Here is a 123,535-nt window from a genome sequence, read left to right as displayed (position 1 = left end):
AACAACCAGACACATCCAGTCAAAGAAAAGACAAATACAAGAGAGCATTCCAGGCACCGCTGACATCACTGATCCATTAGTACGGGTGCGTTTTGGTGAACTGTGAATATTCATGATGCTGATCTATTGGGTTGCCATAGGAGCGAGAACTGCAAATAAGCTCAGCCCACCTTGTTTAAAGGGGAATGCTCTCCCTCCCATTCTTAAAACGCTCTCCTCTTTCTCTCAAGTTAAGACTACAGGTAGACGACGCCAACCCGTTGTTCAGCTAAGGCTCAAGGCTTTACATGGAAAAACAGATCCGCTGCGTAATCTGCATCCACAAATGCAGTTAAGGATTGAGCAGGATCGTTTTACCAAAATGTGCGAGAAAAAAGCAGACACTCACGACCTCTAATTGAATGACTCAAGTGTGAATAAATTCATACTTGTCCTTTGATACGTTTACATTAAATAAATTACTATTGTGTCATTCAATATGTTAACCTTATACTGAAAGTAAGTACAAACTCCACCATGATCTTCCCCAAAAACATTTAAGACAGTGAAGAAGGGAGCACATTTATAGTCAGTGACATGGAGCCTGAATTCGGAGAAACCCAAAGTACAGACACCGCAGTTTCACTATACAAAAATCATTTTCCTCCTTAAATAAATCTCAATATAGTCATGATAAAAATTCATCGGACTATTTCTAACATTATAGCCTATTAAAGCTCCAGGACAGATCGGAAATATTTATTTACATGATAATTGGTCAAAGCTCATCGTGCCTTAATATTTAATGTTCATAATTTTTATGTTTAATAATGTCAACGATAAATACTACCTGAATATTCCGGGGGGGATCCCAGGATTTGTAAACAAATAAAACATTTATATTGCTTCTTGCTGTTTTTCATTATGTTTAATTAAAGGATAAATGTGACTATTTATACAAGTGTTTTTCAGTTTGGTGTAGAGACATTTGTTACTGGATTTGATGCTTTACTAAAACATTTGTTAAAACGTTTAGTTTCGTCAAATACTTAATTATACATTTTGAAACAAAATACAATTATTACACGTCAATATTGGTCCTTGGGTCTTGACATGTGGCACACACTCATTTAAAGGGATCGTTCACCCAAAAATTAATAGGCAAATAACTCTATGTTAATGACGCTATTTCGAGTTAGAATATCGGGGTTTACAGACAATTGGATGAGCAGTATGGAGGCATGTTAAATCAATTTTCTGCCATATTTTTCTGTTTGAAGAAGTAGTCCCCAGTTACTTCAATTGTATTGCATTTGGCTGCAACGCTGTTTAACACTGAAACTCCTAAAGTGTTTTATGGACTCAAACAATTCACCCACCCCTTCATCAGCAAAGTGGTGAGGAGATTTTTTAGTGAACTGTCCCTTTAAGGGTTTTTAATTAAAAATAGAAAGATAGTGGAGGGCTGTGTTCAGTACCATACTAAAATGATTTCACAGAAATTAAGGGGGGTCCAAAAAGTTACTTGTCACTTTTGGACCCCAATGTATGTGAATGACCATGTATATAATCTGCTATATTATTCCATACTGAAAACACCTCATTTAACGGTGTTGTCATAGAATTTAGCTGTCTTACATGTCAGAAAAACTTAAATATAAGTCAAGATTGCACAATTCAGCACATCCTCCCTGATTTGTAACAACTCCCTGACGTACAGAAGTACATCATTCTGTACTATCCATCAAGATTACTTTTTAACTCATTAGATATAATTATGTCACAACTATTCAGCGACACACTGATGTGGGTGATCACAAATAAAATGGTTTTCATTTAGTTGAATCCATGTTTTCCCATATTCTTGCTTACGTCCTTCCTAGCACTGGTGCTGTTCCTCTCTTGTTAGGCAAGTCGACAGGCTGGGTGTGGGAAGAAAGAAAAACACATTAATGAAAGATCATTCAATATAACCAAATCACTTTTTGAAGACACTCAAAGTCTCCTCCACCCAGCTGCAAGAAAACATATCCAGTTGATTTTCAAATTGTTAAAGTAAAACAAAAATGGCAGCTGGTTTGTTTTTTAATCAAGAAGTAAAAAAAAGTCTTTAGTCAAGATGATTCAGCTCTTAAACTATTTTAGATGATTTGGTGGTGCACCCAACAGAGAGGAAATCTCACCAGGTCAAAACAAGTCACAGCCTCAACTGGGAAACGGGTGAAATCATCAACCAGCTGTCAGGGTCGGATGGAGAAGGAGGGACATCTCAGATCCATCCATGACCATCTGCCAATATGTTCTCCACACGCAGGTCACTTGTTGAGACATAAGCCAGCTCTAATCGATGGAGAAGACCATGCGATGCTGCTGAAAGCTCCAACAAGTCCACCTTTCATTTACATCCAGAGCTATGTGACATTTCAAAACTGACTCCTGAATGTCATAAACTGTTAGCTATTACACTGTATAAACTAGGGCAATAAAACAATAACACCACTATATCATTTTTATCAATAACATTATAACAAAAGTTCAATATTGATACCAGAACGGCATTCAGAGTCCAACAGTCTCCTTTTGAGACCATATTTAAATTCACTACGTTTGTAGTTTCTTGGCAGAGGTACTAGAACTACTTAATTGTGCAAGTACAGTGAGGAGATATAACACATAATATGGTTTTACTGTTAACGTTGTTTACCGAACGTTTGTCCTTCTCTGCCTATTGAGCAGGTTAACACAACCTTCACTCAGAAATAAGCCTGTACAATGAAAGACTAATAATTCGATATTTATCCTGATAAATATTGATATAGAGTTATATGATTTTTATTATTTTGATAACATTTTGCAACATATGGCCCAACATTGGTTTATACTCATAAAACACAGACATTATCCAAGAGAATGTACATATGTTTTAACTTTTACATGCATTAACTTTATGGTTGCGTATGTATTGGCACACAACTCACAGTACGAGGAACAGGGGGGAATGTTCAACCGTTTATAGTGTTTATGCTTTCCACACTTATCTTTTCATACATGTACACCTATCTATTCACACACTTACACTTATGTATTTATACACTTACACTTATCTTTATACACTTATCTATTTATAAACTCACTCTATACACTTACACTTATATATATTCATACACTTACTTATCTATTTATACACTTACACTTGTCTCTTTATTACATCTCATAGGTGAGGAAGGTGTGGTCACATGTTTGTCGGACAGACAACATCAAACTCCCCTAACCTTCTCACCTCGTCAGTAGCAGCAGCTCTTGGGTTTCCACAGAAACTTCAAAATGGCCCCCGGTCAGGCTCCGGCCAGCAGCCAGGTGTGGAGGCTGAAGCGTTATGGACGTTTAGTTCCGGGCTCCAAAGACACTGGGACAAAGCCCTGGAAGGTACCGGGGGTTAACTGCACAGTTACTGGACGGGGTTTATGCTAACTAGCCTGCTAACATTAGCTGTCCCCTATCAAGCTAAAATCGGTTAGCTTAGCTTTGCATAGCCTTTAGCTTTAGCTCTCCAACTCAGCTGCTACTGCAGGTGAAATGGCTCAATGTGTGGGAGCACATATATGAATTCAAATCAAAGTCATTTATTCTGAGTGGAGTTTGACCTGGAGCTCATGAGCTAGCTGAGCCTCCTGAGGCGATGGCCTTGTTTTAAACACCCTGAAGACTTCATAATGATTATCTTCTTCTCTCCTGAAGTCAAAATACAATCATAAACATTCTGTACATTGCAGAGTCAAAATAATTCAGCTCCCTCCCTGATTTTCCAAATAATTTTTCAAAATAAATCTTAATGTCGCATGAATTCTATATTTTCTTGTAACATTATTTATTATTCTATCCATTTACAACTAGTAATTTGACGGTTCATTGTTGTATTCTTGGCTTGTATTGTTGACTTTAAACTGGCCAAGCAGTGGCAATTAAAACAGGATGAATATTTTTCATATCAGTCAATACACATAATTATTAGGATAAATACAAAAGATACCTTTTTTGATTTGGCCACTTTCAATTATGGTTCTAAATCAGATTTTTTGAAAAGCGACCTCTGAACAACCACGTGACCCGTATTGGAATTCAATGCGACTTTTATGTCACTCTACATCAACATTCATAATCTTGTGCAGGCGGGAGTTGTCCCGAGAAAACAAACATGGAAGTCAGCTGCGACGGAGGTAGTCCGTCGAGGGACAGTGAGGTTTAAGACATCTTGAGGTCTTTTAGACTTAAGGGGTTTTATTTTAACTGGATTGAGTTTGAAATCTGAGCACGGCTTGCTGCATGTGAGGTCTTGTTGTTCTGCTGCGCATGGGAGTCACAGCAGGGCCATGGCCAGTTCCCATTGAAATCTGATCGGGCCACATTTTAAAAGATAATGTTAACAGCTACACAACAAAATCCTATCATGCAACTCAAATTGTATAACTTGGAAATGCTTTCTTTGTCTGTCTAAACCATGGAGTGAAAATTAGGAAATTAGCTTTAATTTACACAGCCTTTATTTAGGAATCTTTAAAGAAGACCTCAGAGCACAACTTCATGTTGTAGAGAACTCATGTTGACTGATAAGACCTTTGTTTGAAGTTTTGCTCTCAAGTATAACAGTTCTGCAGTGATTCCCAGGCCTGTTTTAAATTCAGATTTGATACTCCCATGCCCTTGTAGACACAACAACAGATCTCCAAAAATAGATTGTAAATTTGACAGTAACTAAGTCAGACTTATGAAAGGGAAAAACATCCATTAATGTAGGGTTACAGCTAAAACTGGATGCTGCAGCACAACGATGTAGGTCCTATAAGAGATGCCTGTAAGAAATGAAATGAATGAACCTTTAAATCGATCTGCGAGTGCCTTAGGAATCTTTGGCCACTCTTCATGAAGGTGAGGGACCTGACATCTTAAGGGAGTTTGAGGAGGAAAATATTCAGATGCAACATGTTTTTCTAAAGAAGACAATAAAGTTCTTCAAATTGTAACAGATATCCACATAGTCAAGGAAAAATTATAACCTTAAAACAAATATATTATTGAATATAGAATATACAGACTGAGGAGGCTGAATTATGTATCATAGACGAAACAACTATTGTTCAATGTGATTGTGTGGATGTCTTTTGCCTGCTAATATCACAGATAATTAATCATACATTTTCTGTCAGTGTTCAGTTCGGAAGAAAGTGTAGCTTAAAGAAATGTGTTGTTGTCTTTCATTAACTGTATCAAACTCTAGATGGCAAGCTGGAGCTGCATGTTACTAGTAATGATAGGGACCTATGGCTGGGAAACTGAAATCGACCTACAATACCTGGAACGATCCATGTCAAAATAGAACTCCAATAACAGGCATGAATCCCAAAATACTCATTCAAATGAAGTTATGGTACATTTACACTCGACCCAATAGACTGTACCACATTGCAGGGTGTAACACACAGTTACATATAATATGAAAGCAAATTGAGCAAATGTTTGAGTCGGATAATGTAGTTCTAATGAACTGCCTCATTTCTCTTTATTTGAAAAGCTCATCCACATCTTCAAGTAACCAAACACACTCCATGGTGTATGTGTAGAGCAGTCATGTGGTTATCAGGGAAACAAATCACTTGCTAATGCAATAACTCTGTTTAACATTTTCTTCTATTCACCAGGTATTTGAAGCAATTGGCAGTAAACCTGGACTTGCCCTCACTATTGTGGAACCTGGATACTTGCTGGTATTGCAAGGACAGGAATGCCTGGTAGGAAGACTTTCTTTTTTTGTTGCTTCCCTTACAAAAAAGGGCAAAAAATCAAACTAGGTGTAGATAAGGAGTTTCCATATGGTATGTACCCTGAAAGATTAGTAATTGTAGATTAAAATATGTTAAGCTTGTAGTACAAAATAGCATGTACCGAGATTATTCAAATGATGGCAAACATTTAAATATAGTTTACTTCAATCAAATACACAGAAATCATTGTTTTAAATTTGGTGTTCTGCAGTTCTGTTCTGCAGGGAACAACAACTATTATGATATTCACACACAAACCTTCAGTTCACAAGATATTATTTTTCTCTGGACTCTGGACTGTATCATATGTCAGTGCATGTAGCACGGTTTGCAGAATACCTCAACTTGAAGCAGTGTAATTCAAAAAATTAATTGTGGCTATAGGGGAATAGCTTGAAATCATTTCAGGCTGCAGCTGGGAATGTCATGCTCTGACACTGGCAATTTGTAATACGTCACAGTTGTTATTATTGGTTGTCCTCCCCCATATGGAGGGGACATTGAATATGAATTCGATTAATTATTAATAATGTTGGTCCGAAATGGCTATTCTGGAGACATGACTGCTCGGCCTCTCTCTTCAAGGACTGTACATGTATCTTGTTCCAGTACATTTATTCTAGCCTTTAGGCTTTATATTTAACTTTGATAGGGATGCTCAGTTTATCTAAAGAAATTACCTATAGCCTAAGTTTATTAAAGGACAGACAGTATGACTGGTATACATGAGCATGTTCAATAACACCCTTGAGAAAATGGCAAAAGAGCCGACTGAGCACCATTGTCTCTGCAGATTTTTGGAGAAATATGCTTCACCGATAAAAGCCATCGAGGATGGCCATATAAGATATTCTGCTGAAGAGGTTGACATTTCAGCGGAAATCTTAGGGGACTCAGCTGGACGGTTTCAGTCAGGCCGTATGATTTGGATCCGCATACACAATAATTCAAACAATTTAATATTGGAGGGGGTTGTGAAAAACTATAAACTACTTTAGCCTTGTTTCAAAACATTAACTGGACGTCTGATTGGATATACATTTTCATGCCATGATTCAAATTTAGTTATGTCTCATATAAAATGGATTTGACTGCTCTACTATTCATGCACTGGTTTTGTAGCCAACCTGGAACAGCACAAAGATATCATCTCAACTCATCGTGTAGGCCAATACCAGGTGTGGACTTTAAGAAAACTCTGGAGTCACCACAAACAAACATGCAGTGGTAACTCAACTTTTACTACAGGGAACCATTATCTACATTGTAGTTGTGTTACACTACTGTATAAGTCTGGTTAAGCTTGTAAGATCAGAATATGAATTGGGTGTGCTCCTGCCCTGCAGATAACAGAAATTTGAGGGACTACTCTGTGTCTCATTAATAGTGTTCTGGCAGGGGACCCAGCTATCTTGCTGTGCCAGGGTGTCGATCCAGACAGGTATTCAGGTCAGACTGCAGAGAGCTTTCACTGAGGGTGATAGACTGGTCTATTATAGCTTGGTGCAGTGAATGCACTGGAACTTTCAGTACAGAGAGCTCAGGCCCATAAGCTACACGATAAGGACGGAAAGAAACTTTTTGGGAACTTTTGTCTGAACACAGATGAAATGTGCTGTATTAGAGAAAGTCAGGGGTAACAAAGGAGCTTTACTATGCTCCTTAGAATGTGGATACTCCTGAATTCAACAAGTATCACCTGGCAAAGAGAAGTCTTTAATGTTTAATGCTGGAAATCTGGAAGTCTTGCATTCGTTCTTGCTGCATGTAGGTGTAAAATTAATGGAAAACCTCACCACGATATGAGTCTAGAACTGAACCTTTACAAATATCTTTGGAAATATTACCTCACTCTGTGCTTTAAAGATGCTGCTGAGCCCCAAAAATGCTCAGTTGGGCTGAGGCGGGTCAGAGCATTTTACATCCATAGCTCACTAAACCATGTAGATAGTGAGCCCTATGTAGAAGTATTTTTGAATACATTATATTCTACTGTCAGTTATTCAGGCTTTTCTTTAATTTGTCCAATGTTCTGTATTCTATCAAACAATACATGTGGCCACACTTTTAACACAAATCCACACCAAAGAACATTTTAACCTAATAAAGCATTTGAACTTCCTATCCACAAATGTTACAAGTCTGTCTTTTTTCCACAATTAAATATTTCTCCCAGCAGTACTCCTTTTGTACTGCAACTCGGGATGCTTGAAGGAGATGAGTCCCCCTTTAATTACTCACCATAATAGTGTTATCTGTTTCATATGGTGGTATGCCTAGACATCCTTGTTGATATAGCCAGTTAAAAGGTTAAAAATAAAAATAAAAGTATATATCTATAAAGTCAATGTAACAAAATAGGTCACAATATTAGGCTGCTGTTTTAAACATCTGCTTGTATAATTCTGCACGAGAAAGAGCTTTAACACTCAAATTTATGGTTCAGCTGTTACTGAGTAAATAGAGACCCCTGCAGGCAGATTCAGGGAACAATTTTTTTTTCCTGTTACCTTTCTTGTATCACCTTCTTTTGTCCTTTAATTCCATCTAGTCGATTTTTTGAGTGACTAAGTGTAAATCAGAGAGGATGTTTTTACATTAATTTTGCCTTGATGTTATTCGTCAGCCATCGTAGCCTGTGGATAAAACTGTTTTGTGTCCTTGCTGCTAAAGCTGTTTATTTCTTGTCTTTTCTCAGGACACAATCCCATTGATCTGTGGCTCAGACTCTATCAAAATAAAGCAGAAATCTGATAACCTGATGCTTCGAGTTACTATGCAGGTGAGTCATGAGATGCATTTCCCCAGCAGGCAGTAGTTTTTCAGGGTCTGTCCTCAAACCTTAATTCCCTTGTAAGACGAGGATCCTTATATTTATTATTCTATACCAAATTAAAGTGGAAAACTAATGATAATTGATGTTTGGATTATTAGATTTGTATATAGTTTATTCATATTCTTTACTGCTACTACAGCCTCCCCATAGTGAAATTATCACTTATCAATTTGCTGTTGAATTAAATTATCTAACATGAATTATCTCCTTTACACCAATTTTTTTTTAAATCTTAACAGGATGCCGAATTCACAAAAGCAACATAAAGACCAAAGAGTATATTTTCATTAGAATATGAGACACAGTTTGAATGAATTCGTTAAATTTCTGTAGGGAGAGGGCCGCATGATGAGGATGCAGTTTGAGGGAAGTAGCAGGGAGGAGGCTGTAAAGGAGTGTTCAAGTGCTGTGGAGAAAGTGAAGGAGCACATGCCTGTCATCACTCAGGACGACGCCCCACCACCCCGCAATCAACCCCCTGCTGAGTTGTCCGCAACAGTGATTCAGGTTGCCTACTTTACATTCCTGAAATAAAATGTCTGTATGTATAACCAGCATTGACACAAACATATCAGATGTTTGGTAAAATGTGTTGCCTCTAGAAATCCCACAATACTTGACTATGACATTAGTGGTAAGTTGAAGCTGAGGGTCGGTGCTTTTTTCTCCTATGATGAGAGTGGGACATTGATCTCCATGTCACCATGTCTTTAATATTTTTTTGTAAATGTTTATTGTTAACAGTTAGTTATTTCTCTGTACTCAATCAACACTATGCTTTAGTCAGCTTCATCAACAGAGGCCAAATCATCATCATCACTAGATGGCGCTATTTGCAGTACCGTCCTAGTCTTAGAGGTGATTCTAATCTACAGTAGGTGTAGTGAGCTGGGCTTTATACTTGCATGATCCAGTAGTTTATCACAGTGCAATAGGCTCTATGGTGTGCAATACAGTATACGCTCCCCCAAAACTCACACACATGCAAACAGACCGAAATTTAGAAAAATACTAAAACTTAAATACAAATTAAATACAACGACCAAAGTGGCATTGCCATTATGCCAAATATGAAATACATCTGAATATTGCTTTAACAATAAACACATTTTAAATATATATGTATATCTATTTTTTAAGTTAAATGAAACATTTTACTCTAACATCTTCAAGCCAACAAGAAAAATACATGACAACAAAGCATTTAAACAGCTGAAATATACCCTCTACATATGTCATTACATTTTTGTTTACCTTTAAACTTAAAACACTCAATAGCAAATGGTTAATTTTGGAATTAGATTCTTAGTAAAACGTTAGATCAAGCTTTTTAGGCTTCACAGCATTTAACACGAAGGACTGAGAAAGGAATGGACTCTGCTGTGAGCTTGAATTTGACCTTTAGCAAACAGACCAACTGAAGGAGTTCACAGTGAAGATGAAAGGCCTTTGAGGGATAGACATCTTTCAATTAGTAATGAAGCCATTGATTGGCCTCTCAACCCTGTGGTGTTCTCAACCATGTTCTTCATATCTTTTTTTCTTCCTTCGTGTGTGTCAACCGATGTCGGCAAACTTGGCAGGAAAAGACTGTGAGAGTTGAGCCTGAGGTTGTTCAAGGATCGGTGTCCATCAAGCGTCTGACAGAGGTATTGATTGTTAAAAGACAGAGGAAGTTAACAGAAGGTTATAGAGAGCTAACAACTACTAACATTAAACATCCAAAGTCTAACATATTAATTGTAGATAATGAGCTAAATGTTTTTATTTAGTCCCTCTGAGTTTTATGCTAATTTCTATTAAGTTACATTCATTTTCTTCATTTCTTCAAATGATGAATTTGAACTAAGGCTACTTGATAACCTGTTTCTTCTTTTCTGACTCACTTAAATATTTTATTGACCTCCCACAGCACTTCCTGGGAGAGGCTGCGGTGACTCTGCCACAAGTGTATCGAAACTGTCCTTTGGCAGAAGGTGACTTAGAGCCAATCCTTCATGTTTGTTTGCTGGATCCCAGTTTTCCTGGATTCGTTGAGAGAGTGGAGGAGGAGCTAAAGAAATTGCTTCAAGAGTGAATCATTTCCACAACAGCTGAAGGCAAAAAGTTAGTGCAATGTTTTTTTTTACAGTTTGTGTGGGCCGCACCTGGTGGTGGAGTGTTTTTATCTGCCATTGTTGTTACATATTAGTATAATGGCTCAAAGAGAAGAAATTTGTTAGTTAGTTAGTTAGTTAGTTAGTTAGTTAGATATTTAGAAAAATTTGCAAAGCCAAAAAACATCTGGATTCATTTTTTTAACTTTTTATTCAGAAAAGAAAATATTGGTCTCACTCATGTTTGATTGTGGCTATATACTCTGGTCCCTCTGACGCCACCCTAACGCCGGTCCATTCCCACCGCCACACACATGGATACATTGTATTGAAACAGGAGTCATGCAGCTACAGCAGTGAATTTTGCTATGCCAGCTTCCAAGTGATCCCACAATATTAAAGCTTCACTGAGTAAAACAAACCGCCCTCCTTATATCTATTTAAGAATACATATTGCATAGGATTATAGCCATGCTATACAGTTAAAGAGAAAACATAGAAAATAAAAATCAATTCATGAATTTGGGGAATATCAAAAAAGATATTATTTTACATATTTCCTATTATTTGAACACTCATACATCAACATATACAAGACACCTAAGTTACTTTGGAAAGAAAATAAAAGTAATACATGTTTTATTTTAGATATTTAAACACACAGTAGTCATCTTCTGTAATCACTCTCAATTGAATAAATAAATTTAAATACTGCCAGTCAATGAAGCCCTTGCTTCACAATAAAAGTTCGGTTAAAAGTGGACTTATTGTCACAAAATCAAACATAGTTAACTGACCATGATATGCTGTACAAATCTTTAAGAATAACTCTCCATATATATATGTATATATATATATATATATATCTCCACACACACACATATATATAGATATATTTATATCTATATATATATATATATATTGACTTCATAAAAAACATAGGTCATTTTGGATGCAAAAAAAGCCACACGAGGGGGATAACAACAGAAAATGTCTATTCTGAGTATCCTATTGCGTAATAATCTTGCATGCATTGTACATGATATGTAATACAAAAGGATTACCTCAATCGAGGACATGATGAAATCAATAAAGGAGACATCAACAGCACATTAAAAATGTGTACACCTTTGAGGTGGTTTTAGTCATTATTCGTCAGACCTGAAATCTCCACGTCAGACTGAATAAGGCATGCTTAAGACAGCCGTTATGTTCTTTTTGTTGCCAGTGTTATGCTGATATTGTTTCTCATAAAAAGAGACAAGATATGCTTATATTCAAAACTGCCTGGAGATCTTTCCACCGCTGACACCTTCATCTTGTCACAATAACACAGTTTTTAGCCATCTCACCTGTGAAGAGAAAATCAAGAGAAAGTTTTACCTCCAACAAATTCTCACAGCGGGTTCCATATTTAGCATCAACCCTCAACAACAGTGTCTTACTTGAGTAAATTGCTTATTTTGTATTCCGCTGGCGAATATTTTTGTCCTTGTGGTTGTTTGTTGAATTTGTTTTCCTAGGGCAGAAGCAGTTATGATTTAGTGACCTAAGAGTAATAGCAATTCACATTACAGTGGCTACAGAGTATGAATTGTAAGTACAGGTGTAAAAATATGTATTTACTTACATTGGTGCTACTGGTTCATCGTCTATGTCATGAGGGTAGAATTGGGACAAAAACAACACGAGTCAAATATGACATGTAGAGAAAAATACTTGTACTTCATATTTCAATGCATTTTACTGTTAATAAAATTAACTTTGCAATGCAGACAGTTTTCCCTTTTTCCCAGGCAGATTTTAGTTTACTGTAATTTCACTAATGATCAGAAAACTGAAATTTGTCAGAGAGAGGTTCCCAAATCCTTCAAACAAGTGAAAACTAATTATGAGTGATAATGCAGCTGAAAGCACAGAAATAATAGAAAACTGCTGTGGCGGAGTTGTGCGGTGGCATCAGAGACACAGGAGTCAGCTGCTGAACATCTTTTGTATGCACAAGCTGTGTGTCTGACAAACAGACTCAGAAGAGAAACAAGGAAGCAAACACATGAGTCAGAATTTAAAGCTTCTTGTATTAGACAAGGTTTTTGAAAACTGCGGTGTGCATCAATATTAAAATACATGCTTGGGAAAAAGGTCAGCAGTGACATATTTGTAGTAGACAGGCTTTAATGAAAGAAACAATTGTGTTGTGACCTCATAAACAGCCACAGCTATATTGCCAAGCCTTGTTAAGTTAACCTCACATGCCATCTGATCTAATGGGTTTTCAGATCATATCAGACAAAGGACCCACTATATAGCATCTCAGCATCTAGAGGCTGTATAAATTAAAAGTACAGTGATTGATGTTTTTATTCAATGCCAAATGTCTTTCAAATTAGTGAAAAATTAATGAGAATCCCCATTTTTCGTAGTGAGACAATTGTAAAAGTGTCTTTCTTGCCATAAAACAGTGCATTACATAATGTACAGTATGCTGCCACAATAAGAGGAGAGACTGCAGGGAGGAGAAATTATGTATAATAGTGAGTGGTTGCACTGAGTGACAAGTTAGTTCGAAGATTGGAAGCCTTGGGGGTTGACAAGGTGGTTGGTGTTTGGCATCAGATGGAAATGTGTCAGCAGGAAAGTAACCAGTCACATAGATATTTTCCATGCAGTCAAACGTCTGAGATAAGCAGCATGGGCAGCATTCCATGGCGTTAATATGGAGCAGATTATTGCAATTATATTGTTAGACAAAAACATGAGGCTGTGATCATTTGGAGGAGGAACATCTGTTGGCATATCCCACCATTTTCACAACTCATATATAAAACCAGAAAGCTTTCTTTACTGTAAAAGGCTTTGCAAGCAGTGATTAAATAACAGAGTTTTGTTTTACTGTGTAAGATTGAAAGCTGATTAAAAATAATCACTGTCGTTTTTGATGTAACTTTAAATACAGTGTGTGGGTGGACATGTTTTGCCTACATTTTGTCTTCTAATACAGAGTGAGCTGTTATTCAGCAAAATCATCACGTGGTGAAATCTGTAATTTTAGCATGCGGTTTTGAAACACAGGATAGAAATGTCAGCCTCTGCCTCAGAGCCCTTTGGCTGCAGAGTATAAAAGTGTTCAAACTTAGCTAAGCAATCAAGAGACCACAATTCATGATGCATGCAGACGGGCCAAAACCTCCGGGAATATGGGATGCTAAAAGGAGATTTTCGAGAAGCAGTGCCTCGTGAGCAAGGAGTCCTCGTTCCTGATTTGAATGGCATAAACATGGCGAATATAATCCACCTTAATCGCTTCATTTTTCCGGTAGATGAAACCAAACGACTGGCCATGCAAAGAGCTTACTCAAGCAGCGTGGCTTGAGTTTGTGTGTCTCTGTGTGTGTGTGTGTGTGTGTGTGTGTGTGTGTGTGTGTGTGTGTGTGTGTGTGTGTGTGTGTGTGTGTGTGTGTGTGTGTGTGTGTGTGTGTGTGTGTGTGTGTGTGTGTGTGTGTGTGTGTGTGTGTGTGTGTGTGTGTGTGTGTGTGTGCGCGCATTTAATTCCATTAAGCATGATAGTAAAGCTTTTGTTTTTTTCTAATTATCACTACTGGGTCATAAAAAATAATGCAACATATGCAGGGCATGTAATACATTTTAACCAACATTTAGGAGTTACACATTATATATGCCATTAAATATAATAGATAAACATAAATGATAAAGACTATATTGTGAATGTGATTAACCACCAGTGTCTTTGTTAGGTAAAGAAATAAATCTGACATTAATTAGTGGTTAGTAATTAATAACTTAAAGAAATGTTTTCAGGTTTCTACTGTTTATTAAAAATAAAATTGAAAAATGTGTAAATATATTGATACTGTTAAGTGGCAACTTTATACTCATTATATGGTTATTATGTGGTCTGTGAAGTGCCAGTAAACACTCTTTTGGACCATGTTAAATTATTAATACATGTTTAGCCAGCGATCCTAACCATTTCTGATTGAATGAAGTTCAACTGAAGTATGTGCAGAGTAAAGAGGAGGGATATGAGAAAAAGAGGAAAGAAAGAGCTGGTTGTTGCCTCCAGCTCTATTTGTTTACTCTGTACTAAAAAATATTTTTGTAACTGTTAGCTGGAGAGATTCATATTAATGGGGGGACTGTTGTGGTTTTGCATTTTGTCTCGTGTTCATGTTTCATTCCAAAATTAAGTAAAAAGCAAAGACCCAGTGGTAGAGGTCAGACTGAACCTTGGGTGACTGGAGATGCCTTTGGGCGTTCAGGACATTTTCATCTCGTCACAGTCTTCTCTTCCCCTGAAGCACAGCCCACTTTGTTTGTGAGACAGAAAAACTGAGCAGATATATAGTGAGCTAGATTTGACTAAACTAAATTGATTTTAACTAAATGTTCAAATTGCTGAATGCTTAACAAAATCAACAAAGTATTGAATATCTATCATATGTCTTTTTCCTTCCTGTGTTTACTTTGTATTTCTTTATCCACGTTAGCTGTGGTTTTTATATCGAATGCTTAATGTTTAGTCCGAAGTAGCAGATGCTTAGGTGTGACATCAATTGACCACAAGAGTAGGAGCCTTTGAAGGTTCTAGTTGCTCTGTGATACCACAACTCTACTGGCCTGAATAGAGTGCAATGTTATTCTGTGCATTACAATTAAAAACTGAGGGTCATCCTAAGTTGCGGCCATGTTAAAGTGATCATGAAAAGAACATAGTACTATTATTGTTTGAGCAAAGTAGTAAGTAAGTGCCAGTGACCACGTCTATGCACAAATATCAATCTCTATTCCTGTCATCTACTTGTTTTACTAGGTACATCTAGGATTTTAATCTCATATCATTTGAGAGTTCTAACATTTTGTTTTAAAAACTATATCAATAAACTACTAGTAGTTGCCTAGATAGTTGTGAAACTGAATCAAATCATGTTGGTTGATTTGGATTTTAATATATGTAACTGAATATTAGCTTTATAAAGTTCGTCAGTTGTATATTTGCTGTCATTTTGGGTAACCATAAAGTAGATGACCTACTGTACCTACTGCGCCCATAAGCATGGTTTGGACCTGGTTTGACCTTTCCCTCTCTTTCTTTCACAACATTAACTATGCCTATCATGTTACCTTTGCTAAAATAATTATATATTTGATGTTATGTTCAAATTCCAATTGAGCTTTTACTATCACAAGATGTTATGACTCTTCAGTAAAGGCTAAGATTGTAATGTCTCTGGATGTAGTGTAGGGTCATACAAGCAGATATTGCCTGAAAGAACAATCTCTGAAACCATGCAGGATCTCTCACTTACCACCCATTTAGATTATGTTGCCATTAGGAAAGAAGGGGGGAGGGGAAAAGAATAGTGACCAATTAAGTAGTAAACTGGGTGTGATATCTTTTGTAGCTTCATCAGACTGATCCCCACAGTTATTCGCCCATCAACATGGAACACAGATGTGTGGTTAACATTGCCCTTAGTACAGCACAGAAACACACACTAACAGCCAACTCTTGGAGAAGAGTCCTTTTGATCGTTACTACATATCTCCTCAGAGAGCTGATGCAACCTGATAGTTGAAGAGTTTACTTGCATCTGTAAACAAGCCTGTAGATGTCAGATCTGATACTTGCAACTGGACTCTTGAAAAGGGAGTTGAAATTGTAACTGTAATCACTGTATTTCTTATTTGATATTTCTTATCTAATGGATTTATCACCATTAAAACCAAGTGTCAGAGTCATATTTACAGGACAAATCAAATTGCTGTTTTGTAATATGAACATGAATAATTTGATATCAACCTTCATAGTAACAGGGAAGATTTCTTACCCTCAATGATGATGTCGTCTGGCCTTTTGCGTTTCTCGTACACAACAATGATGACAACTAGAATTATAATCTCTGCTAGCACTCCCAGGAAAGGCCAAAGCGGTGCAAGATGGCTGCGCACGCGCAGAATAGTGGTCTCAGCTGTGTTTCCTATCACATTGGTGGCATTGCATTCATATATTCCAGGATCTGTTTCTATGTCCAGATTTAGTATGTAGAGCTCTGTGTAGTTGTCTCTGTTGTAGATGAAGAAGCGTCCAGTAGAGTTGTCAATTTCCTACAAAACAATGAGCATTCCTCCAAGTTAATAATCTCTCCATATATTAAATAGACATAAAGTGTGTGTGTATCTATACATATACCATGTAGGATGTTCCGTCCACTTTACGCCATGTCCAGGTGGGATGTGGGTAACCAACAGACTTACAGTACATTGTTGCATTTTCCCCCTCGTTTTTATTTTCACTCCTCTTGTGGCCGGTGATATCAGGTTTCGCTGTAGAGGTTAAATAAATAAATAAAATTGATAATTAGCTGTGTTGGCAGAGGTAAGCCATTCAAAGGAAAGATTAAACTCTTACCAGATGGCATGAATAAGGGTAGCATGATTGGCTGTTCTGGCTATGGTAATAACTGGTGTTATTCAAGTGTCTTTGCAAGGGAGAGGAGGGTAATTAAGAGTCTCTACAGTTGGGCAGATTCACTGAAGCAGCTCAGTGTCATAACTTCAGGCTGTTGCAGAAAAGAAAAAGCTTAGCAGGCCTTTTTCGGATAATTGTATTATCATGTACAAAGCATTTAATCGTTTACTTTTAAGTCATGTCATTGCATCATTGGCTGACTGACACAGCTTTACTGAATTTGTGTTTTTACACATTTCCTACATTTCCTATCCTCATTTCCACTTGACTCTACAACGTTCTTCTGCTTGGGACAGATACAATATTCTTTCACAAGGGGCCAAAACACTAAGATAGAGGTATTTTATCTCATATACTGAGGTACATGTGTGTCTATTACTGCACTTGCATTTGTAGTTAATTTATTAAAAAACGTTGGACAAATTACTTTGTCAGTAACTAAAGCTCTGATTAGTCTATTGACAAAGGCTTGCTGTCGAATCCGTATGGGATGTTGTGTAACGCTTGCAAAATGACATTTGATAAAAAAAATATGTTTTCTGTGTTTAGTATTAGATTTGAGCATTTCTATTAAATCCAGCCTTTGCAAACGGGAAAAAAAACTCTGGAATGGGTTGGAGCATTTCACTACAATGCATAATGAGGTCATGGAAGAGGGGGATCAGTATGATAAAAGAGCCTCCAGATGTTCCCATTCAAATTAATTCCACAGTGAATTAAACAAAAGGGGGTTTCAGCCAAAGAAAATTGCTGTAAACTGCCTCTTATTAATGAATGAACCAATGATATAAAAAAGCAACACAAAGGTTAGGGAATTAAATTAATTCAAACAAATGTCATAAAGAACTGCAACAGATGCCAAGTCAAATTGAGTCTTCTCAACAAAGAGACTCCATTTAATGACACGCAGCATCAGGAAGATAACTGTTCCTGCTTTTCTAATAATCCTCAAAATGACAATAATTCCTTCCATGCAATTAAGGAGGATAAGGGAGAAGCCTGGAATGAGCATTTTTCAGTTTTGCTTGGATAATACAGCAGGAGGGGTCTGAGCTCTTTGGTGACATTACACCACTCTAATTATGGTGCACACATGCTCCCTGAGCAGGGGAGTGGCCAAGCTCATTTGTGCCTTATCTTAACTGTATTGTGTCAGTGAGTGACAGCACAGAGACAGCCCTCGGAGTGGCTCTGACACAGGCAGGATCCTTTATTTCACTCTCATGACTGATTATTGTCATTATTAAATCTGTGCGCTAGACAGTGGTAAAGTGAAATATGAATGTGAGAGGGACGTTTGAGGATACACAAGGTCAAGTCCGTCACAAAGAATAGAAAATTAGTAGAGTAAGATGACATTGGATTTCAAAGAGCCATTAAATCAAATCCTTAGTCATTATCCTTAATTAGATGCTTCCACATTTTATGCTGAAGTGCCTTTGAGAATTTGTGTAAAAATCTTTCTCATCGTACTTTGAGAGTCTTCAACCAATGTGCTAAACATTTAGACAAATATCAGGTACCAAATATGTATCTGTGGGAAGCTTAGTATCACAGACAATAAACTCCTCTCCCGCCATCGAGATGGCTGGGACAGGATTCAGCGCCTTAATCCTACAACATCACAGAGCCCTCCATCTGTTGCCTCTGAGCTGAGTCCTGCAAGGATGAGTGTGCCAAGGACACTGTAGGCGAGGGATCTCAGTGAACTGCTGCCAGAAGCGCAGTGCAAAACTGGCTAGCATAACAGTAGTCTTGCTACCTGGGTCACAAAAGATCCCGCACACCTCTAGAAAATCACAGGAGCATTTAGCATGAAGAAAATGCTTTGTTTAGATCCTTCTATGCTCTAACTTTCAAACATTCCTGTAAAAGTGTTTTGACGTAGAATGCGCAGCTATTTTAAGGGCAGAGTCGTGCATCAGTTTAGTTAAAACACTGACTTTTTCTCCAGGGGACAGATGGCAAGCCTCAACAATCACTGGCCTGCAGTCCAGTGATGGTTAGGACACTTCAGTTTGAATGGTGATGAGGACCGTCATCCCACGGTTCCGTAAAAGCAGAACACACACGGTCTTCACCCATGTTACGCAATCAGGCAGCGCTATAAGACAGCCGCAGAATAAGAGGCAGGACATGCTCAGTATGCACCATAGCCATGCCACAGCAAATTGGCTTAAGCGCTACACACAGCCAAGCTTCTCTTGAACAGGCATTCACTTGCCCTTTCTCAGAGAAGATTCCTTACTCAAGTTGATGGCTTTGCTGTCAGCTTGAATGAAACCAACACAGTAGTTCTTTTATTAGCTTTTCTAGCTACAGCAAGAACTGTACTTAACTATTTCTAGTTTCACCATTATAAGCTCCTATAAATAAAAAAGAAACGTACAGACTTTTAACCATTATATTAATTTGTTAAAGTGTTTAACTGCTTAGAAGAATGCCTCCTATTGAACCGAGTGTTTGCATTTTTTGATTAGCATGAGCAGTGCCTGTCCATTTGCTACGATGTCCTCTCAGTGAAAGCTCAGCGTGACAACAGCCTCAGGATTGCTCCCTGTCATCGCCACTGTGCTGGACGGATGCAAACGTCTTTGTCAACGACATCTCCCTCCGCACAGCTTGAGAGGTGGGTAACCTTTCTAGGACACCTTTATTTGGCATTCTCTCAGCAGAAAACCACGGACAACATTCTCATGTCATCATGTGTTGAGCTAAAATTGTGTCATTTGTATCATAAAGGTTCAGCTGTTAGAGGATTCTTACCTTTTACTTCGATTGTTGCATTTGCATTAGGTGCCATGTCAAATGTGAACACACACATGTATTCCCCGGAAACGTCCGCCCGTGGTTTAATGATTCTGCAACAAAACACAGCACACCAACTTTTATTCCATTATTTCCATTTACCAGTCACTCACATTGCAAGTAGTCAAGTAAATAAAGTCAACTGATTTCAGTTTGACTCTAGTAATTACTTGCCACTACATCAGTGAACGCTTAAGGGACCAACAAGTCTATGGAAGACAAAATGTTGCCATTACGTTGTTATATTACGAAACAGCAGCTCTTGAGTTTTGCAGGGAAGGCACCACAGGCATTTTAGCTGTAATCTCCAGAGTATCACTGATGTAATGTGACAAGGAAGTGACCAATTGGTCTTATCTTGTGGTCGGGAGAGTCTGTGGTGAGTCTACAGAGGCGACAGTAGCTTTGTGCTCCAGTGGTTATACTGTGTGACAGTGGGAAATAACAACTACTTGAGCTGTTCTACTTAGATGCAAAGGTAAAGCTCATCATTGGGTTTAAGACAGTGAGTGGTTTAAAAACCACATACTCAGGATTAATCAAAACAGTGGCAGTGTAGGGATGTTTAAAACCTATATGTTACCAGTAATGTTTTTTAGTAATTAAGACAAAAACAGCTATGAGACATAAACTTCACTGTCAGCATAAGAGCGTAGCTCAGGCTGCATATTTCTGTCCGAACCTGTATGAGCCCGACCCAATACCAAGAGCCATTCTGTTTTTTTGTATCCGAACCCGACCCAAGCATGATGCATTTAATGTAAGATGCACTAAGCTACTGCGTCCCTAGTGGTTAATGGCATGTTTTGTGCAAATACAGACATTTGCAGTGTAAAACATCAACCCAGCCAACACGACAGACCAGACCCAAACCTGAATATCATTAAAAAAAAAAATTGTGTGGTGCCAACAAGTCACGATTGGTTCAGGTTGGGTATCTACTCTCTAGTCTAAATTTCGATGTCCTAATATTTTGTAGTTGCTTGTTAAAAACCTAGCAACCTAATGTAATTAAAGTTACTTTTAACCTTAAGTTGTCTAATTTCCCACTTTGACATTTGTACAGCCATCAATAGCAAACTATTAGCCACAAGATTCAGGTGCTATAATAATTCTCAAGTCAATGTGTTTTCTTGATGAAAAGACAACTCCAGCGAAAGATTTTCCTTTAAAAATGTATTAAAATGTGTTAATGAACTGCCTTAGTAATGGCTTGAAGCTAGTTGTACAAACAATCTAGCTTTTAATGAGTTGTTGTATCTTCGATGTCTGGAAAATGAACAAAACACACACACTACTTATTATACAGCAGAGAATGTCTGCAGTCCTGTAGTTTGACCCATTTACAAGCAACTACCAGAGGTTGGTTAGCCGAGCAGAAAAATAAACCTGGGTTATTCTTTTCTGTGGATCTAAACAACACTCCCATTTCAAACTTGATGCCAATCAGTTAACTGTCACAGCAAGTCTAGTTCTTAACACTAGAACAGAGAAATGTTTCTCTGGTCCATTGCTGAGAGCAATCCACATTGACTTCTCCCAAGATATGTCACCTGTGCGATGTGTTCATTTCATCTGTCCGTGTATTGGTGATCTCCCGTCCATTCTTCATCCAGAAGCTTTCCTTGTGAGGGGTATGGGCAGTGGTGAGGTTACACTGCAGGGTAACGGGTTTGCCTGAGGTGTCCGCTGACAGGATGATCTGATCAGAGGCATCGATCTTTGGTTCTGGAAGACAGACACAGTCAAAAGCCTTATCACAGAATTGGGGCTCAACGCTGTTTTAACTCTTCCTCCCGTACTGTGGTAGCTTTAGGCTGAGTGCTTTTTTTATACAATCTGTGTAGGAGGGTATCTATGAGGTGAAGACAGAAGTGCACCGACCAAATAAACAAAAGCATAATAAGTAAATTAAATGGCTGGAAATGCCTTGTCAAGCTTTTATCTTGAGTGTGTCGAATGACCTCCAGTAATTTCAATACAATTTAATTGATTAGACCTTTCTTACACTTTTATTTCCGAGGACTAGAGGTGTAATTTTTTTTCTGATTTAAAAATACTTACAATACAGTCACGCAGATGCTATGACGATATCTGATAACTGCAGTAATTTTATGTATTATTGTAATAGAGCCTTTTCTGAGCCTGCAAATCAATGTCATCACTGAACAGTCCTCTGACATTTTACATTGGTGCTGTACGCCTGCTTGGAGTACTCCAGCCTCTAAAATACTAAGCACACTGGTGACTAAACAATACCAGGGTCCATCTTTCAAGGGCATTCAGGGAAACAGGAGGTGTCATCTGAGAGCGAGGCGCCCTTTGCTCTGCCTTCAGTAGTGAGCAGAAAGCCCCCTCTGCCCTGCCCCTCCTCCTCTTCCAGGGCAGGCCAACCATGGCAACGACGGAGCCCTCGAGGGGAGGAGCAGAGGAGAGAGGCATCATAATCCTACTACTGGCTGCTGCTGCAAGGCCACTAGCAAGAGAAAAAAGTAGGAGAGGGGAAAGAAGGGCTGCTGAGACTGGCATGTGACGTCTATTAGCATTCATGCCACCCTCATCTTGCTATGCTGTAGACTCTATAGCTGAAGGGAAATCTCTCCCTCCCCCTTTACATCGGTCCCACTAAGCAGTACCACATGTACTATTAATAGTATCTTTGAGACATGCGTGCACACACAACATGAGGTACATAAATTAACATTTATCAAACACGGCACAGTGGTCTACAGGCAATTTAACCTGAAGGTTGTTTGTAGGACACAGTGTGACATCTTAAAATGTGGTAGCTGCTGGATAATACAACACCATATCAGAATGTAACTAAATATTAAATACTGCTCTAAATCAGTCAAGATGTAGAGAACCTTGATTTCCTCTTTCTGCTTGATTATTGTATCCAATTGATTGATATTTATTACATAATGATACTCTTTAAAATTATTGCGTTATCATTACAAATATATTTTCTTCTCTACGTCATCTGGTAGTTTATTAAAGTACAACAATTTTATTAAACTTTATATTTTATGTTTTTCAAATTTAATTAAACAAAGTAGCTGAGACATCGTGACCAACCTGGCAAGATCTATATTTATGAGGCATTATGTCATCGTAAGACGCAAGGCAGGCCTCAAATTGTGAATTTGTTGGTCATTACATTACAAGAGGTGCACTCCAGTGAGAGGGGCCAGTAACTCAGCTGGCACAGAGAAAACAGTTTCCCGAACATCTAAATGGTTTTACCATCCATTCTTAATAAGGATATGCAATTTTCAATGAATTTGTACCTGATCTGATTTGTCCCACACATTTGTATTTTCCAGTACAAATATGAGAACACTTGACATACCAATACGATTGTTGAAAGAGCAGTCAATTTAAAACAGATTAGCTCTTTGGTTTATGAGTGTATAGTATATCTGTACTCAAAATCCACTGAGATCCATGCAATTAGTAGAAGTGATACTAAATGAAAAATCTGTATTCGAGTTTGAAACACGCTGAAGACTTTATGCACATATTTTCCACAAAAAAAACAGCTGTGCATGAATTATGTGGCGTGATAAATGCCAATGGTAAAGATTTTTTTTTCTTTAATGGAGAAAACCTCAGCACAGGCTTAAAACCTTTTCACAGCTGCAACTTCTTCATCCTCTCATGTTGGACTGAGGGCAAACTGGTGGGAGGACACAACAGTGACTCACTACTGCCTCTTGAGGTACAATGTGATATTGAGAGACGGGACAGGCTCGGGCTTGGTGGTTAGGATGCTATCTTCAGTTGTCTGACATCAAAACTAATTTCTGTTGTTAATCTTATAACATTTTTGAATGTGTTGAACAAAAATACTAACCTGTTTACCACATTTTTGTTTAGAAATTGACAATGATGGAGACGTTGATAGACTTTGATACTGGAATAAAAAGAAATGATTTGGCACATAACCCCCTATAAAATCAAAAGTTGTCTTTTTTAAAGATTGTTTTTTGTATAAATTTCACATGTCAATTCAATCTAAAAATATGGTGTTCTAATTTTTTCCTTTGTACAAGCTAGGAAGTTCACAAATGTATGATAAGCTAAGCTAACCTGCTGCTGGCTGTAGCTTTAAACATGAGGGGTATTATTTCTGAAAATATTTCTTGAAGAATGTCTATTTTCATTCTCAAAAGATTTTGGGTACAGTATAATTTTAAGTACATGTTGCACATGTTTGAAAGATGTTCCTCAGAACATGTTGTCCATGCATGCATGCTTTTTATTCATTCATTTTAGAAAATTCAAGATTTATTGAATTTGCTCAAATGCCAAATACAATATGCAGCATCTGAAAGCTATGCAGCTTCAGATGCTGCATATATATTTACTGATTGGGAGTACATTACCCTGGAATTATTCAAATTCACAACATAAATTTTCCATAACTAGAAGCCCAAAACAAGACAATCAGACTTTGGCATGTTTCCCCGGCTACAAACTATACATTCATTTCAAGTGGGGTTTATGTATAGCCTGTTATATACATGTAACAGTATGGATTTTACATGTATACGCAAAGAACATTTACTCCTCAGTAATGACAGAATATATGTAGTGAATAGCTACTGTCCATTGCACTTCTTATAGAAGTAGAAATTGCCACACCCATCAAAATAGTGCCCAGCAGAGGTAAAGAGTTTTGTCAGAGCCAGCCATGATCAGACTCCTCTAAGCTTCTCAGAGAGCTTTACTATGACTAACAACATTCCACATCTCCCTGTGCTCCAGTGGGCCGAGCACTGAAGCATGCACAGATTAGAAGAGTCCAGTTGAAATTCAGTTTGTTTGAATGTTTCTCTTCATAGAGCAGAGAGTAAAAGGATATAATGTCATTACTGATTCATAGTCACACTCTTAATGGCTGAGAAGGCACAAGGTTACACATAGCACAGGCAAGTCCACAAATAACTATTTTACCAGACACAAATTTGCAAACAGAAAATGTCTGCTTTTATCAGGAAAGAATTGACAGCAGGAATCACTCTTTTACACCTAAACTAATCCCTCCTTGTGTCTTCTTACAGGCCCATTTACACTGTGCCCAGAGTAAGAAAGCCAAATCAAAAGCACCATTACTTCAAAGCACCACTAGGTTTCCGCTGCATTTATCAGGCAGCGCTTTGAAGTAAATAAAACAATCCCCACAACGTAAAAGACACAACATTATGTTTAGGGATAGGTATCAGAATCAAATCCATAGATAGGAAATGGGTGAAATTAGGATACAGAGAAATGGATAATGATCTGAATATTGTAAAAAGACACAGACAGTTGAGAAAAAGGTTTTGTGTGGGAGGAAAGAGAAAAATGTAGATAGAGGCCAAGTAAAGCTCCTGGGTTTGTGGTCATTTACAACAAGATGCTTAAGGGATTTGGGGAGAGATGGGGAGTTCACAGAGTTCATTAGGGAACATAACTTTTTTCCAAACTTAATTAAGAAACACATTTCAATATTTATAAAAAAACAACATAAAATGCAACCACTGGCATAGGGATTTTCTCCCTTCTATTTTTACTACAATAAAAACCAAATAAAAAATGCTTATGGATAAATATGTGGTTGTTTATTTTATATGTATCTGGCCAATGACTGCTGTAGAGAGGGTAGGCTCTTGACAGGTTTTTACGGGTTGGAGTGGTTGGGACACGGGATCGATAGTTTGTTTACCACCCTAGGTACTACGGGACATAGACCACTCACTCTGTAGCACTGAAATGGTTGCCTGGGCGCGGATCCAGGTGGTGGCAGGGTTTTGTCGGCGGTCATTGCGCCTGGGGTCGTTGCTGGCCCGGCACTCATAGGTCCCAGAGTCCTCCAGTGTGAGGCGCGTGATGCCGAGCACACTGACGCCATTGGTGCCGTAAGCCGTGTTGATAGATACCCGACGTTTGCGGGCTCCGTCCCACAGTTGCTTGAAGGAGTCGGCTCGGTTGATCTCAGCATACCACCACTGGATCTCTGGAGTGGGGTTGCCGACCACGTCGCAGTACAGCTCAAAGGTGTCCCCGGTAAGCTTAGTCTCAGACATGGGCGACTTCACAAACCCAGCTGGAGAGGAAAAGTGTATCAGGACGGCAGGGAAAGAAAGGGTAAAAGAGGGTTAGAACCGTAAGAAGATGTAGAAAGTTTAAGGGATGGATTATGATTAGAACATACAAACAAAAGAGAGGATGATTAAAGGCAAATAAAAAAGCCCCTCAAATCATTGATAGGTGGAAAAATAAAGGAAAGGGATTTCTTAAATCCAGTCCTGTCAACATCAGGCCTCCCAGGCCCACTAAGGCTATAAAACTATCAGATAAAGTCCTTGTCACCCAGTCCCAAGTCGTTACCAATAAATCTTGCTTTTATACTTAAAAAAAATAGATTTTGAAGTGTAGCTTTCAGTTGCTAGTTAGAGCACTTTGATGAAAACACTTTGATCACGATTGATGGTGTAGTGGAACCCTATATGAACATTCTCAACATTTTTAATCTGTGTCAAACATTAAAGTATTTTGTTTTCAGGGTGCCTTGTCAAGTAGAGCAATCCCTCCACCCTTCCACACGTAGTTTGCCACACATTTGTCAGATCTGAAAAATATCACTGCAAATAAAACCATGAACTTCATCAAAACCAGTTGCGTCAAGCTTTTTTCCTTCAGTTTTGTCAGAGGAATGAATCCTGGGTAAAGTGAGCAACATCAGTCAACCAGCATCGTATTACATCCACCAGAGTTGTTAATATCTAGCATCAGACTAAAATATATTTTGACCTCATCCAAGGAACCTATTTTTATTGTGTTTTATGTTCGACTGCCTGTAAGCAGGATTACTACTTACTGACCCAAATTCACATTTTGAGGAAGGTCAGGGCATGACTCAAATGAGAACCTGGTGCAGATCCAGATAAATGAGTAGATCCAGGATTTTTTTTTCACTTTCTTAAACATGGCAAGATGGGGTGCTACCCTTGGCAGAGGTATGCGCTTGTCATTGTCCTTTAAGATGGTCACTCTGTCATGTGTGTGAAGCGATCATGGAATCATAAATCCAGTCTGTGTTGTGCCAGGACAGACTGTTCCCCAACCAATCACTTTTTGTAATCTTTAATGACGTGTGTCATAGGCCTTGTGCTTGGAAAAACCTTTCCTCTGTTTCACACACATCACTCACATCACATCATTCCATTACATTTGTGCGTGGCTTGATCTCTTCATCAAACATGCTCCTCTCTATGATAATACATTGTGAGACAACATGCAACTGCCATTTTTGTCAATTATGACACACAGCACCAGATTTTTGCACCTAATGCCCATTGATTGTTTCCGGATTGTTTCCGAATCTAGAAACTTGAGGCAAAGAAAATGTCTCCATTACAGAAGCAACAAAATTATATTTACCAATAAATTATATGTCACCACCCATAGAAATTTGAGTCTGAATTCATCAAATTTGCTAAATGGAATACTCTGTTTAATTTCCCCTTTTCTTTTTTCTTTTTTATTTTACACCCGGTTATCCTCTTTAGGATCCCGTGGTGCTGCAGTGTCTCCTAGCACGAGTTGGGTAAGAAGTAGGGTTCACCCAGGACCTGCTTCCAGACTGTCACAGGGCTGACAAACACAAACTATGGCCAACATAGTTTCACCAACTGACAAACAGCACTCTGCTCAAACACAAGCCTCTGAATATAGAGTGTAACTTTCTGTGTGTGCATATGTGTGCATAAAACCTCATCTCATTTCCTCCATATCAGCTCTTGCTGTTAACACCAGAAATTGGGTCAACCAGCTTTAACTTTGGATAAGCTGGTCTTTAACAGCAGGTTTTAAAAATTTGCATGTAAAGGAAAGTTCAACCACCTTCTCCATCAATACTGAATGAACTGACATTTTCGCGCCACTCAATCTTAAGAAGTCAGAGAAACGGCCTTGATTTTTCTAACACTAGTGGATTACCCTGCAGCAGCGTGAAGCAGGAAATATATTTAAACTCTTAAATATAGTCAAATTCAGAATGAAATAGGACCCATAAGAATTATCACCACAACTGTGCGTGTACCATGCTATGTCTGTGCCTGATACATGACCTTGTTCCACATCAGCACTTACCCTAACAACACACTGCAAGCCTTAATGAACCTTATCTAATGACAAATCACCTGGATCACACAGAGCATTCTCTGCCGCCCCTGCAGCCTGTCAGCTGTATACCACATGTGCTTAGATGAATCAGAAAAAAACCTTGCCTTAACTTTGCCCTGAATTCGTTTGAAATTTCATTGACAGGTCAATATAAATACTATTCACTACATTTACATGGTTTCTTCAGTAATTTTCCTTAATACTATAATCCACAATGTTTGCAATGCTTTAGAACACTATTCTCTCTACACTGCTCTCAAACAGGCTGTCAAAGTACAGCCAAAATATTTCACATACTTAACAATACATGGATTCCAAGCAGTGCCATGGTAACACGTCTGTTGCCCAACACCAGTTCGTGACTCTCAGTCATATGAAAATAAATTAGATGCTAGGGATGAGCGATTATGACGAGAATTTCTACTGTTTGGAGATGTGTCGGCGGATATGGGGTGCTTACAACTTGTGTTTCCCTGTACGATGCCTAGAGATATGCAGAGTAATTAGCATTTGTTTCTTTTCTCTTGAAACATCTGGGCCCATCAAGCTCACCACATAATCCCAGAGGGTGAATCCAAGCCTTTCCGCCCACACTTTTAAAGCAGTATTTTCAGTTTGACAATTTCATATGGGATTCTCTACTATTATTATGGGTATGACAGTAGGCTCAGCTCATGGCACAGATAAGCATTGTCTCCCATGCGTTATAGAACTCTTAATCACCGTATCAGCTCAAAAAAGAAAGTGCTGAATGTCCTCCAAGGTGATGACAAATTTAATCAGGAAAAGAAACCGATTACTTAATTCAAAATTAGCCCAAGGAGGCTCTGAGGAAAAATAAGCAGAGAACAAATTAAAGACAACACTCGGCAATGAACAGACCCAATCTCTGTGTCTTTTTAAACAAGGAGTCTTGACTGGGAGTGAAAACAAAGCACTAAACAGCCAGCCGGTGCTCATTCATTTCAAATGCTTACTGGGAGATGAGAAGTGACAAAGAATGGGACTGTGGATGGTGGACAGATCTCAGCCTCTTGGTGAGAAAGTACAGTAGAATAAATATGAGCAGACATCCTTGTGCAAATGAGCAGGGGGTTGAATAATTCTAATCATTGTGTTCATGAAAAATGCAACAAAAAAAAGAGCTGATACAATTATCACTTTATTTTGTGTGTATATTAACATTTTTCTGATGTCCATGTACAATAAATGAAAGCAAAATCAAACAATACGGCAGTCTGATCAATTTACTGCTGTTATCACAACTTCATCTTGTGTATATATTGTATATAAGTCGAAAAGCAATTTATGTTACTATGAGGTTTGAGCATTCCTCTACATGTTAACAGTATGAACGGCAGTGGTCACAAGTAGGGTTTGAACTTGAATCATCTATCACTTTAAAGCTGTGTAGAGCTTGCTGAAATGTAGATGTGGCTTCAGTCCCGTTTTCCCCCTAAAATCTATTATTTAGGATCAAATTCACCCTCCCATTGGCTTTAAATGTGGATCTGGATCATGAGTTGCTTGCTCTTTTGTGGTTATACAACATTTTACAGCCAATATGTATTGTAGCTGCTTAGCTGTATAGGTGTATAATTGTTAATGCTTGCAGAGCTAACATGGGAATGTTCTGTTTAAACAAACCCTTCCCAGTGGCCGCTGGGTGTTGGTGGATTGTTATGATCCAAGAATTATTTGTAAGACCAATGAAATGCTTGTAGAGACAAAAATGAACAGAAACTAAAATATTACCTCAGCAGATATTTCTGTGGTGGGGTTCCTTACTGAATATAGCCTTTCTTAAAATGATATTATATGATAGTTGGAACCAATAAGCGCTTCACTGCAATAAGGGTTATGGCTTTTCTCTCTTAGCGTTGCTCAAAACATGAGTTTCAAATGTTTTTATAAGTGGATGGTTTAAGAGAAATGATTCAACACAAAATTAATAAGTCCTTCAAAGTGCTATGTCTGACTTGGCTCACTTGGCTCACTTTACTCCTGTATGGCGTGCATAATAGTATCACACAATGACCTGAAGTTTTCTGTGACAAGCCGTACTGTGTCAGGCTGTATAGAAGTCACAGTCATTACAGCCTACAAACTCCACTGATGTAGGAACAGAAACGAGATCCCCTGAGGACTGACAGCTCGCCACACACACCACCACCACCATGCAGCCTGAGTGTGACTCAGTTTTTTGCCTACAACCTGGATTCCTGTCAACAGTCGCACAATACCGACAGAGAAAGCAGCAAGAAAGAAACACCCTAGGGCCAATTGGTTATGTGCTGTTTGAGGTTGTGGGTGTCTTAGATTTATCTGCATGGTACCATGATAGATATCTATGCCTTTGCAGGTCATTTGTATGACGCACACATAACAGCTGCATCTATTATTTAGACTCTATCTTTCACTCATATGGCCTATAAGTTGCTATACTGCCTTTAGTATTGTAATCTACTTTGAAATATTTAATTCTGAGTAAAGCTTTGTTGATTACTCAAATGAAATCAATATACTACTAGGCTATGTAACTATGTGAATGATTGAGGGAAATTTTAAAGCCCAATATTTCCACATGGGTGTTTTGTGGTTGTTTTCGCTGATTCACTCTTCATTTTGTGTTGTAGTCGGGTAAAACTATACTATATACTACACTCAACAAATACCTGGTACGAGTCATAAGGGCCTAACCTGCCGTGCACTAACAGGGGCCACAAAATGATATAAAAAGGTGAATCAGTAAGTTGTCAGTATATAAAAAGTCTTTGCAAACTTCTTAAGAAAACCCTTCATTAGGAATAATTTCTAACACCAGTTAGAGTGTGCTATTTGCATCTCAATTAGCCATAATATTTTTGGGAATTTTTCACCATGCATGTACATAAGACATGTTTTTGTTCCTCTTATTTCGCTACCTTTTAAAGTACCATTGGGCAGATAACACTGGCTAAATACTTTAAATTAAACTAAATGTGACCATATTCAAGGTTTACTTAAGTTTTCTGTTTTATTACTTATCTACCAAACATCCAGTGGTTTCTATTTTACACTGTCAATGTGCTTCACAATGGATATAACCGAAACTGTACTGGTTAATCAGTGCAGTTTACATTGTTTCTTGCTGATACAAAAGAGGATGGCTGTTTAAAAACATGGCGCTGTCAAGCTTTGTTGTTGTAAAATCAAACCCAGAGGCTAAATGATGCAGTCGGATTAAACATTTCAGTGATACCAAATATAAAATGGTTTCTGTTTGGCAGCCAAAACATACTCTGCTCGCCACTGAATAACCAAAACAACTTCCACACAATTGAAGTCAATAATAACTCAATTTTATATTAATAAATGAAAACCAGAAGGTCATTTTCTGCTCATAGAAGCTAATGTAGTGATTTAAGAATGTTCATATTATAAAATATTATTCAAATAAATATTATTCAAATAACTATGAAATACAATGGCTAAAACTCCTTTTTTCTAAGTTGATCTTCCCTGTGAAAAAAAACAGATTTTTGTCCAAAAAAAAAGAATACTTATCAAATCAGAAATTGAACTACACATAAAAGATACTGAGGGTGTGATTTGCAGCTGCAATTGTGTCAGAGTGGCTAACTCACTTCATCACACCACTGATTAGTTTGATGTCACTGTGGTGGCACAATGTGACAAAATATTGCAGTTATTTGCAAATCTCAATCTCCAGAAAAAAGGTGACATTAGGGCCAACCATTTTCTTTTTACTGGTCTGTCATTCCGATCATAGAGGAGAGGCAACAGTTTAATGAGATTTAAATCCCAATAACCCCTGTGCTGGGTAGAAATGCTCTAATCCCATCCCCTAATCACAACCAGAGAACACTTCCCAGTTCTCTTTCAGAGGTCAAAACAGAGGAATTAAAATGATTTCATGTAGAACCAGAGATTCACGTAGATAAAACACATCACAGCACACTGATTTTCATCAATGAAATACTGTACCAAGATAATTCTAAAATTAGAAAAAACTACACCTCCAGGGTAATGACTTCCACCATTAATATATATATTTTTTTTATGGGTGACAAATGCTATTCCTCCATCTCCTACATACTTTCAAAAATTACCATTTGTCAGTTTAAATGCTGAATATCAGCTAGCATGAGTCTGTAGAGGAAAAAGCAACCTTGTGTCTGCTACATCCGTAGGTTTAGATAAAGAACCCTCTTTAACTATTCTTTCTCCGAGCTGCTCTTGTGCAGAACACCTAACCTGTGTTTCTCAAACAACAGAGCCAGTACTTAAGGGCTGTGGCTAGACTCCCAGCTATAAACTGTGTAATTGCATGAATACAGGTGCTGTTGAAATTAAAAAGGTAATAATGAGCTCACATGTTCAGCAGCCACTATCACTTGACAAACCGCTCCCTTATAGCAGTGCATCGGTATGTACCTGCGGTGGGTTTTATGGCCTACTAGAGTGATGCTGCTTCTAATCAGTGCAGTCCACACACATATCAGTTCACAGTGGGCAAGCATGACTCAGGGTAAGAGCTGGCCTGTGTCCTCCAACATATTTTTTCCAGGCTCACGAATGTAACTTTGTCCACAGCCTGGACAGTAACATGATAATGGACAAGCTGCTGCATCATGTGGGCCTATTGATTGAAATGAAGCGTGGGCCTGCAGTACATATTGCAATACACGTGGGCATAGCTTTCTCCACATCATGAATCTAATCTTTCCTGTTTAATGTGCACAGTCCTGTAATTGCTGACTTGCATGCTGTAATCAGAAAACAAACACGAAACACGTAATAATATCAGTTCTTGACTCGAGTTTATCTCGTCTTCATCTGCATGTCCTGACACACAGGCTTCCACCTTCTCAACATCCTGTATTTACTTTGCATAAAGATCACATCATCCCTCTGCCTCAAGAGTTCACAGTCTTTAGAAGGCTGTGCAGCTGTGCACAAGGAGGCTGTCCATTAAGAGTTAATGGATTCACTTTCACAAAAGGACCTTAAAGCCACAGTTCTCTGTGCTGTGTCTCGGTGGTAAAAATAGAAACAGGGCAGAATGGATGGATGCTATTTACAGTCCTCCAAATATCTGTCTCAAAGACCTATAGTTTATAACACTACATTTCTCTAAATATGAAAATTCCATGAATTTCCCTTTCTTCCCAGGTATGGTGATTACATCTCGAGCACTTATAATTATTATTCTCCTGCCATCACTCCCTGAACTCTGTATTATCCCAGGAAAATCTAGGGTAAGACGGCATGCACCGATTACCCTTAATCTGAACTGTGAGAGAGAGAAGCAAAATGGCTTTTGGGTCTACGGGATGTGAAACAGTAACAGCAGCTTATTACAGCTGTGGTCAAATCTGTATTAAATGCCAGGTCTGTTTACTAGAAAAATAAATTAATCTGTATGTATGCTATGGATTTTGAATCTCTACATAAAGCCCTTTCAGATTTACTGACCAGTCTTTCTCCCACTGAACACTGGTGGTATACATGGGCCTGTGTTTGCTTGTGTGTTTCTGTGGTGTGATCTGGGCCTCAGTGAACAGGCACTAATGCTGAGCAAAGACCACAGGAAGTGCTTGGAATGCCTTTGCTTAGATGTAATCAAACAATAGAGGGCTTATTGGGTATTTGATTTTCCAGATAACAAGATCACAGAATGCCTGACAGTGCACGCACACACACTTTAAGCACCTCAGAGAAATTAATAAAGAAGACAGAGGAATTCAAGGAATAATACTTTGTTATATAACTGCTGTAGTATTTCAGATTCCGTAGACTCCTCACAAGCTGAAGTCGTAGGCTACATCTGTGATTTCTTGTTAAATTAGGTTCCTTTCCTTTCTGCATATTCTGTGTAACGTGCTGCCTATTACAAAAATAGTGTAGTTATTATTTACATTTAATTGTTTAGATTCAAAAATCCTTGCACATGTTAAATCCTAAGAGGGTTTGACAGTGGTGGACATAGGTTTTTCACAAATTGTCATTCTGCCATCAAAATATCCTTGCATAGTGGGTTTCCAATTATCCCTAGCAAAGAAGAGGTGGACATTAAGCTTTAAAATTGCGAGCAAGGCAGGCTAATTCTCGGCTTTATTTTACTCTGAAGGGGGATTAGATCCTGTCAGTGACATTGATATGTCAACATGAGGCATTGACATGTGGGTGCAGCAGCTTCTTAAGGGAACACAAACTGAAATATATTGTTTAATTTACATACTTAACACATGGCTGCTTGAGGAACCCATTGATGTTGATCATTTAGAATATGAAAAATTATAAAAAGAATATAGATTGGAAATATCTGCTTTCATGTCATGAATATATGCTGATTTGTGTGAGCCTCTGGGTGGAACGTGATGCAACAGAATTGGAAAAAAGCACATGCTGTATCAGAGGACAGCCGGGCACACCCAACAGCATTTTGCTGATGTTTATTTAAACCAAATTATATTATTATCACTGATTACTTTAAAAGTCAGCTTTTGAAATTGATAATGAATGTCAACAAAAGAATAAACATCTGGTGCTCAACAACACTAAATGATGATTCCACTAAGAAAATGAGAATTAATTTTTTGTGTGCAGTTTTGCTCTAACAGAACACTGAACCAGTTGGGCAAGAGAAAAGGTCATTACAGGAAATGCGGCTGTAGTAAATGTAGTAGCTCGACCAACACTGGTGACACAAGCACTTGGTAATAGCAGCATTTATATCCTGTGTGTGGTGTTCACTAAACACTTGATCTGCATCCAGAGCAGGTTAGTCTTGCCTGGCACATTCTGCTACCCAACCCCCCCTCCACTAACAAACTGCACACCGACAGCCTCAGGCGACCCGAAGGCTTCTACTGTATGTAGTTTACATATTCAGATCTAATCCCAGGAAGGTTCATACCTCAGACACAGAGCAACAACGCTAAGTGTCGATTTAAGATTAAACCTGGCCACATATCTGACTTGTCCCGAAAGTGACATCTGGTCCTGCTACGTCTACGAGTAGGTTGTGGCTACTCTTGTGCTCGCAATAGATCAGACACACGTCAGATTTCTCTGCGGAGTGTAGAGATCCGTAAAGGCTGCACGGTGTGGTCACTGCTTGAATCTGACTCCGGCCTTGTTGTCGAGTTGTGTGTGAAACTACAATATTCAGCAGAGGCTTCAGCGCAGTCCTTCTCACAACCCTCTCTGGGAACATTTCGCTCGGCGGTCCTCGCACAAGTCAAGTCACTTCCCCCCCTCCCGTCAACGCGGTGTTTACAATCATGTCACATCTGCTGTCAGTCTCTTACCGTTTTGAGCCGAGGCGAAAGGCACCGCCAAGTTCCCCAGAAGGACCATCGCCAGCATCGCTGCGTTAGGATGCATCGTCGGGGCTCGATGAGAGTAACAGGGTCTCGGTCGGACGGATGTGGGATGAGAGCTCGTGTGTATTGATCAAAAGATCTAGAGAGATGGGCCCAGCATAGCAGCGGGTTCTTTAAGGATGATGATGTAGAAAAGAAAAGAAAAAATAATGATGATCGTAGAGACGTCTCCCTGATTCAAAGACCTTCAGATGACAGCTGCAGGTGAATGGTCCGGGGACGAGGCCAGCGGCTCAGGGATGCCGACGATGAGCAGCCATAGGCGGCAGAGAAGCCCTCGTCGGATTTGCGGAGGAGAGGTCTCTGGATGTCAGGGAGGTTGTCCACACCGTAGTGAAGATTCCAGAGATGCGCAGACCGATGCGCGTTTCCGCTGTCACGGTCACGGTTTGGTGATTAAAATGAAAGTGGCGCACAAATGATCCCCGACGGGAAGTGATGTAGCCGCAACACGAGTCTGTTATCAGCACCGGTCTATTTTTAATACCACGAAAAAAAGAGAGGACCAGATGCGGGTGGGACACCAACGACAACCTGCGCGTGCCCTATGCGCTCATGACCGTGGATAAACACACGCACACTGACAGACAGACATGCACACACATATACCACCTATATATGTGATAAATGTTGTTTGTGCGGTTGTTTTGTGGCTCTCCCAGCCTTCATTTCCCTGACATCAGATAAGCTTCCATTTGATGAGGACAGGTGCATATCTTCTTCTGCCATTTGCAATAAGGTGTTCCTCCAACTGATAACGTATGGGGTGTCCTTACTCTTGCAACATTTATGTAATACATTTTCTGCGGTTTCATGACCAGCGGTCAAGTCAAACTATATGCAGAGTAACTGGTAAATATTTTAGGGGCTGAATTAAAAAAATTCAACAACAAACAAACTTGCAAGCGGTTGTGTAGATGAAGTGAAATCACTGCAGTAGTTTCCACCACTCACATCCTGTACCTCCCCCTCCCCACCAAGCTTGTTTCACAGCCCCTAAATAATCGCTCTTGTCAGATTTTAATGTGAGGAGATTATGGTGATGCTCTTGAGCTCACTGAGGTCATTTATAAATTATGTCATCACATCAGTGGCCTGGGTGTGCTCAGGCTGTATGTACCACATCCCCTTGGAAGACCAACATGGCCTCCTGTAATCCGCTGTGTGCTTAATCTGTGCTGCTGCACGGGCGACCTCATGTGGCCAGTTGAGGTAAACTGAAAAAGAGTCGCCATGCTTTCCACATTCTTAAACTGCAGATAAATGGAAAATCAGGGGGAGAAGCGCAAGAGCTCAAAATATGTTAATGTTATAACCAGGCGTGTGGGAGTAAGTTTTAATTTCAGACCTTTCTATCATTTATTATATTTTCAATTGTAACAAATACCACAGCTGTTTCGTTGTATAGTTATTTTGTGCCCATAATACTATTTAACACTGTGATGTGAAAGCTCACCCTTTGTTACATGCCCACACCTACTTGCATGTGTTTTCTGCTAGACTGTTGCAGTTTGTGCTCAACTGCTTGACAAACTTCCCTCCACTTTACAGCCCTCCCTCCAGTTTGTCCATGGGAGAACACATTTCAAATGTGACCCCACCTGAAACCTTGTACAGACCAATCAGCTTGAGAAATGTCAGAGCAGACAGCACACCCTCATTTGTTCCAAACCAATCAGAGTGGACGTGTGGCGTTTTGCCCGAGGGTAAAACTTACCCCTGGATGCATTAATTACGCATCACTTAGCTGTTGCCAATGTGTTCACAACGGTGGACCCTCTTTTGGGCTTTTTACAACGATTGCTTTCATTTTTCGGTCAATCTAGTATGGAAAGTAGACAACAATGGCTTACCAGGCTGAAAAATGAACTTAGCAACAGTCCTCTGGTATCAAATGTGGCTTTTGGCTTCATCCTCATGGGACTAGAGAAACTGGTGGAGCTGGAGTTTGAGTGTCCTTGCAATCCTACATGGAACGGAGTGTTTTCATCAGCATTCTTCATCATTCCTGCCGTCATGGCATTCACTTTGATGCTAATCATTCAAGGAGGCAGATGTGAAACGCGGTGCTGTAGAACTTTTCCCTTCTCCAGTTTTGTTCCTGCTATCGTGTGGCTGATTTTGTTGTTCCTCGATGGACAATACTTTGCTTGTGCTATGACAAACTGGGAGGGTAGATTTGTACTAGTTGACAAGGCAGCTCCGCAGAAGTGGTGTGAGCCAACAAGTGAGGGAGATGTCACCCTACAAGAACTAATGCTCCGCTCGCAGCAGCTGTTTGTGTTTTCTCAGGTGAGTGGAATGTTTTCTACTTTAAAGAATATTATGTGAAGTAAGTGGAGTAAAAACATACTCCTCTCTCAGAGTAGGAACTTTAGATCATATTTGCATTATATCAAGCTATTACCTTTGGTAAAATATTTATTCAATTCATTGTGTTAGCAAGAATTACACCTTATCTCATGATAACTACTAAACAAAGTGTTGCTTCACTCTTTTATACCCCAGGTTATAGGCATAATCCTCCTCATTTTCATCTGTGTGGGTCTCATAGTGTATGTAATCAGAGAAAGCTGCCAACGAGAGGTGGAAATGCAGGATTCAGATGTAGCTGAGCTCACTGTGCTCAGGATGAGCACTCTACGGACCAGGACATCATGAGAGGACTTACACTGCCCACCTCACCTGCCCTGCTGGCATGGACACTTTGTAAATACCCTAAACAGGCTTTACAATGACTTCTCATAATTATTGTCGATACGTGCAGTATTTTTTCCCTTATCAATGCTGCTGTATGAGGCCATACAATTATGGATATTACTTTTTTGTTTGTATTATCAGCTGATATGTACCCGGAGCTGTGCTTGTGGTCATCTAATGAGTTACAAGGTATTGGTTGTACCTGTCTGTACAGTAATATTGGCACCTTTCTTTTCTGAGAACTAGATCAAAGGATTAATTCCACTTTCATGTCCCAGTCTTAGAAAGCGACAAAGCCAGTGTTTGTAAGGTTAGCTTAGCTTAGCATAAAGACTGGAAATGTAAGGAAGGCTTTGATTCATGTTTAAAAAACCAGAGTGTAACTGTGATATGTTTTGCCAGTGGTCAATGATAGGAAACCCACTGCAAACCAGAGAGTTTGAACCGCTATATAAAGGTGTGGCCATTAAAGACTGTGAAGGGAAAAGGATGCAAGCTCTGAATTGGAACATCTGTTGTCCAGCATATAGCCACCTACAGACAGCTCTTTACACACCGTTATGTTAACCTAAGCTTAATGGCTGCTGATTCCAGCTTCATTCATTTAATTCATGACAAGAAAGAGAATAAGTACATGACATGAAATATGTAACTTTCCCTTTAAAGTTAAATTGTCAGTAGTTCTGTCTTACTTTCAAGTTTTCAAGCTTGAAAATTGTTTTTTTTTTTTTTTATTTCTGAGCCTGGAAGTTGTTTGTGCCTTTTGTAATAGCTATTTTGAGTCAAGTGGAATCCAACAGGCAGCTAATATATCTATCTGACTACTGTTAGTTGATTCTTGTGAAAATGAAAATGTTACAACAAAGTGAAATCTCACTTTAAATATTTCAGTTCATTACAACACTTATGATTCAATCTTATATTGCTTATGATTTACCTGTATACAGAAGAGATGTAAAATCATCTGTATGATGTTTTCTGTCATGGCTACAACCAGCCAAAAGTAGGAAGTAGACACAAAATCTAAAACAATGTATTTTTATTGTTTTGTAATAAAATTATTTATTTATTTAAGTAAAACCCTCAGGGATTTTGTACAGTCATATCATGATAGCATAATCTTAACAAACCTGCAATCTTGGTATTTGAGTTAGTTGAGTATTAAAGTGAGATGTTTATTGTAAAATCTCTACAAATACCTTTAACATTAGACAAAATATAAATATTTGAATTTTTCTGGTTTGACATTCACAGATAACCTTTAATGGGAATGTAGTAAATGCTACAAATTCAATACCTTAATGCAGCTAAAAAAAGTGCCCTTTGTTAAAAAGACTGTGTAGATTCGCAAGTAAATTCGCCCTTTGTTTCTGAGGACTTCCTCAGTCAACACGAGATTGGTTGAATGGATTTTTGCCTAATTCTCTACAGCGCTCTCACAGTCTCCACTTGCAACAGTAGTTTATTTCTTATTATTAACAACATTGCCAAAGCCTCAGTTAAACCCTTTAAGTGTAAACATTGGTACAGACCCTGTAGGTTCATCCTGTGGAAGGGCTTATTCAAGACTTCTTGTAAGACCCTGAGGAGGTTGTTGTCTTAATCCTCTTCACTCCCCACACTTTGGGAATAGGGCGTTGTATTCATATGCAAACAAATGTGCACACGCAACTGGAAATCATCCAACTCTAAGGCGAAATTATTTTCCTTTCATGAGAAATTAACTTTTGTATATCCTCGACAGTATTTTTGGCCGATTTTGTAATCATTTTGCAAAAGGTCTCCAGAGACATATCCACATCCAAGTATTATGAACGGCTTTAGGGGACGTGTCACGAGGCACACTGGAAGCTCACTAAAGACAAAGATACTGTTCCAGGCTTCATGTCCAAAATGACACAAGTGACAAAGAATGGACCCTAAGTTTTCAACTCTAGTACAAAGTTTATTCTGACATTTGTACTTCTTCCTTCAATATGCAAATCTAGACAGTACTGCATTTTTTTTATCTATATGAAATTGATATACCAACAACCTTGTTTTGATCACTTCCCATTCTGTGTTTTAGGCTTGGAAATCAAGATCATTCTTGTAAAAATGGCAATATTAGTTAGTGCACAGTCTGAGAATCAACAGAAATAATTAAATGAGTAAAGTTATTATATTCTTTAAATAGTGCATATCCAAAGGCAGTTTAACCACAAGATCAATTTCTGCAAATATGTACAAACAATGGTTGCACATGCTAGATACATAAAGTTCATGTCGGGCTGTACCTTAGATGGAAATATCTGCTGTAAGCACAAACTGAGTTATTATTGAGTACATTTTCATTACACTATTTAAAAATGTCAAATCTAGCAAAACTGTGCCACAGCAAGAGTGAATTTGTTAAAAGGGTTTACACATGCAGAGTTAGATTCCTTGATTCCGCTTAAAGAGGACATGCAGTTTAAAGAGGTACAAAGCAGATGAGTAAGCAGTTTGAAATTTAAACAGGGTCTATTTGCTTCTGGCTAAAGCAGCAATGCCGCTGTATAGAATGTTCCTCCCTCTAACAAAGGTAAAAGTTCTCTTTGTGTGAAACTGAGGTTACAGATATCAAGGGCTTTCATATTCAAATTAAATCATGTGAAACCATGAATAATTTGTTTTAAATAATGCACTTGCTAGTCTTTAAAAAACCACACACATCAAGCATATGAAATGTTTTTATACACAGAGTACTAAGTACATGAAATAACATTATTGTAAGAATATAGTGAGATGACTTCATTCATCCTTCAACAAACAGGATGTTTCCTCTTGTGATTATAATTATCAAGCACGGAATTATCTAGATTTGTTGTTCAACAGGAATCAAACCAACGCAATGATTCTTTTCAAATTGCCTTTACCTTCCATTCTCAGACAGCATTTAAAGCTTGAACACCTTATTAAGGCCACAAAAGTGCATCATCAGCACAAGTTCAAGTGACAGTAGCATCACATCTACAGTGTGGTAGGAAAACCACTGTAGTCTGAAAGGCATAAACTGCTAAGTGGTAATATGCTCTCTTTAGATTACAGGCAAGAACAAATGTTGACGTTATGACATACCATTTTAATCAAACAGATTTCACTTAACAAGTTGATTTTGATTGTTCTTTTTTTTTCAAAGACTATGATTAATGTGATGTAATGTACAGTCAGGTCAAAGGACAGTCCAAGACGAAAAACCTGCTCTTTCAGTGTTCAACTGATCATTCAAACTAACTGTAACATCTGATAAATCCTTCCTTGTTAGTCAGATTTGAGTTTTCTTTTGATACACAATCTGAAGCATGACCATAACAACACAGCAAATAATAACAAAATAACTAGTGCAACTGTTGTCAAGAACAATATGACATCTACAGAGTGGTAGGAGTACCAGGGCAGTCTGTAGGACTCCGTTCTCAGGTGAGCTGCACCTTTGTGTCTCATGACAAACTCTATCCAGAAGAGGGCAGTGTCCAGTGGTTTCATTGGCTGATCTCTGTGCAGCCTGGAGAGTCTCTGCATGTTCAGCCTGTAGGAGGGCTCAGTCAAGACTTCCTGAATACCCTGAAATAAGATGTCTTCATTCATAGTAAAAAAATCGATTATCTTTCCTGCTCCTCTGACTTCAATTCTGAATAGATTATCATGTTGGTCAAAAATCAATGGAAGTCCCAGTATAGGAACTCCATGGTAAATTGCCTCTTGAACTCCGTTGGTTCCCCCGTGGGCCACAAATAGTTTAATCTTTGGATGTCCCAGGAGGTCATTCTGTGGCATCCAGTCAACGAGTAAAGTGTTGTTGCCCAGAGTAGCCGGTCTGTCCCCTTTGTACCTCCAGATGACTTTCTGAGGTAATTTAGCAAAAGCTGTAGCGATCTCATCAGCTAAGTCCTGCGGAAGTGTGCTAATAAAAGTCCCCAGAGACATGATGATCACTCCATGTTCTCCAGAGCTCTGGACAAAATCCTCTAGGTGTTGAGGCAAAGGTTTTGCAGGTTTACACTGGAAGCCTCCCATGTAGACAACATTAGGCATGGTGGGTCGAGGGAACTCGAACACAAAATCCACTCTCATCAGCCACAGGTCGGCTGCTTGAAACAGTGAAAGGAAATCTGCATCCGGACCTAAATATTTTTTTATAATAGGATCATAAATTGGTGAAACAAAATGTGCTATTTGAAATTCTGTGAATCCAAAAATCATGACGTTAAGAACTCTCTCAGGAAAGCTCATTTTATCTGATAGCTCAGACCCTGGCATTGGAATATAAGACAGAGGAGAAGGTGCAATTGAAAAATGGCCTTCACCTTGACCGGTCCATCTGACATTAAAAACAATTGGCAACCTCAGGTAGTGAGCAAGTATAACACCCAATGGGCTAAACGGGTCTGCCAGGACAAGGTCATATTTAGCATCCTGCAGTGACTGTATTAGATCTTTGTTTTCGAAAAGCAGCTCAAGCATTTTGCCCATTTTCTGGTTCATCTCAGAACCCTTTTGTATTAGTTCCATTTCCAGTTTAAAACGTGTCCAAGCAGACTTCCCTTCCCTCTGGATATTCAGGAGTTGGGCCACAAACTTAGTTAAAAAATCTTCATCAAATCCAGACTCAGCATCAAGTGTGACTGAAGTATAGAATTGGGATGTTTCCTTGATATACCAGCTGTCGAATGATCGCAGAACAGAAACCTGGTGCCCCCTTGAGTATAGTTCCTTTACAATGACATTCATGTTCACCCAGTGGCTCCCGTCCACTGGAACAACAAGCACTTTGCTACCATAAACCAAAGGTGCATAGATCAACCAGAGTGTGGTCACAACCCAGGGACAATCCATCTTTATTCTGAATCGGGGGGGAAAAGCAAACGGTGACTTAAATTATATCTTTTAAACACATACTTTTCAATACATGTAATGTTTTCATCAAATGGATAGTTGGTGTCACTAATTCTTCAATAGAAACTGCATTTTACCCACATTAAGTCTATTTAGTACTTTTGTTTTTAATCATTTTCAAAACTAAATGCAGCATGGTATATATTGTAACTTAATCTTTTCAGTATTCAAGCAATTGCAACTTTACCAGAGAGAATCAAAACCGTTTGTTCTTGTTGACACTATATAATGCCAGTCAAAAATGTACTTCTGTGAATACACACTTTTTTATTGCAAAACAGCTACAACGCAGCTATTTCTATTAGCTAAAGATTTAAACATGTTGATCCTACCTTATTAGCAACTGGTGTAAAGATGTTTCAGTCTTTCTCCTTTGGCAGAGAGCAGATAATGTGTTCCAGCCCACCTGGACGGACTTTACTACTGCAATGTTATGATCTGGCACGCCCAGGTAATACAATACAATATGGAGTAAAGGTTGTTCGTGGTGATTAGCTGTTAAGCAAATATCTGTACAAAAACAAATTACTGTTGAACAAGAACTTTAAAAATGGTAGGGTTAATTTCATATCTCAAACATGACCCGACAGTGTGTTGTGGTCTATAATGTTTCTGTGTGTTTGTTGTGGAGTCTTCTAAAAAGTGACACTTTTTTTATATCTGATATTTTACTCACTGTAAATGACTGAAAAGAATAAACTGGTTTATTTTGTTTACAGTCAAAGGTACATTTTAAAATGACACTGCATAAAATGATATGACTCTTCCTAGTACAAAGTAATTAGACTTCACTCAGCAAGTTGGTTGTCAAAACTGGTAGGTACTTTTATTTTGTAGCTGTCGATAAGAAGTACATTCACAGTCAAGCCAAAGGACAGTCCCAAGCTAATACAAGTTCTCCTTCAGCAATTAGCTGATCATCTAAACATCTTAACCAGTTTGAAAATATATCCTTCCTTGTTAGTCAGATTTTAGTTTTCTTTTGATACACAATCTGAAGCATGACCATAACAACCCAGCAAATAATAACAAAATAACTAGTGTAACTGTTATCAAGAACAATATGACATCTACAGAGTGGTAGGAGTACCAGGGCAGTCTGTAGGACTCCGTTCTCAGGTGAGCTGCACCTTTGTGTCTCATGACAAACTCTATCCAGAAGAGGGCAGTGTCCAGTGGTTTCATTGGCTGATCTCTGTACAGCCTGGAGAGTCTCTGCATGTTCAGTCTGTAGGAGGGCTCAGTCAAGACTTCCTGTATTGCTTCTCGGAAGTTGTCGTCTTTGTCCACTTTGGCTAATGTAAGAATCATAGCTCCTCCTCTCTCTTTCAGACGGACCAGGTTGTCTTTCTGGTCAAAGAACACAGGTACACCCACAACTGGGACTCCATGATAGATAGCCTCTTGAACACCGTTGGTTCCCCCGTGGGCAACAAATAGTTTAATCTTTGGATGTCCCAGGAGGTCATTCTGTGGCATCCAGTCGACGAGTAAAGTGTTGTTACCCAGAGTGGCCGGTCTGTCACCTTTATGCCTCCAGATGACTTTCTGAGGTAATTTAGCAAAAGCTGCAGACATCTTGTTGGTCATGTCAGCAGGAAGTTCACTCAAAAACGTCCCCAGAGACATGATGATGACTCCATGTTCTCCAGAGCTCTGTACAAAATCCTCTAGGTGTCGAGGCAAAGGTTTTGCTGGTCTACAGTGAAACCCTCCAATGTAGACAACATTAGGCATAGTTGGACGTGGAAAATCAAACACAAAGTCAGTTCTCATCAACCAAATATCTGCATTAAGCACCAACTGTTTGAATTCATTTTCAGGCACAAGATATTTGTCACATATCTTCTGGTATACCTTAACTAAAAAGTGGTATTGTGTTTGATTGATAAGATATGATATCATATTGTTAACTCTCTGAAAAAAGGTCATTTTATCAATATTGCCAGATCCTATAATAGGAACATAGGATACGGGTGATGGAGCAAGAGCAAGATGACCCTCTAGAGTTAGCAGCCAGCGAACATTAAAAACCAGTGGAAGGTTCAGATATTTGGCCAAAATGACCCCAGCTCCCCAAGCAGGGTCAGTGAGTAGCAGGTCAAACTTGCTGCCCTCAATGTTTCTCATCAACTCTCGGTCATCTAGCAGTGTTGATACAAATTCAATCACAACTTTGTGAATTTCAAATACGCTGCCTACCATTTCTACAAAAATACAGAGAAGCTTTATCAAGGGATATGCATCCTGCTCAAATTGTACTGCCTTGGATAAGAAATTTGTGAAGAGCTCCTGATCCACGCCCCTCTCCACTTGGACTGTGACAGTGTTGTAATAGGAGGAGTTGTTTGGGATGTACCAGCTTTTGCTTGAATGCACAACAGTGATATTATGTCCTCTTGAGTGCAGAGCTTGAAGTAGAATATTCATGTTTAACCAATGGCTGCCTTCAGCAGAAAACACCAAGATGTTTCCAGCTTGACAGACTCCGGGACTCAGGATGAGCAAGAGCAAAGGACTGCAGCAAGCGATCATCGTCATCTAAAATAAAAACAATGTTAAGTTAGTTAACCAAGGTTAAAAAGATATCACTGCAATAGAAATAAAGTCTGATCATTTCAAAGTTTGTTAACACAAATACTTGTAATAGAGTTACAAGCCATCCACCATTATTGTTATTTCTTCCATCTATCCCATCCATTATCTATTCTGTTTTTATCCTTTAGGGGCAAAGATGGGTGCCTGAGCCAATCCCGGCTGATATAGGGTAGGAGGTGGTAATCGCCCTGGACAGGTCTCCAGCGTATCAAAGGGCCAACATACGGAGACAAACAACGATTATCCCTGTGGTCAAATGATAGTCACTGATCAACCTATCACCAATGTGCTTGGACTGTGGGATGAAGCCGGAGCATCTGGAGAAAGCCCACACATGCAAACTCCTCAGAGAAAAAATCCTGTCTACCTGGAATTCTAACTAGGGACCTGCGTGCTGTGAGACAACAGTGCTAACCACTGGACCCCTGTGCCGCGCTGTTATTTCTCACTTTTGTTATTTCTTTTCCAATCAAATCAACTTTATTATGAAGCACATTTAAAAAAAAAATCCGGGGTTGACCAAAGCTCTGTACAACAGTTAGAGCCATTAAAATAACAATAGAATGAAAGAAGATACAAATAAAGCCATAGAATAGTAAAAGCCACCAGATGAGCTTGAGTCATCAATTCAAACCCTTTATACAAATAGACCATTTACAAATAGACTAAACGGGCTGAAAACAAGTAAGTATGTAAATAAGTAAATAAGACTTAGTCAAGGGCAGTTATAAGCCCTGGGCAGCTACTGGTAACCAGTGAAGGGAGCGGAGGAGCTGTGTATTGTGAGTGAATTGAGGTCCTGTAGGTTAAAGACCAGTCGAGCTGCTGCATTCTGGATGAGCTGCAGAGGTCGGATGGCACTAGCAGGCAGACCTGCCAGGCAGGAGTTGAAATAGTCTCGTCCAAATCCAGAGGAGATCAGTGCAGTAGTGACAACCTTTAAATCCTTTAAGGAAAGTGGTCTGGGGGAGTATGTCTCTGCCTGTCTCTCTCTCTATCTCCGTCTCTGTCTGTCTCTCTGTCTGTCTCTCTCTCTCACACACACACACACACACACATACACATACACAGAGGCGCCTGCTGAGCAAAAACCACAGGACAATGTGCAACAGGTAAAGAAAACCTTCCCATGTCGGACCACTCGTCAATGATAAAAACGAAATGTTGATGTATAGTGACATCATAGTAAATATTCTATTTATGTCCATTTTCAAGGCAAACCCTATGTCAACACATTTCGGAGCAGGAGCTGACAGTAGACACTTCATCAGTCCTACTGTCATCAATTGGATATTGGTTATTTATCATCCGGTATTTCACCTCTTGGAGCGAATCAAGAAGAGACCTAACAGAGACCTCACCCTTTTTTCTATCATCGCAACCATTTACTTTTTCAATCATTTTTTCACAAAAATCACTCTTGCAATTACTCACAACATCTGAGAGCACTTTAAAACCAATCAAATCTTTATTCAAGAGAACTCTTAAAACACTAGACAAAAAACCTATATACTACCATTATTGTAAAATTACAAATAAACACAAAATCATGGACTTCGATAGTTTTCAGCTGTTTTTGGATGTCTGTCTAATCTTTAAGGTTCTGAACGGTCTAGCCCCTCCACCATTACAGAATTTTATAAAGAAGAAATCCCCTACAATAAATACACGAGCACTAACTAGAGGTGACTGCGAAATACAACGCCGCAAGACCAAATTTGGTCAAATGGTGGTGTCCATCAGAGGAACACAGTCCTGGAATATATTACCAACACATGTTAGAGACGGTGCCACTTACACCACCTTTAGAAAAAACCTTAAACAGTGGTTAGTAGCAAGCCAGACCTGCTCTCATATGTAACCTTTGGTCATTCTAATTTTTTAACATGGACTCTTGATATGGGGACTTATTTTGTATGTAAAAGTGTTTTTTTAATCTATTTTGTATACTGGTATGTTGTTTTTATGTTCTTGACTTGCCTTAGGACAACGGATGAAAATTAGCAATTAAGCTAACTCCGGCATATTTATATTGATGCTCTGGCTGACATATTGATTAATGTGCACTGTCCTAATCAAATAAATAAAAAATAAAATAAATAAACTCTCAATTATTTTTGAGCTAGACAAACTGTTGACATGTTGAATTGATGTCTAGTCTTGGTGTATACACAGAACTTTGCACAAATACTTTTTTTTGTAAGATTTTGTGTTAATTAAAACACTTGGTCAAATTGTCATTTTAGCTGCTTCCACCCCAGCACATAGCATTCTAGCAACATATACACATACTACATATAACCTTCTTAAGGGTACTTACTGTAGTTGTCTGTATGTTGCTGCTGAATGTCCCACCTGAAGAATGACTGTTTGTGTGTCTTGGACAGGATAAATAAGTCTGTATCCACCCACAAATAGGGGAAGAGCTCAACAACATCTTAGCCTGCACCCTAACCAAGAGTGATAATAATAATCATGATAAGGAAATCTCCAACATCTCCACATCGAAATTAATGTAATTTTATGTGTTGTATTATGAAAACATTTGGCTATCAAAATACAGTTCATGAAAAAATCCTACAGAGACACATATTGAGGCCTACATAATATTATGCTCATATAAGGGCCCATTATAACCCTGGCATGCCACTTTAATATTTTTATATGAAGTTGGATGTTTAAATCCATTCAAGCCTATGGCTTAAATAATGTTACTTAAGTCCTCGATATGTTGCAACACCTTGGAAATAATTCATCCATTGTGGTGGAAATTGGTCAATAAACGTGGTTCTGAGACAAGTTGTCCTTATAAGTTTAATTGCAAAGCTTTCTGCAGAGAACATGCCTTGATTCCACTTAAAGAGGACACAGAGTTTAAAGAGGTACAAAGCAGATGAGTAAGCAGTTTGAAATTTAAACAGGGTTTTATTTACTTCCAGCAAAAGCAGCAATGCTACTGTATAGTATATTTCTCCCTCTAACAAAGGTTAATGTTCTCTTTGTGTGGAACTGAGGTTACAGATATCAAGGGCTTTCATATTCAAATTAAATCAACATGTGAATCCATGACTCCTTTTTTTTTTTAAATGCACTTGCTAGTCTACAAAATGTTTTTATACACAGATTACCATGAACGTGAAATAACAATATTGTAAAAACGTATTGAGATGACTTTATTCATCATTCAACATACAGGATGTGTTTCCTCTTGTGAATATAATAATTATCAAGCACTGATTTATTTAGATTTGATGTTCAACTAGAATCAAACCAACCCAATGATTTTTTTCAAATTGCCTTTACCTTCCATTCTCAGACAGCAGTTAAAGCTTGAACACCTCATTAAGGCCACAAAAGTGCATCATCAGCACAAGTTCAAGTGACAGTAGCATCACATCTACAGTGTGGTAGGAAAAACACTGCGGACTGAAAGACATAAACTGCTTAGTACTAAAATGCTGTCTTTTTTTGTTTACAGTCAAAAATAAATGTTGACGTTATGACATACCATTTTAATCAAACAGATTTCACTTGGCAAGTTGATTTTGATTGTTCTTTTTTTTCAAAGACTATGATTAATGTGATGAACTGTACAGTCAGGTCAAAGGACAGTCCAAGACGAAACACCTGCTCTTTCAGTGTTCAACTGATCATTCAAACTAACTGTAACATCTGATAAATCCTTCCTTGTTAATCAGATTTGAGTTTTCTTTTGATACACAATCTTAAGCATGACCATAACAACCAAGCAAATAATAACAAAATAACTAGTGCAACTGTTGTCAAGAACAATATGACATCTAAAGAGTGGTAGGAGTACCAAGGCAGTCTGTAGGACTCCGTTCTCAGGTGAGCTGCACCTTTGTGTCTCATGACAAACTCTATCCAGAAGAGGGCAGTGTCCAGTGGTTTCATTGGCTGATCTCTGTGCAGCCTGGAGAGTCTCTGCATGTTCAGCCTGTAGGAGGGCTCAGTCAATACTTCCTGAATACCCTGAAAGAAGATGTCTTCATTCATAGTAAAAAAATCTATTATCTTTCCTGCTCCTCTGACTTCAATTCTGAATAGATTATCATGTTGGTCAAAAATCAATGGAAGTCCCAGTATAGGAACTCCATGGTAAATTGCCTCTTGAACTCCGTTGGTTCCCCCGTGAGCCACAAATAGTTTAATCTTTGGATGTCCCAGGAGGTCATTCTGTGGCATCCAGTCGACGAGTAAAGTGTTGTTGCCCAGAGTGGCCGGTCTGTCCCCTTTGTACCTCCAGATGACTTTCTGAGGTAATTTAGCAAAAGCTGTAGCGATCTCATCAGCTAAGTCCTGCGGAAGTGTGCTAATAAAAGTCCCCAGAGACATGATGATGACTCCATGTTCTCCAGAGCTCTGGACAAAATCCTCTAGGTGTTGAGGCAAAGCTTTTGAAGATTTACACTGGAAGCCTCCCATGTAGACAACATTAGGCATGGTGGGTCGAGGGAACTCAAACACAAAGTCCACTCTCATCAGCCACAGGTCGGCTGCTTGAAACAGTGAAAGAAAATCTGAATCCGGACCTAAATATTTTTTTATAAAAGAATCATAAATTGGTGACACAAAATGTGCAATTTGGAATTGTGTGAATCCAAAAATCATGACGTTAAGAACTCTCTCAGGGAAGCTCATTTTATCTGATAGCTCGGACCCTAGCATTGGAACATAAGACAGAGGCGAAGGTGCAATTGAAAAATGGCCTTCACCTTGACCGGTCCATCTGACATTAAAAACAATTGGCAACCTGAGGTAGTGAGCAAGTATAACACCCAATGGGCTAACAGGGTCTCCGAGGACAAGGTCATATTTAGCATCCTGCAGTGACTGTATTAGATCTTTGTTTCCAAACAGCAGCTCAAGCATTTCGCACATTTTCTGGTTCATCTCAGAACCCTTTTGTATTAGTTCCATTTCCAGTTTAAAACGTGTCCAAGCAGACTTCCCTTCCCTCTGGATATTCAGGAGTTGGGCCACAAACGTAGTTATAAAATCTTCTTTAAATCCAGAGTCAGCATCAATAGTGACTGAAGTATAGAATTGGGATGTTTCCTTGATATACCAGCTGTCGAATGATCGCAGAACAGAAACCTGGTGCCCCCTTGAGTATAGTTCCTCTACAATGACATTCATGTTCACCCAGTGGCTCCCGTCCACAGGAACAACAAGCACTTTGCCACCATAAACCAAAGGTGCATAGATCAACCAGAGTGTGGTCACAACCCAGGGACAATCCATCTTTATTCTGAATCGGGGGGAAAAGCAAACGGTGACTTAAATTATATCTTTTAAACACATACTTTTCAATACATGTAATGTTTTCATCAAATGAATAGTTGGTATCACTAATTCTTCAATAGAAACTGCATTTTACCCACATTAAGTCTATTTAGTACTTTTGTTTTTAATCATTTTCAAAACTAAATGCAGCATGGTATATATTGTAACTTAATCTTTTCAGTATTCAAGCAATTGCAACTTTACCAGAGAGAATCAAAACCGTTTGTTCTTGTTGACACTATATAATGCCAGTTAAAAATGTACTTCTGTGAATACACACTTTTTGATTGCAAAACAGCTACAACGCAGCTATTTATATTAGCTAAAGATTTAAACATGTTGATCCTACCTTATTAGCAACCGGTGTAAAGATGTTTCAGTCTTTCTCCTTTGGCAGAGAGCAGATAATGTGTTCCAGCCCACCTGGACGGACTTTACTACTGCAATGTTATGATCTGGCACGCCCAGGTAATACAATACAATATGGAGTAAAGGTTGTTCGTGGTGATTAGCTGTTAAGCAAATATCTGTACAAAAACAAATTACTGTTGAACAAGAACTTTAAAAATGGTAGGATTAATGTCATATCTCAAACATGACCCGACAGTGCGTTGTGGTCTATAATGTTTCTGTGTGTTTGTTGTGGAGTCTTCTAAAAAGTAACACTTTTTTTATATCTGATATTTTACTCACTGTAAATGACTGAAAAGAATAAACTGGTTTATTTTGTTTACAGTCAAAGGTACATTTTAAAATGACACTGCATAAAATGATATGACTCTTCCTAGTACAAAGTAATTAGACTTCACTCAGCAAGTTGGTTGTCAAAACTGGTAGGTACTTTTATTTTGTAGCTGTCGATAAGAAGTACATTCACAGTCAAGCCAAAGGACAGTCCCAAGCTAATACAAGTTCTCCTTCAGCAATTAGCTGATCATCTAAACATCTTAACCAGTTTGAAAATATATCCTTCCTTGTTAGTCAGATTTTAGTTTTCTTTTGATACACAATCTGAAGCATGACCATAACAACCCAGCAAATAATAACAAAATAACTAGTGTAACTGTTATCAAGAACAATATGACATCTACAGAGTGGTAGGAGTACCAGGGCAGTCTGTAGGACTCCGTTCTCAGGTGAGCTGCACCTTTGTGTCTCATGACAAACTCTATCCAGAAGAGGGCAGTGTCCAGTGGTTTCATTGGCTGATCTCTGTACAGCCTGGAGAGTCTCTGCATGTTCAGTCTGTAGGAGGGCTCAGTCAAGACTTCCTGTATTGCTTCTCGGAAGTTGTCGTCTTTGTCCACTTTGGCTAATGTAAGAATCATAGCTCCTCCTCTCTCTTTCAGACGGACCAGGTTGTCTTTCTGGTCAAAGAACACAGGTACACCCACAACTGGGACTCCATGATAGATAGCCTCTTGAACACCGTTGGTTCCCCCGTGGGCAACAAATAGTTTAATCTTTGGATGTCCCAGGAGGTCATTCTGTGGCATCCAGTCGACGATAAAGTGTTGTTACCCAGAGTGGCCGGTCTGTCACCTTTATGCCTCCAGATGACTTTCTGAGGTAATTTAGCAAAAGCTGCAGACATCTTGTTGGTCATGTCAGCAGGAAGTTCACTCAAAAACGTCCCCAGAGACATGATGATGACTCCATGTTCTCCAGAGCTCTGTACAAAATCCTCTAGGTGTCGAGGCAAAGGTTTTGCTGGTCTACAGTGAAACCCTCCAATGTAGACAACATTAGGCATAGTTGGACGTGGAAAATCAAACACAAAGTCAGTTCTCATCAACCAAATATCTGCATTAAGCACCAACTGTTTGAATTCATTTTCAGGCACAAGATATTTGTCACATATCTTCTGGTATACCTTAACTAAAAAGTGGTATTGTGTTTGATTGATAAGATATGATATCATATTGTTAACTCTCTGAAAAAAGGTCATTTTATCAATATTGCCAGATCCTATAATAGGAACATAGGATACGGGTGATGGAGCAAGAGCAAGATGACCCTCTAGAGTTAGCAGCCAGCGAACATTAAAAACCAGTGGAAGGTTCAGATATTTGGCCAAAATGACCCCAGCTCCCCAAGCAGGGTCAGTGAGTAGCAGGTCAAACTTGCTGCCCTCAATGTTTCTCATCAACTCTCAGTCATCTAGCAGTGTTGATACAAATTCACTCACAACTTTGTGAATTTCAAATACGCTGCCTACCATTTCTACAAAAATACAGAGAAGCTTTATCAAGGGATATGCATCCTGCTCAAATTGTACTGCCTTGGATAAGAAATTTGTGAAGAGCTCCTGATCCACGCCCCTCTCCACTTGGACTGTGACAGTGTTGTAATAGGAGGAGTTGTTTGGGATGTACCAGCTTTTGCTTGAATGCACAACAGTGATATTGTGTCCTCTTGAGTGCAGAGCTTGAAGTAAAATATTCATGTTTAACCAATGGCTGCCTTCAGCAGAAAACACCAAGATGTTTCCAGCTTGACAGACTCCGGGACTCAGGATGAGCAAGAGCAAAGGACTGCAGCAAGCGATCATCCTCATCTAAAATAAAAACAACGTTAAGTTAGTTAAACAAGGTTAAAAAGATATCACTGCAATAGAAATAAAGTCTGATCATTTCAAAGTTTGTTAACACAAATACTTGTAATAGAGTTACAAGCCATCCACCATTATTGTTATTTCTTCCATCTATCTCATCCATTATCTATTCTGTTTTTATCCTTTAGGGGCAAAGACGGGTGCCTGAGCCAATCCCAGCTGATATAGGGTAGGAGGTGATAATCGCCCTGGACAGGTCTCCAGCGTATCAAAGGGCCAAGATACGGAGACAAACAACGATTATCCCTGTGGTCAAATGATAGTCACTGATCAACCTATCACCAATGTGCTTGGACTGTGGGATGAAGCCGGAGCATCTGGAGAAAGCCCACACATGCAAACTCCTCAGAGAAAGTTCCTGTCTACCTGGAATTCTAACTAGGGACCTGCGTGCTGTGAGGCAACAGTGCTAACCACTGGACCCCTGTGCCGAGCTGTTTCTCACTTTTGTTATTTCTTTTCCGATCAAATCAACTTTATTATGAAGCACATTTTTAAAAAAAGTCTGGGGTTGACCAAAGCTCTGTACAACATTTATAGCCATTAAAATAACAATAGAATGAAAGAAGATACAAATAAAGCCATAGAATGGTAAAAGCCACCAGGTGAGCTTGAGTCATCAATTCAAACCCTTTATACAAATAGACCATTTACAAATAGACTAAACGGGCTAAAAACAAGTAAGTATGTAAATAAGACTTAGTCAAGGGCAGTTATAAGCCCCGGGCAGCCACTGGTAACCAGTGAAGGGAGCGGAGGAGCTGTGTATTGTGAGTGAATTGAGGTACTGTAGGTTAAAGACCAGTCGAGCTGCTGCATTCTGGATGAGCTGCAGAGGTCGGATGGCACTAGCAGGCAGACCTGCCAGGCAGGAGTTGAAATAGTCTCGTCCAAATCCAGAGGAGATCAGTGCAGTAGTGACAACCTTTAAATCATTTAAGGAAAGTGGTCTGGGGGAGTATGTCTCTGCCTGTCTCTCTCTCTATCTCCGTCTCTGTCTGTCTCTCTCACACACACACACACACACACACACACACACACACACACACACACACACACACACACACACACACACACACACACACAGGCGCCTGCTGAGAAAAAACCACAGGACAATGTGCAACAGGTAAAGAAAACCTTCCCATGTCGGACCACTCGTCAATGATAAAAACGAAATGTTGATGTATAGTGACATCATAGTAAATATTCTATTTATTTCCATTTTCAAGGCAAACCCTATGTCAACACATTTCGGAGTAGGAGCTGACAGTAGACACTCCATCAGTCCTACTGTCATTAATTGGATATTGGTTATTTATCATCCGGTATTTCACCTCTTGGAGCGAATCAAGAAGAGACCTAACAGAGACCTCACCCTTTTTTCTATCATTGCAACCATTTACTTTTTCAATCATTTTTTCACAAAAATCACTCTTGCAATTACTCAACTCTCAATTATTTTTGAGCTAGACAAACTGTTGACATGTTGAATTGATGTCTAGTCTTGGTGTATACACAGAACTTTGCACAAATACTTTTTTTTGTAAGATTTTGTGTTAATTAAAACACTTGGTCAAATTGTCATTTTAGCTGCTTCCACCCCAGCACATAGCATTCTAGCAACATATACATATACTACATATAACCTTCTTAAGGGTACTTACTGTAGTTGGCTGTACGTTGCTGCTGAATGTCCCACCTGAAGAATAACTGTTTGTGTGTCTTGGATAGGAGAAATAATTCTGTATCCACCCACAAATAGGGGAAGAGCTCAACAACATCTTACCCTGCACCCTAACCAAGAGTGATAATAATAATCATGATAAGGAAATACAAGGCCTACATAGAAAGACTGTCTCAATTTGAGAAAGAGAGAGAGGGAGAGAGAAAGAGAGAGAGAGAGAGAGAGACTGGCTGCTTTAAGAGAGCTATAGACAGACCCAGAGAAGGAGAGACCCAGAGAAGCAGATGGCTAGTATAAAAAAAAGAGAGAGAGAGAGAATGACTGGCTGCTTTAAGAGACAGATAGGAAGACCCAGAGAGAGACAGAGAGAGAGGGAGACTGGTTTAAGAGAGAGAGAGAGAGACTTGATCAGTAGGTGGCACCATCGCTAACACTGCATACACACTCATTGACCTCTCCAGGACAGGGCTCTGATCATGTGACGGGATTTTGGGGGCGATTGCTAAAACTTAATTTTCACACCAACCACTAGGTGGCGCTATCACTATCTCTGCATACGCACTTATATATCTGTTCAGGTCTGGAATCTAATGAAGTGTGTCCAATTTGGGGCAGATTGCTCAAACTTCATTTTCAGACGGACCACTAGGTGGCGCTATCACTAATAATGTGTATGCAATAGTAATAGTAATAGTCCTGACATGATCAGGTCAGGGCTCTGATCATGTGACAGGATTTTGGGGATGATTGCTTATCACTGTCACGTCATACACACTAATACAGGAATCTGATGTAGAGCCAATCACATTGCAGTAAAACAGTTCCCCCCTGAAAGACTGGGACTTGAACTGGCCACCTCTGGGTCACTGTCCCTCTGCTCTACTGACTGCAGCACCTACAGTGCTGATCAACACCCGGGAAGTATTCTATAAATAGACATGACTGTCCCCCCTCCCTCTGCGTGTGTGAGTCCCTGATTACGCCAGGTGTGCGGGAATGAGAGGGAGACATCAGACCTCAGGAGAACGTCCCGAACAAAATGCTCTAATACAAAATCTATAACTCCTACCCGTGAAATGAAAACACCGTAACAATTACAAGGCTTGGACGAACAAGTACATATCTATATTATTGTTTAGAGCCAAAAAATGAGGCCGTAAGAGCAGTTTAGAAACGTACTTCTCATTTCATAATTCTCCTCCAAACAAAACCTTGTTACTCAAAAACTATAAGTCCTATCTGGAAAATGAAGACATTGACTTAAGACATCATTGACAGTTGATTATTTAAAGAATTAAACAGTTCCCCCCTGAAAGACAAAGAAAAAACACTCAATGTTTGTGTCTTACCCCACTGGGACAGGAACACGCCATGTTGAGTTACTGTCCCTCTGCTCCTCTGAATGCACTACCTGCTGTGTTGATTAACACCTGTGAAGTCTAAAAATAGATCTGACTGTCCCCTGTTCCCCCTTTGCCCCCCCTCCCTCTGCGTGTGTGGCTCTGATTACGCCAGGTGCGATAGACAGAGAGGGAGACAGCAGCCCTCTGGAGAACCTCCCGAACTGCTGTACGTGAAATGAAAACACCGTAAGAATCAGAAGGTTTAGCCGAACAAGTATATCAATATTATTGTTAAGAGACAAAAAATGAGGCTGTACGAGCAGTTTAGAAACGTACTTCTCATTTCATAAATCTTCTCCGAGAACAATCATTGTTTTCTATTGAGCAGATATATTTCCACACTCTAGCTCTTTGCTCAAACAAATACTTGTTACTCAAAAACTATAAGTCCTATTTTTTATTTGTGAGAGCTGAGTAATGGAGCCGTGGGAGCGATTTACGTTTTATTTTTCAGTTTTAATCTTTTCAGAAAAATCTTCAGAATTAACATGGGGCTCCAATGGGAGAAGGATCCGGAAATAATTCCTAAATTTTTTGATGCGTATATAAGCAGAGGTCCGAGAGATTTGAGAGTGACATGTCTGCGAAGGAAACAATCTCACCACCTCAAATATCTAAAAATCATGTCTGAGGACCTCCGTTTGGGGATTTGAGAGCAGTTTTAGTGCACCCGGGGCACCTGAAAATGCCTCTTTTTCACACTGTCGCTCTTTTGGTAGAGCGAGCTTGAGTCCCATTGTACGTTTTCGGCCAAGTTATCGCGATTTTTGAGCGAACCGGGGGACGAATCAAAAATCTGAATAATAGCACACCTTTCGACGTAATTCCGCATGTTTATTTCTGGGTCTCGTGAATGTGCGACAAAATTTGTGGGAGGAGAAGCAAACTTTTGGGAAGAATGTATAAGAATAAGAATAAGTATACAGCAGAGGTGTTGACTCGAGTCACATGACTTGGACTCGAGTCAGACTCGAGTCATGAATTTGATGACTTTAGACTCGACTTGACAAAATGCAAAAAGAGACTTGCAACTCGACTTGGACTTCAAAATCAATGACTCGTGACTTCACTTGGACTTGAGCCGTTTGACTTGATAAGACTTGCTCCTTTCCCCAAAACACAAAGGTTAAAAAGTATGTTATTAAGGAGCGCTCTGTATCTTTCATCGTGTTTGTGTGCGTCTGTGTGTGCAGCTCCCAAAACGCGCACTACGCGCTGTGCGTCGGGCACCAAGTCCTGAGGGGGCACCAAAAAAAAGCAACTGAAAAATTATCATAGTTATTATAATTATGTAGCCGAGCGTTTGGTTGTATCATAAGTCCGGCTTCAGCCGACAAAGGACACGAGAGCAGGTCATGCGCTCGGGACAGCACACCCGTTTATTCTCCGTTCATTTTACAACTTCACTCATCACAGCACCCACTTCCTTTAAAACCCCCTTTCAAAATAAGAGTCACTACCAACAACCCACTTAAAACCGGAAATACAAATCAACCCTCAACAATAACGTCATTAAATAAATTAGCTTACAATTATAATGCCGATATTATTTCAGTATAGAAATATTAGGTACCTTTTAGCCATGTATATCACAAAAAAAGGCAGAACAAGAGATATATTAAATTGCTCAAAAAAAGTTAAAGAAGATTGACTATTCTTGTTTGTACTTATTGATGATTATTTAATGTAATCATAGAGGAGTTATGCTTAGGGCACCAAAATGGCTCGCAGCGGCTTTGGGTGGAATCATACTACGTCCACATCGTGCACAAATGACTGACCAAACGGTGACTCAAATTATATCTTTTAAACACATACTTTTCAATACATGTAATGTTTTCATCAAATGGATAGTTGGTATCACTAATTCTTCAAAAAAAAAATGCATTTTACCCACATTAAGTCTATTTAGTACTTTTGTTTTTAATCATTTTCAAAACTAAATGCAGCATGGTATATATTGTAACTTAATCTTTTCAGTATTCAAGCAATTGCAACTTTACCAGAGAGAATCAAAACTGTTTGTTCTTGTTGACACTATATAATGCCAGTTAAAAATGTACTTCTTTGAATACACAATTTTTGATTGCAAAACAGCTACAACGCAGCTATTTCTATTAGCTAAAGATTTAAACATGTTGATCCTACCTTATTAGCAACCGGTGTAAAGATGTTTCAGTCTTTCTCCTTTGGCAGAGAGCAGATAATGTGCTCCAGCCCACCTGGACGGACTTTACAACTGCAATGTTATGATCTGGCACGCCCAGGAAATACAATACAATATGGAGTAAAGGTTGTTCATGGTGATTTGCATATTGGCCTTATAGTGAGTTTTCCACTCACTATAAGGCCAATATCATTTTTGCAAAGATATTATATATTTATATATTGCTAATTCCAATCCTTGATCGCCTTTTGTGCTGACTCAACACAACTTAGAAGCTGTTGAGTGTTTATATATGTATTGTATAAACTGGCTAATGTGTACAACTTGAAGCAGGGTTGTGTCTTCAATTTACCGTCCCTACAGGCAAGATACACTACAGGTGTATTGTCACCCTGCTGGAAACAAATGCAAACAAAAACGCAGGCCAATTCAGTGAAGATAGTCTAATGATAAATAAACAGGCTTACATGTAGATAAGTGGACAAGCTGGTGGGCTGGTAAACAGGCAGGTAAACATACAGGCAGTTACAAAATACAGCTAATATACACAAAAGGTTCATAAACCGACGAGGAGCTGCTGACAAAGGCAGTCGTAAATACTGGTTTGGGTGATGAGTGAGGTGGGATCAGGTGCCTGAGGGAGGGTGGAAGCTGCGCAACAAGTGGAATTTTGGAAAGAAAAATGACAAATTAAAGAAAAAGAGCGTGGACATCAGGTGGAGACATGGAGAAGGGCAGGTCTGGTCTGACAGAGAACACATGGCCAGGGAGAAGTGGGGCTGGTTATTATTTCTTTTTTTTCCGGCAAAAGGCAAAAGGCAATATGCATACAGTGCTTCAAAATGCATATGCTCAGGCCCGTTCAGTGCTGCTTTGCAGTCCTAGAACTTTTAGAAATTGTATTTCATCGTTGTTACTTTCCAGGGTTGAGCAATCTTGGTTTTAGTATATATTTGATTTCATATAGGTAATATCTAAGAGCTACAACAGAAGTCAATAATTTGGTTGACAGAACATTTCTGATTGAACAACTGATCGATCAACTCTGGTTGTAAATTATTGTTTCAATTGGGTTCCAGAAAAAAAACTCAAGTTTTATGAGGTTGTCGCTTATTTGATATTCATATTTTTTATATTAATATTCTGAAAGAAATTCGATAACCAAATTTATTGAATGCCGAAAGACACACCATTTAATGGTGTCATGTTTAATATATCAATTGCACAACATCTATATTCATTTAATTCTTCTAATGCTTTCAACATGGAGGAGGAAGAGGGCTAGGAACATAACAATTTAAATATAAGTTATGCTTTAGTGTTTCTTTTATGTACAGGTCTAGTTTGTTACATCATAAAAATTTAATATTTGATAATAAAAAATGTAATCAGATTTTTTATTAGTCAACATCTGTTATGAAGATGAGATGAAATTACTAAACTTGTAAAGTTTTCCATGTCAGGGATCAGGCCAGTGGGGCTGCTGACCACATGTCTTCCTCTGACGAATGGGAGGAAGATGAAGAGAGAGTGTACGATACTCTGGGTCAGTATGTTAACGTTGCACAGTTGTTGGTAAAAGGTCAGATAGACACGCAGATGAGAGAGATGGTGAGCAGTTATCACACAAAGCAATGTGATTGAAGAGCTGGAAACATGAGAGGTAGAGTCACTGTTCTTGTTGTTAAGTTAGCTGTTTGTATGTTCATTCTTTACTGGCACTGCTCAGTGACAGGGACACACACACAGGGGACAATAACTCCCCAACAGTATGTTGTCCTCATTAAGTATCTGTTAGTCAGCTCAGTGCGTCTCACAGGAAAGCCACATCTCCATTATTAGCACCAGTGCGTATGGTGCTTACAGCCTTTTGTCTAATTCTGTCATGCAACATATACAACTATTGCAAACTCTGCTTAGACGTGAACCTTTCCACCACAGGTACACCACCAGTCAACCCAACAACTTTGTATACATTTGTAGAGTAAGCAAACATGATCATCAGCTGGTTGTACAGCCAGTTAATGGCATAACTGGAACCTGCCTGTGTTACAGCTGTGCATCATCAGAGTAAAGCAACGTCACGGTTCAGAGTGAATAAAGGATGATGAGGTGTAAAGATCTCAACACTTTCACAAGTATACGTTTAAGTAAAAAATGTACTTGTCCCTTTATTCAAGTCATTCGAAAAGTATAGATGTGCATAGTCTTTTGTATTATCATCAACTTATAAAGTTTCAATTTGTTTGTTTGTATCCATGAACAATGAAAGTGTTGATGCCACAATTCTGTTGATCCATCTATTGGGGAATCAAATCAAATCTGCCACAAACATTAACCAGCCCTTTTTATGCATCTCACATGTACAGTTTATGCTTCTGTTATTTATGTAAAGCACATTGAGTTTAATGACCTCTGTGTATCATCATGAAATAAATTAGCTTTGCCTCATATAGTGTTAAAATATTACCTCTCCCTGCATTTCATCAAACTTGCAGAATGTATTCTCCATTGAATCCAAGCTGTTGCTAATGCTATCTCAACATTCCTGATAATGTTGTTACTTCATGTTAACAGCTAAAATATAGGTAGGCTAGCAAAACGAGATGTTGTGTCAAATCACATTTTATATTTTACGCAGCACTGTCTTTCTTAGGAAAATATATATATAATGAATATTAAATATATGAATATTAAATCCATTTGATTTAATGCGAATCAATTGTCTGAACGTTTCAACCTGATGTAGTTTATTTAGAATATGTGATATAATTTGTGACTATAAATAATCAATCAGTCCTCTTTTTATTCACAAAGTAACCTACCTGCATTTATTATAAACCTGGTGTTCCCTCATGAAAGTTCAACGCTAGAGTTGAGTGAGCTTCTTCAGGGTCAGGAAAGTTGCTCTGTCAGCGGCTCTGACTGTGACGACTCTTTCTGACAGATCGAGAGGAGCAGCCAACAAATAAGTCAGAGCTGCTTTACCTCCCCGCTCTCATTACTGCTGCTCTCCTGTGGAAAATACAACACCATCTTCTACTCTGCCACCAATAACGAGAAGCAGCCATGAACAAGGCCGTCTACTACTTTGTTTTTACTGATACTACCACTAGGAGGAGCCAAAGCTCGAAATATAACATTCAACCTGAGCACGTAGTAGATTTAATGCTCATGTTAACTTGGTATTTATATCTGCCTTGTATGTTCCCTCTCTAACATAACATTCAGCGGCTTGAGACCATCGTGCTCTTCAAGGTTCAAACCACTTGGGAAAACCGTGATAGTGGCCATCAGGAAACTTCATACTTCACACCACATTTCTTTCGCAAAAGTGTGTTTGCTGCTACTGTAGCCCTAGCATTTTGCTAGAAAACGTAGATAACTTGGCTTTAGCAGTGAGACGAGAGGCACTCAACCGATATCTTAGGGTTGAAGTAACACCTTAAAGAATTTATTTTTGTTTGCAGACAATTCAATGAATCAACAATTTTGCAATTCAATTGTGACATGCAATGACCATACACTTTCAGATGATGTCTTGTTAGGAGAAAGAACAGACAGAAGACAGCCTATGAAAATTTTTCATTGCTTTTTCTTCTTTTTGCTTTTCTCAAGTCGTACATATCCGAGGAATACAAGAGGAAGAAGAGTAATCACTGCAACAGCAGCCAGGAAAGACAGAACTACATCTACAGAGTAGTAGGAGTACCAGGGCAGTCTGTAGGACTCCGTTCTCAGGTGAGCTGCACCTTTGTGTCTCATGACAAACTCTATCCAGAAGAGGGCAGTGTCCAGTGGTTTCATTGGCTGATCTCTGTGCAGCCTGGAGAGTCTCTGCATGTTCAGCCTGTAGGAGGGCTCACTCAAGACTTCCTGTATTGATTCTAGGAAGTTGTTGTCTTTGTCAACTGTGGCTAATGTAAGAATCTTAGCTCCTCCTCTCTCTTTAAGACGGAGCAGGTTGTCGTTCTGGTCAAAGAACACAGGTAGACCCACAACTGGGACTCCATGATAAATAGCCTCTTGAACTCCGTTGGTTCCCCCGTGAGCAACAAATAGTTTAATCTTTGGATGTCCCAGGAGGTCATTCTGTGGCATCCAGTCGACGAGTAAAGTGTTGTTGCCCAGAGTGGCCGGTCTCTCACCTTTATGCCTCCAGATGACTTTCTGAGGTAATTTAGCAAAAGCTGCAGACATCTTGTTGGTCATGTCAGCAGGAAGTTCACTCACAAACGTCCCCAGAGACATGATGATGACTCCATGTTCTCCAGAGCTCTGGACAAACACCTCAAGGTGTTCAGGAAGTGGTTCAGCAGGTTTACACTGAAACCCTCCTATATAATCAACATTAGGCATAGTTGGTCGTGGAAACTCAAACACAAAGTCCACTCTCATCAGCCATAGGTCGGCTCCTTGTAGTAAGTCACTGTATCTGACTTCTGGACCAAAGAACTTGTCACAAACTGCTTGATATTGAGAGTTAATTAAAAATCCATCTTGAATTTGCCAAATGGCAAAAAAAAAAAGATTTTTTAGTCTCTGTATGAAACTCATCTTGTCTGACAGGCCAGAGCCAGTCATCGGGATGTAAGACAAAGGAGAAGGTGCAATTGCCAAATGTCCCTCTCCGCTTGTAATCCAGCGCACGTTATAAACCAGAGGTATTTGAAGAGCGTGAGCCAACATTATACCTGCACCCCAGGCTGGATCAGTGAGGACCAGGTCATACTTTCTCTCCTTCAAACTATTCATCAAGTCTTTATCTTTAAACATAACAGTTGCCATTTCGCATGTTATTCTATGCATGTTAAACATGGCAGTAAACATCTCAACCTGCAAACTCGCAAAGGTCAGAGCAGAACTCCCCCCCCTCTCTATGTCGATGATCTTTTTCACGATGGGGTTAATGAAGTTGTGATTGAAGGTCTCAGTGACAGACACTGTTATCGTGTTGTAGTGCAGAGAGTCGTCCTTGATGTACCAGCTCTCATCGGTTCGAACCACATCGATGGAGTGTCCTCGAGAGTGCAGCGCTCTGATCATGATATCCATGTTCAACCAGTGGCTTCCCTCCATAGGTACAATCAAGATCCTGCCCCCGTGACATATTCTCAATGTCAGGAAGACAACAGATAAAAAGAGAAGGAACGTCTTCATGTTTCCATCAGGCAGCATCTCAAACCTGAGAAGAGAATAGATACACCTAGACTCACCGTCGATACATTCAGGAGAATTCAATGGTATTAAATTACATGCAAGATAGATTTATAACATACCTGCTTTACATGAAGTAGCTCAGAGCGTGCATATGCTTATTCCTTGGATGTGTGAGTTGAAATATCCGTGGTAGCAGAGAATGTGTAACTACAAATTCTAGGATAGATTACACGAGTGGATTATCGTTAATCTTTTCTTTGGGCCTTTCTACAGGAATGAGGAAACAATGTGATCTCTTTGTTGAAGCTGTGGGCAGAGACGTGTTGCAGTTATGTAGCACGGCCTGTAAGTTTGCTCAGCACCACAACTACTCTCCATTACCTGCACCATTTTGTTTAAACGTGTCCTTTTGCACATTAATTGTATATCTTATCTTTATAATATTTTCCAATTCTAATATTTGCATTTTTATATTCTTGTCATATTGTATACTACACCGTTATATATACTTCTATATCAGTCTTAACATATATTTGTCATCCTCTTATACATATGCACATATACAGTATACATCCTCTTAAATCACTGCACTTTTTTGAGCAATAATATTCTGTTTGTAGTGAAAGGTACATAATACAGTATGTACATATTGCTAAGTTTTCTATTTTTCTCCTATTCTCATCTGTTTTTCTTCTAATTTGAACTTCAGTCACTGTTTTGTCTATCTTCAGTTAATTCCCTGGCGTGTGGTTAATGGTTTACCTTATCTTAAATAAGGTTTATCACAGATTAAACTTTTTTGGGATGTTTTTGCTACAATCATTTCTTTCTAGTTCCCCTGACAATCAGCATATCTTGATTTTGTCTGAACATACTGTATATCCTTGGAGCAGAGTGAGATATTACACTGATTACAAACTAAAATTCACAAAGGAATTCATGCAAAACACAAATAAGCAGTCACATCAAATTAAGTACGATGAAACAAAATTCTATATTATATTTATCATTATCTATAGTAGCTGGAATTCTGTGAGAACAAAAATCCCACCATTTCAACCCAACCAAGTTTTACTGGTCTCTGATCTCTGATCTGACAGTCAAAATATTCCTCTTGAATAAATTAAGCACCATAGAATGCATTTATTTATCTAGACGTGAATTACAGCTTTTGTGTTTCAGGCATAGAGACTCCCCATCATTATGAAAACAATGCAAAGTCCCTTTGATTTTTTATTGTATAGGAGTTAAAAAACCACAACATTTTTGTTTGTTGGTCATCAGTTTTATTCACAGACTCTGGGTTCAGTGTTGTGGATCTGGAAAAGGAACCCAACAGATTTCTTCAATTCAGTCCCCAGCCTTTGTTGCTGTTGTTTTTGTGTTGAGAGGCAGTTCAGGGTCTTACACAGGCTGAGAGCTGCTCAGCTGCTGAAACACAAGAGTCTCCCTGGTTCCAGCAGATGTGAACAGCAATAAAGTGGGTCTGAGGCCCTTTCGTAAATGTCTCTAAATCAAATAATTGGATGCATCTGCATGCAACTTTAATCAAATACAAGACAAATATGGACTTGTTAAATGATAGTTTTTTCCCGCTTAAGTTGGAGGGACGTCTTTGTCCTAATTTTCAGTGGACTAAACGAATTTTGAATGCACAGTATCTCTTTGCGGACCTGTTACCAAGATTCTCTCTTACATTCCTTTTAGAGAATGCAGAATTTTTCCTCTAAAAGGAAGAACTGGCTGGATCATTTGAAGTCCGTGGAAAAGAGTCCCCACTGTTTCCAACGCAGTAGAGGAGCATTTGCTTATAGTGGTGATTTTCTAAATTAGAATTGGCCTCCAGAAGAGGAAAATTCAACTTTTATTGAATTATGCCCTATCTCTCCAAACCCAATCAGTACAGAGAATTATGTCAAATAAGAATGAACGTTTTCTCCTATAACTATTGTTTGTGTGTGTGTGTGTGTTTATGTGTGTGTATCTATTGATCTCGGCTGTTTCCAGGGATACAGTAGTTTATAAATTAAATGAATCAATACATTCATCACAAGGAAGTATTCCCGCCATTTTGTATTAATGACCCTCTTCTAGCCACAATGATTGATCTGCACTCTGCAATGCCAGCATTTATAGGACATAAAATAAATGTGGCTGGCTGGATGAACCTACACTAAATGATTATTATAGTCTATCTTTAAGTGATACTTAATAAATATCTCAGAATCTCTATGAAATAAAAAACAGGTCTCTGTGAGTTGTTTGCTGCGAGTTAGGCCTCAAATCAGCATCTTGACCTCTGGCACAGTTGAGTGTGTATACAAGCCTGAATCTCACCAGTGATCTCAGTCTCTCACAGGAGATCCACAGTAGGCTGTTAATGTGCTTTAAATCCATTTGTGGTCACTGTGCTCCAATGAGTGGTTCTTAGAGGTAACTTCCAACATGGTCAGGGACAATGATGCTGGCCCATTTGTAAATAACTGGGATGAAGAGGAGAGCAGAACCCAGGATCGACACCAGGAGGAAGGCCCACAGAAACATTCTATCCAGAACCTGGGCTACAAACTTCCAGTCCTGTACCACCTGCACCAGATAAATAAAGCACATGTCAGACACTGGACACACATGAAGACATTAGCAACAAACAGTGCAGGGCCAGAAATGAATATTTGTCCATGTAGACAATCATACACGGATGAACAATTACATAAAATCCAGCAAACTCACCTCTCTGACCTCATTTTCTTTGACCACATGCATGGTTATGTAGCGAATAGAATCTAAAGCTGCTTGCAGGTGACGTCTTGTGTAAAGTGGGGGGGTGAGTCCAGGTGCTGAATCCTTCATCATTCCCAGACCTACGGCTCCTCCCGCCCCAACCACTCCGGCTGTGGCATAACGGTCCACATGGCCGCGCATGCACAGCAGCTTAGGCAGTCGATGCAGGAAAATCTTCCTCACCCAGGGCGCCATGCCGTGATGTGTGGAGGGGGAACGGTGATGGATGTTGATGGCAAAGACTGTGATGATGATGGACAGCGTGACGAAAATCATGGTGAACACCAGGTACTCCCCGATGAGAGGGATGGCCTTGGAGGAGGACGGGATGATCTCTTCGATGACCAGTAGGAAGACGGTGAGCGACACCAGCACTGAGGTGCAGAGGGAGATCTTCTCGCCGCAGTTGGAGGGCAGGTAGAAGACAAGGATGGTGAGAAAGGACAGGCCGATGCAGGGGATGATGAGAAAGAGGGTGTAGAAAAGAGGCAACCTGCGGATGATGAAAAAGTAGGTGATGGTAGGGTAGGAAGAGCAGCCATCTGTCCTCAGACCACGGCTGCCTGTGGCTTTTACTATCTCCCATTCACCGTTGTCAAAATAGTCCTGTTTGTCTACGTGGAAGTCCTCCATAATGATGTCCACCTGATAAATAAGGAGGACAATGTCATGTCAGTGACTGGTGTTTACTAACGCTACATGTAATGTACACATGGTTTTGAGGAGAGACTTGCCTGGGAGCCGTCATACGTCCAGGAGCCGAACTTCATGGAGCAGTTCTGGAGGTCAAATGGGAAGAAGGTGACGTCAATGGAGCAGGCTGATTTGTAATTGGCTGGTGGCGTCCATGATATCGTTCCATCATACTTAACAACAGCTTTGGTGACAGTTCCCTCAAAACGCCCATCAGAGCTGTTAAAGACCAAAAAATCCTCTTAGAGATAAATGCTTTTGCAAATTGTTGAGGCTTAAATTCTTTTAATTAGGTTTTTCTTAAATGTCAAGGTCAAATTTACTTCTGGAACCAGTATAATTCTAAAAGAGTATAATTCTTTAGTAAATAATTTGGAAGGTATTCTATATAATATACATCGGTATAACTGTTTTCATACTTATCGTACAGCACCACGTCAGGCAGCCACAGCCTGTCCGAGGGGACACGGATAGTTTTGATGCCCAGATAGTCATCAGGGTTCCATCTAAGTTTCATGTCAGTCCACTCCTTCATACACACACAGGAAAAATGAGTAAGTTTGAGTGCTATTTTCTCACTTGAGAGTTTGATGAAAAAGGCTGATAACAATCAAATGTCTGAATTACATATTTGTTCCTCACATCTGTTCTCAATATTTCTGTATATTTTATCTTCTTTTTCCTATTGTTCGCTCTTTTATGATTTACTTAACAACTTGATTTGTTATTACTATGGAGCTTCCCTGCAAAAGTTTTTCAAGTGATACTTTTATAACCGGAGTGACAATAAACCTCTTAAGCCTTGAATGCTAAAGCTGAAGCTCATACCTGCAGCTGACTATAACTTGATATACAGACTGGAAACAGCTTGACCAACTCTAATAGCAAATGTATCTGATTTGGGTTAGACATGATAAACATGATGAGTACCCGGAGACCGAATACTCAAGCAAGTTTATTAGTTTATTAGAAGAAAAAAACAACTTAAGCTCAGTATTTGTTTCCTTAGCAAAAAAGGAAAGGGAAAGAAAATCAGACTTTCTGTTTCTGTGGCAGCTGCCCTTCCATCACCCCTTTTTTTGCATGATGCTTTCACTGTGAAAGGGAGCAACTGACCTGAAAAGCCCAGCCCAGTCTATAGCCCAGGGGGATAATTCATAAAATGCATGACAGACAGGACTGCCAAGACCGCGAATAAGGCTGACAGTGGAAAGGCTGTGGCCTGTGGAGGCAGGTGCGTGGGCGCTGAGCCTAAAGGATTCATATGTATGGTGTCAGCTAAAGGCCATCCGGCCAGATTAAAAAGTTGGCGAGGAGAGACTGACTGGTTGCCTCAAAAATCCATAAAAGCCAGATGTTGTTAGCACATTTGCATGGCCATAAAGAAACACTGACATGCTAAGAACTGTACCCAAAGGTTCCAAATGGTGCAATAATATGATGTTTCAGTTCTTTATACTTACCTGTTTCATCCACACATTGGTTGTCATCAGCTGGTTTTTCTCATCCTAAAATGACAAAAACAATTATCAACTTTAATAGGTGGCCAATATGGAAATTTCGATTGAGCAATAATTTAAATAGCATTCTGTCTTTCTGCCTTATTAGGTTTTACATCCATGAAGGTAACACCTCAGTGACACATATTCATAAACCATATCAGTGCTCACCACATCAACTAGCTGGGAGATGGCCAGTCCAAACTTCACACAGATCGTCTGGTTTAGATATTCCACCGGACGAACCCATTTCTGGTAGCCTCCAAAGAGGTATTGAAACAGCTTGTCCTCCGCCTTAGCATACGATGAGATCTTTGGTACCCCTGAAACAGGAGAACAGATTATCCATGGCTGATAATTACCACATTTACTGTCCAGCTCTGGTTCTATTATTGCTCTCGAACAGCGATGCATTCACCCCTCTGACCTTACTGGAGTGTTTATGTCGAGAGTTTCTTGATATGTCCTTTGTGGTAAAGCTTTGGTTTCGAGAGACACAGAAATCAAACCAAACACCCACTCAATATGAAGTACAATGGGTGTTAGGCTTCCTGATAGATCAGTTACAGCAGTTCATTCTCTGTAATGGAGCCACTATAAAAAAAAAGATAATATTGAAAGTAGCAGTCGTGAGTGGAGAGTGTTTCGTGTTGTTTAAATTACATTACATTTACATTACATTACATTACATTTCATTTAGCTGACACTTTTATCCAAAGCGACTTACAATAAGTAAATTCAACCCTGAGGGTACAAGCCAAGAACAACTAGAATGAAGAAAGTACAATTTTTTCGCAACGGACTCGGAGAAGCATACAGAGGCCTTAAGCCTCCGGTGTGACCCGCACAAAGTTTTAACATGGGAGTGGATGGGAGCCAGCTGTTGTTTAAGGCTTCGCGCTGCGCTGAAGAGTCGCTTTGGCGTCGCTTCAGCGTCCGGTGTGAACCCGGCGTAAGTAAATAACTCAAAATGCGTCGCTTAACATACGTCAAAAACTATGTTGCGCTGATTGGTTGTAGGTCTATCCAATTGAGACAAGATAATTTTTTTTTTCTGGTTTGGTTGTGCACGCCCCTTAATCACAGCCCTATGGAGCGGTATCTGACTCACATTCTGACAAGAATTGTGAGTATGACAACGTCAGGCTAGGTTTCTACTCAATTTCCACAAAATTAGGTTTGGGCGTGTGTAATAAAGTTTCGCAGCTATATAACTGTTGTTCAAATGTGTGAAATACTTTTGTTTGAAGAGACAGAGTTTGCTCATGTGTAAAGAGCTTTCAAGGCTGAAGAAATGTGTGTAGAAATAAGCTGTGGGACTGAAGTTAAAATTATTATTGGTAAATACCCAACGGCAAGTGTCTGAGAGACAGACACACATGTTTCATGCCATGCATGTTAAGCAAAAACTTCAAGCTATGAAATCGTCATTTAGCCAATAGCTATGATGCTGCCCAGTGCTTCAAACCTGACAGAGGAGAGAGGAGAGCAACACTGTTGTTCCTTGTTGTTGCAGCTATTGGAGGTAAGTCAATGTGAAAAAGAAAAAAGTCATTAATTGCTTATTGCATGATGAACAAAGTTCAAGTAAAAGTATGAAACTGATGCATTGTCTTTCTGAGGCAGAGCTACAATACATAGAAGAAAGTATCGATTACAAGTTTGAATTACACACAATATCTTTCATAATGCTCTTTAAATCACTCAGCCCCACATTTATAAACCCAATTTATGGATGGAAGAATGTGGCTGGAAATCTACCAAAACACTTGCCGCAAATGTATCGTGTCACCCTTATTAGGGTGTGTGTCTGGATCAGTAGGGACAAGGATGCAACGTCCTCAATCAATGACCCCATAATCAGCCAACTCATCATCTCTTCAGCTCTACCTCCACAATCACCAAGCTGTGGGCTTGTACATGAATTTGTTTTAAAGAATGATCAATGTAATCATAGGGTGAGAAATACATTAAAACAGAGATACAACTCATGTGCTTTTAGGTAATTGAATAATCCCTTATAAAGTAGCTGTGGGAATGAATTCGACGCGGGTGCTGCGTCAAATTCATATTTACCATTAACATATTGAGATGTGTTGAAAGATACTTTAGTTAATGCTGGCTGCTTTTGCACTGGTGCAGAAGAATATGATTAATTAACAGGAAGAGAGAGATAGAAATCTATAAAATCAAGCAGAGGAGAAAAAATACAGGAATCATTCATGCATACTAATATATACACGCTGTCATGGCAACAGCAGCACCTCTCCTCATTCCTCTCCAGCGGGTTTTCACAGTTTATCTGTGTCTGCACTAACAACTCTCCATACTTGCTGTTCCATACCTGCCCACCAGCCGTCTAACAGCTCATCACCTGACCATGATTGCAGTGTGCACACATTGTATCTTTTATTGTTTCTGCCTATATGGTCTCTACAGACATTTTGGTATTTTTGAATGGTTACAAATATTTGATTCGTAGATAGTTGATATCTAAGTTGCAAATATGACTTGGAATGTAAGAATACTTTCAATCTCATTATTTTAAAGTGCCATGAATCTCCAATCACTACCATTATCCAATATAGATCGAACATTACATTAGTTTATTATTAACTCCCTGGATTTCTGCATTAATGATTCAGCATTATACATTTTTCAGAAATCTCCCATGCAAATTTCCAGTAATTGAGTTTCCATTTTTTTTTCAGGGAAAATTCAAGATATGAAGGGGTTAGCCATTAATAGACAATATGTAATAACCTGCTGCTCACGTTTGTCAGCTCATTTTCAAATAAATTAAGATCCAGTCATCTGATGACTGAGGACAATTCTATCTGACAGTTGAAAAGCTGTAGCATGAACAGAGGGCATATAATGCTACTGACATGCAAATGAGCTAAACAGGCCATTACTTTTCTTAAAATAATAGTAGATAGCTGTATATATAAATTGCTGGTAACTGAATTGACGCACTGAACATCAGGTTAGTCAGTGCATTTTGTTTGAGTAACTTAGCAAGCTACCTTCACTCTTCACGGACCATCTGGATATTTCTATATCTTCTCTCTTGGTTTCTTGGTAACATATACGTTGTCTATCCAACTTATCTTCCACCATCCCATCTGTCACACTGAGCCCATTATGTTCCAGCGTGGCAGTTCCCAGTCCATGAGACACTTACGCAGTGAGTGGCACAGGTGGCAGCAGCACAGCAGCGGCAGCAGCAGCAGCAGTGTGAGGAAGGTGGCTGCCCCTCCAGCTCCGGGCATCATATCAGAGGAGGAAATGGATCCACCCCGCTGGTCCCTCGGGCATCACAGAGCTGGAAAATAAATGTTAAATGCGGCAGCAGCTTATTTGTACACTGAGTAATCATCCAAGCTTTCAACATGCCTAAAGATAAGGGTTCAAATCTCAAATCAAACATCTCTGCTCCCCTTTGGATAATCTAGATTCAATCACAGATATTGATCTCATTGAATAAGCTATATAACACAAACAAACAAATCGAAAAAACAAACTGCCTAAATCACACACCTTTTAATATACAGCATAGCATCCTGCACGCTCACCTTGATAATCTTCACCATCTTCATGGTAATAAACATATTTCATGTAATAAAGAATGCAAATGCTGTAAAAACATGCCATGGAAACATACCTGCTGTGAGTCTCTCCCATTAACATGCAGTCCAGAACGCCAGTGGTAGTGATGAAGTGGTAGGTGTCCTGATGACAGCAACAGTGCTGCTCTAGCTCTCCTCCATTCCGTGCAGATTCTTTCTCTCGCCTCATACAGATGCTGCTTCAGTCCCTGCTGCCTCCAGTTGTGCACAGACAACACATCCTCTTCTTCCTCCTCCTCTTCCTTCAGAGAGCCCGCCCCATTTTCCCCGACTATCACCACCTCCCCTCTTCCAAGCATCCTTGTTTTCACTTATAACAGACAGGGATAGCCTGTCTGTGATAGCCCCCCCCCCCCCCCCCTCCCCATGCATCTCCTCAGCAGCACGACAAGGGCAGTTTTGCCACTGAGATTCTGCTTTACATTTGTTACATCATGTGCACAACCAGTATGTTACCTGATGTCCAACACCACACAATATGCTACATATAGTTATACACAGGCTCTCTCTCTGTGTGTGTGTGTGTGTGTGTGTGTGTATGTGTGTGTGTGTTTGTGAGTGCTTCCATGGCGACAGCATTTTGTGGGACCTAGAGATTTTGAAATGGAAGAAATTCATCTTTAGATTTTTTTAAGATTTAAGATCTCTAATTTGTCTCTTAATCACCATAAACCTGCTTTGAGAATGTTTGAAAAGATATAGTGTGACGCTCTGTCATTTATGTTTATGGATTTCTGTCTCTTTGTGTTTTCTGTTTCCTGTTTTATTTTGTAGCCTCGCTTTCCCTGTGTCTTGTTCCAGCTTCTCTGTGTGTCACTTCCTGTCTTTGATTGTTCTGCCCAATCCTCATGTGTTTCACCTGTGCTCAATTGTCCCTTCCTTTCCTCTGTGTATTTAAGCCTCTGTGTTTCCCTTTGTCATCTGTTGGTTTGTTAGTTGTTTCTCTTACTCGTTTCCACACGTCGTGAGATGTGGTTTTTCTTGTCCAGATGTCTCGACCAGCTTCTCCAGCGCTCGTTCTCCGTGCGCTTTGTCACCAGTGTTACCTGTCAGTGTTCCTGTTTTGTTTTTGTCTTGTTTAAAGCCTTTTTTATATTAAATAGCTTTTTTGTTAACAACCTCCGCAGCCTGGGTCCATCTCCTTCCACAAACCTTAACAATATAGCTTAGTATTAAACTGATGGTTTAGAATCAGCACATAGTCTAAAATCATGTTTTTTGCATTTTGCAGCTGAAGGTCAGAAAAATAGTTTGAGGTGATTTAATGAGAAGACCTGCATAGGCTCTGGGATAAGGTTCAGGCTAAGATGTAATTGAGCTCTTCCCCTTTCTATTGGTGGATACAGACTGGTTTCTCTTAACTAAGACACACAGACAGTTATTCTTTTGGTGGGACATTCAGCAAAAACATACAGCCGACGACAGTAAGTACCCTTAAGAATGTTATATGTAGTATGTGTATATGTTGCTAGCATGCTATATGCTGGGGTGGAAGCAGCTAAAATGAGAATTTGACAAATTGTTTAAATTAACAAATTGAACAAAAAAAAAAAAAAATTGTGCAAAGTTCTGTGAATACACCAAGACTAGACATCAGTAAACATCTTGGTGTTTCCCGTCGAAGGCAGCCATTAGTTAAACATGAATATTCTACTTCAAGCTATGCACTCAAGAGGACACAATATCACTGTTGTGCATCAAGCAAAAGCTGGTACATCCCAAACTCAGGCGCGGCGGGTCCCATTGGGCAAGTCAGGCAGTTTTCTTTTATAATTCAAATAAATCACTTGTCATTGCACATGTATGTGACTGGAATGTAATCTTTTAAGTGTCTTGGTTCTCATTACTCCTCCTATTAAAACACTGTCACAGTCCAAGTGGAGAGGGGCGTGGATCAGGAGCTCTTCACAATCTTATCCAAGGCAGTACAATTTGAGCAGGATGCATATCCCTTGATAAAGCTTCTCTGTATTTTTGTAGAAATGGTAGGCAGCGACCTGGTACTCACTGACCCTGTTTGGGGAGCTGGGGTCATTTTGGCCAAATATCTGAACCTTCCACTGGTTTTTAATGTTCGCTGGCTGCTAACTCTAGAGGGTCATCTTGCTCTTGCTCCATCACCCGTATCCTATGTTCCTATTATAGGATCTGGCAATATTGATAAAATGACCTTTTTTCAGAGAGTTAAAAATATGATTTCATATCTTATCAATCAAACACAATACCACTTTTTAGTTAATGTATACCATGAGATATGCGACAAGCATCTTGGGCCTGAAAATGCTTTTATTTTTTCATGCCTAATGTTTTCTACATGGGAAGGTTTCACTGTAAACCTGCAAAATCTTTGCCTCGTCATTTTGTACAGAGCTCTGGAGAACATGGAGTCATCATCATGTCTCTGGGGACGTTTGTGAGTGAACATCCTGCTGACAAGACCTAAAAGATGTCTGCAGATTTAGCTAAATTACCTCAGAAAGTCATATGGAGGTACAAAGGGGAGAGACCGGCCACTCTGAGCAACAACACTTTACTCAGCGACTGGATGCCACAGAATGACCTCCTGGGACATCCAAAGGTTAAACTATTTGTGGCTCACGGGGGAACCAACGGAGTTCAAGAGGCTATTTATCATGGAGTCTCAATTGTGGGTCTACCTGTGTTCTTTGACCATAAAGACAACCTGCTCCGTCTGAAAGAGAGAGGAGGAGCTAAGATCATCTTATATTAGCCAAAGTGGACAAAGACACAACTTCCTAGAAGCAATACAGGAAGTCTTCCTCCAGGCTGCACAGAGATCAGCCAATGAAACCACAAACTATGTTTGTGGGAGGGCCACAAACTTTAGAGGCTGTCCTGGCTCCTAAATGGTGGAATGAGCTCCCAAATGACATCAGGACAGCATAAAGTCTATACATTTTCCCCCGCAAAATCAAAACCCACCTCTTCCGACTATACCTTGAATAAAAGTTTAACTTCTAGCACTTTGTAGTTGGGCTTCCTTGAAGAAATTGTACTTTATTGATTTTTGTTTTTCTGGGTTTGTACCCTCATGTTTCAATGTACTTATTGTAAGTTGCCTTGAATGAAAACGTCAGCTAAATGTAATGTAATGTTTTAACTTTCATTCAAATATATATCAATATTATGAAGTAGAGACATCACAAATGGTTGTAACCTTTGGCCCTTCAAGATCTAACACGGTTTGAAACACCAGGTGGCGTTATGACCCCTGTAGAACTCATTAATGTAGATTTTTTATATAAATTTTGTGATAAATGTGATTTTAAAACATTTGACGAATAGATCTCATGAAAGAGCAGCTCAAAAGGAACATTTAAGTGTGCAATACCATTTAAGGGTAAAGTTCTTGTTGAAGTGCAGCATCGATTTGATTGGGTTTCATTTCAGAGCCTTTGTCCCATAACAGATATTCCTCCTTTAACTTTATATAGAGTGGTAGTTGGCTGCATGACAAACAGATAAGATGATAGGGGCAGGGTGGAAACTTTGGGACACAATCTAGATTTTTTTTTGTTGACATTATGCAAATGGGGGATGGATTTTTAATTAACTCTCAATATCAAGCAGTTTGTGACAAGGAGTTTTGTCCAGAAGTCAGACACATTGACTTACTACAAGGAGCCGACCTTTGGCTTAAGAAACTTGACTTTGTGTTTGAGTTTCCATGGCCAACTATGCCTAATGTTGTTTATATAGGAGGGTTTCAGTGTAAACCTGCTGAACCACTTATTGAACACCTTGAAGTGTTTGTACAGAGCTCTGGAGAACATGGAGTCATCATCATGTCTCTGGGGACGTTTGTGAATGAACTTCCTGCTGACATGACCAACAAGATGGATGCAGCTTTTGCTAAATTACCTTAGAAAGTCATATGGAGGCATAAAGATGACAGACCGACCGATCTGGGCAACAACACTTTACGTAACAGATATTTCTCCTTTAACTTTATACAGAGTGATAGTTGGCTGGGTGACAAACAGATTAGGTGATAAGGGCAGAATGGAAACTGTGGGACAAACTCTATATTCAGGATGCACATAGGAATGCTGACTGAGAAACATTTGTTCTTCTGGTGAGTTTATTTTCAGCTAATTCTGCAGTCACTCACTGTAAGACCGTTTTCTATACATGCACTATAGTGTTTTTCCACAGAAATCCATTGTTAAGTTACAGAGGAAACATACAAGGCAGATATAAATACCAAGTTAACATGAGCATTAAATCTACTACGTGCTCAGGTTGAATGTTATATTTAGAACTTTGGCTCCACCTAGTGGTAGTATCAGTAAAGACAACGTAGTAGACAGCCTTGTTCATGGCTGCTTCTCGTTATTGGTGGCAGAGTAGAAGCTGGTGTTGTATTTTCCACAGGAGAGCAGCAGTAATGAGAGCGGGGAGGTAAAGAAGCTCTGACTTATTTGTTGGCTGCTCCTCTCGATCTGTCAGAAAGAGATCACAGTTAGAGCCGCTGACAGAGCAACTTTCCTGACCTTGAAGAAGCTCACTCAACTCTAGCGTTGAACTTTCATGAGGGAACACCAGGTTTATAATAAATGCAGGCAGGTTCCTTTGTGACTAAAATGAGGACTGATCGATTTTTCATCGTCACAAATCACATTCTAAATAAACTATATCAGATGGAAACATTCAGACAATTGATTCATATTTAATAAAATGGATTTATTATTTATAGGCGACATTCAGGTCTTTAATTTATCTAAGAAGTCTGTGCGGCATAAAAGATAAAGTATGATATAACACTAAATCTTGTTTTGCTAGCCACCCTATATTATAACTTTAACATGAAGCAACAGCTGTATCATGAATGTTGAGATAGCATTACCACCAGCTTCACCACGGCTGCTATCAGTAACATAAAAAAAAACTGCTGAAATATATGCATGTAGGCAGGTTAGGCCTCTGCTACCAACACAGGAAACATTCCGCTATAGTAACTGAATGCAGAAAAAAATCAAAAAAACTGTTTGTTTTTTTCGTGAAAATCATTAGCATTGTAATTTTGATGAGCATAATTATATGCATGCTATTCTATGCATGTTTTAGATTCAATAGAGAATATGTTCTGCAATTTTGATTAAATACATGGAGAGGAAATATTTTAACACTATTTAAGCAATTTTATTTCATGATGATACATAGATGTCATTAAACTCAATGTGCTTTACAGAAATGACAGAAGCATGAACAGTAGAGGTGAGATGCATAAAAAGTGCTAAACATTAAAAACATTTTAAAAAACCACTACAGACACAGTGGAAAAGCACAATTAAGAAAACATGTAATTTATAATTTAGGTGTGAGATTAAATGATTAAGTGAAGGTAGCTGAAAATAGAGCAGATCTAAAACATTTTTTAAAGCTGGTTAATGTTTATGGCAGATTTGATTTCATTCCAAAGGAAATTAATCAACAGTATTGTGGCATCAACACCTACATTGTTCATGGATTCAAACAAACAAATTGATAATTTATAAATTGCTAATCACACAAAAAGACTATGCACACCTACACTTTTCAATGAATTGTCTGATGAATTGAATACAGGGACAAGTACTTTTTTTACTTAAACGTATAATTGTAAAATCACCGAGATCTTTAGACGTTCACAGGCAGGTTCCAGTTGTGCCAGTAACTGACTGTAGAACCAGCAGATGATCACTTTTGTTTTCTCTCGACAACCTGATACAAAGTTGTTGGGTTGACTGGTGGTGTATCTGTGGTGGAAAGGTTCACATCTAAGCAGAGAGTTTGCAACAGTTGTACATGTTGACACGACAGAATTAGACAAAAGGCTGTAAGCACCATACGCACTGGTGCTAATAATGGAGATGTGGCTTTCCTGTGAGATGCACTGAGCTGACTAACAGATACTCAATGAGGACAACATACTGTTGTAGGGTTATTGTCCCCTGTCTGTGTCGCCCTGTCAGTGAGCAGTGCCAGTAAAGAATGAACATACAAACAGCTAACTTAACAACAAGAACAGTGACTCTACCTCTCATGTTTCCAACTCTTCAATCACACTGCTGTGTGTGATAACTGCTCACCATCTCTCTCATCTGCGTGTCTATCTGACCTTTTACCAACAAAAACTACTGTAACTGTAAAGCGTTAACACACTGACCCAGAGTATCGTACACTCTCTCTTCATCTTCCTCCCATTCGTCAGAGCAAGACATGTCGTCAGCAGCCCCACTGGCCTGATCCCTGACAAGGAAAACTTTACAAGTTTAGTAATTTCATCTCATCTTCATAACAGATGTTAACTGATAAAAAATCTGATTACTTTTTTACATTAAATAAATAGTAAGTAACATACCAGACCTGTGCATAGAAGAAACACTCAAGTATAATTTATATTTAAATCGTAATGTTCTTACCCCTCTTCCTCCTCCATGCTGAAAGCTTCTGTTAATTGAATGAAAACATTTGAATAAGTTAAATGAATATAGTTGAATGTAATTCACAATATTAATTTATAATAATCAACAACCCAGCATGTTTTCTCTTCAAGTCATTGTCGGTTATATTCAAATAAATGATTTTTAGCATAGCTACCATGTTGTACGTTCTGATATTCTCCATTTATCTGCTGCTGCTCTTCCTCCAACATGTCTGCATTGACCTGCTGACTCCCTGAGCTGTAAGACAACACCCAAAGCCCTGATATTTACTAAGTTTAAATATTTTTATCGCAAACAGGTAGGCACACCTCAGAGTCAAAATAGTCAATTTTCATTTACTTATAAAAATGTCCATAGAACACACAGACCACAGCAGTGACAACAGGTTTAGAACGAGTGTTGAATTCATCTCACAGCATTAAACATGAATTCACTCACCATGATTTGAAGAAAACTTTGAAGGCTGTTGAAAAGAAAAACTGAAAGTTAAAGTTATATAAACTACATTTATTCTGTGAATGTTCAAAGTCATATTGGTGTTAGTGAAACAAGACCGAGAAGCCATACAAAATAAAATTACATCTAAATAATAGGAACAGATGGGTTTTTTATTATTGTTTGTGATTTAATTATAGTTTTTGCCACTTGCTGAATCCCTTCTAATCCTCTGACCTTGTTTGTTAGTGATCTGCCACAGACAGAGCACCAATAACAACAACAGAGTGATCACTCCGCACTCGACCATCAATCGTAGCAAGAAGAAACTTCCTGGAAAACAATTAATCATCATGAACATTACTTTGCAACAAAATAATCAGTTGAAAAGAAAAACAAAGTCCTATCAAAAATATTATATTCATTTTGAACCCATGAGGTGTCCACACCTTCGTCCTCGACCTGGATCAACACTGCATTATTTCCATAGACGGTTTTTTCTTGCTCTTGGATGCATCGGGACGGCAGCACCACGCAGCTGTAGTGACCCGAGTCCCTTGTGACGGCGTCCTTGATGAAGAAAGTTGTCTCCCTCCTTGCAACATCAAACGCTCGCACTTGTAGGAAGCTCTCATTCTTCATCAGGTAAGACTGGATGACTTGACAGTCACCGAGGGTTTGCAAGGCGTCAGAAACAGCACATCTGAATTCTATGTCTTCTCCCTCGCTGACTGTCCACACCCCGGCCACTGAAATGTCTGCAGGGACGAAATTGGCTGCATCGCAGAGGGAGAAAATGAGTGGAGTTCGACATGTTTCCTTAATAATAATGAAAATATTTACCTATAACCTGGATCTGGATGATGTTGTGTCCAATCATTGCTACTTTAGAGGGAGGATAATCCCTTTTGGAGTAAACACAGCTGTAATTTCCACTGTCCTTAAGGGCCACACTGTCCACGACGAAGGTGGAATCGTGTTGATCTTGCTTCTGCGTCTTTTACTGATTCCGAGGCCGTTCTTACACAAATACAAATAAACACTGGAGACTTTCTTGTTGCCAAATGTGCTGCAGGTCACATAAAGGTCACTGTTCTCGCTTATGTTTTTCTGTTGGGACAAGACCCTCGCTGGATAAATATCTGCAAAATCCATTTAATAGGACAGAGACAAACATCATTTTGATGAACAATACAATGCAAAATACTCAGAAATTCCAACTCATTAACGAAGACTCACCATTGGGCTCATCAGGGATTGGGCTTATAACCAGCTTTACAAGGGTGCCTTGAAGAAAAAAAGCAGAATCCCTCTCCTTTAAATTGTTAGCAAAATTTCACAGAATTATAAATACAAACAGCTACATAGTGAAATATGTAAAGTTGTGAATACTCACACATAAGAATGATGATTGTATTCATGACTGTAGGTGAAGTGACACCCATGGACTCTCTCCCTCTGCACGGGCTCCCATCAGGTTATTGTCTACACCTACACAAAAGCTGTGTTAGCACATGTGCAGAAACTCTGATGAACCACTTCCTGTGTTTTTTCAAAGAAACTCACCAGATACCTTTCCAAAACAGCTGTGTCTTTATTTTGAAATATTTCACACTTAACACAAGCTTCCATCTCACATATTTAACATGCTTTGTTCCCTTTCCTTTTATTTGAAGTTTTTACAGGATGTAACCAGCCGAGTTTGTTAACTGATACCTTTAGAAACTCATTTATTTTTCTAGTTTTCGAGTGAACTAAAATGTAATTCATTAGCCAGGGTCTTTCTTATCAGATGGGAGCATAGCTGTATGCTCTCTGTTGCCTCTACATTAAATACAGGCTGGGTTTCCCTGCAATCACACAGCTTGCCACCTGCTTGGATTTGTAGCTTTTTGATAAGAATCAAAAAGTGATGTACAGACAATAAGCGCCCCCTACAGGGTGCTTAGACTCTCAAATGTGAATAGATTCAATGTATCTAGCTTGTAACATGGAGGCTGTGATACCATATCTGTATGGATTCGTTAAACATTAATAATCATAAGGATAAATTAGATTTATACAGCGACTTGCAAGTCACCCAAGGCCACTTTACAGAATTTGAAATTAATATAAACCAAATGCAGAAATAAATGAATAAATAAAATATAATAGATGAAATGCTCTTATGGTATAAACTTGTGATCAAAAGACTTGTGCTAATTTATATGCACTGAGCTAATGCTATAGCGGCAGCACACACTGTTTAGTACACCAGTACACATAGAGAATTGTGTTTTGGGCAGAGAGTTTTTTTCAGATGAGGACGGGAGAGGAAGACAATAAGTTCCTTCATCACTCGCTCTCCATATTGACTGTGATCCAATAAGCTGAGTTATCTACGAGGGGTCTCAGAGTCTGTATAACACACTGATTAACAGAGCCTCATTGACCTCATTGAACGACAACTACATCCCACAGCTTTTGTCTCTGAACTATTTCAGAATCTACGATTGAATCGTCCTCTGCGAACTATGTTAACATTAACATAGTTAGCATTAATACGTTAACATTAACACATTAACATTAACAATTAACTGTGTTAATGTATTTACAGAAAAACATGGATACAGCAGGATTTAATCATGTACATTCACATAAAATGTCTCTTTAAACGTCAAATATTTTCAGCATATCTATAGTCACAATTTATACATTTCTATATCAGATCCAGAAAGTATCTGGACAAACCCAAACAGCAGCTCTCATATGCATTTCGAGCTCTTTAGGTTTCATTTGTAAACTTTCAATAAATGTTAGAACTGATATTACAGATATTAGAGTATGTTACAATACAGGTTGTGATGAAATGGGTGACATATCCCTTTAAAACAGCAAAAAAAATACTTGTAGTTTCAAAAAATGACCACATGATGTCGCCTTCTGACAAAACATCAGTCACTAATATTCATCTCCCGTCTTTCAGTGTGGCACCACGTTTCTTCAGAGTTTAGGATTGTCAGTTATCATATTTTTTTTAGACATGTCGTCAGGATTTGAGTGTCTGAGTGTTTTTCTTTATTCCACTTTTGGATCCACTCTCTTTTCCTTCTCTGAGCTGCTGGACAAGACTCGTATAAGTAACGGCTGCTGTGCAGTTCAACATTCTCAAGATGGAAGTTTTGTCAAAGTGACTCAAATGTCCTCCAGGAGTAACAGAGGCTGGAGGAAGAGTCCAGCTGTTCCCAGGATACACACGAGGACAAAAACCCACAGGAAGATCCTGTCGATCACCATAGCAACGTACTTCCAGTCATCCTGAACCTGTGAGGAAATCACAGCAGAAACATTATAGATTCTTGTTTGTAGATTTTTTGTTTTTGTTTGTTATTTCTAATAAAAGCTTGAATTTACTCACCTCCTTTGCTTCATTCTGCAGTCTCATGTTCTCTGCTATGTATTTGACACTCTCAATGGCCTCCCTGATCTCAGGAGAGAACGGCAAAAGGGACAATATCCCTACGTCCAGAGACTCGGAGCTGGAGCATTGACTCTCCTCTACCAAACCAGCATTGCCTCCTGTCAGCGCTGCCAGGCACTCCAGTCCTCCACTCCCTCCCCTAGAGTCTGTAGGCAATTTGCCGGATCTCTGGTGCAAACAGCAGTTGCAGCGACCCTCGCAGCACAATAACCCAGAGCCTGCATCTTTTCCAGGGTCTGCGTTCAGGTTATTGAGCTTGGAGAGCTCCGTGCTGTTGAAAAGCCGCTGGCGGTTGGTCAGGCTGGAGGCCAGGGCCTGAGGCCTGTACTGTTTCTGCAGAGTGCCCGACGAATGAATGGAGCAAGGTCTAGCATGCATTGTGTTGACGTTGTCGACTACTGCCACCTTCTCAGGGTCCCTCTCTGGCCTGGTCATGAACATCACCCGGGGCAGCAGTCCCAGGAACACACGGCGCACCCAGCAGGGCATGGTGTGGGTCTGTGGTGTGCGGTAGTGGACGTTCAAGACAAAAACAGTGATGACAATAGAGAGGGTGACAAAGATCATGGTGAAGAGGAGGTACTCGCCAATCAAGGGTATGACCAGTGATGTGGAAGGGATGGTCTCGGTAATAACAAGCAGGAAGACCGTTAAAGAAAGTAGAACAGAGATGCACAGGGTGATCTTCTCACCACAATCAGACGGCAGGTAGAAGACGAGCACGGTGAGGAAGGAGATGAGCAGACAGGGGATTATCATGTTGACGGTATAGAAAAGAGGCAGCCGGCGGATGTACAAAGAGTAGGTGATGTCTGTGTAGATTTCCTCGCAGCAGTTGTATTTAATGTCGTGTTTATAACCAGGGGCATCGATGATCGTCCACTCGCCGCTCTCCCAGAAGTCCTTCAGGTTGATGGTGGAGCCAATCAGCACCAGATCGATCTTGGCTTTGTCATAGGTCCAGGAGCCGAATTTCATGGTGCAGTTCTGGTAGTCGAAGGGGAAATATGTGACGTCGATCTTGCAGGAGCTCTTGAAAATAGCTGGAGGGATCCAGGTGACATCGCCATTGTAACGGAGCAGGGCCTTTGTTTTGTCGTCAACCTGGAAATCTCCAACTGCACTGCAGAACCAGAAAAAGAGAGTGAGCAGGACAAAGGGGAGGTTTAGGGAGAGGGACACACATAGTAGACACATGAGTCAGTCAATATTTAATTGAGGGATATAAACAATTATCTATGGTGTCATGGACATATGAATCAAATAAAGAAATATTGTAGTTGCCATACATTTGAATCTCTGTACTTTGACTCCAAGGTAGTATTAGGTTTTATTATGGACTATTTTGTTGATGGACCTTTCCTGTGTCTCCTTGTGTTTAGGTTTGTGTTCATTTTTTTCTTTCAGAGTTCTGTGTTTCCTGTTTTATTTTGAAGTTTCTACACACTTTGTGTGTCTCTGCCCTGACTTCCTGTCTTTGACAGTTTCCCTCCCCTGTGATTGTCTGCTCTTGTTCATCATGTGTTTCACCTGTGTTTAATCAACCCTGCCTCCCCTGTGTATGTAAGTCTCTGTGCTTCCCTTTGTCAGTCCGTCGTCTTACGTCACCACCCTGCCATCATTAATTCACTTATCCCTCAATTGTGTGGTTTTCTTCCTTCTGTTTTGTTTTTGACCTCAGTGTTTTCCGTTCATGGATTTTTAGATTTTGCCTTTTGTAAAAAATTATCTTAAAAGACACCTGTTGTGAGTTTACTTGGCTCCTACCTTGCTTCTGCTCCTTAAACCTTGACAAAATATCCTATCTGACTTCCCCTTAACAATATGCAAACCCCAAAAATACAATACAATTTGTCATGAATTTAACCAGCAATTAATACAATTGTTGATCCAGATGTTTAATGTGGTGTTAAGCTTACTTGTTGTACAGCACAATGTCTGGCTTCCATATCCTGCTGGATGGCACACGGATAAACTCCACGCCTCCGAAATCTTTTGGATTCCATCTCAGTTTGTAATCATTCCAGACCTGGAAAACACAACAGAATGATTCATCTGCAGTGAAACAAGTACATATTTCAAACAAATTCTCTGACAAAATCCTTTTCTAATCAAATGCTCTAAAATTTTTTAGGAATATCAATATTCTGTATTGGTAAAGCTGAAGATGAACATGTTCCTGTCTTTTCTGATAATTAGTGAGTCTTTTCTGCCATGTTTCTTCCGAACGAATCCAAAAACAAGAGCTGGGATCCATCTTTGTGCAAGAACAAGGTTGTTGTAAACATAAAGCTATAAAACAGTATAATTTAATTTATTAATTTAATTAAAATATCATTCAATTATTTTTAATCCATAAGATAATATGGATTAATTCTATAAAAGTAAAAAGTAGAAGTAATTTCCTCATATTATTATGTTTTGGTGTAAATGCCGGGTCTGAATTCTAAAATGTCCCTCATTAAACTAATGGGAAGTTGTAATTTTCAACTGAAGCATATTAAAAGCTTATTCAGTGTGTGTGTCAGGGGATGAGACGGACTATAGTTTACAGTGTGTTCTATGGACTTCTCGTCCACTGTTTTTGACCCTCTCTTGAGGACAGCCAGTGAGACTCATGAGACTCATAAAGTAACAATAGTAAAGTAACCTCAGAGAGTCGTAAAGATTTCACTCAACACTATCGACAGTGTGGTAAAACGAGGCAGAGTGGGAAAAAACCTTTGTACACTCCTTTCAGACACTCTAAAGAAAATATTACATTTAGACTTCATCTCTCAGCACCACAGAGCAATTGCAGCTCAACCCTTTAGCATGGAAACGGCTCCAGCAAAGATGAATGCATGCTTAGTAACTAAGTAGGAGACTTGCTGCCTCATTTTACACAAAACCAGTTCACTGCACTATGCATGTTTGAAACAGATGCACCACAAGGGACCAAATCTATGGTATAAGCATCAAGGCACAACAAATATATTTATGTAGTGGACTCGGTCTATGTGACGAACCTGTGAAGTTTAATCAGGTTTGTTGATTCGGGCTCAGTTTACCACCATTAATGGTCAGTGGATGAACATTTTAACTGTGGTAGAGAGTAGCTCACGTGTGCTTGGAAAGTTGTAAAATTTTGCTAGATACCATAATACACGATTTAGTCTCTTCATGACGGTAATAGCTTGTATTTGCACTCTACCTATGTCGGCCGGTTTCACCCCTCTATCTCTTTGCCTCTCTCCTTCTGTCTGAGCTCACATATATCGGTAGTTAGTTTGGTAAAGCCAAATTAGCAGTTGTTTCAGCTTTTTTCCTCCACCCCCAAATGAGAAGTGGAGCCAATAAAACCCTGTGTCTACTGCATAGTCATTTGAGCCGGGAGTAAATGCTGATTGTATCCATTCACAATGCAGACAAAAGCCAATGTTATTTTTGCTGCTGTGATCCCCCCCCTCCCCCCGAAAAATACCACCACATGAATCAATGTGTTTAAAAAACTTCCTCTCATGAATAATTCAAGCTGTCAGTCTATCCCAGAATAATAATGTGGGTCAGACGGCTGGATCAATACTTGATGTCCTTGCTTGCGGTCAATTTGCAGTCATGCTCCATAAACTTACATGTCTCAGCCACAGATTGGTCTCCATGATCTGATTGATTTCGTCCTGAAAACAGAGCAGAAATGATTGCGATTATATAAAAGCAAATACAAATGAATGTTGACATACCTTAAGTTAATCATGAAGTGTCACAGGCAATCATCCAGTCAAGATGCGTTCTGCAGGGTCAGACCTCAGTGTATGCCCCAGACAAGGGGACTGAGAGAGGCGCACTTGAGTCCTCTACGCCTGGAGCATGACACACACACAACAGCTGGAGGGTGGCAGCACAGCCTCAGCTTTAATCCTAACAACTGGGTGCTAAAGGTGGAACAGAGGGACTGAGGAAGGGGGAGAGAGGAGAGATATGGATGTAAGCTTTGTGTCTGACTTTGACTGGGAATGAACCCATCTCAGGACCCAGTGCGTAACATTAACCATTCATGTGACCATTTAGTGTCTGTTGAGCTTCTACTCGGCTGGAAAGCACAGGTAGATAGATGCAGGACGATCTTAATTGGATGGGGAGAATGGTGATTTTTTGTATCATCTATCACGCGCTTCACCACCAAATCAGTCGGAGAGCAGTGACTCAAAATCGTCCAAGTCAGATCCAAGGAAGATTCATTTAGAATTTAGTGGGGTTCCTTCAGTATGATGTATAATTAACTCTGGCTGCAGGATTTCTTAAAACCTAAAAATGCTGAAGTGGCACTGCTGCATTGCAAAACTCTACACATTGATTTATGTACGTAATAAACAAGAAAAGCAGTTTTCAATGGTGCTTGTGTGCAGATTTTGACAGGTAGAAACACGCTAGCTATTTCCCCCCTGTTTCCACTTCCGACTATTATCTATAATGCATAACCTTTAAAGCGTGGGTTGGTAATCCTTGAAAAGCTAGCAAGACCTGGCTACACTTTAAAAATATGCGCCCATTACCAATACATCAATGCTACGCCCCAAAACACATGAAAGTGCACTGCTTGACTTCTGCTAAACTTTTTTTGTGACTCTCTTGCAAACTTCTGGCTATCGTCTCTGCTTCAGGATTTAGAACAAAGAAGAAAAGAAGTGTTTCAGGAACAAATTATCATCTCTACCTTGAAGTGTTATCATCTCTACCTAATCTGCATGTTTGGACTGTGTGAGGAGGCCAGAGAAAACCCACACAGATACAGGGCGAAAGACTACCAGAGAGCTTAAATTACAATCCCTGATTCCGAGATGATGACTGAATCGGCCTTCCTGGCCGATGAGCTATTGAAAGTTTAAATGAGCCCATATAGCTCCACTTGAAGGATGGCCGACAACAATTGAGTCTAAGTTAGCAGCGCACCAGGTGTTCTGAGGGAATAACAGTCATCCATCAGCACCAAGATATCCACAGCCTGCCACGGACTCGACAAAAGAAAGACATGGCCATTTTCTCATTTTTGTCTCTTTTTTTGGAATAGTAGAATGTAATGATTTCTTTAAAAATCTTCCTTCTTTATAGTAGGGTGGCACAGAAGGTACATAGCAAGAAAGTTCCCAGTTCAAATCCCAGCTTGTCTGCATGGGATCTTTCCATGTGGAGTTAGTATGTTCTCACTGGGTTTTCTCCAGGGACGCCAGCATTGAATGTAGACTCTGAATCGTCAATTGAAAGTGTGAATTCAAGAATAAATGTCTGTTTGTCTCTTTTTTTAAATAACGTAACCAGATGACTTTTGATAAGATCCTTGTCCTTCAACACAGGTAGAGGGACTGATGTGTTATTGTGCCGTAAAATTCAAAGCCTTTCCTCTTTTTAACGAGTGAAGCTGTCGTCCTTTTCAGTTGCGAGCCTTTTTGCTTAATTGTCAACATCCACTCTGGACCAGTCTGATTCGAGCTGCAGAGCTGCCTGACTGGCCCCCACCGCTCTGCACTGAACCAGCTCCGGCGTACACCCATCGTTAAATGGAGAGGTGCTCATGTGAAGTGGCAGTGATTGAGTGATAGTCCTCGGCCTGCGCTGAGCAGTGCCCAGACAGCTGACATTTCCCATCTTGTCTGAGCCAGGCTGGTGCGCTCCTCAGTGTTATATAGCTCAAACACCATGGGCTAGTGGCTAGGAGTATCTCAGGTGTCTCAGATGTTGTCCCAATAGTCCCCTGGTCTAAAACTTTGTTGTCCAAAGTAAATAAATCCATGTTTCTCATGAGGCTTGACAGCAATGAATGAGTGCATTATGTTCATATCCGCCACAGTTCCTGACTCCACAATAAGCAGAATGATGCATTTGTGACTGTGATAAACTATTTGTTCAGAATTCAGAAGTGAGATAATTATAGACTTCTGTGAAATAACATTTTGTAGACCACTTACCACTTTGACCAGTTGTGACATGGACAACTCGAACTGCACAATGACTGGGTCAGACACATTTTCCACTGGGCGTATATACTGGTTGTATCTGGAGAATATCACAGAGAAGAGCCTGTGCTCGCCATCTGAACACGAGCCTCCTGAATCAGAGCAGAGGGTCAAATGTTCAGTGAGTCAAACAAAAGCTGTATTTCAATATAACTCATCAACTCACACACAACCATGTTGGTTTGTGCTACAAAATCCAATTTTACACAGATTCCCATTTCAGTGTGTAAACTGAGAAGAACTATTCTTATATATATATGTATCTTTTTATATTCTTATAATGCAGTGGTGACTAGATTCATGTTGCAGAAACATTCAAATTCAGTGAAAACAAAAATACACTCATCAATTCAAATGAACAACCTCAGCTTTCTTTTTCAGTATCAGTACCAGAATTTAAGAGATAAGTTATTTAAAATGAAGGATGTTATTGTTATGCATGAGATTTATTTAAAACAATATATATATTATAAATAATATTTATTTTTACATACTTTGATATGGCAATAAACATGTTTATGAAAAGCAACAAGTAAAGTAAGATGTGAGGCTATAACAGTAGCCGACAGGCAACTCACCTGAAAGAAGAAACAGAAGGAAGGAAGATGAGAGCACAACGCCGCACAAACTGGATTTCATCCTGTTTTACTTGACAAATGCAAAATGAATATGCTCCTCGGAGCAGACGAGAGGATGAAGTGAGGAGTGAAAGCTCGTCCGTAGCTGCCGTGAGAGAGGGGGGGGGGGGGTAGAGAGAGAGGACGGGTGGGGGGTTGGGTAGTAGAGCCACACTGAGCCAGAGTCAGCACCACTGCACCACAGTGCACCGATCTAATACAACCAGGAAAACCACTGGTCAGTGGTGTGAAGGTCTGATTTATCACACCAGGCTTGAAGTTAGACTGATGATTTCCACCAGCTTCACTATCCGTTGCAATTTACTGCACTTGTTTGGATTATATAAAATAACTAGAATGAGCCCGTACCGCCACCAGATTTAAATTAAATCAAGTTGCATCAAGTGTTACACACTCATAGATATCAGTCCTCTACATATAGGATAAATGAATCCTGAGAAATTGATAAATTTATATGGACATCTGGAGCAGGTCCTCTCAACAGAGGCTGCTATGTTTTTAACAGTAGCCCAGACTGGACAAACTAAAAACCTGTGACAACTGAAGGCTAACACAGGTTCTCTTTCATGTTTGGAGTAGGAGGGTCAGCTCCTACTCCAAACAGTTTTTGCATTATGATGCTAGCAAACAAACAAACAAACCTAAAAAACAAACAGATATAAATGAAAACATAACCACCATTAAATGGAGCAGTATTTGTGGTCTGCAGCTCTGCTCTTTTCTCCACATCTAGTTGGGTTGAAGTGGGCGATGGTTGCTTTGGAAAAAATCTGTCAAAGTCATTTCTCAACACCAATCAGGATGTAGCAACATTGGAAGAGACAGTTGGGGACTCGTTTGGTCTCTGTAAATTAAATTCTGATCAAGGTGAGGCCCTACAGCCCTGGTGAAGCAGATGAGCAGATCATGAGGATTTGATAATTGGTTGTTGTATATGATACCGTAAACCAAGATTTCAGGGATGTGCAGACGTGCACTAACATTTTCTATGCTCACATGGACCCAGGTGGTGTTCTTCACACATTATTGATTTCCATATATGATCCCAAAACAGCCTTCAAACAAGATCTATAGCCTCTATATATCACCGTTCAGAGTTTGGAGTCCATCTAGCTAATCATTTATTTTTGTCTTCCTTGGCTATTTTTTGTAAAATTACATCTGTATCTGCTGATATGTCAATTTCTAATTGGGATAAAGCTCTGTTATTTTAGCTCTGGTTTTGCTTTTTTCTCAATATTATGGTAAAGTTTATTATAGTATAGTTCCTTAATTTCCCTCAGGCTCAATAAATGATCTATCTATCTAGTAAAGTATTATTTATCTTTCCTCTGGCTGGCAGGATGGTGTGTGGTGGTTTGAGCTCTGTCCTTCGCCTGGATGAAGGGGAGCTCTCATTGTATTTCAGCCCAGCTGATCCCTACCGGTGCTGCGGGTGTCGTCTGGTGTCTAACCAGGCTCCCAACTCCTCTAAAGGGGCAAGCTGAAAAGAGAATTGCCCCCTGGGTGGCGGTCATTGAAGGATATCACATAGAGAGAGGAAGTATAATGCCGGGGGGAGTTTTCTTACTCTCAGACAGGGCAGAATGAAAACTATGGTTTGTTACACCTAAACATTAAATAACCGAATTCACAAAACTTTGATGAGAAAAAGCTGACTAACAAACTACTATGTGATTAATGGATTTAAAAAGAAATGGAGTGAAACGTTTGGACTGAATTTTCACAATCTATGAGGGTAAATCGTTGTCAGAAAACAAACGCTTTTAGTGTGTGTGCGTGTGTGTGTGTGTGTGCGTCGATGTGTGCGTGTGTGTGTACCTCTCTTATTAAAGACTAACAACATAAGGCTTGTGATTTATGGGACCTTCCTCTGATAGTTGAATGAAGACCCCCCCACCCCCACCAACACCACCTCCACCATTGCCAGGATTGAAGCAGGTGATGGATTATTGATGGATAAACTGTGGCACCGCACTCTCTTCCCCTTTCCCCTGACAGCATATTAACAGGTGAGTCGGAAGAAAACCAATGGATGAAGAAATGCAATATTAGAGTTAAGCGGGTCGTTAACACAGATGCTGATTTCTATCTGTTGATTTTAAATGAAGCTCTCACAAAAGAACCATTCTGCAGAATCTCTAACGAACCCACCCAGCACTGTTTATGGAGCTCTAACTGTGGTTTGCGCCTGCACAGCAAATATGCCTGACTACAAACAGAAATCAACTGTGCTGTAAATGCGCAGATGAGTTAGATTACATTGTCTGAAATAAATACGCTTTGCTCTTGTTTTTTTTAAAGACACGTGTAAGAGCTCTATTTAACACAACAACAAAAGCCATCAGAAACTTAACAAAGATGGACGACATGAAAGCTCCTAAAAATCAAGCCAACGTTTCTTGATCCAACCCTGGTGGCCTGCTGCGGTATAGGTCATAAACCAAACCTCCTCCATGTTAGTGGATAGGATGAATTTTTCTCACAGACAGTTTCTGTAATTTCGGGTAGCTCTTATCACATTGATGTATGTTCATTTTACGATAAGTCTGGCTTAAATTCGTTATTTGATGCTTTTATTGACAGCTGACACTGTCTCACGGTGATCGAATGTGTTTATTGACGTACCACGCTATCGTGGCTCCACCGCCCCAGAGTGCTACTATATAGTCTCCGGCTCCGAATGGGCAAGATGGCAGCGTTTGTATCTCGGAGAGTTTGGCTTCCTTTCCAGGTAGTGGGAGGAGGTGGAGACGTGTCATCCATCTTTATATACAGTCTGTAGACCGAGACAACGTAACCAACTAGAGAGCTTTGATTTTGTGAACATCATCCTTTGTGAACAGCTGTCTTTTATGTGTGTGATGAAATAGCCCAACTGGCACATCTTCAGTGAAAGCACCAGTTCCTTTATCACTTAATCACTGGCAGCAGATTAACCAAGCTCTTTGGCAGGACCCCTGACAATTATAAGACTTTATTGAGGGACTTTGTGCATTTAATTAAAAACTGAGAGAGGACACTGATTTATTTCACTTTATTATTTCATTCTTTAATCTCACATCATATTTCATTGATATGGCAGTAAACTTAATACAAATAAGCAGTTAAGCAACATTTGAAAGCAGATGAATGTCAGTTACTGCTGTATTGGTTATATTCCTGCAACAGTTCAGCACATGTTATGTTTGCATACTTGAGTGGAGCGGAGGCTGTGCAGGGTTATATGGCTACAGGCTACAAGGTTTACACTGGAAGGAGACATTTGATACATTTTTACTTCACATAAAGAGTCTGTTTATTCCACCGATGATACAGAAAAAAGGGTTTCAAATTTGTTTTATTATCCTGCAACCATCTAAGGTGCCTTATTGGTGGAAATTTTCACAGACGCCATAGATGTCAGTGCCTCTGGTCCCTTCCAATAAAGCACCACGTTAGGTAAAATAAAAAAGACCTTAAAGTTGCTCAGTCTCTCTTGTTTGTTCCTCAGATGCGAGGAGTCTCAGAGCTGGGCTGCTGGTTTGGAAAGTTGTGACTCTGAAACAGAGGCTGCAGAAACAGACCCAGCGTTCCCACCACACATACTATGATAAAGATCCACAGGAACATACGATCCACCACCATGGCCACGTACTTCCAGTCCTCTATCACCTGCACAATACACATAAATCAGAGGTTAGTTAGTGGGTTTGTATGACTGAAGAATCTTTAATCACTGTTTTCTGTGGATGCTGTGGTGTCTGTCGTGTCTCTGTGCAGCCAAAAGGGGGAAGAGAGTGTAATTTGAGTGAACAGGTGAATGTAGTGTGTGTGCGTATGTGAGTGTGTTTGTGTGTGTGTGTGCGCTTCACATAGCTCTTCACTTTCTTCACATTGAAATCCCTGCTTCCACATCTCACATCATGCAGATAATGTATAATGTTAGCCCACACTTTATTTTGCAGTATACTTTTTCATAACTTCGTTCACACTCATGCAAATGCTACTGCTCAGAATAGATACTATTATATTAAGGATGCTCACTAGGTACTGAAATATTATTTTCTGTCACTGTTACGGACACACTCTGAAATAGCTTTTGACCCTTTCACCCCATATTCATTTCTGTCCTTGGTAGGTTTTGAAACAAATCTTTTATCATGTCTGGTTCCCTCCCCCCCTTTATTGATTTGTCAGAGAAAGCGATTGATTACCGAAAGTCGGACTTCAATTTGCTGGGTCACAGCCAGTACTTAAGATTAGTGGATTTCCATGGTACATTTCAGGGGTCACAGAGAGTATAGTATATGTTTGTATTGATGTTTTCACATCAATACAAACACCTTTGGTCCATGCAGCTTATTTGGATGAAAAGAATCTCAACTCCAAACTTAAGCAACGATTTTGTGCCCTCGTTAATTTCATTATGACATTAACTAACTAAAGGTATGTGCTAAAGTTGTGTTATTAACATTTGCATTTTAGAAAATGTTTTTTTTGCTTTGTTAAGATAAGATAAGATACATTTATTGTCCCACACACATGCACACATGCACACACACACGACATGCAAGGGTGTAATAAATGTTCCATATATTTATACCACTTTTATGTCTATGATTTTTTTTTCTATGAAGCCAGAGCCAGGAGCCAATCAGAGGAAATGACAACAGTTTATCCTTCACTCGTTGCCTGGCAATTTAACTGATTACTATATCAGGAGGTCACTGCATCCGACTGTTGTTGGTCAAGGAGTAGTTTTAGCACATATCTCCACTAAAGTCACAAACTATTTACTTTACATTAATACCCCAGATTTTTTAAAATTAAGGCCGATTCAATATTTACCCCAGTTTCCAGTCTTTATGTTAATTCTTACACAATATAGGGATATGTTTCCTATTGTATTTTTCTCAAATGTTGAACTATCCTGGACACTGATTTGATGATCACCAAGTTATGCTACTGTTTACATTATTGAAACATGAAGACAAACTCTTTTACTTGACTGTATTTTAGCAGTAGTATAATAGTAGCGGTGTGGCCTAGGGGGTAGAGCGGGCGACCTCCAACAAGAAGGTTGCTGGTTCAATCCCCACTCTTCCCCATCTGCATGCCGAAGTGTCCTTGGCAAGATACTGAACCCCTAAAGGGCCCCTCATAAATGTTGAGTGTACTAAAAATGTAAGACGCTTTGGACAAAAGCGTCAGCTAAATTACATGTAATAGTAAAGAGCAACTGCATGGGGAGTTGTTTTGTGATTTATTTATTTTTTAGCTCCAAAATGAAAAAGACCAAACTTGGAACTGGGAATCAAAACAGAAAAAAAGAATTTGTAGTTGCACAAAAAATAGTCTGAGTAAAGCAATGCATGAAATGTATGAATGAGTGTGTGAATGGGTGGTCGATAAGACGCTCCATATAAATAAAGTCTGTTTCCCATTTATCCTTCACATTTAAACTAGAAAGATGGATGGATGGATGTGTTTACATACACTCTGATCATCGTCGTCTCCCATCATGTGCTCGGCCACAAAGCGAACCCCGTTCACCGCCTCCTGGACGTCAGCAGCCCAGTCGGAGCTGCTGCCCTGCTGGAAGTCCTTGGTGGAGGTGAAACCAGCAGGAAGATAATCTGTGGAGCGCAGCTCCTCCTTCCTGTTGAAGTGGCTGTAGCCCATTGAAGCAGCTACATTTTTGTGTCCTGAGGTGGAGATGGGAGAGTCAGAGGAGAGCAGGGCAGAAGATGACGTGTTGAAGCCTGTTTTGGATTCAACTTGGTAACCTAGACCCAAGATGGATCTCCTCGCCCTCAAGCACCGCTGTTGACGAAGCCGCTGCCGAGCGGAGTTGTTGTTGGGGCGTCTCATGAAGAGTAAGGCAGGCAGCTTGACGAGAAAGATCAGCTTGACCCAGGAAGGCATGGTGTGGGTGCTGGGGGAGCGGTGGTGCACGTTGAGCACACACACGCTGGTGATGATGGAGAAGGTCACCAGCACCATGGTGAACATCAGGTACTTGCCAATCAGAGGCACATCCAGTGAGGTTGGGGGAACGATCTTGGAGATGAGAAGCAGGAACACAGTGAGCGCCAAGAGGACAGAGATGCAGAGGGTCATCTTCTCTCCGCAGTCTGACGGCAAGTAGAAGACCAGGATAGCCAGCGAGGTGATGAGAACACAGGGAATAATTAGGTTGATGGTGTAGAAAAGAGGCTTCCTCTTGATGATAAAGTCATACGTGAGATCCACATAGGTGGGATCCAGAGGGCTGACAGTCCTTCTGCCTGGAAGTGCCAAGATATCCCACTCCCCACTGGGAGTGAAGTCATCCATACTAGCTGCCTCAGTCTTCAGGATCAGGTCAATCTCGGTGTGGTCGTACGTCCATGAGCGGAACTTGAGGGTGCAGTTCTGCTGGTCAAAGGGAAAATGCTTGACCTCGATCTTACATGCACTTTTGTAGATGGCTGGAGGAAGCCAGTTGATACTGCCATTGAAGAGAACAATAGCGTTGGTGAAGACTGTCACCTCATAGGTCCCGTCAGCGCTAAATGAAACAAAGGAAAGAGAGAGGAAACTTCAGAAAGCCAACAAATACATCTCTGAGGTTTGTGCTGTCAACACTGCAATCATAGTGGAAAAAATAAAATAAATAAGCTTTGTAATCGATAGTAAAAGTCAAAATCCACCTTCACTAAATAGAAACTCTGGATGCACAGTAACACAGAGATGTTCATGTCAGTGCTTACTTGTTGTACAGAACAATGTCCGGGAGCCAGATGTGTCTTGATGGAATACGCAGCTTGTCGATACCTTCATACTTTGCCGGGTCCCATGATAACCTGTAATCCACCCAGTGCTACAGAGACAGAGAGACCAGGCCGTGAAGTCCGACTTCCACACATTTTCTCAACACCCGCTCATTTCTAATTACATGCTTCATTAGCAATGAAATCTGTTTTAGTGCACAATTACAGCGGCAGGGTAAGAATTGACATGGTTTAATTCAAGTTCAGGGAGAAGGACATCAGACAGGTTTTATCATACTCACCTGAGTGAGCCAGACATTTGTGGTCATTATCTGTTCTCTTTCATTCTGGAAATAAAAAAATGGGTTCAAAATTATTTATTATTATTTTTCAATACAGTTTACAAAGAGGTTCACATGAAGGGGTCAGTATCTCCTGCAGAAGGGGCACTTTAGATCTTAGTTGCCTGCAGCTTTCATTGCAAACCATAACTTATCAAGAGTTTGTAACACTTCACTCGAGATTAAAAAGTTTTCCTTCCAAGAGCAAATTTCCAGTCCAAGGAGCTGCATGTTAAAGGTGTCTGCACTGTTATTACACTGCCATGACATATAATTCCAATAAAGGGATTCCACCAAATGCCAATTACCCCAAGCAGTACAATGGAAGATCATAAACGCAGACTCTGAAAGTGGCTTGCTGCCTTGGACTGCGGCAGGGAGGAGCCTCTACTGTAAATCTGAGAGGAGCCTCTATCACTGTGGGTTAAACAGCTTTATGGCCCCTTTTAATGCAATGTGCTGAAGTTTCAATCTAGACATGACAGAGGCAGAGATCACAGCTGACCACATCCATCCTTGACTTCATCCATCGCCTCAGAGCTACGGCCTCTCAAACACAGGCTGGATGGGAAATTAACTGCTCTCTCAAAAGCTCTGCGGCTCTTGCTCCTGTCTTTTCTATCATCCTCTTTCTTTCACTCTGCCATTCTTTTTCCGTCTCCCTCTTTGTCACTCCAGCACCTCATCTAAGCCTCACACACACAGATGTGCACACATAAATAAATGCACACACACCCTCCCAGTGCCTTACCACACTGATGAGCTGTGCCAGAGATACTTGGAGCTTCACGGTGACTCTCTCTGCCCTGTTGAGGGCCGGCCGGATGAGGGGATTGTAGCGATCTTCTCCCAGCAGCCAGTTCATGAGCCGCTCCTCGGAGTCAGCACTGCGGCTACCTGGAGATACATCCTCTATGTTATTATCCACAGTCACACACAGAAGTTACAGAACTAAAGAAGTAGTGCTCGAATGAGAGACGCAGGAAAGCACAGACAGAGATGCTTCAACTTGTGATGGTTGTGTACATAGAAGCAATAGCATTTAGTTATGAAGTGCCTGTTCTAAACTTGCCTGTTTGTCTGAAGTGAACTGTTTGCTCATCCTAAGTTAAGGCTCCAAAGCTGAGTCCTCCTCAAACCGTTCTACAAAATACTGTCACTTATTGTTTGTGTTCTGGACGTTGTGTGCTGAGCTTTTAATATAAAGTCTATGGTGCAGAGTGAAGTTAGAAGTTTGTGCTCATCCTACCTGGTTTATCTGCAGTGAAGATTTTATGTAGGATAAAATGTTTTGCATAAAATTAGACAGAATAAGCTATTAACATGTGTTGCTGATGAATACGTTTGAATGATTGACTTCTATTTCTTTTTTCTTATTTCAGAGGTCTGTTAAGCAATCGAAATAGACCCAAGTTCACAACTTTTCAAAATAAAACCTCTGGAATTCAGCTCACTATATAGCATTTCAGGAAGCAATAAGGGGCTCGTGTTTATTCAATTGTTTTATTAATATTGAATCTATCGCATGTTCAAATCACACCAGATTCCACACAGCAGTTCCCCCTAGCCATTAACAATACACATGACAAGTGTGAAGCCAATAAGATGAATGGTTCTTGAGATATATGAGACACATACAGACAGAGAGAGATTTCAGGAATAAGTATAGATACAGTTCATGCTACTTGTTTTCATGGTCAGAATTTGAAAATGTAGTTTTATTGCGTCAGTGGTTAAATTTTTACAAAGCCAACATTGACAGAGTATGAACCCACAGTCTGGGACCTACATGTCTGTCCACTACTCCATCTTTACATTGGTTTTCTGAGCATCCCTCATGTAGACGAAGTACAGCCTCACCCTGTCAGCCTGTTCCTGTGCTAAATCTCCCGGAGCAGCTCATAAAATACTGTTGCTCCTCTGTTGTGACAGTCTGCATCATCCTATCAAGCATGTTAAGGAACCAGCAGCTGTCAATTAAGAAAGCCAGGGATTACTGTGTTGTGGGGAAATAAATCTAAAGGGCCCTAAAGGAATTTTCATATTTAGGAAACAGGCAGATGTTTTCACAGCATGTTCCACTTCCACTGCAATGAGGTGAGACTCTAACTGATGGGCCCGTTGAAGAAGAATCACTGCTGTTGTTGATATTCAGCAGAAAGATATTCAGGGCTGCAAAAGGGATTGATACTGCATGCTTCTTTAAAGTTATGTGGTGATGTGATGTAGTAGTAAAAGGGAGAATGATATTAGACTCCCAGCTCCTGTGCTTCTCCTCTTCCTCAGTATCAAACTGTGTGTGTCATTACTGGCCTACAATCTCCTGGAGCTTTGCAGGGCGTGGTATTCTGACACTCTGGCCCCACGGATCAATACACGCTGCCAGGACTGTGCCCCTGCCAGTCATTTGGCTGAGGTCCCATCCAACACAGTCAGACCTCCACAACACAGACACTTGAGCAGATGGTGTGTTGTCAAATCCCCAGAGACCAGAGTCAAACAAGTGCCGCCTTCCACCCACAGGTGAAGGCCACTTACAAAGCTACCTAACTTGTGATCACCGGCTGTTTGTGTGTGTTTGTGTGTGTGTGTGTGTGGGGGGGGGGGGGGTTACTGTGTAAAACAAACTTTTGTGTGTGGCGCTGATGTGCGTTGATTGAGACTAAGGTCAGGCATGTAAATACAATGCAGCCGGCTGCTGTAGAGGGAGTTGATAAGGTCACTCTGAGCAATACACTGCAAAACATTATTCTACAAAAATATACTTCACTCTGCAAAATGAGAGAGAAATGAAGACTCTGGATAAATGTTGAGTTAAAGTATAATCACTATTTCTTTCTTCTTCTACTCCTCTTTGATATCAGCACTGACAAGATAAAGGTATTAATCCTCTTTTTCTGGCTCGCTCAACTTTTTATGAAGGAGGCAGGACAAAGGCAATATGTGTCCATATCTATCCTCTGTAACATGAATATGAGTAAATTTTATTTAACTATATATTTGTGCATAACATTTTAGAATATGCATCAATTAACGAAGACCACAGAGTAGTTGCAGACTGTTAGGTCACATAGTTAGGACTTATATCACAAAGTTAATACGTCTTGTGAAATAGTGATGTTGAAGAAGTTAAGATAAGCATCTTAAGAACAAAAGTTTTAAAAAGTTGTTTAAAGTCATAATTTCGGTTTAGGTAGCTCTTTCTAATATAGTGTGTGCTCATTTATTGTATTTGTTGCTTTTAGTTGTGATACAAATTTCAATATTAAACCTTATGAGAGCCTGCTGCTGATTTGGTGAATTCAGGCTCTATTTGATCACAGAGCTGACTCATCAATTTGAATTAAATGAATGTAGTAATACCAAAGTATCACATCTCAGCTGCACTTGCATTTTATATTTATATGCTCTGATGATTTATATTCATGCATTTGTGTATATTAAAACAGACTTTAAAATTTCCAAATTTCTCATTTTTAGTCATTATAAATAGCCAACTGCAACTCTGTAATTCGGTAATTTCAGTCACTGTCAACCTGCAGCACTGAGAATCAAACGCTGCTATTCGACTTTTGGATTCGACATCAAGACGGATCACTTCTTCGCACAGAAGCAGTTTTAGCAAAGGACTCTGGAGATGACGCAAACATTTGGACGCACATGCTTGAAGTGTCTAAAATGAACAAGTAAAGCCAGACAGACTCACAGTGAAGCAGCGGGAGAAGGTACGCGAGGATGGAGAGAGCCCGAGTCATTTTCTCGGCACCATCTGCTCCACAGTGGTCCTCAGGGATGATGAAGCCTCGGAGCTGCGGCGGCGTCCTGCGCTCTTCCCCTCGGACATACCCGACCCTACGCGCTCAAAGTCTGGACACTTTACCTGCGCGCTACTGATGCCTAGAGAAAAGAAGGACACAATTTAACCGGATACTTTGACCGGGATCTGTTGCCACACCGCAGGGTCGCTTTTAGAAAAATCCTCATGAAATCCATGCAGCCACCTCTGCACACACGCGGGTTCTTCACGCTCCACCGCCTTCACGCAGTGTCCAGCCCTGGCGCGCTGCTCCCTCCGTCCCCCTGCAAGTCCTGCAGGTCCTGCACCAGCCCCCGACCAGCTCCTGCAACTTTACACCCGCTCAGCAGCTGATTGAGACACTGGATATTCTATTTCCTTTAATTTTCTAACAGGAGAAAGTTGTATTCATGTATTTAATCAATAAAAGAGTAAAGGCTTTGTTCAGGTCAAGTCTGGACGGGATAGTGATGGTAAGAATGTGTCCCATGTGCAGTTATTGCTCCAGTACTACTCCTCTATACTTTTTGAACCCCCTTTGCCCCAAAACGCTGATAAAGGGTGCATCTGTACAGAAAAAAACTGGTTTAAGTAGCAACTGAAATGTGCTTAGAAATAATCAGTGAAGGAGGAAGTACTCAAGTATTTTAAATACAAATCATGGACAAACATATACCCAAGTAAAAGTAGCACATTAACCTTTCTACTTGAGTTAAAGTAAGTGAGTACTTGTCTTTCAATATACTGAAAGTATTTAAAGTAAGACTACTTGCCAAATTATTGGAGCAACTTTAAAAAATACTTCAAATGGCAATAGACAAATCAATTAAGTTGACCTAACTGCTAACAAGTTATATGGACACAATTGCAAACTTTAATTTGAAAGAACTAATTTGTGTGTTAGTTCAAGTTAGGTCATTTTTTTATTTGCCAAATGAAAAAAAAATGTCAGTGTATAATGCAGCAACCAACTTCACACTGCTGTGGGGAGTGTTGCTCCGGAGAGGGCCGTAAATTATCCTCTGCCCCTGCGTCCAGTCAGACCAGGAGCAGTGCAATCTAAAGGGGAGCAGATTTACAGTGGCCTCGCTGCTTAAAGGCTCATTATAATGGCCTGTAAAGGAAGTGTATCAGGCACCAGGAGCAGCCTCAAGGACTCTCCTGAGGTTACATTTTTAACTCCAAAATATTTCTATTCTTGATCATTGAGAGCAGATCAGTATGGTGATGAGGTTAGATCTTAACTTATTCTATCAGGCAGCTGGGGGACTCACAGTTTGTTCATTATTTTTGAAAATGTGTCAGAGGTATTGCTTACACAATAATAAATGTTTTTATAAAGAAAAGCAACACTTTTTTGATTTAGGTTTTTCTTATTAATTGCACTGGTACTCATCTTGTGACCCCTTAGATTCATCTCATATTCATCATTTCATATTCATCTGAGATTCCATCATAGTGCATGGAATGTAATTTTGTTTAACTTTTGCATTACTGTTAAATAATAATCCAGTTCACCAGCCTTAACTAATAGCTGAAATTCAACCAAATGACACATTTTAAGAAAAAATATAAGTAGACATATTGGTCACAATGATGGAATATGTACCACCTTGCATGCACATTTCTCAAACTATAAAGTGTTCTCAAGTTGCTTGCAAATTGTTAAAACATAAGGCTGTTTTAAGGCTTGAACATTATCTAATACAAAAGTCACAACTGATTGCTAATCAGCTCATATTTCTCTAATATTTTTAATCAACATGAGATTTGATTCTCACCTAGCAGCCATCTTGACAGTTTATTTTGAACGGGCAGAGAACTACATGTGAGTGGTGAAACATGGCTGGTCCGAAATGAAGCATGTGCCAGGTCATTTAGTAAATGGCCATCTACTTGATCATATTAATCAGTAATGACAATTTAAAGGGACACATTTTGTGAAATATTCAATATCGACAGGATCATTCTGAAGAGAGGAGGGAGGTTGTTTATGCTATGAATCAAAGCCAAGCATTCCATCACTTATAGGATCGAAGAACTCATTTTTCAATGAATATGTGTATAAAAACATCCATTATTTCAAAAATGTGGTTTGCAGAAAATTTCTTGAGATGTTGTTTAACTTGGAATACAGACTGTAAAAAAATCTTATTTAAAATTGTATTTATTTATTTGTGTGATGACAAGTAAGATCCTACGTGTGGATGTCCAAATCCCACTCTGCCTGACAGTGTTTCTCTACACGGTTTTACTTAATATTGACACACATTATTTGGTAAGAAGCTAGCAGTTGCTTGTAGGTTAAATAAGGGGGTAAACAATTTAAAATCTATAGAAGGATTGCCATAAACATTTCAGTGAAGTTCGTCTGAGTTGATTAAATATCTATATAATGTCCGTGGTAATTCATTGATGATTCAGATATTTCAGTCACTACTACCAATTTGGGGTCTGAAAATGCCACGGGGGGGAGGGGCAATGAGGTAGATAAGAGTCACAAAAAACACTTTTTACAAAATTATTGTTTGTGTTCTCCCAAACAAATACCATAAATCAAAACGTAAACATCCTAGTTTTTTTTTTTAAGAGGTGGTTCTGAAATGGGGGACCATGGCACACTACTGGGAGGTCAATGAAAACTTTCCAGATTTCCTTAAAATGATCATGATACATGTGTACATGTATAAATACTTTGACAAGGTACTTTAAAAATATTTTTATCACATGTCATATCCTTTTCAGACATTTCTCTTTCTAGAATTGAAGAAAAAGGTTACGTCAAATAAATCTGAGAGGACATACATGACTCATGTCTGTGGCTGCAGTGTGAAAGTTACGAGCTGTGAGCTTCCTGCAGGAGCCTCGACACAGTGTGACAGTGGACCTGTTGACACATGGACAAACACCGAGAGCATGAGAGTGAGAAATGTTTCTGTGAGCCTGGGAAGCGTGATGGTGGAGAAATGGCTAATCAAAGAATTGCTGCTGTTGCAGTACCATGTTGCACCACTGCAGTGCCGTCTTGTGAGGGATATATATCACGCAGGCAGTTCATTACCTGGAGTGCTTGGCTCCTCCACCAGTGGGTCTCAGCCCTATGTGATGGTATCGATCACACACCGCCCATCAGCCTGCATGGGGATCAACACGGTTCGTTGGTTCATGCAAGTTGTTGTGGTGTTAATGATAATCATTTATTTGTAGAATTTCTTTGTGCATATGAACATACATATATGCATGTATAAGTACAATTAAGTGCAGTTACTTACTATGCTTTATACTTCGTTTTGTATACAATAAGTAAATCTGATACTTTTTACTCCACTGTTGTAGTTACTTGTTACTTTACAGATTAAAATGAAAGTAAAACTACTTGATGATTCATATCTCTTGTAGAATATAATGCATTGTTTCTGACAACAAAAAAGGACCAGATTAAGTAATCATGATTGGCTCCACCTGCAGAGTAAAAGCCAACTTGCAAATTAATGCATCATGAATACTGATATTAATTATATGGATTATATTTCAATATTTGATAATGCAACACTTTTTACACAATAGGTCTTCCACAAAGATCACTACACGAGATTAAGAGAATCACATATCTGAGGTATAAAATAAACAACTGCTGGATCACTATTTCTCTGTGAGGCTTAAATAAAACAGAGTTTTCTTTTAATGCTTTTAGTGAAAATGTGTTTCCTTGCTATATCACGTTTAAATGTCAGCAGTGCAGTTACTAATTAATAAATAAACAACCGTTTGCTAATTGCTTATCAACTCTGAAGCTAAAATGTTAATGTTGTGTTCTTATCTTGTGTTTGGTGGCCCACAAAATGTCAGGTCTAAAGTAGATTTAGTTGCTAATAAAAAAAAACACTGGTGTCATCACATCAACTGGGACTGAAATCTTAAACCACCTGCGATAACAAACAGCCCTGAATTAGTGTAAGTGGAATGTTTATGGCAATGGAGTGTTTATGCTTACGTTACAGGATGATGGATGAGTAAACAGTACTTCCCTCTTTATTCTTTGACATTATAACATTAACACAAAGAACACATAACAGAATCCCAGTAAAGACGGACAAAATGCCAATTGATGTTATTTCAGCTATAACCTCTATCACCTTCCACCTCTCACTCTCTCCTGCACCCTGCCTGAAGAAATTGTGCTCTTATATAAATATTTTGAACAACCCATCTCTCCCAATATCACTGGAAGCTCTCTGATGGTTTGCGGCCTCTAACTGGAACGGTTTGTCAGTTGGCAGAGATTGGATGTTTGGCACATCCTCCTGGCCTGTGTCACACAGCACCATCCACAAATTATATGTGACCACAAAAATACATTATACAGCGACCACAAAAATAATTGTTTGTTGTTCATTGATTCATATTCCTGCAAGCAAACCATGTTATGGGATGTTTTTAAAAAGGCAGTGCAGTGGGACTTTTGACTGACATATCACATGTATACTATATACATATAGTGGACAAGCTGGGCAACATTTGTGCACACATTTAGATGATTGGATGTTTTTTCTGAACCGTAACAGAATCTGTAGGAGTGAGCGGAATGCAATAAGCAGCCGGTGGGAGGGCTTATCTCAAGGAACCATATCTGTTGTGTCAGACTGAGCGGTCAGTAATGAATAGTCTCTGGAGAAGACAGATTAGCTTGTTCATTAATGTATTCTGCCTCCCAGTGATAGACAGGAAGGTGAGACCGCTCCAGAGTGTGGCGTCCAATACGTCATACAGCGAGACTGAGGAAGATAAATGGTCTTGTGTGACAGCTGCAGATAGAGCAGGAGTTTACGTGACCTCCCCAATGTACTCCGCAGTGCCCTTTTAGTTTTTTGTCACATAAGCGAGAGGTTTTTAAAGCACACCTGTCTCGAGGCGCAGCCCCACAAATCCTGACGGTATCGATTTGTTCTGGGCCATCCCTGATCTCATACCCCTCAGAAGTCTGATTTAGAGATGGCCTTCTCCTGACGTCCATACTCAAGGAGCTCTTCCGGTCATTTTAGCCGGCAAAGGCTGCACAGAAGTGGATTGAAGGTTGAAAGGCTGACTTATCAAATTGTAAGTCCCAGTTTGGAAAGTCAGAGGCAGACACACTGTAGGAACTATAGGAAATAAGGAGCTGTCATTCTTCCTTGTTGTGTGCTGTTGTTGCATACTGGAGATCAGAATATTGAAATCTTAGAAACACAAACAATTATAGGAGTATTGATTTTTACATATATTGTTATAACATAACAACATATATTCATATACATGTGTGTCTGCAATTGTTGGTATAGTATGTGAGACTGCTTATCTTTTTCTGCAAGTGACACCAAGAAAAAAACACTTCTACAGTCCTCCAGTATTAAGAGAGCTGTAAAATGTATTCCATTTGTACATTTTTACATAGGCACTATTTACTGACATGCATTCCTGCTATCGCACACGTCTGGAAACAATTATCTCTGCCCAAGAGAGAGATCTTAATGTGCTCAGGAAGGTGTGTCTAAGAGCTCCTGGACGAGAGCAAACCGTGTCTGTCTGTAAATTGTTTCTTTCTGTTTCTTTGGTTACAGGAATGAGTAAGATGTGGGGGGGGGGGGGGGGGGGGGGGGGGGCAATAACCCCAATATCCGGGAGATACACAGACAAAAGGAAGGAGCCAAAGAGAGAGAAGGATAAGACACAGATAAAGACACAGATAGAGATAGAAAGAGATTATGCTAAATGATCAAAACTGGAATACCTTTGCTGCAAAACATCAGACTTCTGAGGAAGCCCCATAAAATGCACATGACTTAAAATCCTCCACGACATTGTGAGGTAAACAACCCAAAAGGGGCAATCAGACAGCTTGAATAACACTCAACTTATCAGTTGATAAGTCAGTCATATTAACACATAAAACATTACGATTTTGAATGTAAGTCGATGTAGGGAAATATTAAAGAAGTCAGTAGGGCTTAATAAGCTTGGGTGGAATGCAGCCTGAGACGGCGTCCCACCGTCCAGTAACCACTGCATCCTCCGAGACCAGCCTCTTGCACACGTCTTCACGTCAACAAACATTAATTTTGCCTCAACATCCAATATATCAATTTCCATCAAAACCAATAAATCTCTGCATATTGAAAAGACATTTAATGATTTCTTTTTCAAAGTGTTGCTTCTTTACACACAGAAATTGACAAAAGCATTAAACCAAGCCCAAATTATAGAGGTGTTTTATGAGGAACCATAAATGAAGCCGGCTACCAATTTCTGTGAGCAGTAAAGATTACACACTCCACTAACAAGATAATAAAGCTTCAAAACCAACCTCACTCAGCCTTATGGCTCTTTTTTTTTTTGTCACAACAATGCAATTCCCAATGTTTTAAATGATATGGTTGCATCGCTTTGCATTGCTCTGCACTTTGTTCCACTCTGTCCATTTTGGATGGGAAATGTTCTGCGTCTACCACAGATATTGCATCAAGATTTTTTTTTTTTTGCTAAACTCAATTGTCTGAGCAGGAAGAGCAGGAGACTGTGGTCCTGGGTCAACATAATTATGATAGAATATGACTGACAGTGCAACTCTGCTCCTATTGGACCTTCAAGGCTGGAACCGTCTCCTGGGGCTCGTGGGGTCAGAGCTGTGCAGATCCAATCAATGGCTATCAATGCTGGACATGGAAATAACCCGCCTGGGCCCGTCCAGGTGTGTGAGATGGGTAATGTGCTGCGATGAGCGTGGTCCCACTGGGAGGCTTGATCACATGATTGAGTCCACAGCTGGATGAACAGAGAAACCCATTATCAGTCAGTTCAACATAGTTATAAAAGAGAACTTGACTTCAGTCTCACTTTTAAAAAGATGTTGTAGTTGTGAAGAAAACTGTTAGATCTCATCTTGCGTCAATTGCAAATCTTGCAACCACAATAAAACACTACAGGCACTAAAACAGACAAAGTCATACAAACTAACTAAATGAACAGTTGTGTGACTGACGCTGGAGCTTCCGTTTTGTATCATCCCAGCCGTCTCTCAGGGGATAGCTTGGGCTAATGACGTCTGTACATTTGACCAGGATTATGTTGCTGTGATTCAATTCTGTGTCTGTGTTACCATCAAACCAACTCTCCAGGGAGAAGGATGCAGAGGAGGAAGCCTCTTTGTCACATCCATGGTACCCAAGAGACCACAGATGCCCCTCATCATCACAGAGATGTCATCCTAGAGGGGGGCTGGGTTCAGATGGTGGAGCGAGTGATTGCTTTGTGTCTGTCTGGACATGCTGCTAATGCCACAGGGCATAGATAATCAACCAACCACGGGCATTGTGGCTGGTAGTTTCTCCAAAATAAGTGAAACAGATTGGATGGGATGCAGCATTTCCTCAGATGGAAATCTGACCATCCATCAATTAGCTGAAAGCAAATACCCTCAGGCCAGAGAGGATAGTTTGTTAGTGGTGGAGCGGCTCTAAAGCATATCCACATAGAGGCTTTCCATCCTGTCTCTGTCTGCGATATCAAGCGCAGATAGAGTGACCCAGAATGATGGGGTAATGTCAGTTTTGATAAGAATAAGATGGGGTGTGAGGAGAAAAACAGAACAGGGTAGCTCTAGATATATGCCTGCAATGCCTGGAAAGTAATAACAAGTAAAAATGGAAATACTGTTGCATTCACAAATCATAACAACCAAGCAGACATTCATTAGGAATGAAAAACAAATAATTATTATGACATTATGTGCAACCTTAAATGGATCTTATTCAAGGAAAATATTAAAAGCAACACTTTGAATGATTTTACAAGCAGAGAGTTAGATGAGAAGATCAATAACCACTCTTGTGTCTGTCCTTTATACTGGCTTTAGACAGCAGCTATTTAGCCTCGCTAGGTAGGAAACAAGTGGAAATAGTTACCCAGCTAAGAAACTACCCCACAAAGAGTCCAAAAAACACTTTTGGAGTGTTGACACAGTGTTTTAAGCCAAAATGTCAAGGACTCTTAAGTGTTGATTGGACATTTGAGACCTGTGTAATTTGTAGGTAAAAAAAAATTTCAATGGGGCCTTTTGTCTAATATATAAACATTTGTTTAAAAGAGACTGAATTATTTACTACAAAAAACGTTCCAGCTATGAAATGTAACAATGATTTTATGTTCTCCAATGATGAACTTATCCGCCATGGTAAATGCCTATCCTTAGAGCACAGAGCCAGGTTAGGGTGATGTCCTTAGCTTGATTCAATTTGTGTCGTAATCTAAGCATTGCATAATTTAACCTGGACGGCTAATCTTAAAATGATTTATGCCCCTGTTCATTCACAATGCAGAAATGAGGACATGCAAAGAAAAAGTTTGACATGGCCTCAGGTTGATTAAATCCTGAACGAATACTGTTTTCTATCTCTATATGCTAATGGTATGAAACTATCTATCTATCTATCTATCTGTACACCAAGACGTTGTTATTATCCACATGGCTTGTTTCTGTATTCTCAAGTCTTAAATCTTCACTGCTCAAGTTCAGAGATCAGTTTGACCGGTCTGAAAAGTGTCAGGTCTGACCCAATCTAAATTCTCTGTAGCTGTTAGTGAGCACTACAGAGGTGCCACTGACTGGTCCACAGGTAGAGGTTAATTGGATGTGTCACAGCTCCCAGGATTCCAGATGGTACATTGCTCCCCCTGAGACCCACTCCGTCTTGAAGTCTCCACTGTGATTAGCGATGTGTCGTTCGTGAACTATTCGTTCATTTTGAACAAATCCTTACATGACTCGGGAGTTACGAGTCCTCTCAAAGAGAGATTCGTTCATTTTCTCGTGGCCACGCATCGGGACTGTTGCATAGGCTCAGTCAAGGAAACAGAAATGATTCGTTCATTTCCCGACTGGATTTTCAGGTACGAGTCTTTGGATCCTTTTTCACGTGAGCTGCATGGGCTCAGACTATTCAGGTCACGTGAAAAAGGATCCAAAGTATCGTATCCGGCAGAAGAACGAATCATTGCTCCGAAGACATGGTCGGGAGGTGAACGATTCGTTCATCTGCCGGGTACGATTCTTTGGATAATTTTTCACGTGACCTGCATAGGCTGAGAAGAGGAAACAGAAAGGATTTGTTTACCTCATTCACTTTCGCGTGACTAGGTTTAGTAAGATGTGAATGATATTCGTTCACAAGTAATAATTACAGGTTTTTGAAGAATTTGTTGTTTATATCTACGGATAATACGGGTTTAAATGTTATTGGAATTATTTCCTTAAATTTAGCTACAGCACTATCAGGTAGACATCTAGAAAATGAGTTTTTATTAGTGGCATATATTCAGTTAAATAAAAAATTGAAGGTTATTAAACTATGGTCTGATAGAACTGGATTGCGCGGAAGTACTGCTAAATGTTCAATTCCGACACCGTACGATTATACAAGGTCAAGTGTGTGGTTACAACAATGAGTAGGTTGGTGTACACACAGACTGAAACCAATTGAGTCTAGTATTGAAATAAATGCTACGCTAAGGCTATCTTTATTATTGTCAACATGAATATTAAATCACCAACAATAATAATTGTATCGGTCTTTAGGACTAGGTTTGATAAAAACTCAGGGAATTCCATTTAAAAATTCGGTATAAGCACCCGGAGCACGGTAAACTACAGCAAATGTGATTGGCTGTTGGTGTTTCCTGGATGGCGTGGAAGACTAAGAACAAGACATTCAAATGAGTTGTAGCTGAGTTTAGGTTTAGGATTAATTGATAGACTGGAGTTAAAAATAGCAGCAACTCCACCTCCTCGCCCGAGTTCTCTGGGAACCTGTGAATTTATATGACTGGGGGGAGTAGATTCATTTGCATAAGCACACACCGACTCCACATTAACTTTAGTGACCTCCGACATGCGAAGCCAGGAGTCATTGCATGCCGACGTGAATTACGATGTTATTGTATTTACGTTTAGTTTTAGCCAGCAACTTCAGTTTAGATGCGATGTCGCCGGCTCTGGCCCCTGGAATACAATTTACTATGGTCGCTGGTGTCGCTAACCTGACATTTCTCAGAACCGAGTCGCCAATAATCAGAGTTTGTTTATCAGCGGGTGCCTTGCTGAGTGGAGAGAATCTATTTGAATCGTGAACTGGTGGCTCTTTATTCGTGGGCTTTTTAATACTAGCACTATGCCCCCCCCCCCCGGACCGTCACCCAGCCGCCCTTGGATCCCTGCTGCACGGGATAAGTCGCGGGACTGCTACTTAAGGCTAAGCTAAGTGCTAAGCTAGGTGGCTCCGCGGCTAGCGGGAGCCGGCTAACTACAGCTAACGGAGGTTCTAAGCTGCGGTGCCAAGCTTCTGAGTCACTAAGCCTCGCCACCATCGCTACCAACACACTATTTTATTACACTGCTGTTAAGGGAGGCAGAGGAGTAAGTAAACATTAGACACTCAGAGCAAAAAATAGCAGTGGAGCAACAGGGAGAGAGAGAACACATCGCTGCTATATAGCTACGAGGGTGAGCTCAAACAGAACACAGAATCACTAAGCATGATAGATTAGGGGTTGGTATGTAAGGGTGTTTAACTACAGATCGGTGATTTTAGCCGTAGTAATACTATGATCACCTATCATTGGCGGGAAATGTTATCTGACTGCCACATACAGCTTCCCAGCACAGACACCATATGTCCCCATCTTTCTCATAGTATGAAATCCCTCCTTGTTCCTACAACTTCCCATAGACACAGAAGAAGCAGGAGAGGAACTTTCCTTGTTGTCTTTCTCCTAATCTCCTTTGAAAGAAAGTGAAAGGATCAAGCAGCCAGTTTCAACCAGCATTAACATTATTCTCAGTTAGATAAGTCTGTTTGAGGGAGTTTTAGTCCATGCAGTAACATTGGAAGGACCAATCACGTCTGAAAAAACTATTGTGAAAAACATCCAAATTAAATAAACAATACCAAGTAAGGAGTTTGGGGCTATGGAAGAAGCTGTAGTGAACAGAATTGAGCATTAGCAAAGTAGTCATTAAAAAAGTCAGATTATAAAGACTGCTGTATATTTTGCACCTATACATACAGTATATATATTTGACGTCGCTTGTCAGTTGGTATCCAAGCAGAATATGAATGAGTCACTGATGCAGAGGCACGAATGAAGCAGTAGAAGCCAATCAGTTAATGCAAGTGCAACTTGAGCTAACGCCAAGGCTCCGCACCTCCTACAGATCTGTATGTAAAATATTGCCACAAAACAGTGTTTGGTTCAGGAAACACCTCCTCCCCCATTACCTGTGGTATCCCATTTAAACCAATGTTAGTCATTCTGCTTTCAAACATTCCATTGAACTCCGGACAAGGTCCTGACAATATCTGGAGAAGCTGTATGTGAGAACGCCAGTGTCTGTCTGAGTTTCTCTGCGCCTAGGAAAAAACGACGGATAATGCCCAAGTGAGCCCATGTGAGAACACAGCAAGATATCCTACAGAGGATTAATGATGAGCAAGTGGGTGTGTTGATGATAGTTGTAACACTTGACAGAAGCACAACGGAAAAAAACAACTGTACAAATACAAATATTTCCCAATGAAAAAGAGGTGAAATACTCATAGGAAATGGCAACAACGATGTCAGTGGAGCTTTTGGTGATAAGGGCCAACGCTGGTGTTGATGTGATGTTGAACAAAAACACTTGATCCCGGCAATGGAATTTATTGGTTTCGTCCCTCCACATGATTTATGTAAAGTTTGATCTCTAATTCTTCTGGTGAGTGCTCCGTTCACAGCTGCAGAAAGTGTATGCTTAACTGTGGGCATCTCAGTCATAACTCTGGCCAGCATTGAGTAAGTGCTAGTCACTGGCTGCATGTGTCTTGCATTTTCAGGCCTGATGCCCAGGGCAATGCAGGGGTATGATTTAGATGATATTTGTCCTCTTAGCTAATTTACTTAAGCTGGGTCTCCTTCCCCCTTTGTCAGGGCCTCTCCCTGGCCCTGGAAACAGTATTAGCTTCAGGACGGACAGACTGGAAGTGGTGCGCTCATTTAGAAGACCCGCTCCACTCTTCCATTTTGCCTCTTGCCAGAGCAGCAGTGCCCCAGGAAGTAAATACACTTTGGCTTGAATGTGATTAGGCAGCAGTTTACTTGGTTAGACCATATGAGGAACAACAGATCCCACTGAACAGTGATGCTCCACAGATAACCCTTATCCAATTAGACTGAGCCCGCACAGTCCATCTATCCATTACACTGTGAAACCTATGAAAAATACATGACTTAGAAAATATTACGGCTGTCATCAAACTATTTCTATTCTTTGCGTCTTCATTTTCTGTAGCATTGCTGTTGCAATAAATATCTTCTTAACTCCCCACTTTATACATTAATGTGGATTATGGCTGTTATATTGACTCATGCTTTGAGTTCCATGATGGAAAGAAAGTGTGAGCATCATACTGTCCTGAGCTCAAGAGTAAAGCCTCATCTTGGACATAGATGCTTATTCTCTCTCATCTTTTGCTTGTTGTAGCTTTGATGGTTGATTAGTTTTTCCTCACCTGAAAGTCAATTCAGTTCCACTTAATGACATTAACATGGACACCATATTACGACAATTGATCTTAAGAATAAGACTTTAAATCCAAACGTCCACTCCACTGTTATGTCCAACATTATTCCGTTTAATGTACGATACCTTATACCATTTAAAAAAAAAAAAAAAAGCTATAATACGTTATAAATCAGTATCAGTTGGTAACTGCTTTATGGAGATGTCACAGAATGCTGTTAAAACTTCAACAGGACATTATAATGTGTAAACCATGGTGTAAATATGTACATGTCTTCATAATGTGACTAAGGTAAGAGTACTTCAAGTCTCCATTTTAATATTGTTTACTCTGAGTATGACCTTATTTGGGTTATGGTAATCAGAAAATGCTGTTTATAGGGCAGTGTCTCATTCAGACAAATGACTTCATCGGGTTTATATCAGAACATTGGTGTCCATGTGAACGTCGTCATTGACCGTGTTAGATGTGATAATTACCAATGTGACCCATCTGTTACTGACCAACATTTTTATTTGATGTGCTTTTGGATTAAAAGTGTCATACTTGTACACGACTCCTTCAAACCAGATTCCATCTAACTCTTCAAACATTTTACTGATGAAGAGTAAGAGCTGCCAAGATACTTCAAGCTGTAAAAGTGCAGTTCAAGGTGAGATTTGCTCTTTATTTGAGTACTATTTGAGAATAATGGTCCTCTGTGGGCTCATTAGAGAAACACTTAAGTTAAATAAGAACCATGGAATTGTCAAGTTCCTTTATGTACAATTATGTTTTGCAAGACTCTAAAAGTGTATGACACTATCTAATATCTATATATCATATCATATTCTTTCTTTCCTTTTATGTCAATGGCTCAGCCAGAACACACCAACACTGATCTACCAACAGTACCTCTTGAACCTTTGTGCCCCAAATAATTTCTGTTGCTGCACTTTGTACATTACCTCCTGTCTCATCATATCTTGATTTTCCCTTTATTTTATCTTCTTGAAGACCTTTTTCTGCAAAAACTTGACAAGCGTTCCCCAGGGGACAATTTCTGCTTGCTTGCAAAAATTAGGCCTTCCAGAAGAAAAGTAGGCTGATAAGGCTGCAACTGCCACTTAATCCATGCTAAAGTCAGGTTATATTTTTTATTTTGATAATTTTGTGTTGCAATAATATTTATTCTCCAGTGGCTTTTTTATTATTAATTTGACACCCATAAGACACCGATCAGCACCTGATAGAACTGTTTTATACCTCCACCAGGGTTTTGTCTGTGTTTGTTTATTTGCTGTTAATTCCTGATGAAAAAACTCTTCTTACATTTTCCAATGGTGAAAAATGTCCACTACTGTCTGAGCTCAAATTTGTTGCATTATACACAGACTGAAGTGCAGTGGTGAAAAGGTCTTATTCAGCTCTATTCAACTTTTGGTCTCAAGGACAGTTCTCACATGTTACTATAATTGATGTACATGTGACCCATCTTTAACTGGAGCGTGAACATTTAAAGACATACAGGAGGTGAATCCCTCACAGAGGCTTTAATCATGTACCGTGAATAAGCACATGGCTTCTGTACAACCTTTACTGTGAGACATATAAAGATTATCCGTAAGTGAAATTGCATCTGAGGGACAGACGGTTCACTCAGAGATGTCCTGGATGTGAACTGTTCTCTCTGGGTCTGCTCACATATGCTAAGTGTCCCCCCTCAGAAGAAGGAAAGTGCTCCTCCTCCTCCTCAGAGGAGGAAATGGTGCTGTCTCCTCTGACAAACTGCCCATGCTGTATGTGGTGAATCAGCACAGTGTAGGCGGTTGAGGAATGACTTCAGCTATCAACAGCTAAACATCCAAACCCCTCCAAATCCCTACAAGACGTCAGTTTAATACCATTGTGGTTGTTGTTTTAGAAATGATGGATGAATCATGAATATCTGCCTTGACGGATGTTGTTGATCAAGACAGTTGTGTGTAAGCCTAATAAACTGAATTGGCTAAAACCCAAGATATCTAAGATCCAATATACTTTTCTATGATAAAGAGTATGAGACAGATCAGGACAAATCAGGACAATGAGGTGCGGAAGATCTCATCTCCCTTTGTATGCATATTTTATTCCATGTGGCCCCAGTATCCATCCGTCCATGTATTTATACATTTTTGGGCATGGTCAAATATACGTGAAAGTAGAGGAAATATCCTGGATCAAAGTTCAACAAAACTGACCTCCATTTGAACCCAAACCATTTGCCTCCTCAATGTAGATTGGAAATGAACGGGAGGCGAAGGTTTGCCATAGAAACATTCAGGTACTTACTGGACCTTATCATTTGAGGGTCGCGGGGGGGTGATGCCAATACCAACTGACAGCAGGAGGTAGGATACGCCCTGAACAGTTGGCCAGCCTATCGCTTGACCAACATACAGTGACCATTCAATCATTCACATTCACATTGACAAGTGCAGTCACTTTAGAGTCTCCAATTGACCTAACACCCATCTGCTTGTGTTGGATTTACGGAGGAAGTCGGAGAAAACCCACGGACAAGAACACATCAGCTCCACATAGAAAAACCTGGGTCAGACCACGATTCGAACGGTGACGCCAGTACATACTTAACCACATTTAAAAGTTGAATCATGCTTTTGTGCTTTTACATCAAGTAATGAGGCTTAAGGTCAAGCTGGAATGAAGGCATGTGGAGCCGTCATGAACAAATAATAAAGGTTGTAAATGGTGGGAAATGATTTGCTCTCGCTGTCTTGGATGGACTGAGGAGACGAGCCAGGGGTTTAATTAACTTTCAGCCGAGTGCAAATGGAGGATGGGGGCCGGAATAAATCTCAGAGGACCACAGCAATCTGCCTCTTTATTAGTGCGTACACAGGCACACTGTGACCAACTATACGTCAACTGCTCTATCATAAAACAAGTCGGAAAAAGACAATCTGAATGAAGCCAGAGATTTGTTTCTAGTTTATCCTCCGACCTCCTGACAGGGTTCGAGTGTGTGTGACGTCCCTGAAGACATCAAATTTTTGATGGACCCAGGCTAAAATAGATATAACATAATTATAGCACTGAGGTCTTCAATCCATTTGTAAGCTGTTTGTTTCTTCCCCCTCATTTACAGCTCCTCTTCATCAATTAAATGCATGTATGTGTAATCAATGAGGAACCCTATACAATAAATTTCCTCTTGCAGTGTCATCTAATTTGAACCCATGAAAAACAAGCAATATGATCGTGTTTCCTCATGCAAATACAAAGTATATATCTGTATGGTGTGTTTTATAAATTGCTAGTCAAATGTTAGTAAAAGGATAAATGTAGCTGTAATGACTACACAAGCAGTAGTAAACCACTAAGCTGCTTGTCGGCAGAGGAAGGAAGCAGCGTGCTCAGCGTGGTTGTGGTGGGTTAATTGCTTTTGTTAGGATGTTATACAACTGCAATCTTCTCTAACACAACGTCCCAACAACAGACACATGTTGAGGACAGACCCTCACCACTGTCTCCTCAGCTGGCTGTCAATACAGAGTAATTAGACCACAACACTGATGGATAATATTGATTTAACCTGCTGGTGAAAAGTATACCTGGGCGACACAGGTCAGCAGATTCAAAATGAGCCAGACAGTTAAATGAAATAAGGATGACCAGGTGAAAGGTGTGTGAGCGATGGAGAAAGTAAACACTTATTTCTCCTCATACTGACCGATCAGGCCTATCAGATAATTGATCTTGAAGTGATACTGCACACTTTAATGAGGTTTTTGCACTTTAAACTAAATTATACGACTTTTTCTATGAGGAAATACATCAATGCTGGTTTTAATGTCACATTTCTACCAACATTATAAAGAAAACTAAAATTTTGGTTGAACATACCCACAGTGTTTCAATCCATCGCAGACCTTACAGGACCACTGCTTATGTGACTCAACCTTTTGGATCGTCTCTACAGCATGAAATCTCTCTCTATATATATATTCTAGGGGCCCCAGGGAATTTCTCGATTTGGCCACCCTGTTACAATGTCCCTAAGTGAATAAATCATTTTTTATTTTTTTGTTAAGTTTCCTCATTTTCGCAAACTTTTCAACAAATCTGCCATCATATCTGGAAGTACTCTCTAATATTATAACTGGACTGATCAACTACATATTTCCTCTTTAGACATTTGTTCCCTACTAAGAATATATCACCATGTTGTGGCCAATAACCTGACTTCTGAATGTCACTACTCTTGCTGCACAAAGCAACACACACAACACAAACAGCAATTTAATTTTCACACAAAGAAAGGTTAGGCACATTTTACCTCAAGCACAACCACTCTGGTTGAATTTACAGCTACACCTCCATCCCCCGCCAACCACCCCCAAAAAATGAATTACAACATTTTCCAGACTGGAACCTTGACCTTTCCTGAGAAACCAGTACATTAACAAATCCCCTCACCTCACTTCATTGAGTTCAGGTAGATTGGAAGAGTTTATTGCACACAGTGGCAATATTCTGCTCATATACAGAGGTTGACAAGTGAAGCTGGCAGAGTGGTTTATGGCTGAAGGAGACAGAGCTGCGTTCATTTGAGAACACTCCTTATAGATCCTGGTCATCAATGTTCTCACATGGCCCTGGTCTGCAGCTGGAGGCCAACACACATCACCAGGTTTGGACAAAAGGGTCAAACAATCCCACCCTTTTAATTTACTGGCCTTTGAAATGGCAAATCAATATGTTTTCCTTCGGCAGTAAAAGCTTAGACTGCAGAAAATGTAGCTCAAGATCTGACGCTACTGCAGTTTACATCTAACACCTTTACAGCATTTGGAGTCATCTGATCGGTCCACTGAGTGTTGCAGGTTTTAAGTAGAAAATAGGACTAATGTAAGCACCATAATAGTGTTTCTGTGAGTTGCCTGTGTCCTCCACAGACTATCATGGGACAGTTATTTGAAGGCCAAGTAACACAAATGTTTGCCCTGTTGAAAGGGGGAGGTCATGAGAAGAGGTGACAGCTTCTTGGGCCAATCAGCTGCTTCCAAATACATTTTTAATAACAGGGTTACTCACAAACGGGTGTTGTTCAGTATCTGGACTTTCCGCACTGAAAAGACGGCATCTTAAAGACTTTGTGTCATCTCCTCAGTTCTGAACATTCCTGACTTTCAATATAAAGATCAGATATACCAAGACTTAAACATTTAGAGAAATTGGCCCAATAAATCTTGAAAGGAAGTTTGATGGAAACATACGAATTATCACATTATCATTAGTCATATCTATGAGGCCTTAAAAACATTTTTTTTAAATAATCATCGTATCAGGCCATCATGAAATACCAGGAGCGGGTGAATGTGTGCTTGTGTGTGTGTGCGCGCGCGCTCCCAGATAGCCGACACACACAGAGCCGGGGCTCCGCCCCCCGCCCTGAGCCCCGCTCACTCGCTCAGAGAGACACAGTGACATCGGAGCTCGTTCACGTGGAGCAGCCTCTCAGTGACTGACCGGCTGCTTCTCAACAGTGGAAACAGTGAAAACAACGAGTTTCTCTGGTCTCAGCTGATCAGAGATCAGCGCAGCAGCTTCTTGATCAGAGAAGAAGCTGCAGGTGGTTTGTACCGAGCTGCAGTTTCTGTGTCGGCCTCCAGTCTGACCTGCTGTCACGTTTTTTCAGCAACTAAAATATGCGTCACACCCTATTACGTCCCGGCGCTAATCTATAGTTCCGACCCCCGGCCTCGGTAAACTAATCATGGATAAGTCCCAGAAAAGAAAAGTCTGGGAGGAAAATAGAGTTTAATTCTGCGTGGACAGATTAATTTTGCTTTCACTGCCACCGATGCTGTCTTACATGTATGCTTGATATGTGGCGAGGAATTAGCAAACAATAAGAAATGTAATGTTGAAAGATATTTCCAGAGCAAGCTCACAGCATCTGCTGAAAAGTTCTGTGTTTAATTTATTCCAAAGTAGGCCCACACATGTATTTTGTTCTCCAATTCATAAGAGTTTGGTGTTTTCCTATTTTGTAACAGGTAAAAATAGCAGTTAAATGTCAAACGTTTTTTTTATTGTCGTTCTATTATTCAATAAATGCAACCAACCAAAGTTTTTATAAATATTGTATAACTGTGTTATCAAATATGTTGTGCGGCTCCAGACAGATTTAATTTGGGGGAAGAGGGGGCGAAATGGCTCTTTCGATAGTAAAGGTTGCCTACCCCTGCGCTAACTAAATATTTAAGGCAACACTGCCCCTGTGTGGACATCCTAAACGTCTACAGTGAGGACTTAATGCAGAAACACTGAACATTTTATCAAATGTTTATACAAAAGAAAAGTCATCCAATGACAGTGACATTATGTGGACTGCAGCAGTTTATTTCTTTGGGTCCTTTCGACCAGGGAGGATATATTTACAACCCAGTGTGTAAATGAGGGAAATGATTAGTGGCCTGAGTAACTATTAAAATATAGTGCTGGAAGATTTTATAGTGAATACCTCATTTTATTTTATCACCATAAAAAAAATTGGTATTTCACCAATTTTGTTGTGTAAATTGTCCTGAGAAATTAGACGTCACAAAAAAACAGTGGCGATGTGTGTATCTTATGTCTCCATGTTGTATATATATATTTGTGAGCGTGGCCTAGGGGATAGCGGGTGCTCTGCAACAAGAAGGTTGCCGGTTCGAATCCCACTCTATCCCATCTGCATGCCTAAGTGTCCTTGGCAAGATACTGAACCCCTAAATGGCCCCTCATAAATAATGAGTGTTCTAAAAAATGTAAGTCGCTTTGGATAAAATGACATGTAATGTAATGTATACAGTATAAATAAGGAGAACATATTGACCCTTATATAGTGTCTCTGTCACATACATTCTTCAATCCAATAATCTGATAAAACGTCCAGATAGACTGTATAAAAAACAAAATAATGCAATTACAATTCATGACTAATCTGATGAAATCATTGAATAAAGTACATGCAAATTAGAATTTAGATTTGGATTTATTTACCGGAGCAGATTATTGTAAACTGAAGAAAAAAAAATACAGCAAATCCATAAGAATGGTAAATGAGATCAGCCTGATACAATTAGATTGAATTGAACAAAGCCAAAAGGTTATTTACATAACATGACAGTTGTCTATTTTAGGCAAGCACACATTCTTTATTATAAATGACGGATTTTGGTGAATCATAAAATAACATAACGGAATTGGAAACATAAAAGTAAATATTATGATTATACCCATTGTCTCGCGTGAATGTTTGATCGGTGTAGAAAACTTAGCTTTATTTTCCCACCCTGAGATAAACCAGGAGGACGCGGTGACTGCTGGGATTCTGCGGGAGCGGGCTGATCGCAGAACGCCATCTTTAAACCCCACCAGAGGCCAGCAGCTACAGTTGTACACCGGGATGAAAACACTGAGTCTGCTGCGGGATATAAGTTCCGATCACCGGGACTGTGCGATCGTCTCCCGGTGAAGTAAATAACGGGGAACTTGCCGCTGGGTGTGTGACGAAGCGGCCACGGGACACCGCGACAGACCCGAGATGTTGTTGTGATAGGCAGCCAACAACAATAGACGGAAAGACAACAACAACGGACAGGCTCGCTAACTCGCTCGCTAGCATCTCTGCGAGCACTGCGCTGTTCCCTCACGCTAATCGGGAGCTGCAGCTAACGTTAGCCGCTTCGTTAGCAGATCTGTCCGGTCGCGCTGAAACCTGACCGGGCTGTGCTTCTCGACCGGGTATCCAGTTACATCCAGCGGGACATCCCGTCATCCCCTCGCCACATTTATTATCAAATTGTGTCCCGGGAATTTGGGCTTCAGCTGGCTAACCAGGCCAAGCCCCGACTTCTCCCCCTCCCCAGCGGCCCAGCCGGAGATGCACGGAAGATGTCGGTGTCGGGGCTGAAGGCCGAACTGAAGTTTTTGGAGTCCATTTTTGATCCAAATCACGAACGATTCCGAATCATTGACTGGAAGCCCGACGAGCTGAGCTGCCAGTTTAACGTAACTGGGGAAAAGCTGTTAATTATCCACTGTAACATAACGGTAAGGAGGTGGTAACACAAGTGCCCGGATTAATTCACTTCCCCGTCGGGTCGTCAGCGAGCTAAAGTTAGCTTGTTCGTTAGCTAGCCATGTAGCAGGCTAACTACATTACGATATGATCTGATGCTTTGCGGGACGGGCTTTGCGTAGATTTTTTTAAGTCAGTGGGAGCTACGCAGTCTCATTCGTGGGGCTTTTTCTCCTAAACTGCGACATTAAGCATAATATACGCCAAACTAGCTGTTAGCTAGCACTGCTCTCTGAATGCTAATGTATCCAACCCCCATATATACGTAGTTCGCCAGCTCTGTTTACCCCTGCGACATGAGAGTAGACATATTTGTCAACGTTCTGATGCGACTGTCTCTTTGCTGTTTTTCTCCCCCTGTATCTAGGAATCTTATCCATCTACGTCACCGATATGGTTTGTGGACTCTGATGACCCGAGCTTGGCGCAAGTTTTGGAGAGGCTGGAGGATGTGAGGAAAGGCAGCACCCTGGTATGTATTCCAACTCTCTTCTTTCACTACGTATCAGAGAGGAACACTTGCTCATATCTCTGCACCGTGTGAGGATCCACTTACCATTTTCAGTCGTTCAAAACAAATCTTTACCAGAATAAATCATCTTTAGATATTGATGCCCAGTGGATTTGTATATACCATATTTTTTACTGGTTAAATCAGAGACAGAAGCTTTTTGTATGCCTGAGGTATCAGCAGGTGATTAAAGAAATAAAATACACCTAATTTGCTCTGGCTGAATATATTGGTTAAACAGGTATTGCCCAGGCTGCCTCCCAGCAGGGGCCCTTTCTGTGCATTATTGTGACACAATGCCAGCCTGCTGTGATGAGCTCCTCCTGAAAGGGTAGATCATTCTGATGCTAAATAATCTTGTGGCACTCCTTTTATTCTTTAAGTATTTAAAAAGCTGGTCATTATTTAGACGGTGTTATTCCTTTGCAGCTGTTCTATCAGACTACACAAATTGAGACTTTGTTTGCAACCAATCGGGACTAGATAGTGATGCAATGTTTGCCGTTTTGGTGCTGCATTTCAGTTGGTTACACAGTCCAGGGCTTATTTACATTTTTCACATGTGCTCTCAGACATAAACAAAAATGTGGAAAGTGTGGCAAAAAAACACGTGACTTTGTGCTCAAAGAATAGGATGAACATGTGTAACTAGCCAGCACAGACAGGTCGATTTTCAGCTGGCCAAACGGTCATGTTATTTGATCATTGGTACAACTTTTGGGGTCAAATTGGCCATGACGAGCATCTGATTACGTAAACATATGTAGGTGAAGACATCCTGAGCTTAGTTAGCCTGATTATTCAACCTGCATGCTCTGTTTTGTAGGACAAAAATATTATTTTATAGTCTGTTACATATTTCACTCCACATTCTATTCTGGACAGAGTTTGTTGAACGCAGTCCTGTGAAGTCGTCCTCAGTGGAAGTTGTTGTTTGAAGGGAAAATCTCAAAGAATTCAGACCTTGTTGATTTGGATGAATCATATAATGATGGTTTAATGATAGTCAGACCATAATTTCGAATTTAGATACCTTTTTCATCACTCTTTGAGCAAATGTGATCTGAGTTCATCCTGCGCGTAGCATGAGTCTGTGAACAGCAGGGCCCAGTGAAAGGAGTTGGTTACCTCACTGAGAAGTTGGAGGAGTCTGGCTTGCAGCTCCTCATCTAACAGCCTCACTGTGGTTGCTCCTTCATGCACTGTCACTATCTGCAATACTTTAATGTCGAATAATGGCCATCGTCTTGTGGATGGCTTTTTGAACAAAGGCGGTAAGGCCTAAGCTGACTGACAAACGCAGTTTGGCCAGTTAAATACTTTTATTGTGAAGCTGCAATAGTTGGAAATGCTTGGTTTGCATTAGCAGCAACTTAATACAGCATTTTTTTCTGGTAATGGTGCAAGACACCCACATCACTGTACTGCAAATACCTTAATACGGCAAAGCTTTAATCATAATCACAAGCACCATTGTTTACTTTTTTGGTGATAAATAATACCATTTTTTTTAATTAAAATCTTTGAGATTGCCACTTCACATCTTTAGCCGGCTTTTTTTGTCAAATGGTACTTATTGTAGATTAATTATTAGCTGAGGGAAAATTATTAGGGATATTAAAGGGTTATTGATGCCAGCTAGATTGACTCATAGTGTGTAGTATTTTTCAGAATGGGTCGGTATGTCTCTAGTTGAAACCTCCATCATCTTCTGCAAAAATGCAGAGTTGGTTAGGAG

The 123,535-nt window shown here is 39.8% G+C and overlaps 10 protein-coding genes and 2 pseudogenes across 12 annotated transcripts in view; 3 read left to right on the top strand and 9 right to left on the bottom strand.

Annotated features, from left to right (window-relative positions):
* The first annotated feature begins 3,303 nt into the window (after nucleotides 1-3,303).
* Nucleotides 3,304-10,740, top strand: rec114 (REC114 meiotic recombination protein). Its single transcript, XM_062393000.1, has 6 exons — nucleotides 3,304-3,405; nucleotides 5,676-5,765; nucleotides 8,497-8,580; nucleotides 8,968-9,141; nucleotides 10,218-10,283; nucleotides 10,547-10,740. The coding sequence occupies exons 1-6, from the start codon at nucleotides 3,304-3,306 to the stop codon at nucleotides 10,709-10,711; spliced, it is 681 nt and encodes a 226-aa protein (XP_062248984.1). The 3' UTR covers nucleotides 10,712-10,740.
* A 196-nt stretch (nucleotides 10,741-10,936) lies between these two features.
* Nucleotides 10,937-36,072, bottom strand: LOC133954295 (neuroplastin-like). 2 transcript variants are annotated; one of them, XM_062388658.1, is made up of 9 exons: nucleotides 35,517-36,072; nucleotides 25,772-26,119; nucleotides 21,582-21,756; nucleotides 19,987-20,081; nucleotides 16,942-17,075; nucleotides 16,580-16,856; nucleotides 12,361-12,382; nucleotides 12,176-12,249; nucleotides 10,937-12,082 (listed from the first exon to the last, which is right to left on the bottom strand). In XM_062388658.1, the coding sequence occupies exons 1-8, from the start codon at nucleotides 35,590-35,592 to the stop codon at nucleotides 12,189-12,191; spliced, it is 1,188 nt and encodes a 395-aa protein (XP_062244642.1). In that variant the 5' UTR covers nucleotides 35,593-36,072; the 3' UTR covers nucleotides 10,937-12,082; nucleotides 12,176-12,188. The 2 variants fall into 2 exon arrangements, with proteins under 2 accessions (XP_062244642.1, XP_062244650.1); XM_062388666.1 differs by lacking the exon at nucleotides 25,772-26,119 and having other exon boundaries at nucleotides 10,938-12,082; nucleotides 35,517-36,071.
* A 4,914-nt stretch (nucleotides 36,073-40,986) lies between these two features.
* LOC133954286 (UDP-glucuronosyltransferase 2C1-like) lies at nucleotides 40,987-43,565 on the bottom strand. Its single transcript, XM_062388646.1, has one exon. It carries the CDS (start codon nucleotides 43,146-43,148, stop codon nucleotides 41,574-41,576), a length of 1,575 nt encoding a protein of 524 aa, XP_062244630.1. The 5' UTR covers nucleotides 43,149-43,565; the 3' UTR covers nucleotides 40,987-41,573.
* A 603-nt stretch (nucleotides 43,566-44,168) lies between these two features.
* On the bottom strand, nucleotides 44,169-45,749 carry LOC133958771 (UDP-glucuronosyltransferase 2C1-like). Its single transcript, XM_062393737.1, has one exon. The coding sequence runs from the start codon at nucleotides 45,747-45,749 to the stop codon at nucleotides 44,169-44,171; it is 1,581 nt and encodes a 526-aa protein (XP_062249721.1).
* A 2,875-nt stretch (nucleotides 45,750-48,624) lies between these two features.
* Nucleotides 48,625-51,493, bottom strand: LOC133954278 (UDP-glucuronosyltransferase 2B14-like). Its single transcript, XM_062388635.1, has 2 exons — nucleotides 51,463-51,493; nucleotides 48,625-51,078 (listed from the first exon to the last, which is right to left on the bottom strand). Exon 2 carries the CDS (start codon nucleotides 51,069-51,071, stop codon nucleotides 49,497-49,499), a length of 1,575 nt encoding a protein of 524 aa, XP_062244619.1. The 5' UTR covers nucleotides 51,072-51,078; nucleotides 51,463-51,493; the 3' UTR covers nucleotides 48,625-49,496.
* A 597-nt stretch (nucleotides 51,494-52,090) lies between these two features.
* Nucleotides 52,091-53,670, bottom strand: LOC133958762 (UDP-glucuronosyltransferase 2C1-like; annotated as a pseudogene).
* An 8,834-nt stretch (nucleotides 53,671-62,504) lies between these two features.
* LOC133954259 (UDP-glucuronosyltransferase 2C1-like) lies at nucleotides 62,505-64,159 on the bottom strand. Its single transcript, XM_062388611.1, has one exon. The coding sequence runs from the start codon at nucleotides 64,157-64,159 to the stop codon at nucleotides 62,567-62,569; it is 1,593 nt and encodes a 530-aa protein (XP_062244595.1). The 3' UTR covers nucleotides 62,505-62,566.
* Nucleotides 64,160-65,422: 1,263 nt separating this feature from the next.
* On the bottom strand, nucleotides 65,423-72,905 carry chrna5 (cholinergic receptor, nicotinic, alpha 5). Its single transcript, XM_062388624.1, has 8 exons — nucleotides 72,779-72,905; nucleotides 72,299-72,439; nucleotides 69,286-69,437; nucleotides 69,079-69,123; nucleotides 68,035-68,144; nucleotides 67,657-67,834; nucleotides 66,872-67,567; nucleotides 65,423-66,727 (listed from the first exon to the last, which is right to left on the bottom strand). The coding sequence occupies exons 2-8, from the start codon at nucleotides 72,387-72,389 to the stop codon at nucleotides 66,569-66,571; spliced, it is 1,431 nt and encodes a 476-aa protein (XP_062244608.1). The 5' UTR covers nucleotides 72,390-72,439; nucleotides 72,779-72,905; the 3' UTR covers nucleotides 65,423-66,568.
* Nucleotides 72,906-74,725: 1,820 nt separating this feature from the next.
* LOC133957687 (UDP-glucuronosyltransferase 2C1-like) lies at nucleotides 74,726-75,503 on the top strand (annotated as a pseudogene).
* A 6,842-nt stretch (nucleotides 75,504-82,345) lies between these two features.
* On the bottom strand, nucleotides 82,346-89,068 carry chrna3 (cholinergic receptor, nicotinic, alpha 3). The gene is made up of 5 exons (XM_062393714.1): nucleotides 89,033-89,068; nucleotides 86,702-86,746; nucleotides 85,007-85,116; nucleotides 83,025-84,210; nucleotides 82,346-82,930 (listed from the first exon to the last, which is right to left on the bottom strand). The coding sequence occupies exons 1-5, from the start codon at nucleotides 89,051-89,053 to the stop codon at nucleotides 82,802-82,804; spliced, it is 1,491 nt and encodes a 496-aa protein (XP_062249698.1). The 5' UTR covers nucleotides 89,054-89,068; the 3' UTR covers nucleotides 82,346-82,801.
* Nucleotides 89,069-92,774: 3,706 nt separating this feature from the next.
* chrnb4 (cholinergic receptor, nicotinic, beta 4 (neuronal)) lies at nucleotides 92,775-100,689 on the bottom strand. Its single transcript, XM_062393702.1, is given in 7 exon segments — nucleotides 92,775-93,372; nucleotides 95,197-96,250; nucleotides 96,453-96,562; nucleotides 96,755-96,799; nucleotides 97,545-97,690; nucleotides 100,500-100,584; nucleotides 100,587-100,689. Coding segments are annotated over 7 exon segments (1,656 nt in total). The 5' UTR covers nucleotides 100,638-100,689; the 3' UTR covers nucleotides 92,775-93,207.
* A 19,852-nt stretch (nucleotides 100,690-120,541) lies between these two features.
* Nucleotides 120,542-123,535, top strand: part of LOC133954243 (ubiquitin-conjugating enzyme E2 Q2-like) — a 14,214-nt gene continuing 11,220 nt past the window's right edge. The window contains exons 1-2 of one of the 2 annotated variants that reach the window (XM_062388595.1): nucleotides 120,542-121,258; nucleotides 121,654-121,758. In XM_062388595.1, coding sequence (XP_062244579.1) covers nucleotides 121,100-121,258; nucleotides 121,654-121,758 — 264 coding nt within the window. In that variant the 5' untranslated portion in view covers nucleotides 120,542-121,099. The remainder of the gene's footprint in view (nucleotides 121,259-121,653; nucleotides 121,759-123,535) is intronic. The other variant, XM_062388602.1, reaches the window with a different exon arrangement.

The sequence above is a fragment of the Platichthys flesus genome, chromosome 1 (assembly GCF_949316205.1).
Source record: "Platichthys flesus chromosome 1, fPlaFle2.1, whole genome shotgun sequence".
NCBI classification, from domain to species: domain Eukaryota; kingdom Metazoa; phylum Chordata; class Actinopteri; order Pleuronectiformes; family Pleuronectidae; genus Platichthys; species Platichthys flesus.
The sequence above is the reverse complement of the archived record's forward strand: the minus strand, read 5'-3'. Positions and strand labels throughout refer to the sequence as shown.

Bases quoted from the DNA above. Each gene is read 5' to 3' on its own strand.
- rec114 (XM_062393000.1), top strand. From the start codon at position 3,304: ATGGCCCCCGGTCAGGCTCCGGCCAGCAGCCAGGTGTGGAGGCTGAAG. The intron at 3,406-5,675 runs GTACCGGGGGTT...TCTATTCACCAG, and splicing joins CTGGGACAAAGCCCTGGAAG to GTATTTGAAGCAATTGGCAG. The intron at 9,142-10,217 runs GTTGCCTACTTT...CAAACTTGGCAG, and splicing joins TGTCCGCAACAGTGATTCAG to GAAAAGACTGTGAGAGTTGA.
- LOC133954295 (XM_062388658.1), bottom strand. From the start codon at position 35,592: ATGCATCCTAACGCAGCGATGCTGGCGATGGTCCTTCTGGGGAACTTG. The intron at 26,120-35,516 runs GTAAGAGACTGA...TTTCCTCTCCAG, and splicing joins TTTCGCCTCGGCTCAAAACG to CTGGGTTTGTGAAGTCGCCC. The intron at 12,383-16,579 runs GTAAGAAATCTT...CTCATGACATAG, and splicing joins AGACGACATCATCATTGAGG to ACGATGAACCAGTAGCACCA.
- LOC133954286 (XM_062388646.1), bottom strand. From the start codon at position 43,148: ATGGATTGTCCCTGGGTTGTGACCACACTCTGGTTGATCTATGCACCT.
- LOC133958771 (XM_062393737.1), bottom strand. From the start codon at position 45,749: ATGACGATGATCGCTTGCTGCAGTCCTTTGCTCTTGCTCATCCTGAGT.
- LOC133954278 (XM_062388635.1), bottom strand. From the start codon at position 51,071: ATGGATTGTCCCTGGGTTGTGACCACACTCTGGTTGATCTATGCACCT.
- LOC133954259 (XM_062388611.1), bottom strand. From the start codon at position 64,159: ATGCTGCCTGATGGAAACATGAAGACGTTCCTTCTCTTTTTATCTGTT.
- chrna5 (XM_062388624.1), bottom strand. From the start codon at position 72,389: ATGATGCCCGGAGCTGGAGGGGCAGCCACCTTCCTCACACTGCTGCTG. The intron at 69,124-69,285 runs GTGAGCACTGAT...TTGTCATTTTAG, and splicing joins TCTCCCAGCTAGTTGATGTG to GATGAGAAAAACCAGCTGAT. The intron at 68,145-69,078 runs GTAAGTATAAAG...GTGTGTATGAAG, and splicing joins CCAATGTGTGGATGAAACAG to GAGTGGACTGACATGAAACT.
- chrna3 (XM_062393714.1), bottom strand. From the start codon at position 89,053: ATGTCACAACTGGTCAAAGTG. The intron at 86,747-89,032 runs GTAAGTGGTCTA...CTCTGTTTTCAG, and splicing joins TGTCACAACTGGTCAAAGTG to GACGAAATCAATCAGATCAT. The intron at 84,211-85,006 runs GTAAGCTTAACA...CTGGTTCTGCAG, and splicing joins GACATTGTGCTGTACAACAA to TGCAGTTGGAGATTTCCAGG.